This window comes from Podarcis melisellensis (assembly GCF_964234715.1).
Source record: "Podarcis melisellensis genome assembly, chromosome: 1".
Lineage (NCBI taxonomy): Eukaryota > Metazoa > Chordata > Lepidosauria > Squamata > Lacertidae > Podarcis > Podarcis melisellensis.
In genome coordinates, this window is record NC_138528.1 from 21935759 (window position 1) to 22041259 (window position 105501).

General features: G+C 44.8%; 1 protein-coding gene and 1 long non-coding RNA gene across 4 annotated transcripts; one reads left to right on the forward strand and one right to left on the reverse strand.

The window, feature by feature from the left end:
* Positions 1–13913: 13913 nt before the first annotated feature.
* Positions 13914–83920, reverse strand: RIN3 (Ras and Rab interactor 3). 3 transcript variants are annotated; one of them, XM_081910071.1, is made up of 11 exons: positions 83903–83920; positions 83381–83467; positions 59546–59735; positions 57276–57390; positions 44578–44650; positions 40966–41057; positions 36840–38303; positions 33618–33926; positions 22462–22593; positions 16461–16624; positions 13914–15285 (listed from the first exon to the last, which is right to left on the reverse strand). In XM_081910071.1, exons 2-11 carry the CDS (start codon positions 83410–83412, stop codon positions 14977–14979), a joined length of 2880 nt encoding a protein of 959 aa, XP_081766197.1. In that variant the 5' UTR covers positions 83413–83467; positions 83903–83920; the 3' UTR covers positions 13914–14976. The 3 variants fall into 3 exon arrangements, with proteins under 3 accessions (XP_081766197.1, XP_081766198.1, XP_081766199.1); XM_081910073.1 differs by lacking the exons at positions 13914–15285; positions 83903–83920 and adding an exon at positions 15292–15447 and having other exon boundaries at positions 83381–83786; XM_081910072.1 differs by lacking the exons at positions 57276–57390; positions 59546–59735; positions 83381–83467; positions 83903–83920 and adding an exon at positions 54329–54457.
* Positions 83921–96491: 12571 nt separating this feature from the next.
* LOC309365314 lies at positions 96492–105123 on the forward strand. Its single transcript, XR_014165998.1, has 2 exons — positions 96492–104560; positions 104695–105123. It is a non-coding gene; the product is annotated as an uncharacterized lncRNA (long non-coding RNA).
* The last annotated feature ends 378 nt before the right edge of the window (positions 105124–105501 follow it).

The following is a 105501-nucleotide window of genomic DNA, read 5'->3' on the forward strand; positions in this document are numbered from 1 at the left end:
TATGATTTTGTTCCAACACAAACATTGAATGTTCTGTGAAATGCATGTTTTACAGCTGTTGTTGTTTTTTTTAACCACACAATGCTCATTGTTAGGCCCCAGGATTAAATGCTACTTATGTGAAAACCCACGCTATTGAAATCACCACCAAGGCTGCATGTACAGTGGTACCTCGGGTTACATACGCTTCAGGTTACATACGCTTCAGGTTACAGAGTCCGCTAACCCAGAAATATTACCTCGGGTTAAGAACTTTGCTTCAGGATGAGAACAGAAATCGTGCTCCGGCGGCGCAGCGGCAGCAGGAGGCCCCATTAGCTAAAGTGGTGCTTCAGGTTAAGAACAGTTTCAGGTTAAGAACGGACCTCCGGAACAAATTAAGTACTTAACCTGAGGTACCACTGTATTCAAAGAGGAATTCTCTGCAAGAACTTGCCTCTTTTGACTGATCAATTTTTCTGTGACAGAAAATATCTTTTTTTTTCCCCCCGGGAGACCTCATCCTAGTCTAGCTTTCCACAACCTGCTGCCCTCCAGAACTTTTTGACAACAACTCACATCAGCCCTTCCTGATGTAGGCAATAAAATATCCCTTCCAAGACAACAGCCATCAGTACCCTTTTTAAAAGCTACGGTATCTCTTCCATTCCTGGATGCAGCAGTTATACCAGAAGCACCACTGCGTACTTTACATTTTCTTCAGATATCTTTAATTTCAAATGTGCTTCCCCCTTGTTGCCCAGGGATCGGGAGCTTGCAGCCCTCCAGAAGCTATTAAACTCCAAGTCCCATCAGTCACAGCCAGCATGGCCAACGGTCAGGAATAATGGGAGCTGAAGTCCAATAACACATGGGAGGGGCACAACTTGCCTATAGCTGCCTTACCCTGTGGAACATAAGAAAAGCCTGCAATGGCTCGTCTGGTCCAGCATCCTGGTCCCACAGTGGCTGAACACCTGCCTGTGGGAAACCAGCAAGCAGGATTTGCGCATAAGAGCCCTCTCCTGTGGTTTCCAGCAACATGCATTCAGGAGCATTGCTACCTCCCAGAATGGAATCCCAGGGTGGTCTGCAGGCCATTGCAACACTCCATACAAGGCAAAGTGAGATGATCACCTAAGGCAGTGGATGCTGGAGGGCAGAGAGTGGTTGCTGTACAGTGATGGACCTACATTTGAGGGTCCCTGAAGCTTAATCTGTTATGGGGGCTCCTTTGCAACCAGCAACAAGGTCTGGTAGCCACTGTTACCTTCTTCAGAGGGGTGGTTCCATGACAGATCACCACAATTTTTTTCGTGAGTTTACACTTTAGGTATCCACTTAAGTACTGTTACAAAAGTTGAGCACCTCGCCATCTCTCTGCTGAGTGGTAGCAAAAGTCCATGGGGCTCCAGGCACCCACCCAGGGTCTGTGGCCATTTGGAGAACTGAGACATGACAGAGACTGGGAAACAAACTACGAGCTTGTTGAAGCTTCAATGACACACTGGGCAATAGATATAGGACAAAATATAGATCTCAACCTCTGGGAGAAACTCTGGAAAAGCGACCTCAAATTTGCAGCGTGCACAGGTGGCGCTGTGGGTTAAAGCCTCAGCGCCTAGGACTTGCTGATCGAAAGGTCGGCGGTTCGAATCCCTGCTGCGGGGTGCGCTCCCGCTGCTCGGTCCCAGCGCCTGCCAACCTAGCAGTTCGAAAGCACCTCCCGGTGCAAGTAGATAAATAGGGACCGCTTTCCAGCGGGAAGGTAAACGGCGTTTCCGTGTGCAGCTCTGGCTCGCCAGAGCAGCGATGTCACACTGGCCATGTGACCCGGAAGTGTCTCCGGACAGCGCTGGCCCCTGGCCTCTTAAGTGAGATGGGCGCACAACCCCAGAGTCTGTCAAGACTGGCCCGTACGGGCAGGGGTACCTTTACCTTTACCTTTTTATTCATTGAAAGAGAACTATTTGAAAATGATTCATAGGTGGTACTTGACTCTGAGTAGGTTGGCTAAGATGTATAAGACAGAATCAGATACATGCTGGAAGTGTAAAGAAGTGGCGGGAACATTCTTCCACATGTGGTGTGTAGTAGTGCAAATATCCAGAGTGTGGGGTCAGGTGGGATTACTATGAGGAATTATAAAATATGCTTCAAGCCATTGTGTCCACGATGAATGCATTGTGTTGACTGGGTTTGATACATTGACAACAATTTCTGACCAAATCCCACAACCCTCTGCATCTCTGGCCATTTCCTCTACTGTCCATTTCTCTCTGCTTGACAAGTCACGTACACAGCCCAGTTGTTTCGCCAGGCAGGCTCCTGGGTCATTAAAGATAGTAAGCAAGCTTCTTTGAAGTAGCTTTCTGATATGTTAATCTTAGGATGTTAATCTTAGTGCCAGGAAACAGATCTCACATGAAGGTGATAATGATTGCTGTCCTCCTGGCCATCCTTCTTATCATGTATATTGCTTGTTTATCACCTCCAGGGTTGCCAAATGTACTCCTTTGTACTTCTGTTAATTAGTTTTGGTAGTTTAACTTTTTCCCCACCTGGGGGTTGTTGAAATGCTCAGAAGAATTCTGATTGGTTCTTATGAACACTCTGTAAAAGTTCTTTTGTGAATAAAATGACCTGGGCCGAAGGGTGGAGAGAGAGACACACAGAGAGATTATTATACGCACCCTTCCCAGAGTCTTGCTGGTTCAAGCCTCTGTGTGTATTCTTATCAATCAGAGTTCAATCCTTCCTTTACCTTGGGAACGCCTCATGGTGGACATGTAAAAAGGTAAAAGGGTAACGGGAAATAATTTATAATGAATTGGGAAAAAATGTTCAAAATTACTTCCCCCCCTCCAAAACAGAGTCATTTTTGCTGGGGATAACCCAGACTGAAATTCCCAGGTGTCAGAAAAGGTTATTTATGCATGCAACAACTGCGGCCCATGTTTCATTAGACCCCAAAATGGAGAGTCAGTGAGGTCCCAACTAAAGAGGATTGGCAACTTAAGTTGACAGAATATGCACAACCTGCAGATTTAACACAGAATGAGAGTGGTTTTCAAGAGACTCTGTGAAAAACAGGAATATTGTTAAAAAGAAAATAAGAGGAGGGAAGGAGATATCTAAAGGCAATACTAAGTTAAGAAATGCGTTAATAATATTGATGCAAAAGAAAGATCGGCAGAGGAGCTGAGGGAAGTCAAAAAAAGAGATGAATGTGTGATAAAATGTGAATTGATTGTATAAAAAATGGTTGTTGTTTTTTTCTTTTGTGGAAAATGAATAAAAATATTTTTTTAAAAAAACACAGAATAAGAGAGCAAAAAGAACATATGTTTAAAGAAGATTGGAAAACATTTATTGAATATATGGAAAATAACTGTGTACAGCTGAAAATGCTGGCACCATTAAGATAAGTCCAACACAGTAAATAATTTTTGATGGATGAAAAAGTGGAAAATTGATTTGAATGGTTATAGTAAATATGCAGGGATATGTAAAATGAACCATGAAAAGAGAAGAAGGGAAGTCATTGGATATTTTAAAGTTTGTAAAATGTTTATTTGAAATTGTAAGACAGAAAAGTTAATAAAAAATTATTACAAAGACATGACAGAAACCATCAGAGCTTGAAGAAATATGGTTTATTCACCATTTACACCTTCAGTCTGTATGGAGGGAGGGAGTCCAGATTTTATGGTCATTTCTAGAGGGGCCTGTCCCCCACAGCAATGCAGCCCCAGAGTGCAAGGCATCTCTCCCAGCCAGCCTGCCCAAGATGGATCCCAGTTTTTCTTCTCCCTTCTTCTTCCCAGCAACCCTTGCTCCAAAACACTCTTTTCCTGTAACCTCAATCACACACCCCATCACCTTGGCAACGTCTGTCTCCCCGCCCCGACCAAAGGATTCCTCTCAGAGAGCCCATCAACCCCTTTCTCATGTCAACAGATTTGCTCTTTGCTAGACCAGCCACCAGGGATTCCTTGTCTGGGACAGTTCTGCAGCTTGTTGTTGTTTAGTCATTTAGTCGTGTCCAACTCTTCGTGACCCCATGGGCCAGAGCACGCCAGGCACTCCTGTCTTCCACTGCCTCCTGCAGTTTGGTCAAACTCATGCTGGTAGCTTCGAGAACACTGTCCAACCATCTCGTCCTCTGTCGTCCCCTTCTCCTTGTGCCCTCCATCTTTCCCAACATCAGGGTCTTTTCCAGGAGCCTCAGCTTCAGGATCTGTCCTTCCAGTGAGCACTCAGGGCTGATTTCCTTAAGAATGGATAGGTTTGATCTTCTTGCAGTCCATGGGACTCTCAAGAGTCTCCTCCAGCACCATAATTCAAAAGCATCCATTCTTCGGCCATCAGCCTTCTTTATGGTCCAGTTCTCACTTCCATACATCACTACTGGGAAAACCATAGCTTTAACTATACGGACCTTTGTTGGCAAGGTGATGTCTCTGCTTTTTAAGATGCTGTCTAGGTTTCTCATTGCTTTTCTCCCAAGAAGCAGGCGTCTTTTAATTTCATGGCTGCTGTCACCATCTGCAGTGATCATGGAGCCCAAGAAAGTAAAATCTCTCACTGCCTCCATTACTTCCCCTTCTATTTGCCAGGAGGTGATGGGACCAATGGCCATGATCTTAGGTTTTTTTTTTACTTTCATCCATATACCAATTGATTAAAATCCTACCATTTATTAATTTCCAGAGGGTGGGTGTCCCCCAAATCTATAACTTCTTTCATGAATTCATTATTATTCCTCTAGGGTCTTGACCTCTGTTAGAAAGGGAGTAAAAATATATTAGCCACAGCAGGACAGCCAACTTACCACAACACGACACCTTTACAATATCTGTGCTACTGACTCTCAAACTTTGGGGTTGTTGGAATACAAACAGAACAAAATTAATCCATTTGAGTTGCGTGGCTCGAATTGGGTCTTCTCTACCCAAAATGTTTAAGCAATGTGATCTAAAGTCTTCTCTGTAGCCCCTCCAGGATTAGAGGCCCTGAAGCTTAAGCTTCATTAGTTCCATAGCAGAACTGCCCCTGGGCAGTGCAAGGGAAGTGTTGGAGGGCCGAGCTGTGTGGGCACCACAAGGCCTGGCTTGCACACTCTACAGGGCCAGCCCAAGACCCTTTGCTTCCTAATTAGAGATAGATAGCCGTGTTGGTCTGCCGTGGTTAAAACAAAATTAAAATATTCCTTCCAGTAGCACCTTAAGGTAAAGGTAAAGGGACCCCTGACCATTAGGTCCAGTCGTGACCGACTCTGGGGTTGTGGTGCTCATCTCCCTTTACTGGCCGAGGGAGCTGGCATACAGCTTCCAGGTCATGTGGCCAGCATGACTAAGCCGCTTCTGGTGAACCAGAGCAGCGTACGGAAATGCCGTTTACCTTCCCGCCAGAGCGGTACCTATTTATCTACTTGCACTTTAACGTGCTTTCGAGCTACTAGGTTGGCAGGAGCAGGGACCGAGCAATGGGAGCTCACCCTGTTGCAGGGATTCAAACTGCCGACCTTCTGATCGGTAAGTCCTAAGCTCTGTGGTTTAACCCACAGCGCCACCATCATCCAACTAAGTTTGTTATTGGTATGAGCTTTCGTATGCATGAAACTCATACCAATAACAAACTTAGTTGGTCTGTAAGGTGCTACTGGAAGGAATTTTTATACTTTGCTCCCTAAGGCAGGCTACAAGGTGGGCTTCCTCAGTTTGCCCTTACAGAAGCTGAGAAGCACTTGAATCGGGCTTTAGCACTGGCGATGAGACAGCGTTCTCCACTGCACCCAAGCTAGCTTAGGGGACGGAGGGTATGCTAAATGGTGCAGATAGCACTGCCAAATCCACTGGCTGCTCAAGGTGATTGATGAAGCACCATTCCATCCCAGTGAAATAATTCAATGTGCTGCTACCTTCAATTTTTTGTATACATAAAGATGGCATGTCCAGTGCACTTTAACCTAGCAGTCTCTGTATGTTCACCTAGCTAAGTATTGGTCATTGGCCTTGCTGGCTGGGGTTGATGGCAGGTGCAGTTAAACGATATCTGGAGGGTCAGAGGTTTGCCACTCCTATCATGGAGTTTAGCTCCTTTTGGGTGGTTGAGAGCACATTTAGGGTGTCCTTCAGTGTAATCTCATTCCTCTTTTATCACACTTGCAGTTCAGCATCTTTTCTTTGTTGCTTAGGAACATGAAGGGAAGGGTCATCTAGGCTCAGTCCCATAATCTTCTGCTTCACAGCCATCACAAGGATATTGCGTCACCTATTAGCGTGCATAGGAGAATGAGAAAAACAAGGGAAAACAGATACCAAACAAAATGAGTGGACAGCCAGATCCTGTTTTTGAGAAAGCAAACATTTTATTTTCTCAAGAAGGATTGCAGCAGCAGCAGTTCCCCACGGCCTGACCCCACAAAAAGCAGAAAGTCAGGTTTCTTGATTTGCATGCAGACTGGTTGCACTTAGATTGGGAAAAAAAATATTTTTACAAAATGCACATGAATTAAGACCCAGTTTGCAATACGGTTTCCTGTCTTTGAGGAAAGTTTTCTTCTTTTTATATATATAACCCACTCAGCCGTGGGCTGTATGGGGGGTTAGGGGAGGGGTAGTACTTCTGGGGTAGGGATGCAGGTGGCGCTGTGGTCTAAACCACTGGGCCTCTTGGACTTGCTGATCAGAAGGTCGGAGTGAGCTCCCGCAGCTCTGTCCCAGCTCCTGCCAACCTAGCAGTTCGAAAGCACACCAGTGCAAGTTGATAAATAGGTACCACTGTGGCGGGAAGGTAAACAGAATTTCTGTGCATTCTGGTTTCCGTCCATTGTGTCAGAAGCGGTCTAGCCATGCTGGCCACATTACCTGGAAAGTTGTCTGTGGACAAACACCACCTCCCTCTGCCTGAAGCGAGATGAGCGCCACAACCCCATAGTCACCTTTGACTGGTCTTAACCATCCAGGGGGCCTTTACCTTTTACCTAGTACTTCTGGTGGGGTATATATCGTGCTCCTCAGCTCTCACCAGTGGCTCCTAGAAGCTGTCAGTATGTGGCAGTGGCCACACCCCGGGAAATGGCTTTGACTGGCCAGCTAACCAAGTGAGGTCTCAAACCCTTGGTGAGTCAGGGACTTCCTCCACAGGTAAAGGCTTGTCAACCTAGCCCATCTAGGACGAGGAAAACTCTGATCCTAAGCCTCTGCCATCTTGTGGGATATTTTTTGGGGAAGAAAAGGCTGAGGAGTAAACCCTAAATAAATCTGGAGTGGGGTCCTTAAGACACATTGTACGTCTCCTTCCGGCAACTCCTGCAGCCAAGCTGGTGCCAAACATCTGCTCTGCTATCCTTTGGAGCACATCAGTGAGACCAAGAGGGGGAAGGGTCTTGCCGTCTGAGCATCCCAGGACCTTCATACATACTGCCCAGGCTTGCGCCCCAGTTTAGTGCTGCAAACACACAGATTTGACTTCACCCTTGGAGGCACACTCCATTGACTCTTGAGGCAGATGCCGACAACAACAGCCGTGGGCTCAGGTAATGCCTGCACGCCGAGGACACACTGCAACATTTTGTTGTGGGGCCCACTTGTAATTTTGTAGGGCAGCAATCCTTAATGGATGGGGACGGGAGGCTCAAAGGCGATGAAATTACCCGATCCAAAGCCCTAGTAGGGTTGCATGAGCGCAGGGCAGAAGAGGGAGGGCTGCTTTCTTCCTTTGTATGCATGTGTCTGCTTCAGGTTTGTTTGTTTTTTAAAGATTTTCCCGGAAAAGTGGAGAACTGGACTTTAGACTGGGAAAATGAGAAACTGAGAAAAACCAAAACTGACAGATTTGCTCATTCTTAGTTCCTGCTTACCCAGTGAGTAAGTGAACACATGACCCTATGTCTCTCTCACATGCATTTCTCAGTTATTTATTTATTTGCATGCAAAACCAAGAGTTTTGCAAGGAAACAGATGTTTGTCCCCATTGTGCAACAGTCCCAGAGGGCAAATTTCTCAGATGTAGATTTTACTCACAAGTCATGTGAATCTCCTGAGTCACTCAGGTCATCCCTCCTTTCACATGATCATAGTGGTCACTAGCACAAAACTGCTGCCCTTGCTTTTGTAAAAACTGTGATAGAAAGGTGTGGTTGTCTGGGGCAGTATGATAAGGAGATAGCATAGTCTCCAAGAGATCAGAGGTGAAATCCACACATCAAGGATCTAATCTGCAAAAGCCTGACATGCACTGATTTTTAAGTCAGTAGGATCTGCATTGTTTTAGCTTACTATGCTAGAAATTTCTATCTACCAAGCATCCTGGTGTTCCCTGTTTATGGAATGCTCAGGTTTTCATTTAATATTTTTTAAATCCATGTTGGAATTGTTTTGATTGCTGCTTTCATTCAATTGCTGTTCACCCACTACTGTGTTTATCTTTTGATCTATTGGTTTTTACAGTGGGTTTTAGGTAAGCCAAACTAGACATTGTTTCACCCTGAAGACCAGGGAATCTGTTCATTCAAGCCATCCATCCATCCATCCATCCATCCATCCATCCATCCATCCATCCATCTGCTCTGCAGAAGAGAGGCATCTGCTCACCACTCAGAAGTTTAACTTCTAGGGCCTCGGTGGAGGGAGCTAGAAATACAAATAATGGCAGCCCTATCAGCTTGCACACTAACACTGAGATCATTGTAGGAGCATCACTGTTTGTCCCTGTAGTTGGTGAGGCCCATTTGGCATCAGTATGAAACTGGACCTTCAATATTATTGGCCTGCTGTTCTTCCAATAGATAATCTACAAGTGTCTTCTGTGTTAATTTTCAAACAGTTTGCTGAAAACTTTTATTTGCTTGCAGACAGTTAAGGAAAACAGTTTCCATAAGAGTCAGCTGTTTTGTGTGTGTGGTTTTGTATTATAATCCTCCTTAACTACTTTTATTGCTTTTATGGAATTGCAGTATACAAATATTTTTATAAATAAGATACTAAAGGTTGTGTTCAACTAGCTTGTTTTGCTAGTGGAAATCCGTACAAGGAGTCCCACTAGTGCAAGAAAACTTTCCACCTCTAACCCCCCCCATTTGCCCCCTCACCTCCCCCCAATCTGCTCTAGAAGGGGGGTTTGTACTGTTGGGAAAGCAGAAATTATTGCACCTTAAGCTTATGTTGAATACACCCCCATATAAATAAACAAATGAAACACAGTTTTGAAAAGACTCCACAGTGACGGGGGAGTGATGGTAAGCAGAGAGAGGAACGCCAGAGGCTTGAAAGGAAAGGAAATGCATTCCACACTCAACATATTTTGGCACAGGATGACTTCTGAACAGAAGTCACTAGTACAGTACAGGGTCCCCATGCTTCTAAAAATGTCGCCCCAGGAAGGATTTCTTTCCAAATGTACTGAGCCTGGAATAAATTTCATTTCAGGTTTCTCTCTTTCTCGTTCTCTCTCTTTCCCTGCCATTGGTGCTTTCTTGTTTTTTTGTGTTTTTGTGGGACTGATAGTAACTTACTATGATACTCAGTCTTCTGTTAGTGTTGGGTACGCCATCTGCTGCCCTAAGAGAAAAGCCTGACTGCTGGATCAGGCCAAAGGCTCATCTAGTCCAGCATCCTGTTCCCACAGTGGCCAACCAGATGCCTATGGAAGCTGGAAAGAAGGATCACAGTGAAACAAAACTTTTCCCACTAGGGCTCCAGAACAACTGGTATTCAGATGCTGCCTTCTACTCATAAGCACCATGGCTAGTATGCAGGGATAGCCTTAGACCCTTCCTTTTTCATCTAACCCTTTCTCTTAGATCACTTCCAGATGACCTGCTTATTGTTGAAGCATCTTGATTTGTTTCCACCAAGTCTGCGGCAAGGTTAGTTGTCGTTAGTTATATATCAAGCGTTCATTCTGATTTGTTTGCAGGGAGGTTATTTCTTGCTGTATCATATTTTTACACTTTTAACAAACTGGAGTGTCGGTATCCTAATCCAATAATTAGAATACGCTTTTTGCTTTGTTTTTCAGCCTGCTGATTAATGCCTCTTCTTATGATAGTAGTCAATTTGCATTCTGGGTGAGAATTAATTTGCAGATAGACCACCCAAGTAGTAATTGCTTCCAATATCAAAAGTAATTAAAAGAAGGGAAGTTTTGCTGACATGGTGCCCTGAAGGCTAACCTTTCTGAGCACAATTCAAAGTATTGGTGCTGACCTTTGAAGCCCTAAACGGCCTTGGCCCAGTATACCTGAAGGAGCGTCTCCACCCACATCATCCAGCCTGGACACTGAGGTCTAGCACCAAGGGCCTTCTGGCAGTTCCCTCACTGTGAGAAATGAGTTTACAGGGAACCCGGCAGAGGGTCTTCTTGGTAGTGTCACCTGCCTTGTGGAACGCCCTCCCATCAGATGTCAAGGAAATAAACAACTATCTGACCATGGTTGGTATCATGTGACAACTACCAGATGAACAACTGACAGAATTAAGGGCTGAGATGTACAGATTGGTAAATGAGAATGCATCAGAGAGACATAAGATTCAAGAATGCATAGGACCTGTGGAAGATGATGTGGCCTGAACATGAGAAAATACAGGCAAAATGGGAAACAGCAGATGATGAAATGGAGTGGATATCCACATAAGCTTTCCGGAGGACTGAAACAGACAAATTGATGTGGTTGTGATGTTGGAAGAGATGAATAGAATTATAAACAGAGACATTAAGAAACCATCTGAGATGGCAGAGAGAGAGGTGAATAGAATTATGTTGGAAGAGATGAATAGAATTATGATCAGAGACATTAAGAAACCATCTGAGATGGCAGAGAGAGAGAGAGAGAGCTGAGAGAGCTGTGTACAAGCTGACATGAACACAGAAGAAAAAGCATCTAAGCTTTTGGAGATTGGTTTGAAAAAAGAATGGGAAAAATGGAAAAAGGACTTCTCTCTTAAAACAAAAAACCTAGGATGGAGAATCACAGCCAACAGGAAATGGGACTGGAAAATTTGGAATTGGGTATGAATTAATGAAGACATACTTAGATGCCCTCTTTCCTGACAGTTTATATACCACTTACTCATTGAAGTCATATGATGTTGCATCAAACAATTCCTATTAGCCACATCCCCGTGCATTTCCCACAAAAAGTTGAAGCACATTTGTTTGTTCAGTGGAAGCAGATTTGCTGCACAAAAGCACCAGGTCAACTAATTGCACAACCTGAATTCACTAGTATTCCCTACCACAAAACAGTGACAGTCTTGACATGATCATACGCTTTGCCACTGCTAGTGCAATACTAGCGAAATGGAGCAGACAGGACAGAAGGGTCAAGAAGGAAGTGGTCCTTCTTCAGACAGCACCCCAAGTCTTTGAAAAGGGGCTTTATGGTGTAGAAGAGTCAGATTCAACTGAATATTTGTGCTAGGGGAAGCTTGTGGAATGGGACTCCTGCCAGCATCCTCTTGCAGATCTGCTCTGGAGAGTCAGGAGAACTCACAGAACAAGACATGGAGGAGAGCGGAGATTGTTCCAACAGCACAAGGATTGCTTACCAGGTGGAACAATCTCCGTAGTGCCATGCTGAATTCCACCCTCAGTCCGTCAATGGCTGCTAGTCTTCATGGCTATATGCAGTCTCTTGGTTTCACAGGCAGGACGCCCTGTTTCTCAAAGGCATATAATTGAAATAGGATGCTGGACCAGATGGGCCACTTACCAAAGGTGTCATGGACTTTGAAGAAGCACAAACTCTGGGGGAAAAGGAGAAACGAGCTAAGGGGAAGGCACATTTGGCAAACCCTCACCATGATCAGCTCCCACCTGGAAACCCATGTGCCCCCTGTGGAAGGATGTATGGATCCAGAATTGGCCTCCACAGTCACCTACGGACACACTGTTAAGACTGTGTTCATGGCAGACAATCTTATTTAGCTACGAGTGATTGCCAAAGAAAATGCCCTAACTTCTTCAGGGACTCAATTTTTTTTCCAGGGAGAAAAGGATTGCAGTGACATTTAAGGAAAACCAAAGCCTTTTGTATGGGATTTTAATGCCAAGGTCAAACGTTTTTCTTGGAGGAACGTTAGCAATGACAACTTTTTTAAACAGCATGGCTTTATATTATAAAATCACACAGCAATACAGCATCGTTAGAAGATTAAACAGGCAACACAGTTAGAGGATTCATTTCCAGGCCCTGAGTACAAAAGGTTGGGTGATAGCTGAGAGGCCACCCAGTGACCTTTGACTTTCTTTATTTGAGCTGTTGCAGAGGACCCAAGCAAAATTACTGCGACGAGCATTTGTGCCTCCAAAGTCTTTGATTATGAACCAGACATTGCTCAAAATACATATAGTGACACAGGGAAATAAATACACATAAACAGGCATTACTGCAACAATTTTGATAAACTGCTTCTGTATATCTAAGGTGGAGATGAAATATTTCTATACGAAACAAAAGAACACGTTGTTGGAAGATGCGCCTTTTATAAAGTGACAGAAAAGGCCCTTTCTCCTCAAGATATGATTAGATCAGTCCAGCACAGTAGCCAACGTCCTAAAGAACTGGTTGATTTCAAGCTCCTAAACAGCTCATGCCTCAACAGGCAGGGAGCAGTCAGTGGGTCGGACGTAACCGTGTGCTTTAGAAAATTATGGAGCAGCTTTCCAGGGTGAATGGGTGGCCAATCTGTTTCTAATGCTTTTAGACAGCTTAACTCTAACCTAGAGTTCTAGGGATAGGTTACGCCCCCAGCACACTTTTCACTGCAGAATTGTCACAGAGGTAGACCAGCAACATAGTTCTTCTAGGGCATTGTTTCCTGCACAGCAGGAAGTCACTCATGCAAAATATGACCCAGCAGTTGGCAGTCCACTTACAACTTCTCTGCTCAGAAAAACAGTGTAACACATATCATGGAAGTTGCTACAGCTCAAATGAACAGAGGGGTGGGGAGTAACAATTAGCCACATGTACGAGGCCAATATTATTCACTCAGGGGGTGTATTTCTTAATATCGGAAGACTGTATGCATTGTGTGATTATAAGGCTATGCTGCAAACATCATATGTACTGAGCTGTACATCTTACATCCAGGCTGCCTAGGTTTGTTTTTGTGGTCTTCAAAAAGACCCCCACATTTTATCCACACAGGGTGACCAACAGCAGAAGAATATGCACATAATGCTAAGCTAAGCAAATCTCAGCAGTAGCATCTCAAAAGCTGCATATGGTGTTACACAGACCCCCCCCCAGCCCCAGCCCTCCAATTTTAACTCCGAACATTTCGCTTTCATTGTTACAGAACACAGAATTCCCATAACTGGCTGTTGCTTCTCAAGTCTCTCTTTGTCGCCACTTTCTCTGTGCACCTTTCTCTTCCTCTACTTCTGCCTCCCTCGCTCCGTGTAAAACTGCCTGCACTTAAACTGTTAGGTGGGATGTTCGTGGAAGGTAAAGAGAAGTGACTTCGATGTGGATTCAAGACGAAAACATTTCCATCACACTGTGTGATCTGATTCTCAATTCTGATTTGTCTCCTCGGTGGAATAATTAAAAAACCCTCATCGTTTCTACACGTGTGTCAGCTCTGTGTCTTTTGCTTGTGAAAAAGCCACATGGAATCACTGTACCACATGCTGCTCTGTCACCAACAGCCAATGATGCAAGGCAAAGCTGGAGCAATGGACATAATCATTTCACACGTTTCTTTTCCAACTAAATTGGTTGTGTGGAACCTCTGGCCCTCCAGATGTTTCTGAACTATAATTCCTATCATCTCTGGCCATTGGCCATGCTTGCTAAGGCTGATGGGAAGTGTAGTTTAGCAAGCTCTGAAGGGTCAAATTCTCCCTATTCCTGAACTAAATGTTACAAGGAAGAGTAGGAAAGAAATACCCGGGGGCGGGGGAGCACTCTTTTAACATAACTTTTATATCCAGGGTCTGCCCTATCACTGTGGAGGGTTAGGTGGGAAATGTTGGAGTCTTGTCAAAAGTGGTTCACATGTCACGTTAAACCATAGCTCAAATTATGATCTGTTTAATGCAAAGATTTGTGCTAGTATATGCTATTCAAAAGTCTTCATGGTGCTCCTCCCCTACCCCTTATTTCCTGAATAGAGATAAAACAAACCAGGAAAACAAGCCATTTGGTGCGAAATACCACTTATGGTTTGTTGCTTGGCTTACCAGGCAGAGGGCCTTCTCGGTAGTGGTGCCCACCCGGTGGAACACCCTTCCTTCAAATGTCAACGAAATAAACAACTATCTGACTTTTAGAAGACATCTGAAGGCAGCCCTCTTTAGGGAAGTTTTTAAGGCCTGATGTTTTTATTATGTTTTTAGATATGCTTTAAGCAGCCCAGAGTAGCTGGGGAAACCCAGCCAGATGGGTGGGGTGTAAATAATAAAATTATAATTATTATCGTCATGATTTGTTAGGCGAGAAACAAACCATGAATACTTGGTTTGCATGAAACAGCAAGCTGGTCCCAAGTTTGTTTCCTTGGATGGGAAAGGAAAGGACGCCACATACATTCACTTTATTATCTTTTTTTACTACTACAAGGAAGACTATTTGAATTTTCTTTGGCGGATCTTCTCTGATAATACTGTTGATTTGATAACTGGGTGGATGGATATATTGCCATTTGCCCATAACCACAAACCTACCTACTTTGTACCAGGGCAGCTGTCACATAAGTTACATCATTTGCTCACGTTTTAAGGTTCTGAATTGTTCAAGTCCACACCCCTCCCCCACCCCGCTCCAAGAGTGAAAGCTGCTTGGAATATTCAATTTACTGTGGAAAATAAATTCTGCTGAAGAAATGCCCCAGATGAAGATTTGCATAGGCTTTCGACCATCACCATTCCGCTCAGAAGATGCACTTTGCTGTGCTCCTGTGACCTGGTGGAGATCAGGAAGTTTTGAAATGAAAAATGCCACGGCTGTTTGAATGAGTCTGCTACAAGAGAACAGCTTGGCTGTTATAAAACATCTGGGTCCTTGATAATGGGAACCGGTGGTTCCTCTCCGCCCACCTCCTTATAAATAAAATGGAAAGTCGGCTTGGGCTCTTTGCTCAGAAGGTGGGATTTGATGCGGTGAGGAAGGGCGTCATCATCTAGCCGCAGGTTCTTGTCCTCAACCTGAACAAACAGCCCATAGTTCTGAGGCTCTGGGACTTCGAATTTCTCAGCGCACTGCTGGTTCAGCTGGTGCGTTGTTGAGTCAGTTCGGTAGGCCAGCGTCCTGGTGTTCGCCTCAGCCTCCATAAAGGAGATTGTGATGAAATCCTGGAAACAAGGAGTGTGGGTTATGTTATCCATAGATATTAAAATGACAGTTGATAGATAGTGATCACTAATAGATACTGCGAATCTATCATCATAATCAACAACATACTATTGATGAGCAATAAAGGCTGTGAAGATGGCGAAGGGCCTGGATATCAAGTCCTATAAAGGAAAGTTGAAAGAGTTAGGTTTGTTTAGCTTAGATGATTAAGAGGTACCACAGTCACTGTCAAATATCCGAATGGCTGTCATGTAGAAAGTTTGAAGGAATTAGACACCTTCAGCCTGTAGAAGGGATGACTGAGGCCCAATCTGTGCTGTACTTTTAAATCATGGCTTCCCTTAAAGAACCCTGGGACCCACAGTTTGTTTAGGGTGTTGAGAGTTGTCACGACTAGAGGCCCCCATTTTCCTCACAGAGATATAATTCTCAGAGTTTCCTAGGGAGAAAAGACTGCCTGTTAAACCACTTTGGAAACTGTAGTTCTGTGAGGGGAGTAAGGGTCTCTCAATCAACTCTTTAAATGTATTGGGCCGAAGATGGGACTATGAGTTGGCACGTTATGCCAAGTATCTGAGGGACTCTCTCCCAACTGTAAATCTCTTGAGGCCGGGGAATAGGGTATGGCGTATGCTTTGTTTACAACAAACAAAGAGTGCCCAGAATTCCTCGAAGCAAAGGCTGTGCTTTAAAGGCATAGTGAGTACACAGCCTTGGTTCTGGTGAAGAGAGCCAATAAGGTATTTTATTCCTGCAGCAAAAGGGAGCTTTGCTGCCACCATGTGGTTGAAGGACAAGATGCTGAAAACTGCCTTTGAACTTAAAATTAGCTTCTCTTTCTCTCTGAAATGTATGCGTGCCACCCTAAACCACAGGCTCTCATCGCAGCTTACAAATAATAAACCAACAAGCTGAAGTAAGCTAGGATGCCAATTTCATCCTCACTAATGTGATTTGTGGCCTCTGCTTATTACATTTGTAAGTTAATGAATAATGAAGTTAAGATAGATTGCTTTCCTTCTGAAGAAATGTGCATGCACACGAAAGCTCATACCAAGAACTAACTTAATTGGTCTTTAAGGTGCTACTGGAAGGAATTTTTTTGTTTTGACTATGGCAGACCAACACAGCTACCTATCTGTAACTGCTTTCCTTCATTTATTTATCTGCTAACCTGAACAGATGATCGGGAAGCCCGGGCTTTGTTAAGCGTTCTCCTTCTCTCCCAGCGGTGAATGGAATCTTGGACCTCTGAGCTCAGCTGCCGAGTGACTGTGATCTTATCATAGCTCTTGATAAGCTCTACCGCCCCATAAGTAGTGATTAAATAGTAGGAGCCTAACAAAAAAAGAAAAAGAAAAAAAGTTAAAGAGCCCAAACCACTTGGTCTTGATTTTGTACTGCTTCATGCAACACAGGACCCCTCTAGGCATCCTTTGTATTGTGCATTCAAGTTTACCTGTGTTCATGATGCGATGGGGGAGGTTATATGTGATCATAGAATTGTAAAGTTAGAAGGGACCCCAAGGGTCATCTAGTCCAAACCCCTGAAATGCAAAAGAATTTCTGACATAGCCACTTCCGCCCTGCAAAGGAGGTGGTGCTACGGGCTTCATGCCCCCACCACGTGCCTGATTGGGGGAATCCCTGGCTGCGTCACCCCCTGGCTAGCCAATCGGCTGGCTGAGGGGGCATGACCTGCCCTATTTAATGCAGGCATGGCCGGGGATCTCCCTCTTTTTGCCGCCAGCTGCTCCTGTTTCCCACCCTCCTGCCCTTTAAGGTTTCCCTTCCTTGACCTTGCTATGGACCTTGGTTGGTCGCCATTGAGGGGCCACCACTAATGCATTGTATTTCATCAAGAAAAGGTTGCAGAATACACCTGCGATAAAACACCAGTCTTTATAGGTTGCAGAATACAGCTGCTATAAAATACAAAGTGCTTTGCCGCCTCATTGCATATTTTACTGTTGCTGAATGATGGTGCCAGTCCCTGCAAAGGAAGCTTAGTTGGGCAAGGATAAGTTACAGGCACCTGCCGCTGCTGCCATCACCACTAATATCCATGAGACAGTCATTGAGAATAAAGGTAGCAAGAAAAGCAATTATTCTGGCTGGCGTAGGTAGATATGTTGCTATGTGCCAGGCATGGACGTAGCTAGGATTTTTGTTGGGGGGACAGGCCCTCAGTTAGTTATGTATTTTTATATATTTTTATTGATTTAGGGAGGGGCAGCCCCTTGCCTATGCCCATGATGCCAGGAGAGGAGGGGAACCTGAATCCTTAAAGGGAGACATGATGGTTAATGACCGACTGAAAACGCAAATATCAAAATATTACTATCATTGGAAGTGGCCAGCAGATGGCACCCAAGCAACATACAATTCTGGAACCAACAACGGAGTTGCAGGAAGATAGATTGGTTTATCCTTGCACAATCTGCTATTCAAAATAGTACAAGGAACATCACCTTATCATGCAGCTTGCCACTAGTTGTACCTAATTAGCACTCCACTTTCTGGTTCCTTCCAGTTCCATCTAACTCAAGAGGTACAAACATTCCCCTTTGGCAGATGTTTTGCAAAATTCCGCATCCCAAGTATTTCTTCTCTCCATTGTTAGAGCTCTTCCTTCTTAAATAGTAATTTAGTGCCCATCTACCCATTTGCTAATAACATTGTGCTAGTTTCTTTGCACACGTGAAGTGGAGTGTGTGTGTGTGTGTGTGTGTGTGTGTGTGTGTGCTTTTGCCGTTGCAGAAGCTGTTCACAATCCAACAGATTATCTGTTATGTTATTTACGGAATCTGGATAAGAATCTTCCAAGATCTAGCAATTCCTACTAGAGAGGTGGGTCTGATCCTTCTTGAATTCTATTTGTCTGAATTATAATTAGAGTTGTATTTAGTCAGTTGACTAAAAAGGCTCAAATATTGCAATCCTGTACACGGTTTCCTGGGAGTAAGGCTGCAATCAATTATTATTATTATTATTATTATTATTATTATTATTACACCAGCCTATACCCAGAGGTCCCACTTACCTGGGAGTAAGTCCTATTTTTTCTACTTCTGAGTAGAAACGCAAGTGATTGCACTTCAAGTCCATTAACTGTGAACATTTTCGCTGATTAAATTAATCAACTTAATTAATAGACTGATTGCTGAACTAATGCCAAAGCAGCAGGTGAATAAAACAATATTTCTGAAGGAAATAATTTTTGGATTTTTTATTATTAGGTGTTGAAGAATAATTCTCCTCAGCAGAAGCACCCTCTCCTTGGCAAGAGAGGAGGCTAATGAACTCTAGCCACTCAACATTTTTTTGTCAACACTTGTCTAAAAAACAATTAATGACTTTATTTTATTTTTAAATCTACTGCCTGATAAATTAGGAACACCTCAAAAGCTCAAATATTTTTGGCCAATCTAACCAATTTGATGCAACAACTAAATATCACAGGCAGCCCTAATTTTGCCAGCTGCATTTTAAAGCCTGCTGTACTGCTTTTAGGGGAGGGGAATGATTTTAATAAACCCTAAATAATAAGAAGCATATCTGATCACAAATTAAGCCCCACTGAATCCAAAAGAAAAAAAGTTAAGCACATAATTATCTATCCTGTTATAATCAAAGGGACTTCCCCCATGTATGTATTTGCCTAAACTGTGCCCAGGTTGAACCCATTAAAGACAAATGCCACCACTACCTGCCCACACGGGGGGTAGCAAAAGAGAGAGAGAGAGAGAACGCACCACCGGAAACATTGCATATGCCAATTTCTATGGATATATTGAATTCAATGGGACTTACAAGTTCTGAGTGGACAGCTTAGGATTGCACTGTAAATAAATTTGGCTGACATTTCACTGGAGAACAATATTTTCAGAAGAACAGATTGCTCTTAAAACGCAGCAGCTGATGTGTTTGGAGACTCACTTAAGTTTCCCCTGAAGGGTAGCTGGGTTAGGCTGCTGCAGTGAAACAACAACAGCAAAGGACCTGGAGCAGAACAGCGTACGCTGGCAGATTTACAGCGCAGCCCCACGCATTTAAGCAAGCCCCACTGAACTCAATGGGGCGTTTACAGTGTGATGAGCTTTCATGGGGTAGATTGCACACCATCTGAGAGCTACCTGTGCACACACAGAGACAGAGGTGTAGAGCGATTAATGGCATCAACAACAAGGCCAAAAGGTCATGAAATGTAAGAGGTGCAATCTGTGACAGCCTCCCACAACCAGGAGCCCTAGACTATGATGCCCATCATCCACAGCCATCAGGGCCAATGGCTGAGGACGATGGGGATAATACTCTGAAACAGCTGGAGGGCACCAGATTGGGGAAGGCTGAACTATGGCCTTTCTATGCAAAACTCCAAACGTATGCAAAATAAGCACTGCAACCATTCACAACAATATCTTTCCAAATGCATGTTGTTCTGCTCCCTTCGGGGGCATCGCTAGGCTTTTATTACCTAGGCAGCAACACTGTCAAAGGGACCTATTTATTTGCGCAAGTGTCCTTGGGGATCTCTGGGGCATATGACCAGGTGGCAAGTTACTAAAGATACAGCACTTTTCATCAGTGCGACAATTAAAGCCCTCCCAGAAACCTTGGTCTTCAAAGATATACAGACTGATGTGTTGGTGGGGCAACCAGTTCCTGAAGGACATGGAGGTGGGGGCAGAACAGGCACTGCCTCAATTAAAAAACTGGGTGTCCAGCCCTGCTGTGGTGCTCCTGCAAAAGTGCTGCATGAAGGTGTTTGATGCTGTTCTGTCTTTACAACTAATCAAGCCTGGGATCTAGCCAAATCTAGATGGAATACCACATTTCAGAGGAGCCCATCGTATCCTATTCGGAGCTCCTTAGAGGAACAGCCAGATATATTTATTTTTTAGTAATTGGCCTTAATTATACTCTGTTGTTGTTGTCGTCATAAATATACACTCAACTCTTCTTTGCCTGCGATGGAAGGCATAGATAGGCAAATCGGCCTATTTCTGTCCCATGTTGCTTTCTCCTATATGCAAAATAGTAATAATAAATGGGCTGGTCTGTCCAACTTATGTGCAGATTTTCTTTTTCAAACTCTTTTTAAAAAACCCATAACATCCTTGTAAGGCTACCCAAGGACACAATATACAGAAGAAAAGGTAGCCATCTTCTCCGTATGATTTCCCAGGAAGGGACGGCACATTATGATGCACAGTGGCTTCCTATGAGCATTTCAAAAGGCCTTTTTTTTTACCACGCAGACACAGTGAAGTTACTAGCTGCTTCAGGCAGCTGTAAAACTTTTTAAAAGACAGAAGGCAGTCCTTGGACTATCTTTTGAGCATGTTGCCAGACCCTAGCATACATCAGTTCATCATATGGGAAATTCCACATATCTATGTTCTGGGCATGGGTCTGGTGGTCCGAAATGGATAGGCTTGCTCCCCCATGCGGAGCAAATTGGAATCCTTTGACATCCCTAATGGAAACACGAGAAGAGTCCTGGTGGATCAGACCAAAGGTCTACCTAGTCCAGCATCCTTCTCTCCCAGTGGCCAACTAGACTCCTATGAGGTCAGCAAGCAGGACAGGAGTGTTGTGGTACTCTGATACTTGTGCTCCCCAGAAACTGGAATACAGAAGCATACTGCCTTTGATTCTGAAGGTAATATAAAGCCATTATGGCCAGTAGCCAACAAGTCTTATCCTCCAAACACTTGTCAAATCCCCTTTCAAAGCCACCCAAGTTGAAGGAAATCACTCCATTTTGTGGCAGGGAATTCTGTAGTTTAACTGTGTGTGAAGAAGTAGTTCCTTTTGTCTGCCCAGTTATGCCTTCCTCCTCAAAACCTTGAGTATAGTGTTAAGGTCACACAAAAGAAGAGAGGGGGAAAGCTCACTCAGTGGCAGAGAACATGTTGTGCATGCAAAAGGTCCCAGAATCATTTCCTGATTGGTAGCACTCTCTCTCTCTCTCTCTCTCTCTCTCTCTCTCTCTCTCTCTCTCTCTCTCTCTCTCTCTCTGCCACTATAGGTCAATGTATGAAGTGGCTCTGGTATAACAGCCCAAAAACCTATGTCACACAATCAAACTGTTGTGCAAACCAAAAGCATTCCCACATCCACCATCCAAGGGCCATCTGCTGTCATGTGAATCTGGCGCTCCCAGTGGCCTCTTGTGATCATGGCTGTAGATCTCAGGAGATGAAGAATGAACAAATAAAAAGAGTAAGGGGGGATCTTGGTGGCTCTAGGATGGCACCCTGAGTGGGACCTTCACAACCTTAAAGAGCCAGAAGAAGTAGTCTACAATGCGTTATACGTAGGGCTGCCTCTGAAAATAGTTCGGAAACTTCAGCTGGTGCAGAATTCAGTGGCCAGGTTGCTCACTGGGACAAGACAGTTTTAGCACATGACGCCAATCCTGGCCCAAATGCACTGGATGCCCATTAGTTTCTGGGTCAAATTCAAAGTGCTGGTTTTGACCTATAAAGCTTTAAACAGCTCAGGACTACAATACCTAAAGGACCACCACTGCTCATATGAACAGACCTGGACCATGAGATCATCCTCTGAGATCATTCTTCTTTGTGTGCCTCCTCCACAAGAAGTCCGGAGGGTGCCAACATGAGAAGGGTCTTTTCTGCAGTGGCTCCCTGCTTGTCCAATGGTCTCCCCAGGAAGGCTCACCTGGTGCCTTCATCATGCAGCTTTAGGCACCAGGAGAAAATGTTTCTCTTCAACCAGGCCTTTGGCTGATTGTCATCCTTTTAAATGTGGGAGGAGGGATTATTGGTTTGCGGTTGTTCCTATTTTTATTATCTACTTTGGGCTTTATACATTGTAATTTTATGTTGTGAACCACCCTGAGATCTATGAATGAAGGGCAGTATACAGATTTAATTGATAATCAGAATAAGTCTCTTAGGCTGCATTTGATCCTTCTGCATACTCTGTACAAAGTAGAAACACAACCAATGTTAGGATAGTGGCCTTGGCAAATGTCCTCTGGTGCCGGCCCTGCCATTGGCCACCAGCCGAAGAGCAGATGTAAAGTTGGGACAAACATTTACAATTATGGTTGCTGGGCAGCTTATTCTCATTTCTGCCAGTGGTGTGCCCTTGCGAACCTCCTCCCTCGCTCCTCCCTCTGCCACAAAGGAGGTCTTTCATACCTTCACCCAGCTGCAGTGCAGGGTCCATGAGTTCCATCATGTACTCCACATTCAGAAGCACCTCTGGCAGGTCGCTGCGGGCGAGTACGTACATGAGCACCGGGAGGAAGTCATCTGCCCCGTAAAGCTTCCCTGAAAGAAGAAGAGGCCTATTCAGATAACACAACCGAGCAGGCTAAGAGCTGATTTCAACATTCAAAACCAACATGTAGTAAGAGAAGAGAAGAGAAGAGAAGAGAAGAGAAGAGAAGAGAAGAGAAGAGAAGAGAAGAGAAGGCACAGGGGCCCAACAGTTGGCCCCCACCATGCACAACCTGCATTAGCCTAGGTTAATGTGCAAATCAGTCCTTCTCACAGATTTTGTAGAGCAGCTGTGCTTCATAGCTGCCAAATCGCAGATTAGGAAACAGGACTGATGAAGATGTAAATGTGCAAATGAATTTGCCAGCAGTACAGGTTTTCATACTCTCCCGGTGGCTTCATTACTGTGAGAAAGAACCATATTTTGGAAAATCGTATTTTGGAATGAATTTAAGAGCATGAGGGAAGCCTTGTTGGATGAGGCCAAAGGCCATCTAGCCCACCATCCTGGTTCCAACCAAATCCTGTGCTGGCTGGTCCAAGGGAGCAAATACCCACACCATCCTCAACCTGCCTGCAATGAGCCTCCACCTTATATGAAAAAGTCTGATGTACAGGGGATTTCTACAATCAGTGCTTGCTAAAAAGAAAAAGGAAAAAGCATGATCTGGAACAACTCTGTCATGCAAATGACCCCTTCAATGGCCCAGGAGCAGTTGTGTAAGCCAATGCAAGAAAGGAGAAATGGATAGTCTGAATCTATCGTTTGTAATGTGTGAATGGTCAGATGCAAATCTGAGACACACAAATGGTGGATATGCTTTAGGAATCTCAGTGTGTATGTGAAAGTTTTTCATCCACACCTTTGCACATTCCAAAAGTGTGTGTTATTTCCTTATAAACGTTTTGAGAGTTATGTATTAAGAAAAATAACATCAAAAGCAACCTTCAATTTCTGTTTGCAGGGTTCACAGTCATTTTCTTCCATGCACTACTATTACAGCCATCCATCTCTAAAAGACCAAATGTTGAAGGTCCTTTAAAATTATTGCCACCGTGAATTTGCTGCCGTGATAGAAGATAGGCTTCCCTTTATTCTCACTGGCCACATTCTACCCCATGTTTAAGCGCACTTTAGTCTATTCAAATCAATACGCTTAAACATGCTTAGCTGTGCATGAGCTTGTGGCCATTGGCTTGATGCAAGTATTTCCTATGAAACACATTTCCTTATATGTCAGGCAAAGTCAACAGGGGTTTTATTTGAAGCTGACGGTTATACTCAGCTGGAGCCTTATATAAATATTCTTCTGTTCCCTCATCAAAAAATAAATAAACTTTAAGTAAACCAGAGAATATATGTAGAAAGGGAAAGCCAGTTCAGTTAAAACAAAGTGGTGGAACGCTTGAGTGCTAAGACTCTCTTTATAAACAAAATCTTATGCTGTTATTAGCTGGGCTCTGCACGTTATGAGAGTCATGTTTCCTGCTGTGCAAAAAACACACAGCCAGGTTGTCAAACATTTAAAAAGGCTTCATTGTTCAGTGGGTGTTTTGGCAAAATGTTTCCTTTGTACAGTATTGCAGTTTCTGGTACTGAGGAAGTCTCAGGTTGGTGTGGATGGAGGGCCGAATTTAGCTGCAAGAAGTAGGCATTGATGAAACGGCAGGATCAGCAGTTAATATGGCCAACGCATTCCTTCAGATCTGGCTTAGAGTGGCCATTTATTCAGCCAGGCTAATAGGATGCTCTGACATTTTGTGTGGGGTCACTTGTATTGATCTGTTTGCTGTTGTATTGCCATGCTTTAAACCTTTCATTTTAAAAATGCTTGTGCTGGTTGTGTTATTGCTTTTATTGTTGTGAACTGCCCTGTGTTCTTGATCGATGAAAGGCAGTGTATAAATGGAAGAAATAATAATGTAGGGGTTAAGAGCGGTAGACTTGTAATCTGGTGAACCGGGTTTGCGTCTCCGCTCCTCCACATGCAGCTGCTGGGTGACCTTGGGCTAGTCACACTTCTCTGAAGTCTCTCAGCCCCACTCACCTCACAGAGTGTTTGTTGTGGGGGAGGAAGGGAAAAGGAGATTGTTAGCCGCTTTGAGACTCCTTAGGGTAGTGATAAAGCAGGATATCAAATCCAAACTCTTCTTCTTCTACTTCTACTTCACTGAGAACAGTTCTCTATTCACAGGGCTGTCCAGTTTAAATATAAAGCAAGGGGAGCAGGGAGGGTCCTGAAATTGCCCATCAACAGTCAGCACCTAGACTGCAGACCAAGCCGGTATGCGCTACGGTTACACCTTTTTGGATTCCCCTCAAAAGAACAATTCCCTGTATCATAAAGGGATGAACTTTTGCTTAGAAACACTGAAAAAGGTTCTAATTCTTCTGAATTGTGAAAAAAGGCCACCCTGAAATGAAAAGCTGTAATCACCGTATATACTACTCATAAGTATTAGCACTTTAAAAAAGTTTATGGGACTGTTTATGGGACTATTTTACAGCTGTCTGGAACTTCCTAAAACTGTATTGGAGGATAAAACTGCAACCTTGTCTTATTCTAAGCAATAAGAAGTGATGTACATTGTATTATATGTACATTGTATTATGTACGCTATGCACATTACATAATGCATTATATAGTTGCAAATACAAAAATTGATTTACTGATTTTGAGGTGACCTTTTTTCAAAAGCTTTGGAAATGACAGATCATCCTTTTGTTTTTAGGCAAAAGTTCATCTAACTAAGCTACAACATGAGGTTGTAAAAAAGTTATAACCCTAGTATGCATGTCACCGGGTCAGTTTTATCTACTATAGTGAGATGTATTTCTCTTTATAGTAATTATGTATAAGTGTGCATACAGATGTATTAGCACATGGAAATTTATGCAGATCTGAATCCTCTCTTGTCCTCTTTTTTTGGTTACACGTTTCCTCTTTTTTGGTGAAATGTTAAGTGGCCATCTGGATTGGGCCTGATGTAGAGAGTTGATTCTACCAGCCAAAGTATGCATCAATCACCTATGAATTTCTTACATTAACTCTAGAAAGGTCTTATATCAGAACGTCACAGATACAACTTTTCCTATCTGCTCAGTTACATTAAGATGATACTGTTTGTAGCCTCTGTACAAGGGGAAGCAGGGAACATGTAATGCTTAAGGATGGTCAAGCTGTACTTGAATTAGACAGACTAACTCTTCCATATTCGTTCTAGAAGCCTAATAAACTTATTTCTTCCTTGCAATACATCTTTACTTGATTCTCTAAACACATAATCACCACAGATTAAGAAAATTTCCTTTGTTTAGGGGAACCTGAACAAGAGAATGTAAGAGCAGCCTGGTGGATCAGGCCAGTAGTCCATCTAGTCCAACATTCTGTTCTCACAGTGACCAAACAGATGTGTTTAAGAATGTCAAAGAGGAAAGCCACTATAGTGAAATAGGTAAATGTCTATGGCGCACGCATAATAACTCACCCGCAGTCTGAAACGGTACTGTCCCCTATCTGCCACCCCAGAATTTCTCCATATTATTCTGATATGTGTGTATAGCAGGCCTTCTAGATCAGTCAAGAGCTAACTCTTTCCATTGCAATGCTTTTCCTTTGCTTGACATTATATGGCTGTTGTTCCTAAGCTGTGTTCCCTTGCTGAGCTGGTAATAAGAACAGGTAACATTTCTCCAAATGATCACTTTGCAATTTTTGCAATTTCACCCTTGTCCCTTGCCTGCATGTATTATAAAGGCTGGTAAGCGATAACAGTTATAATATATGCATTGCTACGAGAACTGGAAATAATCAACTAATTAATCAACTAGCCAGGCACTGCAGGGGGTCAGAACAGATGACCCTTTGTGTCCCTTCCAACTCTGCAATTCTATGATTCCAATAACTCAAGATGCCTAAATAAGTCAAAAGGTACATATGGGGTACTGTATTCTGAATTTAGTCATGGAGGAGGAGGAGGAGGAGGAGGAGGAGGAAGAAGAAGAAGAAGAAGAAGAAGAAGAAGAAGAAGAAGAAGAAGAAGAAGAAGAGGAGCCACAATGTAGTTTCAGTTTAAGTGTCTCCAATAATTTAAATCTCTCATCAGTGACTATATGAGAACTTATCTGCAGCTGTTTTCCTGGCATAAAGATTGGAACTGAAATATATCTACAGTGGTAATAATAATAATAATAATAATAATAATAATAATAATAATAATAATTTATACCCTGCCCATCTGGCTGGGCCTCCCCAGCTACTCTGGGCGGCTTCCATAAAAACCAAAAATACAGTAAAATATCACACGTTAAAAACTTCCCTGAACAGGGCTGCCTTAAGATGTCTTCTGAATGTCAGGTAGTTGTTTATTGCTTTGACATCTGCTGGAAGGGCGTTCCACAGGGTGGGCGCCACTACCGAGAAGGCCCTCTGCCTGGTTCCCTGTAGCTTTGGTACCTCGGGTAAAGAACTTAATTCGTTCTGGAGGTCCGTTCTTAACCTGAAACTGTTCTTAACTTGAAGCACCACTTTAGCTAATGGGGCCTCCTGCTGCTGCTGCGCACCTGGAGCACGATTTCTGTTCTCATCCTGAAGCAAAGTTCTTAACCCGAGGTACTATTTCTGGGTTAGCGGAGTCTGTAACCTGAAGCGTATGTAACCTGAAGCGTATGTAACTCGAGGTCACATGTGATCAATGAACTTGCTGATAAAGGATGGTCAACATATGAAGAGGGGGATGAGTTGGTATCAGTTCAGACTAGGGGTGTAAGAAGACGTCGATTTCTGCTCCAATACTCAGAAGTGTTTCCATTCCACTGCACTTTGGCTTCTGACAAGAACTACATTATCTATCTCTCTGTCCGCACAATTAACTACACTGTTGCACACCATTCATTTCAAGGCAAAGGAAATGCAATGTGTAGGGAGCGGGGGTTACTGTGAGTAACCAATTATGTATTGTTTGCAGGCTTTAAACAATAACAGCAAATAGCATCCATATTTGCAAGGCTGATTTCCATTCCAGACATGGGATGAATAAGCAAACACTGACAATTTCTGCTTCCATTTCCAACATCCCTATTTCAGACCAGAGGTGGCAGTTCACAGTTCTGAAAACTCCTCCAAAAAATATCCCTGCAAATAGAATACCAGCACAACAGAGAGAAATAAAACATTCCATCCCTTTGCTACTATGTTGTGTTTGCAGGGAACTTTAAAGGAAGAGGTGCATTAAAATTGTGACACCCCTCAACTACAGTCTCAGATAGTACTGCCCATCCAACTGCCTCCTCATTTCTGTTGCAATATGTGCAGACCAGGCCAAAGCCATTTGTGTTTCATATAGAAACTGCTGTGAAGCATCTCCAGTTAAATGGACAGGTTGCAGGTGATGTGAAGGACCTCTGCTGCAGGACCATGGATAGCTGCTGACAGTCTGGGTAGATAATAATAATAATAATAATAATAATAATAATAATAATAATAATATTTATTATTTATACCCCGCCCATCTGGCTGGGCCTCCCCAGCCACTCTGGGCGGCTTCCATAAAAACCAAAAATACAGTAAAATCACACGTTAAAAACTTCCCTGAACAGGGCTGCCTTAAGATGTCTTCTGAATGTCAGGTAGTTGTTTATCGCTTTGACATCTGCTGGAAGGGCGTTCCACAGGGTGGGCGCCACTACCGAGAAGGCCCTCTGCCTGGTTCCCTGTAGCTTTGCTTCTCGCAATGAGGGAACCGCCAGAAGGCCCTCAGCGCTGGACCTCAGCGTCCGGGCAGAATGATGGGGGTGGAGACGCTCCTTCAGGTATACTGGACCGAGGCCGTTTAGGGCTTTAAAGGTCAGCACCAACACTTTGAATTGTGCTCGGAAACATACTGGGAGCCAATGTAGGTCTTTCAATACCGGTGTTATATGGTCTCGGCGGCCGCTCCCAGTCACCAGTCTAGCTGCCGCATTCTGGATTAGTTGTAGTTTCCGAGTCACCTTCAAAGGTAGCCCCACGTAGAGTGCATTGCAGTAGTCCAATGCTGAACTAGGTGGACTCGGCAAAAGTCTGCTTACTGTATTTTTCGCTCTATAAGACATACCAGACCACAAGACGTACCTAGTTTTTGGAGGAGGAAAACAAGAAAAAAAATATTCTGAATCTCAGAAGCCAGAACAGCAAGAGGGATCGCTGCGCAGTGAAAGCAGCAATCCCTCTTGCTGTTCTGGCTTCTGTGATAGCTGCACAGCCTGCATTCACTCCATAAGACGCACACACATTTCCCCTTACTTTTTAGGAGGGAAAAAGTGAATCTTATAGAGCAAAAAATACGGTAATCTGTTCCTAAATGGTGTACACAGCACATGCCTCTCTGAAACCTCTCCCTTTTCTGCAGTTGCTTGTCCTCCCTATGAGAACCCAGAAGCCTTAAAAGCCAGGCCCATCATTCTTCTGCCCCACAATGCACTGCAGACTTAGTATCTACGCTAGTAAACATGAGGAACACGTAATCCAAAGGACTGAATATTTTTGCCTCCCACCATGATTGACATCTTCATCAGCACCTGGCATTCTACAAGCATTTTTACACCTGAGTTCAACTGGGGTGTGTGGTTTTGTTGTTTTGGTAATGTGCCTGTAAAATCAATGCAGGGTGGGGTGGGGGTGGGGAATCCTATTTACATCATAACTATCTCTCATTCTCTTTTCCACATCCGCATTAGCTATGATCAGAAATTAGCATAAATAGTGAAAGACAGCTTCAGAGGCAATTTAAGCCTCGCATATGAAAACTGCAAAAAGAAATATCCTCTTCTGCTACGGAAATGGAAGAGGCGAATGACCAAACAACAAAAGCAAGACTTTATCCATCCCTTGTCAGTGGAACTGCATGAAGCAGTTCCTAGCTTGGCGAATACCACAGCGGCTTCATGGGTGAGATCCATAAAGGCCCAGCACGCTAAATACGATCCTTGCAAAGTGACAATGTGGGTGAGCATGAAAAAATGGAGCTCTATGCAGGACACTCAGTAAGAAGGGTAGTTAAGTGGCATCCAATATCTATAATACATTGATTCCCAAACTCACCCCCGCCCCCGCCAGACCGCTTGAAAATTGCTAAGGGTCTTGATGGACCACTTAGCTCCCTGCACCCTGCTGTAGCAACTGTAATGCACTGTGCAAGATGCATTATGATTTCTAATTGTATTTGTATTGCTTCTTTTATTTCTGGTGCATTGTGTTTTGTAGTGCTCCACAAAATTCAGACTGCAATACAACAGAATACAATGCTAAAAATAAGAGAGGCCATTAAAATGCAGGTACAAATCATCAATATGAATACTGAATGCGATGGATGTGCTGTTTCCCGTTTCCAACTGTGAATTCACAGAAACACCACCAGCCACCATTTGGGAACCCCTGCTATAATGGTCCAAAATGTGAGCTGGGCTTTGGGAATGTGGGTTCGGTTCCATTTGAGAGCTTGGCAAGTCATTCCCATCTTTGGGAAACAGTAAGAGTAAGAGAGAAAGATGTAAGAGTAAGAGAGAAAGATGTCAATGTATTTATTACTTGTGCAAATATTTAGTACAGGCAGCGACATCCGATATGTGCGCAACTGTGCTCACACACATCTTGCCAAACCTGGAAATAACTCAAAAATGTCATAAAAAGGGTTGGGGCAGGGGCATAACAGGTGTTTGCAGGCTTTTTCAATGGCGTTTCAAATATACACATTTTCACTTAAACGTATGGTGCCTCGGAATGTAGCCCCTGCATAAATGGGGAGTTGTCTATACTGATAGATCAATCATGGGTTCGTTTTAGTGATGTGCTGTAAAAATGTTGTGTCCAGCATCATAAGACCAGAGGCTAAAGACCCATCAAGCCCAGCATCTTGTCCTCACAGTGGCCTCTGGCAAGCCCGCAAGCAAGATCTGAGTGCGCGAGCATCCTCCCTTCCCACGGCTCCCAGCGACTGGCCTTGGCCCTTGAAAATTTGTCCTCCAGAGGAAGAACTGGAACCAAAGGGCGGAAGTTGCAAGGAAGCAGATTTCACCTTGAGCACCAGGAGAAACTTCCTAACACTAAGTGCTTCTCAAAAGCAGATAAGGATGTCTTGAGCTCTCCTATCCTGGAGGCATTTAAAGCAGAAGTTGGACATCTGTCAGGGATGCTGTAGTTGCAGCCTGGACTGTGCATCTAGCCTTATTATAGCAGATGGCCTCCAAGATCCCTTTTAACTCTATGATTCTATTCCTCCAGTTCTTTTGAAAAACCTACCAAATGTTTATAAACCAGCATTTTATATGGAAATTGCTTGGAATGCATGCAAGATTTCAATATTTTCTGTTTTTAGGGAGGGAGGGAGGGAGGGAGGGTAGAAAGAGAGAACGAGTGAAATTTTGTGCAAACTCAATTGTCTCCTTTACATTCATCCCCTGGCTTGCACCACAGAGCTCAGAAACAGCCAGAGGTCCTTCAGCGGCTGCTTCAATGACATTGGAAACCGTCTCACTTGTACAAGGTAGAATTGCCTTATTCCAAATCCAGCTTGCCTCCCCCATTTATTTCTATTTTTCAATGACATAAAACATTTGTTTCCTAAATATCTATAAGAGGCTTAAAAATAAGCCCTCTCCAGTGCTACAAGCCCCTATGCTATTACAGTCTAGGGAAACTATCTGCAGCATCAGCCTCTGGTTGGGCTCCAGCGCTTGGACGAAAATTGGTATTAAATAATTGAATGCAGAGTTAAAAGGAATTGGAACCCTGCCCAGACCTTCATAAAGGAATGAAGGCTCTGCCCATGGGTTTGCTTCTCCCTTGGTTCCATGGCACAAGGAGGCAATCAATCACTCAATCAATCAATCAATCATTTGTGGAGGAGGAGACTCTTGAGAGTCCCATGGACTGCAAGAAGGTCAAACCTCTCCATTCTGAAGGAAATCGGCCCTGAGTGCTCACTGGAATGACAGATCCTGAAGATGAGGCTCCAGTACTTTGGCCACCTCAAGAGAAGAGAAGACTCCCTGGAAAAGACCCTGATGTTGGGAAAGATGGAGGGCACAAGGAGAAGGGGACGACAGAGGACGAGATGGTTGGACAGTGTTCTCGAAGCTACCAGCATGAGTTTGACCAAACTCATGGTGGGAGGCAGTGGAAGACAGTTGTGCCTGGCGTGCACTGGTCCATGGGTCATGAAGAGTCGGACACAACTAAATGACTAAACAACAGACCACTCCTATTCATGGATCTCGAAACACTTTACAAGCGTCTTTAAGCAAATCATTCGGACATCACCCTATCCAGGAAGTGCACTAGCCCTACAGAAATTCAGGCTGCAATCCTATACAAACTTACTTACACCTAGGTTGAACTCTGAGCAGACATGTAGAGCTCAAATCCCCACTCAGCCATGAACTTTACTGCATTCTTAGCATACTTTGCAAGTGTCCTGGAAAAACTGGGGCATCCCAGTTTTTTATCATGAGAGAACGGCAGCCATTTTGGCTGCCATGATCTTGCACGATTTTCCCGCTTTTGAATTTAGGAGGGTGAGCCACAAATATGTGAAGACCAGATAATGTTGCTAGGCGATTTTCAGGAAAACCTCCCTCTGCCAGGCAGCTCTCCCCTTCAAAGTCTCCAGGCAGGGTGTCCTATTTCAATCAGCGAAGGAACCTCGATAGGGGGAAAGGGAGAGGGGATGCCTATAAAAAGTATGAACAAAGGCTATTTGGGGCGGCTTCACCATCACACTGGTGAGTGTGGCTCGTCCGCTCTGTTTTACTCAGCTGAATAAACGAGTGGTTATGGGAATCTCCTCTGTCTATGGCGTTTATTGGCCTTTCAGTGACCAAGGCAGCTTGGGCCTGATTAACGGACCCCAACATCGGTATCTGGGAAGATGGCGTCCTGGATTTGGGCTTCAAAGTGTTGGAGGGTATGCATTAGGCCAGACATCATTACTCAGTCTAACCTACATCACCAGACTGCTGCAAGGATAAAACAGGGTGAAGGAGAACCATGTAAATAGACTGAGCAACTTGGAGGGAATGTGGGGTATATAGCACATCATCATCATCTCTGGGCTCTCAAGGTCTTCAGTTGAATATGTACACAAAGGCACTCAGAGACATAGCTGCCTATCACCTTAATTTCACAGTTGCATTTCCTGTGCTACATAGCAGGCCTATTCTTCCCGGTCTTATTGTATTCCAGTCTTCTGTCAGTACAGTATTACTACATTCCTTTACAAAAAGAAAGATATTCCCTGCCCTACCTGGGCTGCTGTGATTTTTTAAAAGAGCTCAAAACAGGGAGCACAAGGTCTCTCTTTCCACAGAAATACAGTCACCAATAACAGCCACAGAGAAGAGAATAGCACTGCAGGAAAATGCTTAATTCACCTTCCCCCAGCCTGGTGTCCCCCCCCCCCTGTTTTGGAGTAAAAATCACATCACATCACCCCCAGCCATTGGCCTTGCTGGATGGGGATGATGGGAGTTGTAGTTCAAAATACCTGGAGGGCACCAGGTTGGGGAAGGCCAGCTTAATCCAACACAACTGGGGTCTCAACATGTTTTGACAAAATGCCTTCCTCACACGCAATATTCTTGAATGCTTTCATCGCTTGCTTCAGAAGGTGCTGCTACCACCACCCTAATTCCTGCAACTGCCCCTGCTGTGCTGAATGAAACTATTTCCTGGGCCTGTCCAAATATCTCTTTTGTGCTTTGGTCTCCATTAACAAACACCGCCAGCAACTTTAGCAGTGGCTTCAGACAAGCTATGACATGCTTAGCAATACAGTTCAGAACTAGTTGTCATACTGTGTGCACACATTACACCTTGAAAGTAAATTTGAAGCACATTTCCCCCTTCAAAAAATTCAGGGCCCTGCATTTGTTGCTGGGAACTGTACCTTAGTGAGGGGCAAACTACACTGCTCAGAATTCTTGGGGAGTGGGTAAAATGTGCTTCGAATGTGTCATTTTACATCTAGTTGGATTTTCTGTAATTCAGAATATATATATCCATAGCAAGAGAAGGAGTTTTGGGATAGTTGTACAGTACCTTGGTTTCCCTGAGTCATAGAGTCGTAGATGAGTTTGCAGGACTTCAGTAGGATGCTAATCTTTTTCTCTGGAGAGTAGGCCTTGTGCATGGTTGTGAATTTGTGCAGGATTTTCTCCAGCAATGTGGATTCAGGCACACTGGTGGTGACTCCCAAGTCAGTGGTCGTTGTGTTTTGTATGACTTGCTGGTTTTCTTTCAGGAGCTTGAAGGATCCATCTTTGCTGTGGATTTCCCTAAGATAGGTATTGATGGCGTCTTTTAAAGGCTTCAAGACGCATTTGTGCAAAGCTGACTCAACAATCACCTCTGGAGTTGAGAAGTAGAGTGGGGAAACATAAGATAGAAAAGGAATATGTGAGAAATCAGCATCTTAAAGCCAGCCTGGATAGACATTCATGCAACTTACCCTCAGTATGTATTTTGTTCTACCTGTCCATACTACCAAAAGGTATGAAAATATTGACAAAAATATTTAACCTTAGTAGTTCTTAATCACTTTTCCCCTGCCTCTGTGCATATTAATGAAAATCCCTTCTGGAATTTATAGTCAAATTTGAGAGATTTAGTTTTGGTGACGGCAATCTCTGGAGCCTAGAAACTGTGTTAAAATAAAATTAGCACATTGTAACTATTGATGTTGCTGTTGTTGTCTAAAATGCTTCCTTACTTAAGAATATGACCATCCTTTTGCCCTGGAAATTTGGAAGCTCTGGCCTCGGCCCTCATAAGCCTCAATACACTTGCTGCTTAGAGCACCATTTATTGGAAAGGCAGCATACATTTTTAACAAATAAAACAAACAAATGTGGTTTTGGGGCCTAGTCTAGCCAGTTCATAGAGATCTCTCGCTAGGCCTAACATTACGGAAGAAACTGCTATTTTTTAACTGTAAGTTTTTATATTGTTGTTTTTTAATTGTAGCCCACCCTGGGGCCTTAAGGTGAAGGTAGGCAATAAATTAAATAATTATAATAATGTCTCTTGGCTTTGACCCAACAAACTGCTGCCATTTTGAACAGCATCCAAATGGAATCTGGCCCCCAGACTGGTAACATGGAAGCGGACTTTTTCACTGGTGGCACCAGTGTTGTGGAATGCTTTTCCTGCAGAAAAACAAGAGGCTTTCTCCGTATTGGCATTCCGTCAATTCTTGAAAACACACCTGTTCACCCGAACTTCTTGATCCAACTGTTTTAATTGCTTTTTAAATTGTCTAATTATTATGCTTTTTGACAGGTTTGTTTTATTGTATATTTTAAATGTGGCTATTTTAATGTTTTGATGGAATTGTTTTACTGTGTATTTTAATTATGTAAGAATTTTATAATTTATTATAAGCTTGCAAATCACTTAGAAGCCAATATGGCATGCAAACAACAACAACAGGAACAGGAACAGGAAAAATCCATGAATGTCTTCAACAAGTTTTACCCATAATGTATGACCAAAGGAAAAGATGAATCTAGCAAAGTGAACTGCTGGGAAAAGGGAAGGAAGAGGAGAAGAAGGAACTAGGCTGTTGAGGACTGAATTTCTGTTATCTGGATGAAATATGTTCAGAGCATGGATAAAGGATTTTTAGCAATAGGTGCTGAGGGGAGAATGGATTTTGGAAATGTTAGGGAAGTAAAATCACACTGCAGAACTGGGTCTGGATGTGAAGGGGAAAGTGAGGCAGAAGATAATCCCAATTTGGCATGCTCAGGATAAAAGAAAAGGAATTTCTCAATGTGAGTTTAAATAAAATGACAGGCACAATTTCGCTGTGTTCAGCTGGAAAGGGGAGAGGACATCCAGGAAGAAGTGTTGACAATGTGTAGAAAGTTGGCCTACCAGGGTTGGTGTAAGTTGCAGCAACTTTTTGAAAATTTCATTTCCGTATAAGGCTAGATGGTGGTTGTTTTGACTTCTACAGCTCTGCTGAATGCAAATCTCTGCAATGCTGGAACTGATTACATCCAGCAGCATGAAACTGCATATTCTTTAGTTCGGGTCACTCTTGTTCATGGCCTTCCGAGGCTATTGCCTAACTCTTGCTTAACATCCAGCAAGTGAACAAAAACACCCAAAGAAACGCCTTTCCATCAAACTTGCAAAAGAACAGCAAATTGCATCACACCTGTCCTGTTGTCACCTCTACAGGGCCTATACCCCAAGCACACTCAACTCTGTGTTGGATTCTGGCCAGGGTATCTGCAATAGCTGGAAGAACAGGACCACAGGAGTAAGCACTGAAACACATGAAATACACCTAGAATCATAGACTTGGAAGGGACCACGAGGGTCATCTAGTCCAACCCCCTGCAATGCAGGAATCTTTTTGCCCAAAGTGGGACTCGAATCCATGACCCTGACATTAAGTCTCGCTTTACTGATTGAGCTATCCCGCAGAAGAGCTCTTATATGAGGGCCATGAATTAAGTTTCTCCTTCCACCAGAGATCCAACTTAACCTGTTGACTCTAAGGCTGGGCTGTGGCCAGAACATACCCATGGCCAAATTTCATCTGGCCTGCAGCATCAGTCCACTCTGGTGCCTTTGCCCGTTCAGTCTAACTGAAGCCAAAGGGTATAGAACAATCCTTGACTCTGCCACCAAACAGCTTGGTTTCTTTGCTGAATATGTAGAAAGGAGCGTCACACACATGCGGCACAGAAATGTCGCAGGTGATGGTGAAGGTGCCCTCTAGTTGTTTTGGATAGCAGTGCTAGCTGGGGATGATGGGAGTTGTAGTCCAAAGCAGCTGGAAGGTACCAGGTTGAGGAAGGCTGGGACAGAGTTTCTAGTGTTGTGATGCAATGGGTGGTGTTTTAAGCACTGGAGCTTGTTCTATAGCCTGGGGATAAGTGATAAAACGGGATAGCCTCAAGCATTCCAGTCTGAATGTAGGAAAGAAGGGTGGGTTACAAACACAATCACTAAATAAAAAGCCTGAGAGCTCTGTCAGTGCTTTGGTAACCTGCTCTTTGGCGGTGTTTCTGCATCTAGACTCTATTACATTTTAAAAATGTAATAGACATGGAAAAAAAGAGTAAATAACACTGTAAATAACCATAGATGTCTGTGGTCCAGCAAATGCCAATGGCTGACAAATACAACTATTTTATTGTGCCAGTTCTCCTGATAATGTGTTATTTTGATGCATCAATGTTTTCACCTTGATTTGCCTCTCGAGGAAACCATGCACTCAAAAGAAGAATAGAAAACGGAAGCTCTTACCTAGTTGCTCATCCGTGTGAACAGCCTGGTCCATAAAGGTTTTTATCTCCCTGCTTTGTACTAAGTAGCTCTTCAGCTGGGTCATCATTAAGCGGATCTCTTGCAGCATCTCAGTGCTAGAGCTCTGCCTTGCCATCATCTCCAGGCTGTATACTTTATAGTCCTGCACCAAGCGGCCAAAGTAAGAGTCTTTGTCCTGGGCCAGCTCCACAATCTTCTTCCGGAGCTTTCGGTCAGCAGACAGGAAAGCAGTGAAGACATTGCTCAGGCTGACCATGGACAGGCGGTTCTTGGCCCTGCCTAATATCATGGAACGGGTCTTCTTCACTGACGGGCTGGTCACCAGCTCTAGCTCATCCTCAGTACTGCTGGTGGAATAGGAGTCTGGCTCAGAGGCTGGTGTCTGAGCCCCCACGTTGCTTACTGGGCTGTCCAGTGAGTCATGAGAACTTTCAAGATCTGAGAAGCTAAGAGGCTGACGGGCAAATTTTGATTCCCTTTTTGCATTGGAGCAACTTTTTTTTACTGGCTTTCCCTTTCCTTTTGGAACCGGCAATTCTGACTCTTCAGCACATACTGGTTTTGAATGGCAAGAGCTGGCGGATGACTCTTGTCGTGAGATCCTTTTCTTTCTTGGGGGTGGGATAGGAGGCCCTGCCGACTTCTCTGAGGGCTTCTTTTGCAGCTCAGCCACCAGCTGGTTCTTGGCCTCGCTGTTGGGCTCCCCCCCTTGACATGATGCTGGATCTTTCTCCGAAACCTCTTCAAACACCTCTGGAGGCTCAACAGCACATGAAATGCAACCTTCATTCCCACCGCTCCGTTTCCCCACCAGTTCTCCACCTGCTGCTGGACATTTCTCAGATTTTTCAAAGCAGCCCTTTCCAGAATATCTCTCGGATATGCACCTCCTTGGCGGAATGGAAGGCGGGATGCATTTCTTTGTGGTAAAAGAATCGCTGAGAGACAAAGACGGCCGCCCATCGTCTTCTTTGCTTTTGCTAACTTCAGTTTTCATTTCCTTTTTGTTTTTCTCCAGATCCCGAAGCTCTTCAGAAGTGGTCATGGGAGACTTTTCAGGCTGCTTCACAGCATGAAGAGGCAGAGGAGGTGGTGGTGGCGGGCGGCGGCTGGGAGACCTCTTTGGAGGCCTTGTCACGGTGTCGCTAGTAGAAGAAGGATCTTTCCTGCAAGTCTCTAGAGAAGGAGGAGGAGGAGGTGGAGGAAGAGGAACATCCGGGGGAAACTGGTTGCTTCTCTCCTCTATAAAAATAGGATTTACAAACCACAGCCTGTCATTTCCTATTGACAGCTCAATTTCACATGAACAATTGTCCGTGCTGCTTGCAAAACACTGGGTAGTTTCCCCCTCCTTTTTCACTTGAGCTGTGGCAAAAGCAAGACCTTTCACAGAGTGAGGGAACTGTCCTCCCCGCCTTTGATTTAAAGCGGAGTCCCAGAAACCTGCAAAAACAAACCAACCAAAAACCATGAGAATTAAAAGAAAATAATCAAGTGCAGGGCGGGAAGAGACTGAAGTCCTTTAACTGAATTGTATTGCATAATGTTTATTGAACATATGCATTATTCTGTATTGGATAGACAGTACTGCCTTTAAAAAGGTCAAACCAAGCAGAATCCTCATATACAACCAATAGTATTACCTGAAAATGGCTGTTTCGCCAAAAGTGCTGTTTACTGCAAACATTACCCGGGGGTAGTGGTGGCAAATAGCAGCAAGGAATAGGGTGGAGTTTTTCCCCAAGCAGAAAACCCAGTGCAGACTGAGAACATGGTTGAGGTCAGAGGCCCAGACCAGATCTTACTGTACAATGAAAAGCAGCTACATTAAACATGCTTGCTTAGACATGTGTCTAATGTTGTGTGTAGTTTGGGTCACAGTGGGGTGAGAATGAGCTCGAAGGGTAGCTTCTGCTGTACACAAGAGCTAGAGGGTTTGTCATGTAAAACCACAGCCGCGTGCACGCAAACACACACACACACACACACACAGTAACATAGTGTGTTTGTGTACCAGCTAAAGAAATATAGCCATTGATCAAGCGAGTTACCTTTTGCAAAACAGTAACCCCTGTGTTATCGAAGGGAAAGCGCCACTTTTTCCAAAGTACAAAATACTATGCTTTGAGTGATGAAAAAGCAACATTTAGATGTCACCTTGAATAAGTTTTTTGTCTTCCTCAGTATACTATAACTGAACTGATAGAACATTTAGGCTAGAGAAAAATGTGGTTTGACGAAATATGGAAATTGCATGCTCTACTTTGCGTTCTATTTTCAGAGAAAATGTCTTGGATATGGTTCCCATTTCTTGTAAAATACTTACTAGATTCAGTCCTGTATCTTGTATAGTATAATAAAGGTAAAGGACAAGGGTGACTATGGGGTTGGCGCTGTGGTCAAAAACCACTGAGCCTCTTGGGCTTGCTGATCAGAAGGTTGGCGGTTCGAATCCCCACAATGGAGTGAGCTCCCATTGCTCTGTCCCAGCTTCTGCCAACCTAGCAGCTCGAAAGCACGCCAGTGCAAGTAGATAGATAGGTACCGCTGTGATGGGAAGGTAAACAGGGTTTCTGCGCACTCTGGCTCACGCTACGGTGTTCCATTGCACCAGAAGCGGTTTAGTCATGCTGGCCACATGACCCGGAAAGCTGTCTGCAGGCAAACGCTGGCTCCCTCAGCCTGAAAGTGAGATAAGCACCACAACTCCACAGGCTCCCCTCTGTGATTCCACAGATAGGGCCAAGTTCAACTGGACCCCCAAACCAGAAACCTGGTTCTTGTGGGGAAGTGGAACCCCATCCAAAACCCAGCTGTACCCTCTTCTCCAGATAACCAAATCTCCCTCCCTGCCCTGCTGAATACCTATGTCTGGTCTGGATTAAATTGTTCATTTTTTAAATAGTCTGTAATTTTATATTGGGGGCCTCCACAAAAGATGGACTTTGTTCCCTCTACCAAAGTCTAGGCACAGACTGACAAACAAAAGAAGTCTCAATCCCATCCTGAAGGAGAGACCCAGAAATTATCGTACAAGAGTATTTGCATATAAAGTAGCATTAAACAAATACTGTTGCGGAGGTATGATTTGTGCCCAGGGCTGTGTGCATATATCTCAGAAGTGTCAGAACGAAACGGGGAATTCCTCTTCCTAAGACAGGCATGATTCTGGGGGAAGTGGAAATAAGCATTGTAGATTACGAAATCTTTCCTTTTGGAAAAGAAAAGTCTGGTTTGCTACCTGCCATCACCTCCTCTCTGAATTGATTAGGGTTTTTTTTTACTAAGGAGCCTAAGAAGCACAACACAGTGTATAACTTCTATGTGTCCTAGAAATAATTTCAAGTGCTCAAAGGTCATTTTGGATGTGAATTCAGTAACCCTGACAACAATCTTGTAGGCCAGGCCAGTCTCATAGGATGTTGTGGCCAGTCTATCTGCAAAAATGCGGCTCAGATTAAATTAGAACCAAGTATTTCCAGCTGATATCTTATGCTCAACCACATCACGCCAATCTTGATCAAAACAAAAGACTAGAATGCATGGGCATGCAATGAAGATGAGCGCAGGGAGATTCTGGGCAGGTAAAAGGAAGTACTTTTTCCACACACACCATAGTGAATCTATGGGACTCCCATGGCCACCAACCTGAATGGCTGTAAAAGAAGACTGGACAAATTCATGGAGGATAAGACTATCAGTGGCTACTAGCCATGATGACTATGATCTGCCTCCCTGGTTGGAGGCATTATGCTTCTACAGAGACAGCCCACTGAGGAGGCAGGGCAAAACACCTGTCTTAGGCAAGGGAAGTATACAAGAGGCAGCACCCTACCAGCCCCATTGCTTCTGACACCTTGCAAAACACTCCTCCCTCTCAACAAGGGCGGAGAAGAGGAGATACAAGGCCCTTGAGCAGGGATGACAAACAGAAATACCTTGCGGAACACTCCCACCTCTTGCTGAGTTCAGTGAAACAAGGGAGCATTCTGGCATGTGATGGAATTGTGCATAGGACTAGAAGCCTTAGGTGTACATCCAAATAATGAACCCATTATTTAGGGTTTGGGGTAAGAAGTTGCTAGGGGTCTCCAACACAACTTACCTATCTCCAGACTAGAGATGGTTTCTAGATCTGTAACACTATTGGCTTCCAATATTGCTTGTGGCAGCTTTAGTGTGGAGGGAAGCAAATCTCTAGGAAGTGAAAAAGAAACGAATAAATATATTCAAAGCTGCATGTGGCTTGGTAAGGAATAAAAGCTGCTTGGTTAGTTCTGCATTATTTCATTTCTTATTCTAGACAGATGCAGTGCTTCGAAATAATTTACAATAATTTCAATGGAAACACATTTACAATAAGTTTATATTCTGAATCATAGAGTGGGAAGTGGCCCACAAGCAGGGATGGGGGAGAAAGTCCACCTGTGTCCCAAGGCTCATCAGCCACAGTTTGACATATAAGCCAAGCCTGGGTTCCTGTTACTAGAGAGCTAGTGTGGTGTAGTGGTTAAGAGCGGTAGTCTTGTAATCTGTGGAACCGGGTTTGAGTCTCCGCTCCTCCACATGCAGCTGCTGGGTGACCTTGGGCCAGTCACACTTCTTTGAAGTCTCTCAGCCCCACTCACCTCACAGAGTGTTTGTTGTGGGGGAGGAAGGGAAAGGAGAATGTTAGCCGCTTTGAGACTCCTGAAGGGGAGCGAAAGGCGGGATATCAAATCCAAACTCTTCTTCTTCTTCTTCTTACTGCTCTCCTAGACCAGTGTTTCCCAACCTTGTGCCTCCAGCTCTTTTTGGACTACAATTCCCATCATCCCTTGCCACTGGTCTTGCTAGTCAGGGATGATGGGAGTTGTAGTTCAAAAACAGCTGGAGGCACAAGGTTGGGAAACACTGTCCTAGACAAACCATGAGCCATAAACCATAGGGCCTTGCTTACAGCTCATGGTTTCCCAAGAGAGCTAGACTACAAGTCTAGGTTTGGGCAACAAGCTAGGTCAAACTTTGGCTTAGCTCAGTGTGGCACGGCAGCAAAACAACCAGGAAGGAGTTAGGGATGTCAGAGAATACCAAGGAAAACAGAAATGGAGCAGTATTTGCTGTTTGCCTATGTGCAAGAATGGAAATCAACCCAGAGAACATGTAATTGATTACGTTTCATGTTTTTTCTTGACTTTGAAATGACATAATGACAATGTAACTTCGGTAATTAATTTATGGAAGTTATGTACTTTTACCACAGCCGCCAGCAAGTCGAATACCATAGTTTCGGGTAGAAGACGAAGTGCAGCAGAATGGAAACAGCTCTGCATGCGATAAATACAGGGCAAAGCAGAAAACAATAGCTTCTTTACCTCCTACCAAGAGTGAAGCAGCCGCAAGCTCTTCTCTGGGAGCCCACACATTTGCACTGAGCAATTATTTGGCGTGGAGTGTCGTGCGAATGAGACTCAGATCAAGATAGAACAAGCCATCAGCATATTTCCTGCAGGTCAGTTGGTTGTAAAGAGGCACAGGAGCGTAATCCAACTGAAGCAGGCTCTGATGTGGCCTTTGATGACCTGCATTTCTCTCCTGGGATCCTTCCCACAGGAGAGTTCATAGTAATGGTCCTGTGAGATGGCGAGGGTGGGGTGGAGAGGAAGTCTGGCTCTTTTTATCGCTAACCCAAAGTCAATTATAATTCTTTTAAAAACAGCTTGGAACAGCTGAGTTTCAAATAGCTCGCTTGGCTTGTAGTTTCTCTGCACCGCAGGAAATCATTCTTTCACATGACTGGCACGAGTGCTGAACAAACTGCCTGCCTTGACAGATCCCAGGATGGCTAAGAGATGAACTCATGATGGCCTTTCCTCTCCCCTTCAGCTACTGTTGGCCTTAACTAGGGATGAGGGAGAAACTAAGTCCAATTCTCATTTAAGGGTGAATATTCCTAATTCACGAACTCAAACACAGACGTCTTTTGAAAATTTCACTTCTCCAACTCTTGCAGTGTGGTTCTCCAGTCAAGCAATGTATACAAAAATGCACATCTTAAAGTAAAATGTGCATTAAAATGTCTGTATTGGTGAAAGAAACAATAAAAGGCCCCCATACTGTATTAGGAAAAAAATGCATTGCAAAAATGTTTGAATTAGGCAAGATGGCATACAAAAATGTACACATGGAGAGAAATTCACACTAAAATGCTGCTGAAGTTTCAGGGAGACTTAAAAAAACAACAACTGGCAAACTGGTGTGTAAATGTGGAGAACGGAGCACTGGAAAAATGATAAACTGAGAGAAGTCAATTCTGGGGTGGAGTCCCTAGGGTGGTTGGGTGATGCCTTGTACACCTCCTTCCAGCGACTCCTGCAGCCAAGCTGGTGCCAAGCATATGGCTCTGCTTTCCTTTGGACTACATCAATCAGTAAGGCTAAGGAGAAGGTCTTGTCATCTGGGCAGCCCAGGACCTCCATACACCCTGCCCAGGCTTTTGTCCCAGGGAGGTCCCTTCAGTGCTGCTAACACAGCAGTTTGACTTCACCCCCAGAGGCACACTCCATTGTCATTCGAGAAAAACAGATGATGACAACAACAACAACTCCCATTGACAGGCAATTTTACTTACCACAGATATTCCCAAGGCTAGCCAGAACACTTGATTTCAGAAGACACTTACTTATTTGAAGGACTCAATTTTCCCTCACTCCTTCCCCTACCTCCTTTCTTTTGTTCTTTTGAAAATCCATACATAAATTTGGACGTCACTTTTACTGAGTGTGTGTTAAAAATTCATTTGCCAAACAGCCTCTCCCCCACCAATTGAAAGCATTCTGTATGCCCTTGAATATTTTTAAAATCAGGACCTCCTATACCCCTGCTGGTCACTGAGCAATTGTACATTGTACATTGTCCAAACTAAGAGGAACTCGTGCCCACACTAAGTCTCCCCATTGATGTTTAGTTAGAGACTTGGGAACTGATGTCACTACGCTCAGAGTTTTTCCCACCCCTTGCAAGAAGCAGCCAACAAAGTCGCATAACGGCAAGGAAACAGAGGGCAATGACATCACACGACTTAGTTGAGATTCCTGCATTGCAGAGGTTTGGACTAGATGACTCTTAGGGACCCTTCCAACTCTACAATTCTGCAATTCTATGCTATTTAGCATTATGAGGAAGAGTGGCGGCAGCTCTTGTGTTCACCGAAACATGCTATCAGTGTGGTGTACAGATATAACCAATAACAACAACATCAAATGAGAAGCTTTTCTTCATAATTTGCCTTCTCACATTCACATACACAAGGGAGTGAATATGCAGTGACAGTTTTCTGGCTTTGTTCAGTTGCAAAACACATTTATTTATAAAAGATTTAAATGCTAACCTCTTGCAAAATATCAGGGCAACGATATATAGACACACACCATTAAAAGTACCTCAGCAGAATCATTAAATGAATGGCTCCTCAAAAAAGTTTTAAATAACTGCATAGACCTGTTGGGATAAATAAGTCTTCAAGATGTCCCCCCAGCCAAAAGCAAGGATGCCTGTTAAGAGATGCAAATGTTATGCAAATGTGCCCTTTTTGATTGCTGCCCTTTTTGTCCTCTCTTTTTGGCGATGCGTAAGTAATCACCCAATTTGATGGGCTACATTGTCCTAGAATCTCCCCATTGAACATTCCCATATGTGAACAGAGACACCATAATCGGAAAACATAAATCCAACTTACCTACTGACACAGTAGAATGCAATCAGTTTGAAGATATCTTCAAACACGAGAAAGGACCCTTCCAAATACAGTACTGATTGAGAAACAAGAGAGGGAAAAAATCAGGGACTTTTCAGTATAAATCAGGAAGCTGATGAATCCTCAAGGAACGAGCATGTGAACCTTTCATATTTGAACTAGAAAGCATTGCAAAACACTCATTCACATGGCAAAATGTTAATCTAAATTTTATACATTTTTATAAGATACGGTACAGCGAAATTCCCCTTCATGGATCACTGCCTTGTCGTGGCGAAGGGGCTTGAAGAACTCAGAGAAGCTATGAACTATGCCGAGCAGGGCACCCAAGATGAACAGGTCATAGTGAAGAGTTTTGACCAAACGTGATCCACCTGGAGGAGGAACCGGCAAGCCACTCCAGTATCCCTGCCAAGAAAACTCCATGGACAAAGACAACAGGCATATAAACCTGGAATGTAAGAAAGTGAAGTCAAATGGGCCTTAGAAAGCACTGCAAATAACAAGGCCAGTGGAAGTGATGGTATTCCAGCTGAACTATTTAAAATTTTAAAAGATGATGCTGTTAAGGTGCTACACTCAATATGCCAGCAAGTTTGGAAAACTCAGCAGTGGCCAGAAGATTGGAGAAGATCAGTCTACATCCCAATCCCAAAGAAGGGCAGTGCCAAGGAATGCTCCAACTACCGCACAATTGCACTCATTTCACACGCTAGCAAGGTTATGCTTAAAATTCTACAAGGAAGGCTCAAGCAGTATGTGGACCGAGAACTCCCAGAAGTGCAAGCTGGATTTAGAAGAGGCAGAGGAACCAGAGACCAAATTGCAAACATGCGCTGGATTATGGAGAAAGCTAGAGAGTTCCAGAAAGACATCTACTTCTGCTTCATTGACTATGCAAAAGCCTTTGACTGTGTCGACCACGGCAAACTATGGCAAGTTCTTAAAGAAATGGGAGTGCCAGATCACCTCATCTGTCTCCTGAGAAATCTCTATGTGGGACAAGAAGCTACAGTTAGAACTGGATATGGAACAACTGATTGGTTCAAAATTGGGAAAGGAGTACGACAAGGCTGTATTTTGTCTCCCTGCTTATTTAACTTATATGCAGAATTCATCATGCGAAAGGCTGGGCTGGATGAATCCCTAGCTGGAATTAAGATTGCCGGAAGAAATATCAACAACCTCAGATATGCAGATGACACAACCTTGATGGCAGAAAGTGAGGAGGAATTAAAGAACCTTTTAATGAGGGTGAAAGAGGAGAGCGCAAAATATGGTCTGAAGCTCAACATCAAAAAAACGAAGATCATGGCCACTGGTCCCATCACCTCCTGGCAAATAGAAGGGGAAGAAATGGAGGTAGTGAGAGATTTTACTTTCTTGGGCTCAATGATCACTGCAGATGGTGACAGCAGCCACGAAATTAAAAGACGCCTGCTTCTTGGGAGAAGGGCAATGACAGGCCTAGACAGCATCTTGAGAAGTAGAGACATCACCTTGCCAACAAAGGTTCGTATAGTTAAAGCTATGGTTTTCCCAGTAGTGATGTATGGAAGTGAGAGCTGGACCATAAAGAAGGCTGATCGCCGAAGAATTGATGCTTTTGAATTATGGTGCTGGAGGAGACTCTTGAGAGTCCCATGGACTGCAAGAAGATCAAACCTCTCCATACTGAAGGAAATCAACCCTGAGTGCTCACTGGAAGGACAGATTGTGAAGCTGAGGCTCCAGTACTTTGGCCACCTCATGAGAAGAGAAGACTCCCTGGAGAAGACCCTGATGTTGGGAAAGATGGAGGGCACAAGGAGAAGGGGACGGCAGAGGACAAGATGGTTGGATAGTGTTTTCGAGGTTACCAGCATGAGTTTGACCAAACTGCGGGAGGCAGTGGAGGACAGAGGTGCCTGGCGTTCTCTGGTCCATGGGGTCACGAAGAGTCGGACACGACTAAACGACTAAACAACAACAACAACAGCGAAATTAGCAAGGAACAGTGAAGGAGCTAAAGATATACAGTTTATTTAAAGAAATATTTCACTCTGGTTCATCTCCTAAACTCAGTTCTGCTTTCCCAGTTGTTCAGAGGCAGCATTTTAAAAACGGTTTCGTATTGTGTCATGACCATTCCACAGACCTAGTATCACATACAAAAGGTCTTGTGGAAGTAGCTTCCTGCTATGCAATTAATTCTCAAGCCACCAAGCACCAAGAGACCAGCTTTCCACAACATATTTCATGTACTGTTCATGAATTTCTCTGAAGGGAGATATTGGCAGAGTCGCCAAGCTGCAGGCATAGCATTGCCATCTTTCTATAGGTAAAGGATCAAAACTGAGTACACCTGCATAAGAGGAAGAAATCAATGGGAGAAGCTTCCCCCCAAAATGCACCTTCATACTGGCAAACAATTTAACCTGTTCACTTCTGCATTTTATATGACTGCTGAATTAAAGAATTAACAGGTGATAAACAGGTGATCAGGTACAGCAACTGAGTCCCTTTCTCAAAGTGGAGGGGCTTGCTGCAGTCTCTCAATCATTTTGGTTGCCCAAGGGCACCAGTTTCCTCTCATAATAAGCAAAGCATTATAGTGGTTGCATCTATTGCTCCCCTCTCTCTTTCATTCTCTACCTCTCCTCCTGCCCTCCACTCTCCCTAACACATTACAACTTCCTTGCGAAGGTCAGTTCATTCAAATTTCCTTTCATGAACACAATGTAAGTTTCAAAACAAAAAGTAAAACAGACTGTCTTCACACCAGCTACATGAGAGCCCCGCCAGGGTGTTTTCACACACACAAAGTGGCTTTTGCAATGCAAATATAAAAATCAGGCACTGGCTAGAATGCAGATTGGATTTATAAATAGCTCTCTTCCACTTTCCACCTGACTTTAAGAACATTTGCAGATGAGCGCAAATAGTACAAGAGGGGCTAGAAAGTGCTTTTAGTTTCATATGTGTAAAAAAAATGCCATTCAAAGCTTTTTTTAAGCCTGAGAAATATTAATGTCCTAGACAATGACTTCAATGGCAAGGTATTATATGTAATAGGAGCAGCAAAATGACCATCTCAAAACCTCAAAACATTATTTATTGATTAACTAACTAACTACAGGAGGGACTTTTTGAGTGTGTGTTTTAAAACTTCTTTCCTGGATATCAGCTTAATTATTAGTAGAAAATGATTAGCATACATAGTTCAGTTTTTGTTTCCTGTTCACCTCACTGATGTGGGGGCAGGGGGCAGTTTGCAATTGTCTGCTGGAAAGTATCTAGAATATATTACTGATGGGTGGTTATATAAATGTTAACATCAACAAGAACAAGTAAAAGAGTCTTGAGGCACCTTAAAGGTTAACCAATTCACAGACTCAAGACGAAAAGCATGAAGTAAAACCTTAGATGGCAGGGGAATCCCTGTGAGTCAACTTTGACAGGTAGGGGGGATCGTCCACCGATCAGGTGGCCTACCAGTCACCTAATATCATCCTGACATTGAATGATTGGCACCTGGGTAGTCCCACCCACTTGTCAAAGTTGGCCCATGGGGATGTGGGAAAATAAAGCTCTGGCCCACCAAGCCAAAAAGGTTCTTCAATCCTGAACTAGCATGTTGCAATGAGAGAGAGGCAGAGAGGGAGGGAGGGAGGGAGGGAGGGAGGGAGGGAGGGAGGGAGGGGGGGGGTCATAGAAATATAGAGTTGGAAGGGACTACGAGGGAAATCTTGTTCAATCCTCTGCAATGCAAGAATGTCAACATGCAGTCCCCCAACCAATTTGAAACCATACTGGACTCTGCTTAGCTTTGCAAATGTGCTAGCAGTTTTATTGCTGCATCACTATCACCCTTCAAGTTAGCTGAGAGGGTGGGAGACTGGTGGAAATCTTTTAGCTTTGACACCAACACACGGCACCTTCAGGCAGAAGCAGCTTGCTGGCAAGGACAGAGCTGTATGCCAGCTTCCAGTTAGCTGGGTCCCTATAGCTCACCAGGAGCAGGAGGGGTGAGGTGGTAGCAGGTGCACCAAGTTGGGCCCAACATTGGGGTGCCGTCATGCATGCATGACATCTCACACACACACCCTCCCCAAGTCTGGCCAGGCCTGCTGGGACGTGTGGGTGTCCCTTTGAGGAAGTGATCGCAGTGGGGAGCGGGGAGAGTGAAAAGTGCTCTCCACACCTCCCGCCCCCACCCAGTGTTCACTGGAGGCGGTGTGGAATGGTGGCCCCTCAATATTGGAGGGCTCACCCCCTGCCTACAAATATTGAGGCCCCTTCCACCCCTATAGCAGGCACCCCTGAGTGGCCTTCTGCCACTGCATTTGCATAACCCTGCCCCTTTCTCCCCAGTAAGCAACAAAGACCCACCTGCCAGGAAGCTAGTGTAGCAGCACCACCCCATGTGTCAAACTGCTTCTGCTCTAAGGCACACTCTACTACTGTACTGCCTACTGCTGAGGTCTACCTGCCCTGGGCCGACCTATTTAAATAATTTTTCAATGGTAGGAGTGACCATTTTAACTCCCCAGAGAGATGCTGATGCAAGGTACACCTGTTTTCACTGGGACCTGTTGCTCTCAGGTAAGCCTGCCAGCTATTTTTTTCTTCTACTTAACTGAAGAAAAATTCTGGAGAACTCACAAGCTTGCTCACTATTTTTGGTGGTTAGATTGGTCCTGCCAAAAGGTATAGCGCTGCTTCAGTGTCCACATATTTCCTCATCAATAATACTGTATGTGAATTCTGAGAAACACCTACACTACTTGGGCACAAGGCAAGGCAGGGCCTTTTGTTCCAAAGAAAACAGAACAGAAAGAAGGAAATTGTGCCTACTTACAAGAGGGAGATTTTCTTTCCTTTCCTCAGGAAGTTTCACCTTAGAGAAAGTGATTAAAGTTTAAAATGAAAACTCCTTTGTGTTTTCCGGCTGCCTCAAGAACTGCTTCAAGTTTTCTTTCAAATAACCCGGGGCAGAGTTCCCATCAACTCTGACATTTTCAGGACAGTATGGAAAATCCCTATTATACTTTTAATAAAAAACCCGACTCTTCTCAGACTCTGGAAATACTCTGATTATATATCTTATTTTTACAGAAAGCAAACTACTCTAGGATACAAAGTGGTCCTCAGCCTGCCAGGCCAACCCAACCAATGGAAATAATGTGGGGGGCCACTCGGGTATCTGGTGATGTGGTGTGCGGGGGGCAGCAGTGAGATGTTGGAGGACAAAGCTCTATGTGACACATGGACTTAATCTGCACTTCCTAAAACAATGTGTGAACCGAAATGCAGCTAACCTATTGGCGCTCTTCAAGTCACAAGGATGTCTTTTTGTGCAGTAGAATTTCTACCCCTCTCTTATCCCTCCATGAGCCCTAAACCCTGCCCCAATTTGCTTCAGAGGGTTGGGGAAAACCTCAGAACAGATTTAGGGATGGGTGCAAGGTGGGGGGGGGGATTTAGTTGTGTAAGCAGAAATCCTTGCACAGACACAATGAGGGAGTTAGTGCTACACTCGATTCCTCCCTTTGAAATTCACACTTGTCTTAATCATATGATGATGCAGCATGCAGACTTTTAAAAAAAAAACTGTACAAAACTGGGTTTATTATGGGAAATTGCAAAATGTGTATATTATGCAAAACTGCGTAGAAAAATGCGTAGATTAAGGGAAATTGAAACTAAAATGCTGATGAATCTTCATGAAGTTTTTTTTAAAAAGCACAAACTGATGTGGAACTGTGGAGAACTGGGAAAATGAGAAAACTCATGAAACTGAAAAGGAGATTTATCCGTCCCATAGTTACACTAAAATGCTGATTAATTTCCATGAGAACTTTAAATAAAATAGTGAACTGATGCAGAAATGTGGGGAACTGAACTTATGATGGGGGGGGGGGGAATGAAAATCTGAGAGAAACCAAAACAGACAGATTAGTCTATAACTAGCCAAATGTAGGGTAGCGATATGTCCTATTTTGCAGGGAACAGGCCCCTGTTTGAAGAGGATCTCTTCCTGAACAGCCGTCTGATCCAAGCACAGCTTGCAGAATGACGAGAAAGGAGAGCAGAGGCCTTGAAGTTGCCCATCAACAGAAAGCGCTTAAACATCAGGTTGAACAGGCACATGAGTCCCCTGATCACAGTCTTGTCGACTCTGATGAGATGCATTGCATTTCTCAGTTTATAGCTTGTACAAATCTTGAGTCCTCTTTCTTGGTGACGTGCAAGCAGCCATGAATCATCACCCCTGCCTTACAAAACTGCCTGAGCAACACTTCCCCTTAAACTTTTGACACCCACCCCTCGTGAACCACTTTGTAAGCGAAATAGTCCCCTGTACATTCATTTGAACAAAAAGCAACCATCTTACAACTCGGTGTTTGAAACGACATAAACGAAACCCAAAGTGGTAGAAAGCCCTATTCCTTTGCAGGTTGTCCAATCCTGTTCTTTGTTTCAGACAACAAAATTTACTGGGCTGGCCCTGCCCGACCCCCAAGAGCAAAATATGTAGACTTCTCTACTAGCTGGAGACAAACGGATACAGGACAGTCTCTCCCACACAACAGAACTCAGGGCGGTACACACAGGCTTCCCCCCAGTTAGATCCTCACAACCAGGGCTGCCCCCCAACTTGTTGTTACCTGACAAAGAGTCCAAATGACACCCCCCCACTCTTGAGAATTTTTTGCCTGGCTAGTTGTCCTTGAGCTCAAATAATGACTCTTGCTTGCCTGGATAGAGAGGGGTGTCAAGTGTGCGTTGAAAGTAGCATACTGCACAAAGGTAACATTCAGGGGCGGCACACCCTGTTTCACTGCCTGAGGCAAAATAGGAATGTGTTGCCCTGCCCCACTGAAGCCTCTCTTATCTGGGATGTGTAGCAGCACCTGCAAAGTGGTGATGTTGACCGTGGGTTCTGATGAGATATTGTGAGTCCTTGCTGAAATCTCATGAGATCTCATACCTCACGGGATTTTGACAAGGTTTTGTTAGATTTTTGGCAAGATCTCCTTGGTGCTTCTGCCCGTGCTGCTTCTCCTGTAGCAAAGGCAGGGCACCTGCAGAAGGGCCTGTTCTTGAGCTTCCCCCCACCTGAGGCAGCTGCCTCACCCAGCCTCATGGGTGAGCCGGCCCTGACAACATTTAAACTCATTGTTCTTCTGACCCTGCCCAACACTGACATGTGACCTGCAGAAGTTTGCCCAGAAGAGATGTACCCCTCGGACTGAAAAATGTTCCCCACACGTTTGTAAGCGTGCCATGGCTGTGGGGAAAAGAAATGGTAATTGTGTGCTTCACAACTGAAGTAATGCTGGTGGCCATCTCGGGGTGGGGGTGGGCCATGCACTATGGAGTCCCGGGCTTCAGCTGCCCCAATCCCTTCACCATGCTTCATGGCAGGACTGCCCCTGTGCCCAGCAACCCTAAGACAGAGAAATAGTGACCTTTAAATTGCTGTGAGGATACCCGTATACCCAAAGTAGGAATCCAGCACTCTATCCAGCCTGTGATACAGGATTTGGCCCCCGTTAGCACTGCTTTGGGGACGTGGGTGGCGCTGTGGGTTAAACCAGTGTTTCCCAACCTTTTTTGGGCAAAGGCACACTTGTTTGATGAAAAAAATATCGAGGCACACCACCATTACAGCCCCGTGACGTCAGCGCGCAGCGTCACTTGAGCTCCTTCTCCTGCTCGTTCAGGGCCGCAGTGGCGTAGCGTGGGTTGTCAGCACCCGGGGCAATGCAAGTAATTTGCGCCCCCTAACCCGTGGATTTGCACCCCCTAACACTAACCCCCAGATGTTGCGCCCGGTGTGGCCGGCCCCCCCTGCACCCCCCACGCTAGGCCACTGATCCATAGCTAAAAGCAGAAGTCGACAAATGTGTCCTGCTTTTTGCTCTTCAAAATATGGCAACCCGAAGACCCCCAGGGACCGTCCAACCAGCCTAGGAAGTGTGCTCTGGTCGCGGGGGAGGAGACACGAGGCATTGCCACCCACACCTGGAATTGAGGAGGAGCTGGAAAGGTCCTTTGGTTTCACACCCAGGACCCATTTTTTCTCTCTTCTTTTGAGAAAGGGGTGGGAAACGGGATTTGGAGGGCGCATGTGTGCGCGTAGCTGAGCTCCAGTTGCTCTGGGCATTTCTGGACGGCGCCGGTAGCGTCTCTCCTAACCCCTCCCCACCCCGGTCTCCACCCCCCCCAAAGGCTTCCCCCTACCTGGCCAAAGTTCCACCCGAAGCTGGAGATGCGGTTCGCGCTGCCCACGAAGACGACGCCGAACTCGGAGAGGACGTATTCTTTGCGCTCAGCGCAGCGGCGCAGCTAGCCGCTCAGGGGCCCGGGCGGCGCGCGTGTCCTGCAGCCAGGGGCGAGTGCCATGGGGGCGAGCCATGGCAGGGCGCGCTGCGTGGAGCCTCGCTGCAGCCTCCCCCTCAGCTGTAGGGAGGCTGAGGCGGTGGGCAGAGGCCAGAGCGGAGCTTGCGGGCAGTTCGCCCGCAGACGCATGGCTCAGGCACGCTGCAGGCGCCGAGGTGTGGCGCCCAGTGCCCCCCGCCTCGCCTAGCTACCAGTGGCATAGGAAGGGGTCTGCAGTGGGTGCGGGGCTGAAAGGACATGCAAGGCCCCATGCTGCTGCCCGGACATGCCGGCCTCCTCCTCGTCCGCTGTCTCGCGCTCCTCCCTTTTGCGCGCGCTGCCCCGCCGCCGCCCCATTGGCCGGGTCCTGTCAGCTGATCCTGTGTTATTTCCTGTGTGTGGGGGAGAATGGAGAGAGAAACCTCGGCACCGCCACCGCGGAGCCGCCCCCGGCTCGACGCGGATCCTCGCCGCCGCCGCCCCGCCTCTCGCCCGCCTCCCTCCCACGGCACACCAGGCAAGGCTCCGCGGCACACTAGTGTGCCGCGGAACACCGGTTGGGAAACACTGGGTTAAACCACAGAGCCTAGGGCTTGCCGATCAGAAGGTTGCGGTTCGAATCCCCCCGACAGGGTGAGCTCCCGTTGCTCGGTCCCTGCTCCTGCCAACCTAGCAGTTCGAAAGCACGTCAAAGTGCAAGTAGATAAATAGGTACTGCTCCGGCGGGAAGGTAAACGGTGTTTCCATGCGCTGCTCTGGTTCGCCAGAAGTAGCTTAGTCATGCTGGCTACATGACCCAGAAGCTGTACGCCAGCTCCCTCGGCCAGTAAAGGGAGATGAGCGCCACAACCCCGGAGTCGGTCACGACTGGACCTAATGATCAGGGGTCCCTTTACCTTTATCTTTACTAGCACTGCTTGGAGTCTGTGCCACTACAAACCATTATCAGGAATGCTTTGTTTGAAAGTTACTTCAGTCTGAACAGGCACATTTCCCGGCTATAAAACTTCGCTCTCCTCTGCCTTTGTTTACACTAGTGAATAGTTCTGACCTTAATAATGACATTTGTTTGAGAATCCCAAGGTCAATGGAAGGAATCATGCTTTAGCTCAGCTAAATCCTTTGCTCTCCATGTTTAATCCATGTGTACAGTTAGTCTGAAGCTAATTAACTTTGCTAAAGCAAAGTTACTTTTTAAAAAATAATGATTTAAACTGCAGGAAGTCTATCAGATTGCCCTGGCATGCAGGCACTACCAATGTTATTGTTTTCTTAGAAAAAACATATATGAGAGAGAATTTCTCTTCTTTTTAAAAAAAGTTATACAGATAATTCACGAGTAGATACGACAAGGTGGGCAACTTACCCTGAATGAGGAAGGAAATCAGAGGCACGACCCTGAGTTTGCTCTGGTGTGCTGCGGTCAAAGTTACTAAATATGGAGAACGGACAGAGATACTTGAGCTAAAAATAGAATGAGTCACCATGACCGGAATGCAACATCCCAGAGGCTCCAAGGATCGTCCTGCATGTCTGTGGTGACATCTTCCGTACACTGAATGGGATTGAATTTGGAAATCAAACGTTGTCTTCCTGCCACTTCTCCATGCTACTTAACTCTTTGCTGTCACTGGTCAGAAGGTAGCATTGATGTCGACAGGATACTACTTTAGAACTCACTCTGCAACCATTCATTTAGCTGGGATCAAATGCATTTGATTCCTCCTTTACCAAAACTGCCTCTTTCAGCAGCCTTTTCATCTAGCTGAATCAAAGGAAGAGATAGGTTGGCAAAGTCGACGATCTCGGGGTGAGGAATCAATCTGCTCAGGATCCAGTACCATTTAGCTCTGGGCCTCCACAACTGTCTCCATCTGCACCTATTTCACCCATTTGAAGCGAAGGGGGGCGGTTACAGGCAGCAAGGCTTCCTCCATTAGCCTGGCTAGGACCTGCTGCTATTTGGCACCTGCCCTCCTGGAAATTTTATTTCTATATTTCTTTGTTTATTTGTATACCGCTTTTTGTTATATACTGAATACAAAGTGGTTTCTGATACACCACGTGAAAGACCAGATCATTAAAATGCATAGAATCCAGTAATTAACAGTTTGACAGTGATAATAAAATTAATACTGAGGTACAGAACAGCCCCCACACAAAAAATAAGAATAATACCTCATCCGTAGCCAAGACAACCAAATTTGCTTCTTCTCTTGAGACCGGCCGTATCACTGGTTGGATTTAATGATTGCTGTGTTTTTGCTTCCAGAGAGGGGCACATGTGGAGTTTCCTGCCTTGGGTGCCAAAATATCTTGGCTAGCCTTAGGTACTATGTACCTTCAGCCTTGACTCGCAGGAGGCGATGTCTCGGGATAGCACATATGTCATCAATTAGAATCCATTATTTTAACTGTGAAGTGCCTTGAGCTCATCAGCAGAAAGAAGGTACAGTGGTACCTCGGGTTACAGACACTTCAGGTTACATACGCTTCAGGTTACAGACTCCACTAACCCAGAAATAGTACCTCGGGTTAAGAACTTTGCTTCAGGATGAGAACAGAAATCGTGCTCCGGTGGTGCAGCGGCAGCAGGAGGCCCCATTAGCTAAAGTGGTGCTTCAGGTTAAGAACAGTTTCAGGTTAAGAACGGATCTCTGGAACGAATTAAGTTCTTAACCCGAGGTACCACTGCACATAAAACATGGCAAATAAATACAGTGGTACCTCGGGTTAAGAACTTAACATCCTTCTTTTCTTCCCTTCCTCCCCTCCTCTTCCTTTAGTAAAGTCCGTCCTTGCACTTTCCTCACTCTCCTTCCATCCTTGTCTGCCATCCCTCTCCTCCATATCCTCCCCGATGAGATATGCCTTTAAAGCTTCCAGATGTTGTGTTTTATCCAGCAGCTGTGGTGTACTTAATGGTGTGGGCCTCATGCGCCCCAACTCCTGTCTGGAATGTCTTGTTGGCCGGGCTGTGGTGTCACATGGAAGCAGCCCACACCAGATGTGCTCCCTTCCTCACCGTCCCTGATTCAAACTTTGGCTCTTTCATTGACATTTTATTTTGGACATTTGTCTGACCCAGCAAAGCAATTCCAATGTGGAATTCATGACCTCAAGACATAGTGATGGCCATTATCTTCTACAGCTGTGGAAAAGGATCAGACAAAATCACTGAGGACATTAGCCATGATAGGTAAACTAGGCTCTGCAAGGGCAGTATAACTCCACAAAGTAGATACTTGAGGACAAGGATGACAGGAAGGCCATCCAATTCGTGTGAATGCCAAGAAGGAACAGGAACAGGAAACCTGTGCCCCTCCAGAGGCTGTTGGACTCCAACTCCCATCAGACTTGATTACTGGCCATGCTGACGGGGGCTGATGGGAGTTGGAGTCCAACAACCTCCAGAGGGTCACTTACTGTCCACCATTAATGTAGTATTACTGGCATGTTGCAGACTACACCTGCTAACAACAGCAGCAACTTTTTGAGGGGGCCCTTCAGCTTTCTGCAGAAAGAAAAGAAATACACACACAAAAAAGCACTGTGACGGAACAAGAATGGGTGACATCATCGTATGGCCGCCTTGCAAAATGCTAATTCCAACTCGAACGCCCAGTGCGTAAGCAGTCAGAAAAGTTGTTTGTGGCTCAAAGGGACTCTCACTGAGGTAAAGGAAACTGCCAGTGTGGAATCTTGGCAACTGGTTAGATAAAAAGGATGGGGAGGAACACTTGTATTTAATGCGAGGCCCAGGAGGTCATCAACAGGAAGCCCAGCAGGAGGTGGAGACATAACATGTTTGATGAAGATAACTAGTGTTTTGAGAAGACACTGATATGAAATGTGTTTATGAGACAGTGATAAGAGAATGGAAAAACCACAGGGAAACTCTTTCCTAAGGCTTGGGCTCTCCTTGACTGGAGGCATTCAAAGCAGCAGCTGGACATCTGTGGTTTCCAGCAACTGGTATCCATAATTATGCTGCCTCTGGACAGTGATGGTAGAACATAACCATCAGGGTTAGTAGCCACTGAGAGCCTTATGTTCAGCAAATCTGTCTAATCCCTACTTTAAAGCCATCCAAGTTGGTGGCCATCCCTACTTTTTGTGGGCATGCATTCCATAGTTCACCTATGCACTTTGTGAAGAAGCACTTTCTTTTGCCTGTCCTGAATCTTAATGAAGATCATAATGAAGAGACGCACACATTTGCATTGAAAATGATCTAGGTGCAGGTATATTGTGGACAGGGTGCAAAATAGTTTGGTGGAGAGATAAGTTTCAAAACTCAGGAATAAACTTACATGATTTTTCTTCTTTAATCCTGTATTCTGAAATGTCAGAAGCCTCCACCAGGGCTGGAAAATGAACTGAGAGAAGCAGATTTTTCAGGTTCTCATCTTTCCGAACTATGAATATCTAACCAGAGAAAAGAGGGTGCGTGAAATTATATCATGCAACAACAACAAAAAGGGGTCATTCAAGTATGACCTGTTCAGCAGTCATTATATCAGAAGTGGGTCAAGATTTATGTACCTTTTATTTAAGAACATAAAAGGTCCCTGCTGGACCAGACCAAAGGTCTAGAGTAGACCAATGTTCTGTTCCCATAGCAGCCAACCAAATGCTTATAGGAAGCCTACAAAAAGGATCTGAGCCCAATAGCCCTCTCTCAACAACTGATATTCAGATACATGCTTTTACTGATCCTGTAGGTAAAATGCCATTCATAGCCTCCACTAATTTCTCTAATCCTCTTTCAAAGCAGTTGGTGGCCATTACTACATCATGCATCAGAAAAATTCACAGTTTAACTATGCACGGTGTGAAGACACTGTCTTGAATCTCCCAGTGCTCAGCTTCATTGTATAACCCCAGGGTCTGGTATTTTGGGAGACTGAGAAAAAAACCCGTATCCGTTTTCTCCACACTATGTGCAATACCATGTTATAAATGGCTGTCAAGTGCAAGTAAAATGCTCTCAGTGTTGTCATCTTTCTTCATAGGGTGTTGCCCCAGCTCATTGATCATGTCGATTACGCTTTTCTGCACCTTTGCCAGCTCTACAATATGCTTTTTTTTTAGAATGGACTCTGATTAGGAATGCTGTTAAGGGATGGGCCTGGGTTTTGGGGGCACTGGGTCCTGGATCGCTTCCCCATTTTCGTCACTGTTAAAACTTAAAAACGAACACACCCTTTACTTTTAGGACACCTCTGCCTGTGAGAGTCAGCCTATGCATCTTAAGTGATAAATTAACACATGCACATTTTATGTATGGGCCTCCCTTGGCTATGATGTCCTTTTCTGAAAACAGGAAACCAGACTATATACAAGGAAACAGGGAAAACTGTGGTCCCCCAGATGTTATTGGACCAGATCTCCCATCACTCCTGACCACTGGCATTCCTGGGTCAGGCTGATGAGAGTCAGAGCCCCACAGCATCTAGAGGGCCACAGGGCCAAAGTATCCCCCATGCTATACACAATACACCAGATAAGGCGCCACCTCTGACTTATATACAGTATTGGCATAATGGTACTAGCTGTCTTATTCTCAGCCTGTTTCCTAATGCCATAGAATCATAGAATTAGTCTTTCTTTCACTGCCTCTCCACACCAGAGTTGATGGTTTCAGTAGGACTCTGCCATATGTCCAGAATTTCTGACTGTCAAGTCCTGGAGCCAAACAACACCAGGCTATTGTTATGTACTGAAGTTCTCACCCTGGGCCAGCAGGGGGATACTGTAGATAGTTTTCACTCAGGTCCACGTCAGTTATTTTAGGCGAGAAACCCTGGGTTGTTGTTGCTACAATGTTGATAGCTGGCTGCCTATAAAAGCAGGCCGGCTGAGCTATTTGCGGTTCGGTTTTCTGTTCCAGCTTACAAAATAAAGAGCTGCTTTGGAGAAATCGCTGTGTCGTCTGCCATGTCTACCCACTATTCAACAGCTATCATTTAAATACATTTCTCTGCTGCTAAAGAAAGGCCACTAGACTATAATCAGAGCACAGGTGGGGGATAAATTTGGATTTGTTTGCATTTTAATGGGAACCTACCTAATCAGCACTTCCTGAAACAATCCACAAATTGAAAGTAGCTGTCCCTCTAAATTCCCACATTTCCAAATTTTGCGGTGCAGTTTTCCAAGAAGAAGAAGAAGAAGAAGAAGTGTGTACAGAATGCATATATTAAGGGAAAGTACAAATAAAAATGAATGTGTTAGTGATAATAACTTGCTGAAATGCATTATAAACTTGCTAAAATGCACTATCCCACAAAACGTCGGATAACAGTCTAAAATAGTGAAATCAGTGGGGAGAGGAAAAAAGCTGCAAAATACACCAAGAAAACAGAATCTTATTTAGGGGCAGGAAATCTGTTGCCCTTCAGATGTTGTTGGATCCCAGATTCCATCACTCCTGTCCATTGGACATACTGGCTGGGGCTGATGGGAGTTGTAGTTCAACAACGTTTGGAGTATAGCACATTGGCTTCCCATGATCTAAGTCTGCATGTCATCTCCCTCAAGAACCACAAAACAGTATTCTTCAGAGAAAGTGTAGACATACCCCTACGGGCTCCTTGCAGAGTATTTGGACAGCTTTTTCCTGGCTGATGCTCAACTGAAGCCAAACCGGGCATGTCTTGATGAGCTTCTCAAGGACGCTGATGCCTGGTGGGGGACAGCAATGTCTTGGGGTAATTGGCTTGCCCAGATGGTTCTCATCTTCCACTTCTTCACTGGTGTCTGTGACAAGTCTGCAAGAAGACACAAGCAAATCCCCTGTGAGGCGGCTGCAGCAACTTGACTGGGACAGAGAAGTGTGAATTGAAAGACCCTCAGAAAACACAGGGCAGAGCAGTTTATGTCAGATCCAACTAACCTGCTTCCCTTGATTACTGCACTGAATGTGTTGGGAATCCTAAGAAGTTTGTGCTGCCATTCCTTGCCCTACAAGGAGCCATCTCATCTATTAGGGTTTCTAGCATTTGATTTCCCTACTGCTATGGCTACAAAAGAAGTTCCAGTAAATGCAACATGAAATGTCAAACAAGAACTAGTAACTCTTTTCCTTTATTATATGTAATATCAGCCTTGTTTGTAATACATCTTGTTTGTAAAACATCTGAAAGCAGACCTGTTTAGGAAAGCTTTTAATGTTTAATAGACTATTGTATTTTAATATTCTGTTGGAAGCTGCCCACAGTGACTGAGGAAACCCAGCCAAGTGGGCGGGGTATAAATAATAAATAATAATAATAGTTATTATTATTATTCTGTTTGGTTAACGTTACAGATGTTCCTAATACCAATTTAGGAAGCTTGATTATATATGTATCTATGTTTGTTTACTGTTTATATAACTGCATTAATATCGGATAAGATTCAGTATTATTCAACAGGAATTAAATATAATAGTTAAAGAATAACTGTCATATAATTAAATAACAATTAAATATATGATGGACTTTAATTATGGAAAAGCTGCAGAATACCTTCACCCAGACAGGTGAACATCAATCAGACCTCTATTTTATCATATTGAATTCCATTGGCTGAACTTTATTTTGCGCATGTACACACATGCACAAAACACATACATTTCAGCAATTTACTCTTCCACAAACAAAGCAATATTCTGAGAAGATGTCTCACTTTTAGAACACAGAGGGCAGGTTACAGCAGGCCAGGACTTAACCAATCTATTACTGAGTCCCTATAGAGGCTCTACGAAAATATCATTAACACTTTTAAAAATAAACATTCAGACTGTTTTCTGCCTACATTTAGATTTATTCACAGATGTGAGGAGCAGGTGGAACAGAATTTGTGAAGAGTAACATTATAAGCTCCACCTCTGCATTGTTATTGCAAGAGAAATTGCGTGATGGCTCATGCAAGCGCAGAACAGTAGAGCTCTGAGGCTTCGTCTACTTTTTTTTGTAGGAGGGAAGGTTTTTTTTAAACAAACAAACAAGAAAAGCAGTGGGGTGAGAGGGGTGCTTGCCTGTTCCTCAGCTGCAAGCTCACATTTCAAACCCTGCAGGATGAAATTTGCAGTGGAGAAATGCTGGACAAGGCAAAGGGTGAACAACCTCCTCCATCTCTCTCTGCTTTTCCACCCAAAACCCTCATGGTGGCTGGGCTCACAAGGCCCTAATAAGCTTACCAGGACTATATAAACGTGCAGGCTCACAGAGAGGGTTGCTTTTGGCTACAGTTAGCAAGGCAACAGCTTACCCATGAGTCCTGGGTTCGGGTGACATACTAAACCAAACTTTGGCTTAGCTCAGCGTGATGCAGGGGCAAAACAAGGTCCAGAGAGAAGTGGCAAAGAGAGGCAAAGCGGCTGTAAGCTCCTCTCCAGGGGCCCACACATTTGTGTGGTTCCTGGAAGCCATTGTTTACATTTCTGTGTCTGAGAACCAGGCCCATTTGTAGCCAGTCCTACAGTTATTATTAAGTTGTAGTCCAGGGAGTTCTGGTGCTCTGCTGTGTGCTTTCAAGTGGTCCCTAAGATGAAAATAATGGTGGAGGGGAAACTCTGTTAAAGGAAGGGCGATAACTCCATGGCAAGGCACGTGCTTTTCATGCTAAAGTTCCCAGGTTTAATTCCCAGCATCTCCTGGGAGGTTGGGGGAAAGTTCCTGCCTAAGATACTTCGGACCCTCTCCCAGTCAATGAAGACAGTATTCAGCCAGATCAGCCTGTGATCCAACTTGGTATAATCCAGTTTTGTATGCTGGGATGCTTTCTCCCAAGCAGAACATTAGGATAGTCCTGCTTCCCATGGAGGCCAACTGGCTGGATATGAGAAGAACAAAAGAAGGGCATGAAGATAAGAGCCCTCTGTGGTACTGTTGTGAGGAACTCACTGATAAATTAAACCAGGGAGTTACTAAAGGTTCAAAGGAGGGAGCATGCCAGTCTTGGCTTAGCTCCTTCGATAATGAGTGATGCCACCTGAACTGAAGGACTTAGGGGCAGCCTTCTCATCCCATCCCAAGGTGCTTCAATATTTATTGAGCAGCCATGCTGATTTGTTTGCAGAGAGATCTGATGACGTTGGCTTAATGAATTTTCATCCTGATATGTTTGAGAGGATGTTGTATCAAATTCCATGTGTGGCATCCCATGCTTCCCGGTACATTTCCCCATCACTTTCCCTATTGCAAAAATTCCAGTCCTATGGGGGATCGGGTTCCAATCAATAGACCAGGGTTTCCTAAACTTGGGTCTCTAGCTGACTACAATTCCCACCATCCCTGACCATTGGTCCCACTAGCTAGGGATGATGGGAGTTGTAGTCCAAAAACAGCTAGAGACTCAAGCTTGGGAAACAGTACAATAGACAAAAGTGCAAATGTAAAGTTATAGGACATGAAGCAAAAACTGGAGCGAAAAACCACAATATATTATTTGGAATCATTTTTATTGTTAATTATTTAGGATCAGAGTGGTGACTGAGAACAGTTATTGAATTAATTCAGAGTATTCATAGGGAGGATAATTTTTATAATGATGCGGTTGCATTTCAAGGTAAGAGGATTAGGGATTTGAATGTGCATTTTAATTTTGTACAACCCTAATAGATTTAGAAGAGAAATACAATTGTACTCAGAGACGTTTTCCCAATTATAGATGGGGGGAGGGGGAGAAAAGAAACAAGGTCACTTTTTTAAAGCAAAGGTAGTTACACTGATCCATAAGGGAAGAAACAATGTCTACAGGTATCTAATTTTATTTATTTAACAAAATGTATATACCACTTGATTGTAAATAGAACTTCTAAACGGGGTATAAAAAATAAAATAACTATTAAAACAGTCAACAAAAAAAGTTTAAAACAGGTATTTTTTAAAAAGCAAAATATAATTTAAATCAACAAATGAGAACACATATCAGCTTCTAAATATCTGGACAGGCCTGCTTAAACAAAAATGGTTTTAGCAGGGGCCAAAAAACGTACAGCGAAGCTGCCTGCCTGCCAAACTTCAGGGAATCCTATCCCTCCCACGGTGGCAGCCAAGAAGCAGATAAACAAGAAAAGTTCTTACCAAGTAGTTTATTCAATATTCACAGAGAGAGATGAAGGAATGCAGTCTCTCTTAGATAATGGTGTTGCTCCAAGTAAAGTCCCATCCCCTCCATCTCTCCTATTCTACGTCATCCCTGCGCCGGCTGACCTGTGTTTTCTGCCTCTGAGCTTTCTGTTCTACTACTCTCAAGGCACACCTCATCCTGTGAGGGGGTCAGGAATGCTTTCAAGAGACACTGAGTCTGTTAGCTATCTCTCCCCTGGTGCTTCTTCTTCCTGCTGCTCTCTCAATATTTCCCAGCTTCTCCACTCTGCAGCCTCTGAACTATGACCTTCTGCAAACCACTGATCTAAATCTATACTGTCCTCCTCTTCTCAGGAAGGTTCAGGAAGGAGGGGCAGCATTCCTCCTCAGTCCAGTCCCTGACACTGGCTAATGTCAATGGGCAAGGAGTTCCGAAGTGTGTGTGCTGGCACACTGGGTCACTCTGGGCCAAACCATAAGCCACAAAAAGCCTGGCAAGCTTTTGAACTCTTCAGCAGATAAGATGTTGCACAAAGCAAGGTGTGGTGGGGAAAAATAAAACCAAAATAGGTAATAAAAGAAAGAGGTGAGTTCATTATGTGCTACACCTGAGCTGGAAACGCCAGGGATTGAACCTGGGACCTTCTGATACAAAAGATTATAATTAACGTATTTATTTTTCGCTCTATAGGACGCACTTTTTCCCCTCCAAAAATGAAGGGGAAATCTGGGTGCGTCCTATGGGGCGAATGCAGGCTTCCGCTGAAGCTTGGAGAGCGAGAGGGGTCGGTGCGCACCGACCCCTCTCACTCTCCAGGCTTCAGGAACACATCCGCAGCCTAGGCAGCCCTGCGGGAGGTCCCGCAGGGCTGTCTACGCTGCGGATATCAGCCTGCTTCCCGGAGCATCAGGCACCCTGAAGCAGAGCACTCCGCCCGCTGGACAGACGTCCGCAGCGTGTTGGAGCCCTGCGGTAGTTCCCCGCAGGGCTCCCCAAGCTGCGGATAGCAGCCTGCCGCCCGGCGCGAAAGGCACCCTGAAGCAGAGCACCCCGCACGCCGGACAGACATCCGCAGCATGTTGGAGCCCTGCTGGAGTTCCCCGCAGGGCTCCCCACGCTGCGGATAGCAGCCTGCCGCCCGGCACGAGGGGCACCCTGAAGCAGAGCGCCCTGCCCGCGGGACAGACATCGGCCAGCCCCACAAGCTCGGGGGACAGCAGGGAGGCGCAGCGCTGCCATCCCGCTGTTCCTCGACCTGGTTCGGTTTCCCCGACCTGGTTTTGGGGGGGGGGAATAAAGGGAATTTTTTTTTCCTTTATTTCCCCCCGGAAAAACTAGGTGTGTCCTATGGGACGGAGCATCCTATGGGACGAAAAATACGGTACTATTACTGTTATTATAATTTATTAGTCTCTAGACACACAAGGCAACCTACAGAATGTAAATGCATAAAGCATGGCATAAACTTAGAAATAGAACAATGCATTACAATAAAAGCCATGGAATAATCTATAAAACAAAGTCGATAAAACTGTAGCAAAATACATACTTCACAGTTGAGTTATGCCCCTTAATAATAAAAAAGTTAATTTAGCAATACAGTACAGGAAGCAGAAGAGGACCATTTGAAAATGGACCAAATATTCCATTTTTGAAAAGCTCTTGAAAAGAGTCCGTTTTTTTAATATATTTATTTTAGGTGTGCACAGCAAAGCTGTTAATCTGGGCTTCCTCCCTTCGCCAATCAATCATTTTTTTAATGTGCCTCTTTAAAAGTTTATTAGAAAAGCCACTCCTTGTGCAAGGGAACAAAAGCCCACAATTGCTGCAAGCGGGAAGACAGTTTTACATCTAACTGATGTCCCCAGTGGATCTCTCCCCCCCCTCCCCGCCCCCCCATCTGCTGAATGTCCAAGTCTTAAGTCATTTTGGTTAATAGAGCCAGTGGAAGCAACATTTGGCTCCAGCAATGCTCTCAGCAGGCAGAACATCGAGAGGCCGGGCTGTGAAAAAGCTTAATCAGCTATTTAATCTGACTCTGTGGCAAACACCACAGGTAGCTGCAGAGTGAAAGGAGAGGAGAAAAATAGGACAGCTTTTGAGCTCCCTTTTTCTCTGCCCTGTCACAGGATTTGTGTTGAGAAGCAGGTCATTTCTATTTTACTCTGTGTGCATCCAATGGCTTATATCTACACTGTGCTTTGAATAGCACCCCAGGCTGACAGCTCCAACCAGCCGGCAGGCAGCACTTTCTCCCTTGATCAAACAGGGGACAATGGGAGGTGGGAGCTCTGTTGGGTTTTTTTATGATTGATTTCTGGGTAACATAGTCCTACAGCCAGGGCCATCTGTGGGGTGGGGATGGGGGAGACCAGCACTACTATACAGGCCTGGTTCCCTATATTCGATCATTTCCTTCCCTGAACTTTCAGCAGCGACTAGCCAAGTCAGAGGCTCCTTTCTTTAAATTACAATGGAAAAACCTATTGCTTTGTGAGAAGGAAAGCCATGCCCAGTGCAAATGCCACCACCTGGTGCTGTGGCCAATGAGTGTGAACAGACTGGAAGGACTGACAAACACTGGGACCACTTCTTGGCTCCCATTGCAGGAATGTTTCCCTGCCCCTGCAGGTGTTGCAAGATCATGTCATGAAATAGTCACTCTCTTGATCTTGCATCCTTCTAAGCATATTAACATTGCAAATTGCAAATATTCTTTCAGCTCCATTGTTTAGGATTCCCTTTCCCTCTTACCCATGTGTGTGTGTGTGTACTAGGACTCAATTTCTTGACTTTAAGAAAGCCGACTTCATAAAACTTAGGGAAGTGCTGGGTGAGATCCCATGGACAGTAATACTAAAAGGAAAGGGAGTTCATGATGGCTGGGAGTTTGTTAAGAGGGAGATAGTAAAAGCACAACTTCAGGCAATACAGTGGTGCCCCGCAAGACGAATGCCTCACAAAACGAAAAACGCGCTAGACGAAAGGGTTTTTCGGTTTTTGCGTCGCTTCGCAAGACAAATTTCCCTATGGGCTTGCTTCGCAAGACGAAAACGTCTTGCGAGTTTGTTCGCTTTTTTCCTAAAGCCGCTTGAAGAGGCGCAGTTGCGACGGACTGTGCTTCGCAAGACGAAAAACATCGTAAGACGAAAAGACTCGCGGAACGAATTAATTTCGGCTTGCAAGGCACCACTGTACCAATGAGACGGAAACATGGAAGGTGCCTAAAGAAGCCAGGGTGGCTATCTAAAGAACTTTTAACTGAGTTAAGATTAAAAAAGGATGTGTACAAAAAATGGAAAAGGGGGGGAAATCACCAAAGAGGAATTCAAACAAATAGCCAGCACGTGTAGACACAAAGTCAGAAAAGCTAAAGCACAGATGTCAGATGTCTTGAGCAGACCATATTCTTGCCCAGGCTTTCCCTAACTTATAATAATGAAACCTGTCTTCATTTATCTAAAATCCCTGAATTCTTATTTTAAAAGCTTTAATATTGTTGCTTTACCGGTTTTATGTTGTTCTTTTCAGGTTAATGATTATATATATATATATATATATGCAGGTTTTGGTGTCCTCGGGTGTCTTCCCGAGGACACCAAAACCTGCATTCCTGTACCCGTGAAAATCTACGAAAGCATATATATATATATATATATATATATATATATATATGCAGGTTTTGGTGTCCTCGGGTGTCTTCCCGTGTAAAAGTTGGGGTGTCTAGGCGACGTTTCGACGAGGTCTCACTCGTCATCTTCAGGCTGGTGCTTTCGGCTTCTTGTTACTGGAACAGAGCAGGATCTCAGTGTTTGAGTTCCTATAAATACTGTTGAGGGGGTGTGGTGTATAGCCTCCAATGTTCTGGGCAGAGAGGAAGTTCCCAGGCTCTCTGCCCAGAACATTGGAGGCTATACACCACACCCCCTCAACAGTATTTATAGGAACTCAAACACTGAGATCCTGCTCTGTTCCAGTAACAAGAAGCCGAAAGCACCAGCCTGAAGATGACGAGTGAGACCTCGTCGAAACGTCGCCTAGACACCCCAACTTTTACACGGGAAGATACCCGAGGACACCAAAACCTGCATTCCTGTACCCGTGAAAATCTACGAAAGCATATATATATATATATATATATATATATATATATATATATATCACACACATACACACATATATCTATATATATATATATAGTGCAGTGCTTAGAAAAAAATCAAAAATATTCAGTGAATTATAAATGCTTTAAAATAAATAAATAAATAACTGGTGTGCCCTGGGACCTATAAATAAATGACTTCCTGACTAGTGTGTCCTCTAAGACTTCTGTGACATAGGTATACATACACAGGCCCCCTTCACATTAATGTTGAACACGCAATATCAGAGTGTGGCCAGTGGATGGGATCTCACCAGTGGAGGCCCATTAGAATAAACGGGGCATTGTCTTACCAGCCTCAATCTGTCCCACCTGCATGTCCCAGTGGTTGGCCCTTCCTCCTTTTGCCCCTGGTAAATCTCAGCAAGGAGGAGGATGGAGGACAAAACCTACCTTTGGGTACCCTGCATCCTGCCCCACCAGTCCTGGTGGGCACCAGACACCATTCAATCACTGTTGAGAATGCCTGTATGTATATTGCTAAGGGTTTAACATTGGAAAATTCCATTGGAGTGAACTAAGCTAGAAAAAGCTCTTCGAGCTTCTAAATGAGCTGATATTAACTGTTGATGTTCTCTGCTAGCTTACACCTGAGTGTTTAACCTTAGAACATGTGACTAAGGTATTCCATTGCAAATCTCCATTTTGAAGGGAGTTGGCTTTGCTTCCGTTACCAGGCACAGTCATAATAGGATTTGTAAATGATGCCTCTCCAGAAGCTGCATAGCCTCAGGCTTGATACAGACTATGGGGGAGACAGAGCTTTGATTTCAGCTCTGATTGTAATTAAGTTATATATTTAAGAAGAAGAACCTATGCTTCAATACACATATGCTTTGTACTTCTTTCTGGATGTATCATTGGTGCTTTTGTACTTGTTTTGAAGAAATTCTGGTTAGAAAAGCTTTGAATCATAATTATGGGTCTGGACAATTTTTATTCCAAAAGGAGTCAGCTTCATACAATTCCTTCGTGCTGCGCAATATTAACATCTAAAATAATCACACACACCCCTCCCCTGCTCACTGAACACATGAGATGGGTTGTCTTGCCTATCTGCCACTTCACACTTCTGCTAGAAATTTGGCCAATTGGAAATTACAGCAGCTGCTTAAGAACAGAGCATAATGGTTGCCTTGGGTGGCTAGACCCCAGCACACCAACAGTCCCACTTGCTACCATCACCACAAATGCTCAAATTTTGGCTACAAGTCTACCTGGAGAACTACCATATTCCCTAGCCACCAAAGAGCCGCTTCCCGGCTATTGATGGGCTAAGCTTATATAGTGTTCTGCAAAGCAGCCTGACTTGAGAAGAGTAACTGGGGATATGGCTTAATTAATGGCACAGTAATTACATCAAAGCACTGTACTTTACGAGACAGCTCAGCTGGAGGCGAGAATAAATGGCATGATAATTTGCCTTTGGGGTCTTGTGGGTATCAGTGCAATTAGTCACGCCACTGCCAAACCATATTTCCTTAGGAATCAGCAGCCAAATTACATGCTGGTTTACAACCTTTTATAACCTTGCTCGATCCAAGAGACTGCTGTGTGCTGTGAACCAGGAAGGATAAGCCCCTCTCCTCCTCCTCCCTAGAACAAAGGAGGGGGTTTTCATTCAGGAGCAGATTAACACACACTTACGCATGGCTGAAATGGCTGAAGGGGTTCCTCAAGCTGGCCTTGCTTATAGAATGATATAATCAAAGGAACCCCTGACTGAGGTTGCTATCCTTGTAAAAAATAACGATAGGGTAGAATTCAGTGCAGGGCTAAGTGGGGTAGGTGAGCACAGAATGAAGTCTGCGATGGGCATGCTTGAGTGACAGCTGTTATCAGTGGGGGGGGGGGGGAAACATTTGGATTGATTCCACCATCCAGTCATACCACTGGTTTTTTCCGCCAGGAAGGAGTTCCTGCTGTTGTAGTTTTGTTGCTTTTTTCTCAAAAGTGGCTCAAAGAGAGACAAACAAACAAAAAGAAAAGCAAGCATAAGGACAAAAGCAAAGCAGATCCAACTCAACCTACCCCACAAAAAAGAAGAGGTCACAAACATACTTTACCCTCCAGATTAAGGTCCGAAGGCCCAAATGATTTAAAATGCTTTTGCCTGGCACATAAAGCAGTTAATAATGGTGCCAGGTGTGCCCCCTGGGGAAACATTCCACAAATGGGGAGCCACCACTGAGGAGGTTTGTTCTTATGCCATCACCCTCTGCACCTCTGTTAGAGGGAGAATATGGAGAAGGACCTCAGATGCCAAACCAGGTTGTTCATACGGGGAGAGGTGATCCTTGAGTGACTGGTAGTCCTGAGATGCACAATACTTTACAGGTCAAAATCAGCAATTTGAATTGAGCCTGGAAACTAATTTGTAGCCAATGCAATTGTGCCAGGGTTGGTGTGATATGTTCAGACCATCTTGTCCTAGTCAGCAAACGCGCCACTAAAATTTGCACCGGCTTTGAACCATCTTCAAAGGCAGCCTTGTGTTTAATGCCAAGGCTGGAGCATCATGTAATTTGTGTTGTGCAGCAGCACCCCTGAAGAACAAAAAGCAGCTTCCAATGAGATCTCGCAATATCCTGTGTGTTCTGTGAGATCTCACGAGACCTGATCGCTAGACCTGTTTTAACGCACTGCAGTACAGTGGTACCTCGGGTTAAGAACTTAATTCGTTCTGGAGGTCTGTTCTTAACCTGAAACTGTTCTTAACCTGAGATACCACTTTAGCTAATGGGGCCTCCCGCTGCCCCCGCACCGCCAGAGCACAATTTCTGTTCTCATCCTGAAGCAAAGTTCTTAACCTTAGGTACTATTTCTGGGTTAGCGGAGTCTGTAACCTGAAGTGTCTGTAACCCGAGGTACCACTGTAATCTAAAGAGCTGAGCTTTGTTGCGCAACCAGGTATTTCTGAGCTCCGTTGGGTCTCTGTATTATTGTTGCTCCAGGTCTTGGCTAGTTTCCTGTTTCCTGATTTGTCCTCCAGACCTGACTATGCTCTTTGGTTCCCACTCCTGGCTTGCCCTTTGGTCCTGCTTGGCTGATTAGTTCTTCTAGCCACTGACTTGTCTCATGATTCTCAGCTTGTGACTCACCTCCGTTCACAGCCAATCCCTAACAGTGGGAAGTGAGGCAACTATGGCTCCTCCTACTCATGCCTTACTACTTATTTCCCCCCTGAGGAATGAGTGGGGTAGTCCCTGAGAATCTTTGCAAAGGAGGTGATATTTGCAAATAAGGTGATATTTATTTTCAGTTCTCTGTTGCCTGTGTCACCACCCTGTTCCCTGTTTCTGCTGGAAACAAAAAGCTCAATGCAGACTGTGAAAAGCCCCTGAAGTACAGAGAGGGGAGGGAAGTGGATTCTTGTCAATACAATTCAAAAGCTACACTCTATAGAGCAGCTTTTGCCAACCAGACGCCATCCAAATCTTTTGAACTACAACTCCCATCAGCTGCAGCATGCTGACAGAGAGAGAAGAGAGAGTTGTGTAAAGAGGTGTTTGGAAAAGAAGAGAAAGTCAAATTTTATTCTATCTTTTGCTGGAATTACTAATGTCACAATATCAAATGGCTGAAATTCTGAAAATGCATCTTGATTTGAAACGGGGATGCTATTATGAGGTCAGCATACCGTGAAGAAAATAATACTTTAGAGGTGAGATTCTGCAGCATCTGTTTAAAGCCAGGCCACGGTTGGTGGCTGTGCAGTGATTGCCAATCTGTGTGCCTCTGAGATGGCAAAAGGCATCAGCTGTCACAAGCAACTCATGTAAGAAAGAGAATGACAGATTAACCTTCAGACTGAAAACGCTGAGTGCCTGGGCAGGCATAATTTAGGGCAGGCTAGTTTGTGCCAAAAGCGCATGTGTCAGAACAATACTTCTGATAGACGTAATACCCTCTCGTGAAGGCTTATTGATCTGAGCAAGAGGTAACACCTCATGGGGCTAAACTTACCGCTCTTTTAGAATTAGGTGGAGACTGCTAGAAATTGCATAGAGTTTTGAAGTAAACACATGGTTGCTAAATGGGCAGGCAAGGAGGGTAGTTTTGCATCAGGAGCCAATACAAAGAGAAGCGGGGGGAGGGGCACATCCATTCTGTAGAATGAATCAGAAGCGACAACATTTTATCTAAGGGCCTCTCTAGACTGGTAGGGTTTTTTTGCGGGGGGGGGGGGATATTCTTCAGCATAATGCAATAAAAGTGCATTAGTGATGGATTTATACTGGACCAGCCACACAACATTTTGCTTTATTAGGCTTCCACAATGTTATTGCACTATTGCCAGCTGGAGAGGCCTAATTGTACTACAGTGCAACCAAATCAGGAGCAACAGAGTTAAGCAAAAGGAAAAACCCAGAACATTTAAAAGGTTGAAAGATTTCTTGGCTTTATTAGGCAGTTGCAGATAAACAACATCAGCTCATGTGTTACAGGATTTCAGCAGGAAGAAATGGCATAATTGTTTGGCACATTTCTTTTTTCATTTATAAAGTGCAAACAGCATTGAAAGCAGGGTAATGTATATTTGCCCTGAGACCAGGAATCATCATTAATGCACAATAAAAAGGACATCCAGAGTGGCCCTCATTTATGCTTGGTACTGTGCATATAGGAAGCTGTCTTATTCCAGGTCAGACTACTGTACTCTGATCTATTCTGCTTGGCAGTAGCTCTCCACTGTCTCAGGTAGAGGGCTTTCTCATGACCTGGTACATCATGGAGATGCCAAGAATCAGATCTGGGACCTTCTGCATACAGTTCATATGTTTTGCTGCTGGGCCTGAAGACAGGCAGTCAGGTCATGTATCTGCAGCAGTAACCAGAGGAAGAATGACAGCTGGGAAGAACATAGAATAAATGCCATGGTGCACCTGTAGCAGCAAAACCAAATGCCTTCGTCTGCCCCAGCTGCAACAAAACATCTCTCTCCTGTGTCAGTCACCACAGTCACAGGAGGTGCTATAACTCTCCAACAGTCTAACTTCACCCCCAAAGGCACACTCTTCCATTATCTCCTGAGACAGGCGGATGCCAACAACGGCTGAGCGATGGTCCTGAATTCACTGGAGGGTTTTTGAAAAAGTACTTTCCATTGTGCATTATTACAAAGGGCTTTTAGTACAGTATGTTGCTTGTCCCTAAGTAGAATGGGATGTGCGACTCGTCCTCCTCCTTCTAACTCAACCTCCACAAACCTGGTGCCTTCCAAATATTTTGTACCACAACTCCCATCAGCCCCAGCCAGCAAAGCTGTTCTGAAGTCTATGAGATGTGTTTCCACCTCCAAGGCCTGAAGCAGATGTAAACATTAAATAAGGGTCCAGGCATCGGGAGAGGGCCACAGGATCACATATTCCACCTTCCACGTACATCTTTCTCTGGTTCCCCTCCAAAACTTGGAGCTAGCACTACTCCCATTGACTTAAAGGAGCTGAAAGCAGAAGTTTCCAAACCCCTGGTCCATGGACCACAGGCTTCATTTAGGTGTTCTGCCTATGGATTTGTGATTGGAGATGGCACATCCATCACATTGAATATGCATGTTGATTTTTATTTTTTTTATTGCTTCTTCTATTTCTTTTGTATTAGATTTTTTTTCTGTTACAATTTGAATTCTAAAGAATTACAATAACTATGGTTGGCACCCGTCTGTCTCGGGAGACAATGCACCTTTGGGGGTGAAGTCAAGCTGTTGGAAGGTTTTAGCTCCTGCTGTGGCTATAGAAACTGATGCGGGAGAGACATGTTTTGTTGCAGCTGGGGCAGATGAGGGCTTCTACAACAGGCAGGAAAAAAATCATTACATGGTCTGCCAAGACCTTCAGCAATTTTCAAATGGTTCATGGTGTGTGTGTGTGTGTGTGTGTGTGTGTGTGTGTGTGTTTGAGAACCACTGGCTTAAGGCATGCTGGGTCATAGAATCATAAGAAAAAGAGTTTGGTTTGATATCCCACTTTATCACTACCCTAAGGAGTCTCAAAGCGACTAACATTCTCCTTTCCCTTCCTCCCCCTCAACAGACACTCTGTGAGTTGAGTGGGGATGAGAGACTTCAGAGAAGTGTGACTAGCCCAAGGTCACCCAGCAGCTGCATGTGGAGGAGCGGAGACGCAAACCCGGTTCCCCAGATTACGAGACTACCGCTCTTAACCACTACACCACACCAGCTCTCATAGAATTGTAGAGTTGGAAGGGACCATGAGGGTCATCTCAGTCCAACCCCCTGCAAAGCAGGGATTTTTTGTTCAACATGGGGCTTGATCCTACGACCCTGGAATTAAGAGTCTCACGCTCTACCAACTGAGCTGTCATGTCACCTATCTGAAGTAATTGCAAACTGCCTCCTCCCTTCCTTTTCATAGCTCTTTGCATTTTTATTTCCAAATCATCATAGGCTGCCTGAAGCAAAGAGAATTCTATATATTTCCACAAACTCTTGTAAAGCATTGCTCACACTGGACGCATGTTTTGGGACAACTGCCTGAGTATTATGCTTTGTGACAATGAGCGATCAGCACTTCATTAAACAGAGATAAATACTGCTTCTCACTAAGTACAGGCAGCATGAGAGAATGAGTAAAGCAGGTGGGTGAGAAGGATCCTCCCAAAAGGGGAAATCCACACATATAAGTTCCTCTCCAGGCAAAGTAGGCGAGTGTCCCACAGGAGAAGTGCATGGAGCAAACTGCAGTTTACCACTTGCAAGGCTCTATAAACTGTACTTGCAGCACATTGCTACTATATGAGCAGTTTCTAGGCAATTTGTATAGCAATGACCCCTCCCCAGGCATCTGTTAAGTCAATGCAATGTGGTGAGCAGTTTCTGTTTTCCTTTAGAGAGGGCTTTGGAAGAGTCATCTCCAAAGAATGTGTCCCTCGCACTCAAGGAAAACAGAAACTGCTCACCACATTGCACTGACTTAACAGATGGGAAATTGTTTGGATTTATTGCCAAACTGGTGGTGCGTTGAGGCTGGGCCAGGTCCCAGATTCTGAGTTAGCGAAATGGGTGTGGTGGTGTGATGCTGCTGAAAACAGCACAATGCTTATCCCAGGAAGAGAGGGCAGTGGTGGCCTTGAGATTGGGCCGTATTTAAGGGAAGAGTACACAGTTAATTCACTGTGACAGGGTCTCCAACACATCAGGTAGCCAGTACTAGCTGCCCAGAGTGGCTGCGGCAACCCAGTCAGATGGGTGGGGTACAAATAAATTATTATTATTATTATTATTATTATTATTATTATTATTATTATTATTTGGCAAGAATATGTTTCAGCACCTTCCTGCCTATGGACCAGAAACTCAAAAATTTGGCTTTTCATCTCCTTTCCTGCTCTGCCGGCAAATACTTCTAATAGCATATGGATGGGCAGACGAGCTCCCAGTTACTCTGAGCTAAAGTGAGAGGCTCTCCCCTGGGTCTATCCCCTTGGCAGATGCCAACTTGGCCAATCCCTAGGTACACCCCTGTTCTTATAAACTGTTATGTCTAGATGACGGCTGGGAAGCCTGAGGTCCCAGGGGCCAAATATCAGCACCGGATTTAGGCCAGTGCAGGCAGTACCTCTGCAAAGGGCACTGAGCTGATGGGGTGCAAAATTGAGAAGCTCCATAACTGAGAAGATCCATTTGTGGGTTACCAAATGTTGACCTAGCGCAGGGCGCAATATTACACAAGATTACCTGCAAATATGACCCTCCAAGCCTTTCTATCTGGCTGTCTGAGCTCACCCTGGATAACACCCCCCCTCTCCAGCCCACCCTCCTCACTGGTCCTGGTTTGGTGCCTGCCTGGAATCTGTCATTGATAATTCTGATAAGGCCTCTTGCCTGTCAGGATCGAGGCAAGTGAGTGTGTGTAGAAACTAGCCAACTGTAAAGGTAAAGGTCCAGTCATGGCTGACTCTGGGGTTGCAGCGCTCATCTCCCTTTACTGGCCGAGGGAGCCGGCGTACATCTTCCGGGTCATGTGGCCAGCAAGACTAAGCCGCTTCTGGCGAACCAAAGCAGCGCACGGAAAGGCCGTTTACCTTCCCGTCGGAGTGGTACCTACTTATCTACTTGTGCTTTGACGTGCTTTCGAACTGCTAGGTGGGCAGGAACTGGGGCCGAGCAACAGGAGCTCACCCTGTCAAGGGGATTCGAACCGCTGACCTTCTGATCGGCAAGTCCTAGACTCTGTGGTTTAACCCACAGCGCCACCCGCGTCCCTCAACCATCTGTACAAAGGTTAAAATTTGCATTAGGGTGTTGTTGTCGTTGACTCACTTTTGTATCTGGCTCCATCCACCATTAGTATATGGCCTTTGGAAGGTTTCCCAGAATGGAATGTGGCCCTCAGGCTTAAGAAGTTTCCTTACCCCTGCATTAGATTATTTTCCCGAGTCCACCTACGACTCATTACTTCCCCGGCTGCGTTTGTCCTGGCAAGCAGGTTGCTCCAGATTCCTGACCGCCCAGATTTTGCCCTATCTCTGCTAAAAGATACACTAAAGCTGCCAATCTGAGCTGAAGATGGTATGACAAAGGGAGCCAGGAGCCTGGTGTGCACACTCATCCCACTATTGTCTTCCCTTACAGATTTTGTAGTTCTTTCGAAACCCAGGGAAGGTCTTTGATCATAGGTGAACATGGGACAAAATAAACCAGGCGGCTGCCACCTTCAGCTCTCTGCAAATGCATCTTATCGACTCAAAGGATGAGTGCAAACACTGAACCAAACATCATTACTTATCATGCCTCCGAATTTAACACAAGGAGCTTGCAGTCTGTACAGAAGCTGGACAAAGGAAGTGTGCTTGCGGCTGTGGCAGCAGTGGCTGATGAATGCTGCAAGCTAGTTACCTAGAATTCAGGCCAGACACTGTGTTTGACCACAACAACTTCCCTTCCTCTTATGTCAGCTATGTAGAAACCACATGCAATGGAAACAAGCTAGCAAAATGTGCTTGCTTTGAAACGCCTTTGTACTTGACTGGCCTGGTTCGCATCTAGCTTGCAACAGAGTGAATCTATTATCTCTCATATTATAAATGGCAATATGTTCCAGACAGAGAAATTCATGGGAGATAAGGTAGTCAGAGGGCGCTATTCATGATGGAGGCAGTGTGCCTCTGAATACCAGTTGCTGCAAATCAGAGGTGGAGAGAGCTGTTGTGCTCAGGTCCAGCTTGTGTGTCTCTGGTTTCATTGGACTGGTCATGTTGTACGGATGCCTGACTATCATCTTCCAAAGCAACTATTCTATTCCGAACATAAAAATGGTAAGCATAATACTGGTGGTTAACAAAAGAGGTTCAAAGACTCTCTCAAGGCAAATCTAAAAAAACACAGACAACTGGGAAACACTGGCCTGCAGGTGCTCCAATTAGAGAACAGCCTTTACCAGTGGTGCCGTGGGCTTTGAAGATGCACGAACTCAGGAGGCAAGGGAGAAACGCATTAAGAGGAAGGCACGCTAGGCAAACCCTCACCGTGATCAACTCCCGCTTGGAAACCTATCTCTCCACTGTGGAAGGTTGTGTGGACCCAGAAATGGCCTCCACAGTCACTTACGGACTCACTTTTGAAACAGCGTTTATGGAAGACAATCTTATTTGACTACGAGTGATCGCCAAAGAAGAAGAAGAAGGTAATTGTGAGAACAAGATGCTGGACTAGACGGGCCTCTGGTTTGTTCCAGCGGGGCTCATTTTACATTATTATGTTGAATTCCCGCACAGAACCTTTGGCTGAACCAAGATTTATTGAACTAGAATCCTTCATCTTAACAGGGATGTAACATGTCGTGGAAACATGGGACACTGCCAACTCTTGCTATGAAGCAGCTAAGTAACTGGCTGGCAGTGGCTTTATAGCCTACCAGGTGATGCCAGGAATCATACCTGGGGCATTCTGCATACAATGTATGCGCTCTACCATTGTGTTACAAACCCATCATTTGAAACCAGGCTTTAGCTGAGAAAGGGGAACCAGTTTTCCATGCTGATGCTCTGATGTTATTCTTCCAAGTTTGGTGCTTACCAAACTATGCCCCATGGTGGAAGTGAGTTGCCCATCATACAGTCTTGAGAGTGTTGGATCTAGACCAAGGACATCCTGCTTCTTTTGACTTGAGCACCATCTTTTCACAGCTTTGCACACAGAAGGTCCCAGGTTCAACCCCTGGCACCTCCGTGTAGGGCTGGGAGGGACACCCTTGCCTGAAACGATGGAGAGCTGCTGCCTGCCAGTGTAGACAATACTGAGCTAGACAGGCAATTGGGGTTGACTTTCTATGTTCCTGTTTAAAATCATAGCAACTATTTCTTTTGGGCATATCTGGCTCTCTTCTTTTTTTAGAGATGCATCAATGGCCAACTCTACCGGGCTGAGAGATGTGGAAAAGTTCCCTGTACATTTTTCGTGCCCATGTTATGTTACATTAGACAAACATGTTTGGCAGAATTCCCGAAGCTAGCTTTGTTTCTGTCAGCATTAATATATTCCCGACACTGCATGTACAGTCTGGGAAGTAAAATAAAATAAAATTGCTCCAGACTGAGACCAAAACGTTTGATTTGCTAACATGTGGCTTCTTTCCAGATACAACAAGCCAAAGAACAAACGGCAAATTGTCCCTCGGGGTCTGGAACATTAACAGTGGTGAATCTGGTGCATAGCCTCAAACATGCAGTGTGGGCTTAATCGGAAATGATTGAAAATGGAAATTTCTCCTACACTGTACACTGTCATGTCTGGTGAAATCTGCAGGGCCTGAAGCATGACAAGAAAGACCAGTGGGCAGAGATGAGATAGTGGAATTAATTTGCACACCCAGGTAAAAATGTATCATACCACCTGTTTACCCTATGATGAAACCATCAGCAGTTATGTGTAAACATCACATGCATGTGGGTAAATTGTGTGTGTGTGTGTGTGTGTGTGTGAGAGAGAGAGAGAGAGAGAGAGAGAGATATGTGCTGCACACTTTACACTAAGGTTGCTTAAAACCATTGAAATCAATGAGACTCATTCAATCTTTGTGCAGGATTGCAGCCTATGTCATTATTGGTGTACAAACATACTTGGTATCATAGAATCATAGAGCTGGAAGGGACCCAAAGGGTCATTTAGTCCAGCCCCCCGCAATGCAGGAATAGTCCCAGCCCTTTATGGAGAAGCTGAGGACTGAACCTGGGACCTTCTGCATACAAGGAAGATTCTCCACCACTAAGACTTGGGGCACTTCCAGACAACAGATTTATTGATCATTCTTCCTGATTTATCTGTAGGGAGATTAGACAAAGTTGGCCATTTAATGTGCATTTGTTCCAGTTTGTTTGAGGGAGGTTTCTGCTGCATCAAAGCAAGTGTTATCCACACTTCCCAGTGGATTTCCCCACCACTTTCCTTAAAGCAAACAGTCTGATCTTTGGGGAAGGGGGAGCTGTTGTGCAAGACCTCCCAATCCAATATAACTGTGCAACCTGAATTTGCTGATATGTTATTGAATCCCACTCGGAGGTAGTGACAGTCTGGAAGCCACCAAAGTCTCATTTACTTCTGAGTAAACATACTTGGGATAGTGCTGCGTCTGGTCTAAGAATTATCCCTTTGCGTTAAAAAAAGGTGGCGGTGGGGTAACAAATTTACCTGCATTGATAACATTGCTACAGTTATTGGGTTGTCGCCAATGTTAGTCATACTCAGAGAAGAACCATTGAAAAGAACAGACATGACTTACTTAGGTTTAATAACTTTACTGGATCTATTCTGACTCTCAGTTAGTTGAATACAACCTACCATAAAAAGCAGCCATGACAAATGTTCTTTGTACACAATAACATATTAAGCTGTGTAGACACCATATGTTCAAAGCCCGCACACCCCAAGAATCCTGGGGATTGTGGTTTGTTAATGGTGCTGGGGAATTTTAGCTTTGTGGTGTGGTGAGTAAACTACGGTTCTCAGGATTCAAGGGGTTCATTTTAATGTATGGTGTGTACACTGTCCTGCTGTGAATCCATTCTTTGCCATTCAATTTCCAAGAGCAGGCCTTGGAGCTATATTTTCTTCCTTTTTTTGCCCTCTCCCTCATGCAAGCTGAGCTGACATTTCTGGAGAAGGGGAACCAAAAAATTTCATAAGGGAAAGACTCTTGCTCATTGCAAGAATATATTGTCTGTTGCAATAATCTCACTTTTTGTGTTCTGTGTTGCTAAGTGAAGCCAGGAAGTGCAGTTTATCCTGATATCTCAAGCATAAGAATTTGTTTCCGTTCTTTCTCTGTCAGCACAGGCTTTCCCCCTGTGAGCTTAGCCATGCTATATCTGGATATTTCCCCTTTGCAGGGGAAATAGCAACCCAGGTTGTGTACAAAAGATAAGAGATCCTTGTAAGGGCTGGCATGACATGTTTTTCCACATGGTTAACCAAGATTTTGCACAGTGACATCATCTTCCCTTGATTGTCATTAGTAGGAAAAAAGGAACAACTTTTAGGTTCACTGCCAGGGGGTTTGACAGAAATAAATGCAGACTGATGTATAGGATAGGCGTGTCCACTTGTTACACTGAACATAGGTAGGCGCTTGCCTGTAAAAATATTTGTGTGAAAGAGTATACATTTGTTGGTTTGCACAGCTCAACTACAGTATTGTTATACAGGAGAACAGGCTCTACACTCATTTAATGCAATGTGTGAATCTGCCTTACATGACACCCCAAAGCTGTCTTTGTTCACAAGCAGTGTCTCCTCATTTAATAACTCTTATAGCAATAAACCGAGCATCCTAGCCCCATTGAAGCAAATCATATAAATTAAATGCTTTCAGACTGTATAGTATCTCATGGGGGTCATGTAATAATCATGGCCTAGTCACAAAATCATGAGTCAAGATCCCTAAAAAAACAACAACAACCCAAGGTTGGCTTTCAAAAATCTGATTATAAAAAAAGAAATCTATTTTGAGACTCCCTTTTTCTCCAGAACACATGCTTCCTTACTCACTCCAGTTCTGCACGCTATAACTGTGGTTACTGAGCTGTTTGTGCATCTGACTCTCCCCGAGTATCCAAATGCCATGTGGATCGCAGATTGCTATGATTACAAACACATCTACATGAAGTGGGAAAAGCTGGCATATGGAACCATCCTGAGTTACTTTTTGGAGGGGTATAACCAGCTTCTTGGAGGGATGTATGATCAGTCCAGCCACCCACCTCCTTCAATAATCCCTCACACATCTTGTTTCCCAATAACTGCCCTAGGCTTTGGAGGAAAATTTCCAACACAGAGCATGGAATTGGCTAGTAAGTCCATTTGCTGCAGGTACCTCCTGCTTGAAGCAGGAACCGGCCCACCTGTGATGCAGGGTGAAGTGCCTGCCTCGGGTGGCAGAAGTCTGAGAGGCGATGCTCCACTCACCCTGCCACTTCAGCCACCAAGAGGGAGGCAATCTGGCGCATGGTGTTGCTGCTTATCTTTCCTGCTCCGGGCAAAGCAGCCAAATGAGCAGCAAACACTTGGAAGAGCATCTTAGCTCCCACCAAGATCTGCAAGAACCAGGGTGTGGCGGCAGAAGTGGAGTGTGATGAATGGGGCCAGGAGGCAACAATTCCCCTGTGAAATGGGAAAGGCCACCTCTGCTTATATGCACGGCAGCCTTCCTCAATCAAGTGCACTCTAGATGTTTTCGCCTGCAACTCACATCATCTCTGATGATTGGCACTGATGGGTGCTGTATGGGGAGACAATAAGGGCATGGTGTAGATCTTGACTGTATCATAGGCAGGACCAGAGTGGGGCAGGGAGCAAGTGCCCCCCCCCCAGTCAATGAGTTTGCCCCCACCACTTGCCTCCCTGTTTCTGAACTATTGTTTGCATATGCTGTTATTTTTCTTTTGTTATTGATAGTTTTATTAAGACTTTTCATAATATAATAAAAAACTAATCTACACACAAAAGGGAGAGGGAGGGAGGGAGGGAGGGAGGGAGGGAGGGAGGGAGGGAGGGAGGGAGGGAGGGGATAGACGAATACAAATATCTTAACTATTATCCCATACAGAAAAAGGTGCAACCCTCCCAGCTCTCACCTGGGAGCACCCTTTTCTTCCCCCAGCCTTTTTCCCTGTGATATCTCCCCTTTCCTGTTTCTCACACAGAGTCCTTCATCCACTGTCAATCACCTTCATCTGCGTGCAATTCTCTCTTTAACCCATATGCTGTTATTTCTCTATCTTGCCCACCTAGAAATGTACGTTGCCTCTTCTCTGCCTCCCCACTTTTTTATGCGGCACCATTCAGTAGATGTCTCCGTGATTATGAGAACTGGATTTTTATTCTTAACTCATTCAGGATATTGAAAAATCCCTGGATCTCTGCCTTTTAAAACATACACAGACAGTGGCTTCCTGTGCTGCTGTCTTGGCAGAATCACACTATGTGGGAAGGATTCCAGGTAAAGGCCTTTCCTGCTGGGGCACCTCTTACAAGGAGTGCAAAAATACAAGCTGCACAACAGCAGGGTCTGCACTGCTTATGTTCCACTACAGCAAAACCCATGGAGGGAAACTCAGCTGGGCCAGCCCTAGAAACCCCAGAAAGAAGCAAAGGGAGTTGTCCAAAATGTCCTGGGGAGGTAAAAAGTTACCCATGATTTTAAGGACACTCACAGCAGGTTCTTCACTCATGGTGTGAGCATGGCCTTCCAAGCTGTCCTAGATGCATGCATGTCCAGCCTCAGCTTTGCCCATGCTGTAATGGATCCAGCAGGCTTTCCTCCTTAATGTGGCACTTGTATGTTTATTTGCATATATATATATATAAATATTCCAGGAGATCAAAATCTATGTTTGCATGCAGAGTAGCAACTCTCACATTGTTATATCTGTCTATATTTCCTGGACCACACATGTTTCTCTGTTTCTCAGCATCATGCTGTATCAAATTGTTCTTTAGGGCTGCCAGTTTGTCTTGCTCCTACCATTAGGCAGAGTGAGGCAGCTGCCTCGGGTGGCAGATGCTGAAGGGTGGATAGCAGTCGTGAGGTGTTGATGTGTGTGTTGTGTGGTCTACCCTGGTAGTGGCAGCACCAGGGGAATAAATTCAGGGCGGGCACAGAAGAGGCAAAATATATTTATAGGTGAGTGAGAGAAAAAAAAATAACAGCATGTGTTAATGACAGGAGTTCGGAAATGTGGGTGGGCAAGTGGGGCGGGGTAGTAAGCTCCTTGTTTTGGGGTGCTTGCCCCTATAGGCCCTCCTCCTACAGGTACAGAAATAGATGCTGTCCTGTTGCCAATGTAGAAGGAAGGTTCAATCGCCAGCCCAGCCAGGCTTTGCACATGGAATAGGAGGGGGCACCATATTGTCCCTCTCAGGCAGCAAAAGGTCTGCCAGCCTGGCATGCAGAAACAGGTGGAGCTTATCTTGCGGGACTTGACATCTTTCCGCAGGGCCTGCAAGACAGAGCTGTTCCGCCTGGCCTTTGGTCTGGACTCAGTCTGACCCTTCTGTTTCCCTCCCCTTACGGTTTTGATTTATGAGTTACTTTTTAAATGAGGCTGCATTTTAAATTCCATTTTAACCTGTATTTTAAATTGTGTTTTTTTTCTATTATGTTTTTATTATTATTATTATTACCATGGAGCTGACATGATGGATAAAACATCACCTGTTTTAATCTGCATGTTCTGAGATGCTGATAAAGGGACAGCAGCAGAGCAAGCCAAAAAGAAAAAAGAAAGCCCCCCCCCCTTTCAGCCACATCTGTGTGACACAGCTGGGGGAAAATCGAAGCCTGTTGCCCCTCAGGATTTATGGAAAAGATTTGCCATGTTTCCAGATACGCACGACAGGCAGCATGGAAACAGCTCCTTCCCCCCTCCCCTCTCCTCCTCAGAGTATTGTCATTTCCTTCTCCCCCCACAGCACCCCGTGCGAAAAGAAAAGAAAAGCTCCTGTTGTTTCAAAGAGGCAATTATTAGCATTCACCCAAGGAAAAAGGCTGTGAATTATCGTGATTGTGGCGGCACAGCTGATAGCTTCCCGTGCAGCCTGCAAGCGGATTTAAGGGAGGGGAGAAGTTTCTTCTCAAAGAGGGAGAGAGGAAAGAGAGCGCGCGGAGGAAAAACCTTTAGGAGGACAAAAGTACCGCCGCTAAAAGTTTCAGGACTCACCCAGCTGCCCGGTTTCCCGGCGATGTTGTCATCCTCTCAACAAAGCGCGCAGAGGCGCTTCTCGCTTCAGAACCGTTGGAGGTCTCCCTTGTGAAGAAAGTTATACCTTGGCATTTCCCTCACAAAAAAGCGTCCACGCCCTTCTCCTTCTCTCCACCCCCGCCCGGCAAATAAAATAAAAATGAAATAATATATATATATATGCAAATGATGGTGGATTCAACCCGAAGGATAGCCGAGCTTTCACCACAGTAGTTCCAAAACACTGGCGGCTCCGAAATGAGAATCCCTTTCCAAGTGGTGTTTCTGCATTGAGCTACTTTTCTACTTCCTGTATTTGTGTGAACAGGGGCTCTCAGGAAGAGGCTGTCCTTGGTGGTCAAGGGTGTTTTATTTCTTCTTCTTCTTCCTTCCCACCTCCCCCCCCCCACCGCCCTACAAACCCATTTTTAGTCATGAACTTTAGCTCAGAGAGTTAGGAAGGCGGGCCTGCGCTCTCGCGCCTCACCGCCGGCTTCGTACCTGGCTGGCCTCTGAGGGACGCAGTTTCCTCAGCCCCGCAGGTACATCTGGAGGAGAGGCGGGGGCAAAGAGGGCCGTGAACTCTGCGAAGCATTTCATGCTGCAGTACAGTGGTGTCCATCTGCAAATTCCTGAGGCATGTGTATTTGTGTTTTGAGTGAGTAACTGGAACCAGATGGAGTCTGGAAACCTTCGCGCTGTTTCCATAGGACGTGCGAGAATGGAGGCCCGAGAAGCCAGGGAGAGGCGCAACTTTCTGACAACGCTGCAGTAATAGGTCCTTCTGGGCTTGCTACTCCATGAATTAGTGCCCTAATATATATATATTTGTTCGCCAGTTAAAAATCACAGAGCACAACTGCTCTCTACCTGTGGTAGGGTACAGGGCTTATGCATGGCCAGGGGGGAAAAAGAGGGCAAGTAGGAGAGCTCAGTTGGTGGAGCATGAGGCTCTTAATCTCAAGGTGGTGGGTTTGCGCAAAAATCCTGCATTTCAGGGGGTTGGACTAGATGGTCCACATGGTCCCTTCCAACTCTACAATTCTGAGTCCATGATAGATTTAGAATGCTTACATATGCTAATTTACACATATAGATTAAATAGTGGTAATGCTTTGAAATCCTTTAGAAAGAAAGATACGTCACATCAGAGAAGACTGTGGCCAGGTCTTTTCTACTCTCCCTGTGTTATCTGCGGGTGGGGAACTTGAAGGCCACTGAATATCTCTCTCACCTGAGGGTTCTTTATCTTTAAACTAGAATGTAAATAGCTCTTCAAAAAGCCTGGGGTCACGTGACTGTTAATATTATTGCGAACCAAACACATTTCAACCCCAAAAGGGTCTTCTTCAGTTGTAAATATCCCACTTGGCTTTTATCGCAATAGGCTGGTCATACCAGCTGAGATTCTGGTACAATTATATCCTGGCATGCTTCAAATGATGACACTTTGAACATTTGATTGATTGTGAAGAGAATAAAGTTGTATATTTCCATTTACACATATTGCATATTAATTTGCAGATTTATGCACTCACACCAAATTTTGCATTTTAGTTCATTGTCTGAGATTGAGTTTTGTATTGCTTTACGTTTCATATCCTTGGTAGGAAGCTAGACAATAATTATGCAGCTGAAACAAAGACAAAATAGTGACTATTCTAACCCAGATACAATTAAGGCCATTATTATTATTATTATTATTATTATTATTATTATTATTATATCACATTAGCCAAACAGAAACCTGTAGCAGCATCAGATTAAGATTGCCATAGGTTGCTTCCCCAATGCTATTGACCTCCGTCCCTCAACCTACCAACCAACCAACCAACCAGCCATTTATGATTTCTCAATCCAGCTGTGTCAAGCCTTCTGCTATTTCAACTTCGGCATCAACATTCAGTTATGGTTTAAAAACAGCCTTCCTCAACCTAGCACCCTTTAGACATTGTTGGACTACAATGCCCATCATCCCTCACCACTGGCCACCTTGGCTGAGGTTAATGTTAATTGGAGTCCAACAATACCTGGAGGGCGCCTGGTTGATGTAGGCTCCCCCAGACCACCTTTATTTTCTGTTATCTTCACATTCAGCAGGACATGGAGCTGGATCTTGGTGCAATGGACTGCCTCAGCAATTGTAGTTGTTAGCTAGTGTGTGTGTGCATATGCCTGACTTCTGCTACTCTTACCTGACACACTGAATACAGTGGTTATTGGCCAAACGTATTTGGTGTTTTGCAACTTTCTGACTAGTTGCAGGACCTTAGCCAGACCTAGCAGAGTACACGCAGAATCCACGGAAGCAATTGGTGACTTGGCTGCAGACAGGATAGACGAAGCAGGAACCAGGAACTTGTAGTTAGGTGTTGTCAGGGAACTGCCATCGGAAAGAGAGATGGTGCAGAGGCTCCAGCAGACTCGGAGAGATTCTGCAGCGGAGGAGGGAACCAGCAGGGGGAGAGCAGAAGCTCCGGCAGAAGGGGAGTCGGAGGAGGGAGGGCTCTGGGATACTTCTAGTGAGAATAGTGCAGAGGTAACAAGACCCCCGTCGGCAACTCCCACCCTTCGCCGGAAGCTGTCACGCAGAGAGTCACGAAGGCGCATGTCCGTGAAACAACTTTTATGTTGGCGTAAATTTCGTAGACGCCCACTGTCAGATTCTACCAGCGACTAACGGAGTCACGCCTTGGGAGGCTCCGTTAGTGCCTCGGTTTGGTTGACCAGCCAAACACCAGAGGGATCAAGCTTTTACGCACAAGCAGCTCATTATCCCATCACAGCAATCTGACAGTCTTTGAAAGCAGCTTGTGCAAGCAGAGGGCATCATGAGCGAACCAGCCGGAACCGCAGGAGCTGGAGCTGGAGCAGGTCCAAGCCTGGAGGAAAGGTACAGGGCGATGGAGGTCCAGCTCGCGCTGCAAACGGCGAGGCTTGAGGAGAGGAGGGCTCAAGATGCGGATAAGGGGAAAACCGCCCCACTTGCCAGAAAGGTGCCTGGATTGGTGCAGAGATTTGGGGGGGATCCCAGGAACTATCAAGCCTTTAGAACGGAGATGCAATATGCTCTCAATCTACTGTTTGATGACTTCACCGATGAGAACTCTAGAGTGGCGTACGTAATTAGCCATCTAGAGGGAGGGGCGAGGGACTGGGTTCGACCCCTGATGGCAGCCAATAATGATATCTTAAAGGACACGAGGAAGTTTTTTCGCGCCATGGACTTGATGTTTTCCAGTGAGATTGAGCAGGGGGTGGTGCGGAGGCAGTTGATGGGGTGCAAACAGGGGAGCCGATCTGTACGTGAGTACTGGACTGAGTTCACTATGCTTATTCATAGACTGGGGTGGGATCTAGCAAGTGAACCTATTCAAATGTTATTTGAAGAAGGGCTCTCTCCGACCGTGAAAGATGAACTTTCCCGGGCGCCCAGGGCGGAGTCTATGGATCAGCTGACTAAATCTGCACTGTCCATAGGAGCGCGCCAAGAAGCAAGAGCTTTGGAAAAGCGGGAAGGAAAGGGGGAACGTTGGAAGGACTTCCGCATTCCAGAGATTCCGGAGCAGTCTTTCCCGCCCGCAGAGCCGATGGAACTGGGAACAGCGCGCGCGCGCGCAGTTTCAAACACCAGTGAAGGGCGGAAGAAGGAGGGAAAGAGTGCCAAGAGATGTTATCTCTGCCAACAGCCAGGGCACTTTGCCAGAGTTTGTCCGCAAAGGAAGGAATGGCAGGGCATGGCGGGAACTGTTGGGGGAAAGGAGGAAGGAGAAATAGAGGAGCAAGTAAAAGCCAACGCCTGGTTGCCAACATCAGGGCACAGCAGCCAGGCCAGGGAGTAGTGAATGTGCCCACGCCGGAACCTCCAAGACCAGCGCTTGTGATAGAGGTGTTGCTGGAACTGTCAAACGGACACCCACTAAAGATAAAAGCGCTATTGGATTCAGGCAGCTCCTGTAATTTCATGAGTAAGGAGTTTGCTGCTGAACACCAGATACAAACTCTCCCATTAAGTAAGCCTTTGCAAGTAACCACGATTGATGGGAGGGAACTGTTGGGGGGAGAAGTGAGCCAACAGACTGTACCAATGATTATGAGGGTGGCAAGACACACAGAACTGATAGCGTTTAATGTAGCCACCTTGGGAGGAGCTCCCATCATTCTGGGAATGAGCTGGCTGGCACTACACGATCCGCTAGTAGGCTGGCATCAGAGGGTGGTTTCCTTTGGTTCAGCACATTGCCTAGAACACTGCAAGGAGGGAGAGGGTCAGGCAGGGGCCAGAGCCACTCTAGCAGGGATGGAAGTGACTGACAAGAGGAAGGTGCCACCACAATACGCTGATTTGATTGACGTCTTCAGTGAAAAGGAAGCAGATAAACTGCCCCCGCACAGACCCTTTGACTGTCAAATCACCTTACTCCCAGGAGCACAATTGCCAGTGGGCAAGCTGTATGCCATGTCAGACCGTGAGATGCAGGAGTTAAGGGAGTTCATTGACAAGAACCTCAAGCGAGGTTTCATCAGAGAGTCACGAGCGGTGGGGGGCAGCCCAGTGTTCTTTGTGGACAAAAAAAACACGGGCAAACCCAGGCTTGTGTGTGATTTCAGGGCCCTAAATGCTGTGTCAGAACCAGTGACTTTCCCTATGCCCAGAATTGATGACATTCTGACACGGGTGAGAAAAGGGAAGATTTTTACCAAGCTGGACCTTAGGGGGGCATATAACTTGGAAGACCACTATGTTCACCCCCTTGGGGGAGTTTGAGTACCTAGTTATGCCTTTTGGATTACAAGGGGGCTCCGCCTGCTTTCAATCATTCATGAATCACGTCCTGGGGCCATTGCTTTACAAGAACTGCGTGGCGTTCTTAGATGACGTCCTGGTGTACTCAGAGAATGAGGAGCAGCATGTGCGAGATGTTAGAGAAGTACTGAGCAAACTGCGAGAAAATCGGCTGTGGGTGAAACTGGAGAAATGCCAGTTTCATAGCAGGGAGGTGGAATTCCTGGGGTACCGGTTGTCTGACAAGGGGTTGGCTATGGATCCCAGCAAGGTTCAAGCGGTACTGGAATGGAAAACACCAAAGACCAAGAAGGACGTGCAAAGGTTCCTGGGCTTCGGAAACTTCTATAGGAAGTTCATCAAGAACTTTGCCCATTTAACAGCGCCCATCACGGATTGTCTTAGCAGCAAGAAAAAATTTGCTTGGACGGAAGAAGCGCAAGGGGCATTCGAACGCTTAAAGGCAGCGTTTGCGTCGGAGGAGCAACTTTTGCACGTGGATCTACGGCAACCAATGCGAGTGGAGACTGACGCGTCAGACCGAGCGGTAGGGGCCGTGCTTCTCCAGCCGGGGAAAGATGCGTCTGAATGGAGACCGTGTGCATTCTTCTCGCGGAAGTTGAACAAATCCGAGAGGAACTACACAGTATACGACCGAGAACTGCTCGCCATTCATGAAGCATTCCGGAGATGGCGGCACTTGCTGATTGGGGCGCAGCACAAGGTTCAAGTCCGGACTGACCACAAAAATCTGGAGTACTGGAGAACAGCCCGAGTGCTGAACCAGAGACAAGTGAGATGGGCCCAGGAGTTCTCCAAATTCAATTTTGAGATTCGTTACGTGCCAGGGTCCGAGAACGTAAGGGCGGACGCTCTTTCCAGAAAGCCTGAGTACTTAGAGGGGGAGGGCGCGCCGGAAGCAAGGCACGTAATCCCTGAAGACCGCTGGGTGTGTGGGGCGGCTTTGGTGGGGCAGAAAGAACTGTTAGAGGGTACGGAGAACGACGAATACGCCCAAGAGAAACTCAGAGAACTCAGGAGGACAGAGGAGAACACAGGGGGGTTTGAAGAAAAGAGTGGGGCGTTGTATTACAAAGGGGCACTGTACATACCCGATGGGGAACTGAGGGGCAGAGTACTCAAGCAGTTGCATGATAGCCCCACAGCGGGGCATTTTGGACAGCACAAAACCATGTGGTTGGTTACCAGGGAGTTTTGGTGGCCCAAGGTGAGGGAGGATGTACGGGAATATGTCAGGGGTTGCGACAGGTGCCAGCGAGCGAAAGGGGAGAGGGTGGCGCCAGCGGGGCTCTTACAACCCTTACCCACACCAGAAAGGCCATGGGAGGCAGTCTCCATAGATTTTATGACGGACCTGCCAAAATCCAAGGGCAAAACGGCGGTCATGGTAGTGGTAGATCTATTAACTAAGATGTGTCATTTTATAGCCTGTTCACATGCGGTCACAGCGGAGGAAACCGCCAAGTTGTTCGTAGAGCATATTTTCCGGTTGCATGGCGCCCCCTTGAGGGTGGTCAGCGATAGAGGGAAACAGTTTACTTCCAGGTTCTGGAGGAAACTTATGAGCTTACTGCACGTGGAAATCAATTTCTCCACTGCCCGGCACCCGGAAACAAATGGGCAAGCGGAAAGGGCAAACGGGATTTTACAACAATACCTGAGGTGTTATGTAAAGGACCGAGAAAATGATTGGGTAGATAAGTTACCTCTGGCAGAATTTGCCTACAACAACGCTGAGAACGTGTCCACAGGGCTGAGTCCCTTTCTGGCAAATTATGGGTGTCATCCCAGGGCATTTCCAGGAGAAGGAGGGGAGAGGTGGAGTGTGCCGGCGGCGGAACATTTTGTTGAAGAGATGGAAGCCATCCACCGTCAGCTACAACTTAACTTAGAGAGAGCCAAGGAAGAATATAAAAAGCAAGCAGACAAAAATAGGAGGGAAGGTGAAACTATAAGGGTGGGAGACCGGGTGTGGCTATCCACCCAGGGACTACCTTTCAAGGGGGGTTGTAAGAAACTGAAATCCAAAAGATTGGGACCCTTTGAGGTCATACAGCAGGTGAACCCAGTAGCATTCAAACTCAGACTGCCCAGTCACATGAAATTGCACCCAGTATTTCACAGGTCATTACTGTCGCCGTACCGAGAGGGACGTGAATGGGGGGGGGAGCGTGAGAGAGAGGTCTCCCGAACGCCCGTGATAGAAGAGAGAGAACGCGACATGAACGTGGCAGGAATCATTGATTCCAGGTGGAAGGGGGATCAGGTGGAATATCTGGTAGAATGGGAGGGGGAAGTAGAGTCGGAAAACACTTGGGTACCCGCTGAGGTAGTCAATGACGAGGTTTTAATAGAAACATTTCATCGGCGTTTCCCAAAAAAACCGCAACCCGTGGCACGATTTAGAAGGGAACACTTTGGGACCACCGATGAGGAAGGAGAGTTTGGAGGGTTCCCAGAGTCAGGGGTGGGTGAGGAAGCCGACTCCGACGAAGAAGAGGAAGACGGGGAGAGAGACGGTACGCCATGGTTAGAAGTGTTTGAATCCTCGGACGACGAGGAGAGTTCCTTTAGGGGCTTTCCGCCCTCACCGCCAGTGGGAGAGGAAGCGGGGGGTGAAGGGGGCCCTGAGGGGGAGGTGGATGTCAGGGAACTGCCATCGGAAAGAGAGATGGTGCAGAGGCTCCAGCAGACTCGGAGAGATTCTGCAGCGGAGGAGGGAACCAGCAGGGGGAGAGCAGAAGCTCCGGCAGAAGGGGAGTCGGAGGAGGGAGGGCTCTGGGATACTTCTAGTGAGAATAGTGCAGAGGTAACAAGACCCCCGTTGGCAACTCCCACCCTTCGCCGGAAGCTGTCACGCAGAGAGTCACGAAGGCGCATGTCCGTGAAACAACTTTTATGTTGGCGTAAATTTCGTAGACGCCCACTGTCAGATTCTACCAGCGACTAACGGAGTCACGCCTTGGGAGGCTCCGTTAGTGCCTCGGTTTGGTTGACCAGCCAAACACCAGAGGGATCAAGCTTTTACGCACAAGCAGCTCATTATCCCATCACAGGTGTTTATTATATACAGTGGACTATTTACAGGAACAGAACACGGATCTTTTGCTAGCTCTCTCTGATACGACTCACAACTCCTACACTGACACACAGAACTCTGAACTCTGAACTGAAATTACGCATTCCAGTTAGTAGGCCATTAATTATCATTCCCTTGAGAGAGCTTGACCAATCAGGGAGCGGTATCCATGTCTCTGTTATCACCAGGCAGACTTACTCCTTCAGATTGCCTTCTGACTGTCTGCCAAACCTTAACTGTCTCTGTGTGAGTAGCTGCATGTACACAGTTTCCCAACAGTGGTACCTCGGGTTAAGAACTTAATTCTTTCCGGAGGTCCGTTCTTAACCTGAAACTGTTCTTAACCTGAGGTACCACTTTAGCTAATGGGGCCTCCCACTGCCGCACAATTTCTGTTCTCATCCTGAAGCAAAGTTCTTAACCCGAGGTACTATTTCTGGGTTAGTGGAGTCTGTAACCTGGAGCATCTGTAACCCAAGGTACCACTGTGCAGGTAACTCACAACCAAGGGGAAAAGAAGATGCAAAAATGGCATGCACTGGGGGTGGGGGTGGGGAGAAAATGGCGGGAAAATGGCACATATTGGGGGAAAGGGGGTAGGAGAGCAGGAAAAAAATGGCCAGCAGTCTTCATTAGAGTGCAGTGATGGCTTTGTTGAGCTCATCCAGGAAGAAATGGAATCGCCAGTTGAGGACCAACTGACTGCTGAAGAGCTGGAGGAAATGGCTGGATCAAACTCAGAATGGGAACATGGGGGTGAGGATGGCCAGCATGAACCAGCAAGCTGGAACCTGCAGAAATTTTCTCAACTCTTCCATGTCATAAAAGCACACAAATGATCTGATTGCAGAGTTTGACCCCTCAATGGAATGCAGCCTCAAGATCATCCATGGGATTACAGACAGTCTGAGCCCAGTGCTTACCGTATTTTCTAGAAAAAAAAGGTGCAGGAACTCACACTTTTTTTGACAGGCAACCCTAAGTTGTTGTGCTTTTTTTAGGGGGGAGCCAAAGTTATTCAGCCTTTTTTTAGGGAGAAAGCAACACCTTTTTTGGGGGGGGGGGAACGGTTCTCCAGACAATTGCCCCAGTGCTGGCATCTCTGTGGCCACATTGCAATGTCACCTGACTTGCCTCCAACGCGTTGCCCTTGCATTTTTACACACACTTTCCCCTAACACACACATTTTTGTATATGTTATTTGACTGGCAAAGGGCATCAGAAAATTTGAAGAAGTGTGAATTTCAAAGGATATCTGGGTTTCAGTTTGTGTATGGTTTGGGGAAGTGGAAATTGGGTGTGCTTGATTTAAAATGTGGACTGAGCCAAATTTCTCCCACCTCCGCAGCCTGAGTATGAGACACTGAACAGCACACACACAAAAACAGAATTTGAATTCTGTGGCAAGAAAAGCCCTGTCCTGCTCTGAATACACGAGGGCCTGGATGTAAAGAACTAATGTAGGTGTCTTCAAGAGCATTAAGGGGACAGCCAGGAGGCAACTGTAGCGGATCCAACCGCTTATCACCAATTAATAATGCGGCAGACTCACCCCGCTAACTGCCCCCTATTCAATATACAGTGGTACCTCAGGTTAAGAACTTAATTCGTTCTGGAGGTCTGTTCTTAACCTGAAACTGTTCTTAACCTGAAGCACCACTTTAGCTAATGGGGCCTCCTGTTGCCACTGTGCCGCCGCTGCACGATTTCTGTTCTCATCCTGAAGCAAAGTTCTTAACCCAAGGTAATATTTCTGGGTTAGTGGAGTCTGTAACCTGAAGCGTATGTAACCCGAGGTACCACTGTAGTGCACACACCTCAATGTGCACCAGTGAACATGAGGTTTTACAAATTTACCATGGGATGTCTAGTGGGGGACTTGTGTGAGAGAAAACTTAAATGATTATAGTCTCAGGCAGAAAATGTTCAAACAAACAGGAAAAGCTTATTAAGCAAAAAAGGGGGGGATTATGAAACAAAGTTGGTCAGGAAATGCGGTCTTTCAGGTAGAAGTTAACTTATTTACTTTAACTAACTATAAGATGACTCAGGCTTAAACACAGTGTTACAGTCACAGCTTCTCTTTACCTCTCTTTACTCAAAATCAGTTGTTATACTTCAGTTTCTGTTACTTAGTTAAATACAGTTAAATACTTTTAAGACCATCCACTTCCTTCACCGATTAATAGCTTGGTTCACGAGTGAGGGGCACTTTCCCTCAGTTACACACTCTTTAAGCAATCCCACGTCTGAGGTATTCTAAATGGTATAACAGACCCAGGGCATCACCTCACCCCTTGTTACTGATTCAGGAGTCTTCTGTACCTAGAAGAACTCTCCCCTCCTGGCTATACTGAGACCCAGGTAGCCTGTAAACCCACAGGTTCAACCTCTCCCACTTCAGTCACAATCCTCCTAGAACAGTCCTGTCTGTATACCTTTCCCAGAGGTAAAAGGTAAAGGACCCCTGGACGGTTAAGTCCAGTTAAAGGTGACTATGGGGTGTGGCGCTCATCTTGCTTCAGGCCAAGGGAACCAGCATTTGTCCACAGATAGCTTTCCAGGTCATGTGGCCAGCATGGCTCAACCATTTCTGGTGTATGCAATGCCAGAGCGCATGGAAACGCCATTTACCTTCCCGCCGCAGCGGTACCTATTTATCTACTTGCACTGGTGTGCTTTCCAACTGCTAGGTTGGCAGAAGCTAGGACAGAGCAACGGGAGTTCACCACCTTTGATCGGATTCAAACCACCGACCTTCTGATCGGCAAGCCCAAGAGGCTCAGTAGTTTAGACCACAGCGCCACCTGCACCCTACCTTTCCAAGGCCCTCAACACTGTCCCCCTATCCAAGCTTCGGGGCTCTGTCCTCTTGCTATAGATAGTTTCCTCAGTGTGGATATTTAACCACTCAGAACCAGTTCTCCCTCAGTCAAATCCCATCCTACTCCCTATCTCTCCCCTTAAATCAAGCCCTAACTCCCTCAAAAGCTGCTCCTTTTGTTCTCCCCCCTGAAATGTTGTTCCTCCCCCTTCTGTGGCTGACTTGGTTAACAATCAGAGAGAGGCTCCAGCACTTTGGTGGCATTTCAGGGGGACTGCATCACCAGACTCTGGTCTGGTTCTGTTTTCCCTCTCAGCAACATCCAGGAGGGCAGCTGAAACTTAATGGCACAGCCAGCTCTTCTCTCTCACTTTCAGAAGAGGTTTGGACATATGACATGAATGGCAGGGGCTGCTGTTCAAGAGGTGCAACCACACGGTCCCTTTGTATGCATGAAACTAGTTGCGTGCAAGTTTGGATCACGACCAAGGCAGATTTGCATCGATTTGCTTGCCTTGCACACTTCCAACTGATTCCACCAGGCTTCAGAAGAGTGGCTGCACCTCATCTATTGCTAATAAAAAAAACACACACTAGCAAGAGTTTTATCCAGTTTCTCTTGCCTCTCACAATTTAACAAGCTGCCTGTCAGTTTCCTCAATTTTTCTCTGTAATCATGAGGTCTAAAATGGTGTATGTGCATGTATGCATGCATGCAGGTGAGCTGGGTTTAAAATGTGTCACCTGGTGAATGTGTACAACACACAAGCAATTTGTACATTCATCAGACTTTGAATGAACTGACAGCATCCACTCTTTTGCACCTGGCAAAGGTTTTTTGTTTTTATCTCCCCTCCCCCTGGCTTTAAATACCATCTGTATTGTTTCTAATTCTGTGTCTATTGGCTTTTATTTTCTAATTTGATGTGATTTTTTGAGGGCTACTTTTTATTGCTTCAATTGTTTTAAGATTATCCGTAAACTAGCTTGAGAAGTAGAGAAAATGAGTTAATTCTTCACTTGCACAGTGCAATGGTGGGCATTTTTTACCCACCATGCATAGCATATCTATTTAAAAAAAAAAAACATTTTTGCATGATCTCTTTCCAAATGACGAGTTTCAGTAACGTTCATGAACTTTAACAAGTGCCAAAGGGAAAAGATAGGACAAGATTGGCTTTTACTAAAGTGCCCTCAACTGATGTGCGGATTGCGTAATCGTAATACCTCCCCACCCCCTCTGTCTGTGAGCTGCTATATATCATCTGCAGGCTGCATAAGGACGCTGGATGAGCTGTTGTGGGCTCCTGTACTGTTAATCTGCAGATTACAAGCCCGTTATAGCACAAACCCGCATTACATAACTGGCCAGTGAAGCCTGCTGAGTCAAACTGTTGGCTGAGTGATTTTGCACATTGGAATGGGGCTGTCTCACAATACAGAGCCTTTAATGATCAGTGTACACACACACAAATGCTAACCTTTCCCCAAGCAGAAATAAAAGGCAGGATCTCTCACTTCCCCTCTCCCTTCTCTGACACACACCTGTGTGAAGAATGTCCTGAATTTATATTTTGGTCAGGGGACCTAGTGGCTTATTATGTCATACAGTCCAGCCTGTTTAAGAATCTATGGACCATCTCTCCAGATCCCTTGCATTTCTGCTGGGGCTCCTTTCAGCTCCAGCATCAACAGAGAAGGCGGTTTTGTCGCTTCTCAGCCCTGCATGTCAAAGTTGTGCTTTCCCAAGAAGTTTGGTGGCACAGGGTAGGGGGTGGTAGTCACCTCTTCCTCTGCTCCCAGTCTGATCTCCCTCACTCTGATCTCATGCGACGATGAGCGTCTTTATTTTGGGATGTGGTGAGCAATTAAACAAAAGTAACAACAGTTTGCTTTCTTCTTACTGGAATGCCCAGTTCTTGCATTTAAATGCAACAAGCTGAGTGTCAGAGGGTGTTGTGATGGCACAAGAGAGAGTGCCACGCTGGGAACCTCAGCCCTAGATTGTAATGGGGAGGGGGGGCACAGCTCAGTGGGAGAGCACGTGCTCTGAATGCAGAAGGTCTATGGTTCAATCGCAACACCTCCAGCTAAAAGGGTGAGGTGGCAAGTAGCAGGAAAGGCTGCTGCCAATTTCTTGTTCTTCATGTTGAAAACAGCTTTGCATATAGGAATATTTTCCATGTAACCCTTTAACAGTCTTGCTGCTGTCTTCAAAATTATTTCCAGCTTTTGTAGGAATCCGTGAAACACAATTTAGAGCACATATAAGGAACAAGTTACAACTTGAATGCAGCCCTAAATAGGAGAGTGTTCATTCCCGATGCCTGGACACACTTTTCCTGGGGAAAACATCATTGCCACTCTCTTGTTATCCTTATATATTTTATTGACAGTGTACATGTGTTGTTATACATATATATATATAGTGCCTTACAATACTGACTGCTAGGTTTATTTTAAATATAAATCTTCATTTCATATTAACTATTGTTTCCCCCTCCTTTTCACGATAAAAATAATCAAAGGTCATGCCAATATTATGTAACAAATTATCACGTTTGGAATTTTCTTTATAATGACATACAGATCTGTACAAAGAACCCCCATATCACAAAAGCATTCACAGTGCATAAGGTCACAGTCATTGAAAAAATAAATAACATGATAAATAGATTCTGTGTAATTTACAGTTTACAAAGTTGTCACTTTCCATTCTCTGAGCAGCACTATAAAAAGCATCTCATTTTTTTTTTCAGACGAGGTACCACCATACCCCATTGTGGGATGCACACTGCACACACCTGTTGCACATGGAAGGGAAAAAGAAAACTACATGGATCAGCAGTTAGTTCTGTGCTCGGAAATGTCCCTGAATCATCTCACTCAACAAAGGGAGAGCTTTGCTGAAGAGTTTTAGCCACTTGGAACAAAACTGCTGCTTTCTGAAGAACTATATACGGTTTTGCTTTTTGCTTTAAAAAAAGGGGGGAAAACACATACAGTTGATGAATATAAAGGCCATAATCTTGTAGCAATGAAAAGTGAGTGTGACAGGGCCGGCCCACCCATGAGGCAAGGTGAGATGACTGCCTCAGGTGGCAGGATCCACAGGGGCAGCAGATCCCAATGTAGATTTTTATTCTCCCCTTGTTCCTGATGCAGATCCTTGCTCACCCCTTCTTCCCTGGCAGGGAGTGGAAGCCATTTTGTGGTTTGCCTCAGGCACCAAAATGTCTTGGGCCGGCGCTGGAGTGTGATGTGTATTCAGTCATACTCAGAGTAGGGCCACTGAAACCACTGAATTTACGCAAAGTATGCTTAATATTGGATATCATCCAAAGACTGGTGATGGGCATAGTCTTATTTGAAGACCTTGCCTGTCTGGCCATGTCAGCTTCTGATGCTTTCAGATTTCACCACAATTCAAGGTTACTGAATATCAGAAGCTATCCACCTTTCAAGCATCTTGAGTTGACAGACCTTAGGAGTTCTACATTCTTTCTGTGGGCGTATGAACAAACAAGCCAACAGACAGAGACAGACAGACAGAAACAACATGTTAGCAATTTTCATTAAGGAGTTAGGAAAACGACAGTAGCTCTCGGTTACAATCAATTTTCTTTCAGAAAGTGCTTTGAATTTCAGGACAGCAGCATGGAGAACATGCAAAGTACAAAAATAAAATCAAAGGTAGTGCACATAAAAGTGTCCTTTGCAAGACCAATGACCCAGAGGCCTTGCTAAATTTGGTGGTGAATCAGGTTCTACTCATTAGGGGAGTGGTTTTCTGACAGTGCTCCAAGAAACCATGGGCTCCTTTGGAATATTATCAGGGAAGATCAAAAACGGCAGCTATGTTCTCCTGAAAGAGTTTGTCCATCACATCCACCTTCTTGCCCATTAATGTGCATCTGCATGGGAGTCTTGGGTGTTGCACTTCATTCAGTCACAACACAGCAATATATATACATCAAAACACTCCCCTACCCCCAGAACGCTTTGCAATGCACTGGACTTTGTTGTGTGTTTTTTTACCGGAAAAGTTAATGCAGAAAGGATTCCCTGATAGTATTGTGTTTGAAAACCACTGCTTTGTATCTGCAGAAGAAACCAAGAATATGACAGCATCTAAACCAGTCTTTCTCCAACCTGGTGCCCCTCAGATATTGGAGTTGTGATGTTGGGAGTTGTGGTCCAAAAGCGTGAGGAGGGTACTAGGTTGAGAAAGCCTGATATAAACACTAAAGACTGATCTAATCAGCCCTTTTAGGGAAGGTTTTGACATGGTCCTCTACTTGCAGGGCAATGGCTTTCTAGTTCATTAGACAGGAGTTGCTTGCTCTGTTCAAGTAAATGGCACAAATAGCAAACTATTGGTATAGGATAACAGAAGAGCAGATTTCTAAACCATACCAAACACTAGTTTGCCCTAACTGAAAAGGGGAATCAAGGAGCTTGGGATAGTTTGAATACCAAGGAGCAAAGGGGCTTTCTACTATCCAATTTTGAACTTTTAAGGTGCTGCATATTTAATGGCAAAAATCTTTGGTTTCACACGGGTACAAACGTTATTCATAATTTGCTTTAAAATTACACTGGAGTTTTAATTTCCTGCATTAACTTCAGCGCTTAGGCAATGTTAACAATGACCTAAACAAAAGTTCTGTTGGAACAACCTAATCTTTAACATTTAAATCATCAGAAAGAGCCTTTAGATGGAAAAGGACAGAAGGTCGTGGAAACTGAAAGAGAGAGAGCTGGAGCGCCAATTTCTACATTCACAACAGTATTTGGTGAGGTGAATGCAACTTTCTGTACACTTTTCAGTATAAAAACGACCTAAAGTAAATAATTATAATTTGGAACCCTTTCCTTTATGTCTTTATGTTTTAAAATTGACCAAACAACAACAAAAATCCACTGTTGAAAAACTAGCTACTTATTTTGTTGTATCTGCAGTGGATGTAAGAAATCATATAAAAAGAAAATAAACTTGGCACAATGATGATTAAGAGTGAGCGACATGAAGGATAAAATGCTGATCCAAAGGGAAGACTCAGGTAGGCAGTCTTCCAGGCTGACTTGCAACCCAACATCAGAGTTTGGATCATCACAAAGTCATAAAAATAAACACAAAACTAGCTCTTGCATACAATTAAAAAAGAAAAAGAAAAAACCACCCAAACAATCCAGAACCACAAAACCAAACCCTGGTCCTGCAGCATTTATTCAGTTAGTAGTACTCCCTCTTAGTAAGGTTTGAAGTGCAGATTCCCACTGCAGGATCAGGGACATTGCAAAAAACGAAAACCCAACAGCCATACTACATTCTACTCTGCCGTGCTCTTTTGAGAGAGCTGCAGAAAGCTGGAAACGCAATAGTTTTTGAAAGAGAATTGAAACTGGTTTGAGAGAGAGCACTGCTTTACCTCCCCACAGATTTCTTGTGTCCCACTTTCGTTGCTGGTCAATGTATGGTGTATGATTTTTGGAGGAGTTAGCTGCCTTGAGGTTAGTATGAAAGGCGGGATATATAAACCCCCAAATAAATAAATAAGCAAGTTTTGCACGACTTTTAAAGAACAAAAAACAAACCCCAAACGAGGCAAAACCTGCTTACTGGGTGCAGAAGTCAGAAGACACACTGCAAGCCATGATCCCTCTTTTAAACCACTTTCAAGTCTCCAAGAAAGGTACAATAAGGAACTGCTTTGTATCCAGTTTTCTCGGTGGTTTATCAAGCATTTAGCTATCAAAGATCTTTTAGAGGAACTCAGTCCTATAAGCATCTCACACCCCAGTGAATGTAGCAGCAGTTTCATATTTAATCAACTGTAATCCTAAACGTGCTTATTGGGCTAGGAAGCAAGCTCTATTGAAGATAATGGGACTTGCTTCTGAGTAAACACGCATGGAATATTTAGTATGACTCACAGACCTGCACAGGACTTGTTTTTCATTTAAGACAGAGTAAAAACAGGATAAGATGGATCAGTTCAGAAGTGGAGAAAGAGCAGTATATAGTCTGATATAGAAAAGCTATATAAATTGTGACAAAAGCAAGTAACAGGCTGCTATCCTAAGTACGCTGGCATGGATTTTGAGCTGAAGTTCTAAGCCCACTTACCAGGGATTAAACCCCACTGAAGTTACTTTAGAATAAAGCATGCATAGGGTTGTGTTGTAAATCTCAATTCAATTTATAGGATTTACTACTTAATAAAGAGTTTAGGATCATACTGTTAGCTTCCTAAGTAGGTCTCAAACCACAACATTTAACTAAACATTCAAGTACTTGCATATCAAAAAGGTTGGCCCATGAAAAGAGTCTTTTTCGGGTGAGTGGGAACCAATATGTTATCAAAACCACCTCCTTTCTCAACTTATTTGCTGCTTGAGGGCAATTGCTAGTTTCTGTAGTCTGCTTCTCTGCTGTCTTTTATATTATTTTATTTAGTCTCCATCTACTTGGAAGTATGACCTGGCCAGCTAAGGTCTGCACTGCATGATGCCACAGAGCCAATCAAATGTGGTGACATTATGATGTCATAAAGCCAATTCAGAGTGAGGGCAACACTTCCCTTCATTCCTAAGAATATGCAAGCCCCTTTCTGCCCCCCTCCGGTTCATAACTCCCCCTCCAAAATAAATAAATAAAGCTGGAAGGGGCTGTGTGCTTTGACAAGCTGTGAAACAAAACCTTTGACTCTGCTCATCACACTCAAAGTTACAGTCATGTCCCTAGATTCTAGAACGTGAAGCATAAAAATGCCTTTTGAATGCTGCACAGATAAGCATACCCTTCCTTTTGCCACACAACCATTTTGTATATTGTCATTGCTACTACTCATAGTTGCTAGCTGCACTGAGAACTTGCTAGCTGCACTGAGAAACTGTACAGTACCAGTACAACTTCCTGGGACTGCTCACAAAGTGTCAGGGATTGTGGGAGTGTACTGGGATAGCAATCATGCGAATCGTCATATACATTTGATAGTTCAGTGGCTCATAGTGTATAAGACACCTATGTACTGCTGGTTTGTGAATAATAATAATAAAATTTTATTTGTACCCTGCCCTTCCTGGCTGAAGCAGGGCTCAGGGCAGCTAACATAATAAAACTAGCACAGTATCAGCTTATGGGGAATTCAGTGCTTTATTGCAAAATTCACCCATCTTGTACTCTCTCTCTTTTTTGCAGCGTACATTCCCAAATAAAGAAATATTTTCATGTTTAATCTATTGGCCACTTTGGTATCAGAGTAGAGAGCCTTTTCTTTCATCCACAATCTAAAACTTACTCAGCTTCCCCCAATAAACACAGCTTAAACGCATCATTACTGGAATTCCAGTAATGTTTGGAATTCCCCCCGCCCTGCACCCCAAAATACATTAGTAGTTGTATTCTCTCTTCAGAACCACACGAGTGAATCTGTTTCAGGAGCAAATACAAGGCACAAGTTTGAGACCAACTTAAGAGATTCTTCCCCTGCTACCCCCCCTCCCCCCCAAAAGAATGTAAGAAATATTGGGAGATAGGAGACTCACTTTGTTTGCATGGCTTTAATTCTATGGGCTTTGCATATGGATTACCGGTAACTATATTATGGGACTCTTCAGCATAAATAACCATTGCCATCCTACATGCATTTTTGTCAGATCATGTATTTGTGTGTGTGTACATAATGCAGTATAATCAAATACCAGATAGAATAAACCTTTTACCAGGGTGAGAGTATAAGTATCATTCTGTTGAAAAATAACTAGCAATAAAAATAAAAAACTGAACAAAATTCAGGATCTGGGGATTGTGGGGTTTTGGAATCCAAATCTGGACTCCTTTAAAGTGCAGGCAATTTCCAGTCTGCCATGAAATGAGACCTGTGGCTGGAGTTTTTGTCTCTTTGGCCCACAAGCAAAAGGGAAGGAAATTATTAGGCATATATAGACCATTCCTTTTCTGGGGTGATGAGGGAACAGTACAAGAACACAATGCCTCTTCCTGAATCCTTTGTCTTTACTTCTGGGTCTTACCTTAGATTATGGCATTCCTAGAATAGGAAGAAAGTGCTTCTAGCATATACTCTGGCTTATATATTATACAGATGTTCCCTCTGATGCCATAACTCAAAGACACCTGAATGCTTCAAGGTTGTCCTATACAGATCAGGCCTACCTAACATATAAGCAAACCTTCCTTATCCTATTGGTATCCTTTGGACGGGCTAATCCAATCAGAGACTTAAAAGCCTCATCCGATAAGCGGCCACAGTTAGGCAGCAGCATGTGCATACTGTCAGCTTGCGGGGACATCTTGTTCCCTTGCTCTAGCACAAGAGCACCATTCCAGTGGCAATCATTGCAGAATCAGTGATGCTCTTCCACTTATTCTTTGCCATGGTCCCATGGGGCTGGGGCACAAGGGCAGAGGACAGCAAGAAGTCACCTTAAGCAGCATGTAAAGGGCTGTTCATTGGCTCTAGAGCAGAGTTTCCCAAACTTGGGTCTCCAGCTGTTTTTGGACTACAACTCCCATCATCCCTAGCTAGGAGGACCAGTGGCCAGGGATGATGGGAACTGTAGTCCAAAAACAGCTGGAGACCCAAATTTGGGAAACCCTGCTCTAGAGGCAGAAAAGGACACACAAGCATTTGCCTGTACCCACGTCCCCCAGGTATATGGGACAGAGTATGGCATCTCTCTACACATACACCCTCATGTGCCAAGTGTAGGGTACAGGCTGTTTCAACTTTTCTGATGCACTAGGGGCAGCTGAAGCTGATTCTTGGGATTTGCTTGCCAGCTTAGGTCAATACTGATATTCCTCATGAAAGACAAAAGACGATTAAGTAGTACGTTCCTCCCTTTGCATAAAACTAAGGTTCAAAAGGAGCAATGAATTCCTCATACCAATTAAAAATGAATTGATCTGTTTGAAAATAATTCCTATTTACAGCACACTTCCCAGTACAGTATAATGAATTTCCTGTGCACATATTTGCATTGAAAGGGATCAGCAGTTCTGTGCAATTTGAGTGATTCATGCATGCAGGAGATGGCCTACAGCAGACTTTTCCACAAGCGACCCTAGCAGTGCCTTTAAGCTTCTTCCTGCTGCTTGTATGGATGTGGGCTGATTCAGACATGCATGCACGTAATCTGATAACTGAACGCTTGGATGCTGAGCCAGCTCACACATTTTTAGGGGACCAGCTGAAAATCACCTGTGAATGCATGGAAACACATTTAGGATACTACACAAGCTACATGTATGCAAATATGTTTTCTATCATAAGCTCAGCAGAGGGCCAGGATTCTGCTGAGTGTACAACACTTTGGCAAACCCAGGCTTGCCTCTATGTAATGTGTGAAACAGCCCTGTGCGATTCAATTGCCTTGAGAAATCTTGTGTCTAAGGTGAAGCATTATGGAAGTTCTATCCCTGATGGTTCGCTCACACCTGATGTACACCAGGTGATGAAACATGCCCAGGAGAACTAGCCTGTAAGAGAGGGAAATGGAAGGGGGGAGATTTAAATCTGCATTGCAATCTTGATATGTTTCAAAATGCTCCCTGTGAGCAGAATATGTGGAACACACTATTCTACTTTCCCATGGAGGAGAAATTTGTACATGTACACTGAAATTTGAGGGCAGGCTTTTAATGCATAATTTTTTCTTTCCTTCCTTTCCAGAAGTTCCTCTAAGGTCATTGTGAATTGGGCCAGCATGGGCTTAAATGGATGGGTGAAAGGGAAAAGAGTATCCTATTTAGTGGGGAGTGGGGGTTATTGTGTGGACCTTTACAGTGCAAAAAGACTTGAGTTGTGAACAGTGAGAATGATAGACAGCAGGAGGGTTAGTGGCATCACCAAAGATCTGTGTGTAAGAATTCAAGCAGTTTAAAAGTCCCTTGTGAGAAGCCCTGCTTGCCTCCTGCCATGGGGTAAATAGTATTCTGTCACTGATACAATTAGTGCAGGAATTCTGCCAAATAGCTGAGCATGCAAAAATATATTTAATTTTTTTTCCTTAATTCACAAAATCTTTTAGCTATCCAATATATTTTATTTAGCAATGTACATTAAAAAAATAAATAAGCTATTTATAAAGATAACTTGTGCTTCTGTAGAAACTGCATTTACCAGCATTACTTTTCATTATTTTGGAGTCAAGGAATGGTGATTAAAATATTCAATGTTTTGGGGGCGAATCTTGGTGGGATCAGCGTTTCAGCATTCCATGTAGCCAAGGTGAACCACCCCAGATGTAATCAGGAAGTGCTGTGGTTCAGCAGGAGAGCACTGCTACCTTACATGCATAAGGTCCCAGGTTCAAACCCCCTGGCAGCTCTGGGAAGAGCTGGGAGAGATCCCTGTCTGAAATCCTGGAGAGCTGCTGCCAGTCAGTGTAGCCCAGGCACAGGCAAACTTGGCCCTCCAGATGTTTTGGGACTACAACTCCCACCATCCCTGATCACTGGTCCTGTTAGCTAGGGATCATGGGAGTTGTAGTCCCAAAACATCTGGAGGGCCAAGTTTGCCTATGCCTGGTGTAGACAACACTGAGCTAGATGGAGCAATGGCTTGACTCAGTGTAAGGCAGCTTCCGACATTCCTATGTACAAGCGGCTTGCGCTTCGTGCTTTGTGCTTCTCCTTAAAGGTCTAAAGTGGGGCCTTTTGCGTTTCCCTTACACGATCTAGACACAAGCTCTAGATGCGGGTACAAGTAGTGCACCTCAACATGCTGGAGGTGTGCATCTCCTTGCTTATACAAGAAGAGCAAATACAGGCTGAAAGAGGTATTCTACTCTTGGTCACATTCCCCCCCCCCTATGAAAAACAAAAGCCCAACAACCTTACACTTATTTTATTTGTGATCTATGCTGGTGAGAAATGGAAACCAGGTTGTAGTTCTAGGGGGCTATGATTCTTAACTCCACTGCCAAGTCAGTCATGATTTGCAAAACAAACAAACAAACAAACAAACAAACAAACAAACAAACACCTCTTGGATGCAGACTGAGCTCATATAAATTCTCAGAGTGCACTTGGGCCATATTGGCAGCATACATTTAAAGCACTATTGTACTACTTTAAACAGTCATACCTTCCCCCAAAGAATTCTGGGAACTCTTGTTTAAAGGTGCTGAGAGTTGTTAGAAGTCTTATGTTCCCTTCATAGAGCTACAATTCCCAGGGTAGTTTAACAGTTCATCTCACCAGCGGCAGAGGAAGCCTCTTGGGTGCCTGGGGCGAGCCACCGCAGGGCCTCCGGAGTCCACCTGCCTCCTCCCACTCAGCCGCCCTACAGCTGGGGGGAGGCAGCGGGTGGACCGTTCGGGCAGAGCGGAGCCTGCACGCGCCCAAGCCACCAAGTCTCTC

Coding starts and splice junctions, on each gene's coding strand:
- RIN3 (XM_081910071.1), bottom strand. CDS start 83,412: ATGACAACATCGCCGGGAAACCGGGCAGCTGG. Junction 22,594..33,617: donor TATGACTCAGGGAAACCAAG/GTACTGTACAAC, acceptor TTCTTCTTTCAG/GGAAGCTTTACGGGGCAGAT. Junction 16,625..22,461: donor TGCACTGCAGCTGGGTGAAG/GTATGAAAGACC, acceptor TTTTTTTGTTAG/GCTCCTACTATTTAATCACT.